The sequence below is a fragment of the Caenorhabditis remanei genome, chromosome V (assembly GCF_010183535.1).
Source record: "Caenorhabditis remanei strain PX506 chromosome V, whole genome shotgun sequence".
Lineage (NCBI taxonomy): Eukaryota > Metazoa > Nematoda > Chromadorea > Rhabditida > Rhabditidae > Caenorhabditis > Caenorhabditis remanei.
Genome location: NC_071332.1, coordinates 21504419 through 21620409, shown reverse-complemented (window position 1 = coordinate 21620409; position 115991 = coordinate 21504419). Strand labels below are relative to the sequence as shown.

The window sequence follows — 115991 nt, the reverse complement described above, 5'->3', positions numbered from 1 at the left end:
GATTTTTGATTCACGAAGCTCCGCCCACTTTTTTTAAACCTACAGTATGCTTGCGACTACGAAAGTGGGCGGAGCCTATTGCAATGTATTCTATTCAAAACTGTCAATATAGGCTCCACCCACTTTTTCGACGTGTGATTATTCAAAAAGTGGGCGGAGCTTCAATTATTCGATTTTTGAAAATCCATTTTTATCAAAATCAATCGGACACTGTGAGATAGGCTCCGCCCACTTTCGTAGTCGTAAGCAAACTGTAGGCTTCAAAAAGTGGGCGGAGCCTAAAAATTGTCACTGTGCGGAAATAGGCTCCGCTCATTTGAGATTCTGTGAAAAGTAGGCGGAGTTTTAATTTCTATCAAAATCGATCCGAAACAGTCAAATAAGCTCCGCCCACTTTTGAAACCATAAGCTCCGCCCACTTTCATTGTCGTTTTGTAAGCAAACTGTAGGCTAAGTGGGCGGAGCCTCGAAAAATGGAATGTTCAGCATAAAAACAGTGTCAGATGGATGAGATATAGATGGTTTTCAGATTTTTAAAATTTTTGAAAAAAAATTTTTTTTTCGAATTTTTTTCAAATTTTTTTTTTTTTTTTCGAATTTTTTTCATTATATTTTTCTGAAAATAATTTCTAGTTTTTCAGACAAAACTCACCACCAATAGCCGCAGTTGGAACATGAGGTGTATATTGGTGTGATGGTGCTCCTCCGTATGCAATGTGCGAAAAGTATCTGGAAAAGGAAATTTTAGGATTTTTTTTTGTTGCAAAAAAAAAATTTCTGAAATTTTTTTTCCAGAAAAAAAAAATAGCAAACACTCACTGAGTATATGTGGCGTAGTGTTCTGCTGGATTCCCAGATGACGGATAGATGGGATCTGGTGGTGTACGGGGGCCTACTCGTTGCCTGAAATTTTTATTTTTTATTTTTTCGAATTTTTAAATTTTTTGAACAAAAAACCATCTTATGCTGTAGATAGACAGCTCTGTGTACTTAATATTGAGACCCTAAGCCCCGCCTTCAAAAACTTACGCTCCGCCCATTTTTCTCAAAGTCAACTTTTCGAGTCGATTTTCATAGTCAAATGGGGATAAATTTTTCTGGGTTTTTTAAAAATTTTTCAACTGAAAATCTGGAAAAAAGGCTCCGCCTATTTTCAGAGAGCTTTGCTATATGTATATTTGCTCCGACGGATTTTCAGAAAAAAAAATTTTGAAAAAAAATTTTTTTTAGCAAAATAATTTTTTTTTTGCTTTTTTACTCAAATTTTCTAGTTTTTTTTCGACTTTTATATTATTTTTACAGCAAAAATCAATAAATCAATACTCACCTTGGTTGAAACGAGTCGCTGCTCTTCGAGGAGTCCGAAGACGCTGGCGATGGTTTGACGACGGGATCGTTGTCATCTGGGTACGGTTCCGGCTGAAAAAAGAAGAATTTATGGGTTTTTGAGGGGAAAAATAGGGCTTAAAAATGCTATAAAAACTATAACAATTGAATTGTTAAAGTTTGAAAAAAAATTTTTTTTTGGAATTTTTTTTTCAAATTATATTTTTCTACTATTTATAAATTTTATACCATTAGAAAGCTGAAGACGTCAGGATTCAGAATCCGTTCTTATTTTTTCATTAGCTTCCAATCTTGCAGAGTTACACTACGTTTAATGAGGTGTACTCAGTTTCAGCACACACATCTCGCTCTAACTCATTGTATCTCACCCAATTTCGATGTTACAAAAAAAATGAAAACAGATTCAGAATCCTGACGACGTTAGCTTTAAGATGGTTACAATTTCATAAGAATTGAATAAACAAAATTAATAATTTGAGTAATTTCAAAAAAATTTAGAAAAAAATTTGTTCGGATTTTTTTTTCAAATTATATTTTTCAACTTTGAAAAAATTCCACCACTCTGAATTTTATACCATTAGAAAGCAGAAGACGTCAGGATTCTGAATCCGTTCTCATTTTTTGTTCAGCTAAGAAATCTGAAGAGTTACACCACGTTTAAAGACCTATACCATGTTACAGCTCATATCCCAATCTAACTCAATGTATCCCAGCAAATTTCAAAGTTATGAAAATTTTGAAAACAGATTCAGAATTCTGAAGACGTTGGCTTTAAGATGGTCATAATTTCATTTTCCAAATTATATATTTCACTTTGAAAAAAATTCCACCACTCTGAATTTTATACCATTAGAAAGCAGAAGACGTCAGGATTCTGAATCCGTTTTCAAAATTTTCAAAAAACCGAAATTTGCAGACTTAGGTAATGTGATATGCTGAAACATGTCATGCCTCATTCAACGTGGTGTAACTCTGCGAATTTCAAAGTTATGAAAATTTTGAAAAGAGATTCAGAATCCTGAAGACGTCAGCTATCAGATGGTCATAGTTTTATTGAAATTGGATAAAGAAAAATAGCATTTTGAGTAATTTGAAAAAATTTTGAAAAAATTTTTTTTTGGAATTATTTAACATTATGAAAAAAAAATTCCACAGTTCTAAATTTTACACCATTAGAAAGCAGAAGACGTCAGGATTCTGAATCCGTTCTCATTTTTTGTTCAGCTAAGAAATCCATGTTACAGCACATATCCCAATCTAACTCAATGTATCTCAGCCAATTTCAACACTAAAAAAAATGTTGAAAACAGATTCAGAATCCTGAAGACGTCAGCTATCAGATGGTGATAATAAGCAAATGATTCAAGAAAAACCAGAAAACTTACAGGAGTTCGGGGGCCGCGTACAGGTTTTGTGCCGTCCGGTGGCGGGGATGAGTTCTAAAAATTCAAATTTTTTCAATTTTTTTCAATTTTTTCTCAAAATTCTTACATTTTGATGAATCTGATATTGATGGCTCATCTTGTTGCTCTTTCAGATCTTCTTCTCTATTCTCTCTCTTTCAACTATTTTTCACAAGTCTCTTCACTTTGCCATCATGGCTCTCTCTGGCGGGCTCTTCTTGGATAGTCAATGAAAAATGAAGAAATTTGGGTTTTGGTGAATGAAAACACTGAAAACTGGTTGGTCTCAACAGCACGATTGTGGCGTGGAAACGGTGTCAAATTTGAAATCTGAAAATTGAAAAATTTTTGTTAAAAAAAATTTTTTTTTCGAGAAAAATTTTCAGACAAAGTTAGGCATAGAGAATGTTATAAATGCGATTTTTATAGTATAGAATGAGAGAATATTGAAATTAAAGCCACAATTTATAATATATCATATGATATATAGCAAGCGTCATTCAAGTCTCAAGTTTCAGAAGGTAGGTATAGATGGAATGAGAAAAAGTATAAACAAATTGGTTTTAGGGTTTGGGTGCTATAAGAAGGGGCTCAGAAGCATGATGGAACTTAAAAGAAATAAAGAATTCAAAAAATTTGAGTGAAAAAAATTAGATTTGAAGAAGAAAAAAAATTTCAAAAAAAAAATTTTTTCTTTAATTTTTTAGAAAATTTCAGAAAAAATAAAAATAAAACCTCGATGAATTATATATCAATCGAACGCTTAAATTGTGAGAATCACAAAAATATATTCAGTTTTCGTCTAGCTCTAAAACGAACAAAGTTACCAAGGTATTTATGGAATGAGTCTTATTTCAGTCAATATCAATTCTATGAGAATGTTGGAAATGGATTCAGAATTGTGACGACGAGAGGAATACGACGGAGATGTGAAATGAAAAATGAAGAAGAAACTGAGAGAAAAATTGAAAATTAAATTGGAAAAACAATTTGCAAAATTTTTCAAAAAAAAAAAGTGGTTTTCTATTTTTACGAAAAATAAGATGTCGATGAATTATATACTAATAGCAAGCTGAAAATGTGGATAACACAAAGATATACTCATATTCAATGTCACTATAAAACTAAAAAAGTTGAATGATGTTTTTAAAAAATTGAGAAAAAAAGTGTTTCCAAGTTTTTCTTCTATCTCAAAATAAAACTTAGAAGAAATATATCTATCAAAATGAAGCTGAAAATGTGGAGAACATGAAGATATACTTAAATTCCTTCTAGCTATAAGACTAATAAAGTTACACAACGTTGAAAAATTGACGAAAAACAATTTCGCAAAAAGTTTTTTCCAAGTTTTTTTCCATCTCAAAAAAAAAATTAAACCTGGATAAATTGTAAATCAAAATGAAGCTGAAAATGTGGAAAATACGAAGATCTACTCATGATCAGTGTCACTATAAAACTAACAAAGTTGTAAGATGTTCTTTAAAATGTGAAAACTAATTTTGTCAAACAATTTTATATTTCTATATTTTTGAAAGTTAGCTAAAAATTAAACCTCGATGAATTATTTATCAATTGGAAGCTGAAAACGTGAGGAACATGGAGACATAGTCAGATTCAGGGTAGCTATAAAACGAACAAACATGTAAGATGATTTTGAAAACTGACGAAAAAAAAAGTTTTCCAAGTTTTTCTATATTTTCGAAAGATACGATATCGATAAATTATATATCATTAGAAAGCTGAAAGTCAGATTTAGGGTATCTATAGAAAAATCAAAGTTACACAACGTTGAACAATTGACGAAAAAATTTTTGTCAAAAAATATTTTTCTTTCCTTTTTTTTTTAAAACTTAACTAAAAATTAAATCTCGATAAATTATATATCATTAACAAGCTGAAAACGTGAGGAAGATGAGGATGTAGTCAGATTCAGGGTAGCTATAGAACTAACAAAGTTGTAAGACGTTTAAAAAAATTGAAAAAAAGTTTTCCTCATTTTTATTAAATCTTTACGAAAATTGAAACCTCAATAAATTATATATCACTAGGGAGCTAAGAACAAGGGGATAATGAAGATGTACTTAGATTTCTTCTAAATATAGAATGAAGAAAGTTGTAAGACTTTGAAAAATTGACAAGAACAAATTTCGCAAAAAATTTTCTCGAAGTTTTTCAACAGTAAGAAAAAATTAAACCTCGATGAATTATATATCAATAGGAAGCTGAAAATGTGGAGAACATGAAGATTTGCTCAGATTCAGGATAGCTATAGAACGAAATTGTAAGATGATTTTGAAAACTGACGAAAAAATTATTGACAAAAATATTTTCCTTTTCTGTTTTGAAACTTAACTAAAAATACCATCTCGATAAATTATATATCATTAACAAGCTGAAAACGTGAGGAAGATGAGGATGCAACCAGAATCAATGTCACTATAAAACTAACATAGTTGTAAGAGGTTTTTTTTTAATTTCGCAAAAAAAAATTTCCAAGTTTTCTAACCGTAAGAAAAAATTAAACCTCAATAAATTATATACTAATAGAAAGCTGAAACTGTGGAGAACACGAAAATAAACTTAGAATCGTTCTAGATCTAAAACCAACAAAGTTACGACTTGTCAAAAATCTAACAAAAAAAATTTCGCAAAAATTATTTTTTTTTCCATTTTTGCTCTAAATTTTTTGCTCTAAAACAAGGTGGTTCTAATTAAACTGTAATTAAGCGAAATTTCAATTAATATGAACCTTTAAATCCATTTAAAATTCTTCCACAAATGTGATGTCAACTATATTTACACATTGAGAGTTGTTTACGTTTACAAGTCCTCTCTTATAACTAATCAGACCAATTAACTATACACCTAATTAAGTATAAATACCCATTAAAACTATACATATACATAAGTCTAAAAAGTCAAAACGTTCTCCGTTTCCAATAGCGATGCCCGAGAATGGCATCGTCTCAACACATATAGAAGAAGGAGGCTGCGTGAGAAACATGAAAACCAAACAGCCGACACGCGACGCGACCGCCGTCGCACCCCTCTCTCGTCGTATCGACTGAGGTGTCTCTCGTTTCTCTAGCCAACTCTCTTCGCTCAGCACACTCTCTTCCAGATGCTCACACGATGGCAGCGCGCGGCGGGGCATCGTGGTGAGAGAGTGTGTGGGGAGAAGAGGGATTAGAGAAAGAGAGAGAGAAGGAGAGAGATGGAGAGAGAAGAGGGGGATAGGGGTGACCCTGCTGTGGTCAGGAGGGACGTACTGCAGTAAGAAGACGAAAAAGAAGAAGAAGAAGAAGACGAAGAGGAGGAGGAGGAGGACGATGACAAAAAAGAATTTGGTGGCATTGGTCAGTGTAGGAAAGGGGGTACACTGACCAAAATTTTTTGTCAGTGTAAAATTTTTTCGTAAGGTCGTAAGCCTAAGCCTTAGAGCCCAAAAGCCCAAAACCTTAAGCCTAAGAGCCCAAAGCCTAAGACCTCTAAGCCTAAGCCTAAAAGCCTAAGTGCTCTAAGCCTAAGGACATTTAGGCTTTGGACTCTTAGGCTTCGGGCTCTTAGGCCCCCCTCCACTGACGTAGCTGCTCCGCGGAGCCCAAAAAAAAAAGAGAGCCTCCACTCGGCTCACCGCTTCACGGCTCAAAATGAGATACCTTGTGGCTCTCTCGTCGCTCCTGTTTCAGCCAAGCTCCGCCCCCTTTTCATAATGGAGGCGTGACACTCGTCCCCTTAGAGTTTAAAGGCGCATGAGAGGGAGAGAGAGACGCAGTGAAAAGTCTGAAAGTGAGAGGAAAAAGAAGGAGAAATAATGATGAAACATTCGAATAAATAACAAAAAGAATAACAGAAGTTTAATGAATATAAGAAAAATCCATTTATACGAATAAGAGAGAGAAAGAGCCGGAGCACACAAGTTGGAGCATTTTATAGGAATAAGCAATTAAAGGGAAATGGGGGAATAGGAAACAGAGAAATGGGGACACAAAAACCAGCCAAAAAACACTTTTTATACAGAATTTTTCGCACAAATCACTTAATTGGGGACGGGGGGCGGAGCCTAATTTATCTAGAATTTTTTACAACAAAAAACACATTTAAACGAGTAGAGAAAGAGAGCACACTTTTGGAGCAGCAGTGGAGGGCAGGCGGTGGTGCTTAGTCGAGCAGTGAGATTTGGGCAAATCCTGTCAGAGTCCGCTCGTCAGGCACCTGAAGTGGAAAATATATTTTTTATTGGAAAATGTTTTTTGTTGAAAAAACGGAAATTATATTCATTTCCGTTATATATCAATTGTTGGAGTGTCAACAAAAAGTGTGTGGGTGGCCTAGAAATCTGAAAGAAGAGATTTCTAGGCCACCATCTAATGGCCTGGGATCCCGCCTGACAACATTTATAGGCTGTCCTATTGCTTGGTGGCCTTGGAACCCCATTTTGAAGTTTTAGTCCACCTTGGGTTGGATGACCTAGAAATCCAAATTTTAAGGATTTTTAGGCCACTTTGGGTTTGATGGCCTAAAAATCCCTTTTTTTAAAGGATTTTTAGGCCAATTTGGGTTTGATGGCCTAGAAAACCAAATTTTAGGGATTTGTAGGCCTCCTTGGGTTTGGTGGCCTAGAAATCCAAATTTCAGGCATTTTTGGCCATTTTGGGTTTGATGGCCTAGAAATCCAAATTTTGAGGTTTCCAGGCCACCTGGGATTTTATGGCCTAGAAATCCAAATTTTAGAGATTTTTAGGTCACTTTGGGTTGGATGGGCTAGAAATCCACTGTTAGACCATCAAGTCGCTGAGAGGCCTAGAATCCCCCCAGAAACCTTTCTAGGCCATCAAAGCCTTCCCAGGATCTCCTACTGTACCATGGCCTAGAATCCGCCAGACACTTTTCTAGGCCACCATTCCAATCATCACATGATTTTCAGATTTTCAGATTCCTCCGTTTGTTTTTTCCATTTTTCATCTCTTTTCATCTGAGCCCGTTAACGCTCCAAATCACCGGTTATCATCACTGCTCTCTCCCATTTTCAGAATCTCTCTCTCTCTCTCTCTCTCTCTCTCTCTCTCTCTCTTGTCGTCAAGTGACTAGAGACTACGATTCTCCTAGTTATAGGTGTGTGTGTGAATCGGTGTGTGACTTCTTCGTCGGGTAAAATAGTGGTAAACAACGCCGACTCTGACGGAGGAGACGTGAGAAGAAGATGTGAGAGCTTGGAAGCAGTGGTAGATCAGAACCATTGAGGCGCGTCGCGTGTTGCGTCGCGTGTTGTCTTCCAGTACTGTCTCCATGACAAATCAGAACTACCGTACCCCCTTTTGCAGGTGATTTTATGTCCCCCCTTCCCTGGCTAGATTATTACTAATCTATGCCTAACAAAAAAGCGGACGGGTGGTATATGAGGACAGGTGCATCGGCGCGGTAATCTATACGAATTTGCGAGTTTTTTTTTTTCGTGTAATCTCAAAAATCGAAAAAAAAAAAGGATTTGGTGTCAATTTACGTTGCCGCGTAAATCGACCCTTCTATATCTAACGGATCGCACTAATGAGGAGATGGCTCACTCCACTAATGAGCTTCAAGTTTCTAAGGGGACCTCCTTGTGGGTTTGCATGTCCGTTTGCATGTTTGTGTGTCGAGAAGAGGCGAGGAGGAGAAAAAGAAGGGGAGCAGTGACCAACGAGAAGGGGAGCCATGGACCTCCAAGGAAGATGCAGTGACCAGAGAGGGGAGCTAGGACTTCATGCATACATGCAAACCGGGCCGGCTCGTAACTCGCTTCAAACTCAATATTATGAGCTCAAAAATATACCAAAATGTAGATCTCGGCAAGTTCTACGACTATGACATACTACGGGGCGTATGGCGGATCGGTAATGCCCGAAGTTTTTCGCGGCCCGTAGTAGGTGACAGACATAGAACTCGTTGAGATCTTCATTTTGGTATATTTTTCAGATCATAATATTGCGTTTTAAGAGAGTTACGCGCTGGCTGGTTTGCAAGTATTAGAGCGACAGGAGTGAGCAAGAACAGTGACCAAAGCAATCAGACAATGCCAAATTCAACAAGAGAATGGCGAGACCTTCCGATACTGCCGAGAGGAGTACAGTGACCAAGAGAATGCGAAACAAAGGAACGATTGCCTAACAACACCTTCTAAAGACCTTTCTAACCATGTAAAGATGTCCTACGAAAAAGTGTCACCACCGACAAGTACAGTAACCAATTACAGTGACCAAAGCCATCTGGCAATGCCTAACGATTCTCGTCATTCCCGTCATTCTCAAACGCATCTGGAGACCTTTCTAACCATGTAATCGTACTAATTGGGACATCTGCGCCAATTAGATCTCCTCTAATGATGCCGAAATCTCAGGTTACATCACCTTCCCCCCCTTTTCCTCTCATCTAAAGACACCGTGTCCACATCTAATCTCTTCTCCATCTGCCTTCACCTTCCAGCTAATCTCTCCGTGCCTCTCGGCTCCTCTCCCATCGACTCCCTGGCTTCTGCTCTCGGAGGCTCCGAGAGCCAGAGCATCAAAAATGTTTATATGTATATATGTATGTATGTGTGTGTGTGTGAGTCCATGTGTGTCTTTGTGAGCGACGGGGGGCGCCGCGGGGCGCTCGAACAAGGGCACGAAGAGGGGACGGGGAGGACAACAACAACGACGACTTCTCAAAACGAAGGGGGCGCCCGTCCTAGTGAGAGAGATTTCTCTGTTTCTCTGTAATTTCAGATTTCAGCCGGCCGGCAGCAGCTCGTCGGTTGAGCCACCACGAGCCATATGCATTGACGTAAGAGGAAAAGAGGCGCCTCCAAACGGAAATTAAAACCCCCTTCAAATCTGAAACAGGGCTGAAAAAGAAGAAGGGGATAAGATATGATATTTCCCACCTAAATTTCTCAAAAATACTGTTTTCGACCTAAAAAAGTCTGCAATTTCAGACAAAAAGTTTGTATACCTCATTCGCATGAACTCCAGAATTCAGCGCAAACGTGATCGATCGTTTTCCAGACTTCGGATCCGCGTTGTCAATCAGTTTTTGGAGATTCGCGGCGACGATGACCAAATCGTGACAGTCTATCAATTCGGCGGTCACAAGTTCGTGCGCGATTCCTTCCACTGAAAAAAATCATTTTTTCTTTCTTTTTTATGAGAAAATTGAGATCGGGGGAGAGGAAGCTCCGCCCACTTTCAGTAGGGGAGTTTAAGCATCAAATTTTCCGTGTTTTTTGGAATTTTTCGAGTTTTGAAGCAAAAATTCGGCGGGAAAAGGAAAAAGTTGACAAAAATCACGTCTGGAGCAAAAAATCAAATTTCAGGCTAAACCACGCCCACTTTCAGAGGAGGTTTCAGCAATTAGCAATTCTTTTTTGGGAATTTTGAAGGGAAAATTCGTTGGAAGAGCTAAAAATTGACAAAAAACTCAAATTTAGAAAATCAAATTCAGGCTAAGCCACGCCCACTTTCAGCCGATTTACGAAATAAACCGTGCGGTAGAGCTGCAAAAAAAAATGGGCGTGGCTATAAAAGCTCCTAAAATTGCAAAATTTCGCTGATAAGTTGGGAAAAATTGGGAAAAGTTTTCGCTGAAAAATTGGGAAAATTTGGAGATTTTCACTAAAAAATTGAAAAAAATTGCATTTTCCGGTTGAAAACTTGGGAAAAAAATTTCAGATTTTCAGAGTCAATTCAAGCTAGACCACGCCCACTTTCAGCCGATTGGGGGGTGATCAGGGGTGTGCGGACAGGAAAATTTCGGAATTTCGGACACTAAAAAATGTCCGAGTTTCAAAATTTCGGACTTTCGGAATCTCGGACTATTCCGAATTTCGGATTTTCGGAATTTCGGAATTGTCCGAATTTCGGATTTTCGGACTTTCGGAATTTTTTTTCAACAGATTGTCTCATTTACCCATATCGAATGCTGAAAACCGTTTTTTTTGTTTAAAAAAAACACTGCGAAAAGACGAGAATTAAAAAAAAAAACTGCGGAAAAAAATCTGCTTGAGACCCGTCATGAAAAGTGCGCATGCGCCTTTAATACAGTACTTTCTCTTCCATTCCGAAAATTTTTCTTCGGAATGTTCCGATCGGAATTCCGTTCCGAAAATGAGCCGATTTTCGGAATTTTTCGGAATTCCGAATTCCGTTCCGCACACCCCTGGGGGTGATCTAGGCCAATTTCAGTAGATTTTTCTCTATTTTTCAGTGCCGAAAATCAATTTTCAGCCTCAAACACGAGTTCTCACCCGAATCCGCAGACTTCGTGTAATCAAACTTGATATCATTCAACTCTCTCTGCTGATTTCTCACTCTCAACACCAAATTCAACGTCTCCGTCGCTTCCAACGGGGCGTCTCTCTGTTGTTGAGCACTCGGAGCCACTAGCTCTTTCTTCTTCTTCTCTCTCTCCTCATCGTCTTCATCTGAATCCTCACTCTCCTGAGGGGAGTCATATTCGAACTCCCAATTTCCGTGAGCATCTTTCCGAAGCTTTCCAGACGCCACTTTTTTCGACGAGTGATGGGAAACAACTGGGACGGAGGCAAGGTTTTCAATGAGCGTGTGAACCAAATACTTCTTATCTTTGCCCTTTTTAAAGAACGAGTATTTGAGGAGCTCCGATGCGGTTGGCCGTTTTGCTGGGTCTTTCTGAAACGAGAATTTGGCTTAAAATGGCTTAAATACGGTGAAAATTTGGGCATAGCTTCCGCCTACGCGTGACTAAACGCGCTCTATTGATAACCCGATTCACCAGATTAGCATTAGAGCGCGTTTGCCACTTGTTTTGATTCTGGGATTTCTGGGAAAGTTCAGCAAAAAACCTAGATTAGCAATAGAGCGCACTTTCAACATTAGAAATCAATTTATAATTGAAATTTTGGGCATAACATTCGCAAATTCGCTCTATCGATAATCTGGAGTTGGAATCGTTATTTTGATTAAAAAAACTCAGAACTTGACTTAAAAATAACAATTTAAATACGAAATTATCAATAGAGCGCACTTTCCACATTAGAAATCAATTGAAAATTGAAAATTTGGGCATAGCTTTCGTGACTAAACGCGCTCTATTGATAACCCGGTTCACCAGATTAGCATTAGAGCGCGTTTGCCACTTTTGATGCTTCTGAAACTCTGTACCTGCAAACAATCCTTAATCAACGTCTTAAACGACTTTCCGTACGCCTTATACTGATCCTTCCGTTCCGCATTCGTCTCCAAAGTGGGCGGATCGTTTTGAAGTGTCAACATGAGCACTTTCATCGGTGGATACTTATGATAGGGGGCGGTGCCTGTCGCCAACTCGATCGCCAGAATTCCCAGTGACCATATGTCCGCTTTGAAGTCGTATCCTTGTACTTGTTCCATCACTTCTGGTGCCATCCAGCATGGGGTACCGACGAATGTGTGGCGGACTTTCTGGAAGAGAGAGAGAGATTAGCAGTTTCAGCATGTATAGGATCTCATTTTCAGCCAAATCACTCTGAGATTCTAGAAAAATCTCCGTTTTAAAGCACCTATTTCACTTAATCCGGATAAATCTCAAAATGTGAAAAGAACTACATCTATCCTTGGGATTATGGAGTTTGATGGCCATATTCTTGAGATTATGTATAAATATTCTTGGGATTATGTAAGAAAAGATGACCGAACTTTCTAGTTTTGGGGTTTCTAGGCCAGCGGTCACAAGACGAATTAGCAATAGAGCGCACTTTCTAAATCAGAAATCAACTTAAAACTGAAATTTTGGACATAGCTTTCGCAAGTTCGCTCTATTGACAATCTAGTGTTGGAATCGTTATTTTTGAACAAAAACTCGTAAGTTGAGTCAAAAATAACGATTAAAACACTAAATTAGCAATAGAGCGCACTTTCCACATTAGTAATCAACTGAAATTTTGGCATAGCTTTCGCAAGTTCGCTCTATTGATAATCTGGCGTTAGAATCGTTATTTTTGAACAAAAACTCGTAAGTTGAGTCAAAAATAACGATTAAAACACTAAATTATATCAATAAGGCGCACTTTCCACATTAGAAATCAATTTATAATTGAAATTTTGAGCATAGCTTCCGCAAGTTCGCTCTATTGATAACCTGCTGTTGGAATCGTTATTTTTGAACAAAAACACAGAATTTGAGTCAAAAATAAACGATTTAAACACTAAAATAGCAATAGAGCGCACTTTCCACATTATAAATCAACTTATAACTAGAAGGATCTGGAAGCATCTCACTTAGCTATGCTATAACTCGATTTTCAGCAGAATTCAGCGGATTCTGAATCCTCAGGAACAATATAGTCGAAGTTGAGCATCCGCTGGCCTAGAAACCCCCAAAACTAGAAAGTTAGACCATCAAACTCTACATAATCCCCTTCTATTCACATTTTGAGGGGGTCTAATTCGGGTTTAGGCTTTGAAACGGAGATTTTTCAGGAAAACTAGTAGAATTTCAGAAATTTTCAGAACTCTAAACCCTCACCTGCCGTGACAAATCGCCACCAGACGAAGCCAACCACCCGGATACTCCAAAATCAGCAATTTGTATAGTCCCATCATCAGCCAACAATATATTTCCAGCCTTTATATCTCTATGAATCTGTCCGTTCAAATGGAAATACTCCAATCCTTTCAACACTTCTCTCAAAACCGTCGCAATCGACACCTCGTCGAGCACTCCAAACTGTGCTTGCTCTTTCCCAATCGCTTTGACTTTTCGCTTCAATATATCCAACATTGAGCCACAATTCAACAGACGCATCACCACCCACAACTCTTCTTGGGCGATGAATGAGGTGTAGTAGTTGACGACGTTCGGATGATTACACTGAGACATTGCTTGAATCTCGTGACTCAACTCGTCCACCGACGTTTGACACTTTTCTAGATTGATGCATTTGATCGCCACTTTCTCGTTACGCGGTAGGCAGTACGCCTGCAAAATGGAAAATTGAATAAAAATGCAAAAAAATGCAAAAAAATCGCTCAAAAACTCCTATTTTCATAGAAACCGGCTGTGTACTCCACGTGGACAAGACAAGTTTTGAAATTTGAATTTTTAGTGGATTTATCACGTTTTTGCAGCTCTAAATCTGATTTTTCATCAGTTTCAGATCAGTTTTCATAGGAAATATCAAAAATCTAATTGAGCCAGCTCTAGAGAGCAGGAAACGGAACTAATTTCAGTTCTAAGGCCCCGCCCACCTTGAGTAGCTTTTGGTGCATATTGTGAATGTAAGCACCGTTCACTTTTCAGCATTTTTGGTATCAATCAAACTATTCTAAAAATAACCACTATTCCAAAATTTAAGATTTTTTGATATTAATCGGTTCAGAAAACCAAAGAAAATAGAAAATTCTCGTGGAGCTTGATCCGAAAATCAGTCTGAAACGAGTTATGAGACCTCAAAGTGCCAAAAGTCGCTCCTGCAGTTTTTAGTACATTTCAAAAGAAATTCTCTTTGAAGTCGAAAAAATTCAAAAATGAGGAGAATTTCTATCGAAAATGTACCGAAAAACTGTACCAGGAGCGATTTTTGCCACTTTGAGGTCTCATAACTCGTTTCAGACTGATTGGCTCCATGAGAATTCTCTTTTCCTTGGTTTTCTGAATCGATTCATATCAAAAACTCTTGAATTTTGTCCACGGCTTTTTGCGTTTCTGATTGACACCAAAATGCTGGTAAGTGGGCGGAGGTTACACTCAAAATAAGCTCCAAAAGCTACCTAAGCACCCCGAAGTGGGCGGGGCCTAACACAATCTATTAGTGCTCATATGTTTCGAGACGTGTTGGTTTCACTCGATTTTTGAGATTCTCGGTGAAAAACGACCATTTTTGTGAAATTTTCCGCATTTATGGCCAGTTTTTGCAAATCAATTTCACTAAAATAAGCTCCACCTACTGCTCAGGTGAGTCTTAAATGCTGTGGTTAAGCTCCGCCTCCTTTCTCTCCTCTCCAAATATCCCTCTACCGTACCCCCTCTTCTTCCTGCACATCTAACTCTCTATTCCATTCAATTTCTCTAATCATCTCCTCTTCTCTCATAGCTTCGAATATCATTTACTAAAAAGCAGAAAATGTGATGACATTTCAATACGAAGGCTGCCAGCTATACATCCCCTTTTTCTCTTTTCCTCTATGAAAGGTCTGTCCGTTTCGAAAAAGAAGAAGAAGAGGAATAGCCGGGGCAGCAGCAGGCAGAGAAGAGAGTAACAAACACGTGACCACTGCCACTGCCAGCATCACACTCTCTCTCTCTCTCTCTCTCTCTGACGCCATTTTTGTTGTTTTTTGTTCGTTTGCGCACTTATGTGTTCTTTTTCTACTACATTTCCGTTGTTTTTAGGCCAAAAATAGACATTTTTAGGCCTAAAACAGCTTAAAATAGCTGATATCTTCAAGAAATTGGGAGTTTTTAGGATAAAAATAGGCATCTTAAGGCAAAATCCTCAGAAAATGGGGATCTTTGAGCCATTTTGTAGACAGTTGAATCCAGGATTTAGTTCCTGGATTTAGGATGAGAAAATTGGATTTTAGCTCAATTTTCAGTGAAAAAAAGAGGATTTTAGGCCAAAAATAGTCATTTTTAGGCTTAAAACGGCTTAAAATAGCTGACATCTTCAAGAAATTGGAAGTTTTAAAGGTTCTTCGGCACATTTGGATAGTTGATTTTGGATTTAGTTCCTCGATTTAGGATGAGAGAATTCGGATTTCCTCCAGTGAAAATTGTATATTTTAGCCAATTTTTAGGACAAAATTAGGCCTTTTGGGACTAAGAATAGCTGGAATTCCAGAGAAAATTGGATTTTTAGGCCAATAATAGCCATTTTAATGCTTCAAAATAGCTGTTAGCTCCAAGAAATTGGGACAGTTGATTCCTGGATTCAGAATGAGAAATAACTCGGATTAAGCCTAATTTTCAGCCATAAATTACCATTTTAAAGCTAAATTAGGTCTTTTTGGATTAGGAATAGCTGGAATCTCAGAGAAAACTACCATTTTGAAGCTGGAAAACATCATTCATAGTGTTTTTGACTTAAAAATCGCTAAAATACCGATCAGAATGCGGTTTTTTCAAGCCGAAAATGTTATTTTCATAGAATTCTTATTTTCCTTCAATCTCCATTTCTTTTTCTCTATTGGGACTTGTTACTAGAGTAAATATATAGGATATTCGCTGAAAGTTGCTCACTATAGTCTAGATCATAACTAGCCATCATTTCCAGAAGATTCTAGTAGAAAAAACGGGAGTTTCAGCTCGGAAATCCTTCTTTTTACGATTTTCATTCCTAAAACCGCATTTTTCAGCTTGAAATCATATATTTTTCATGATTTTCAGCCTAAATATAACTTTTTCTTCCTATTTATTGCTCAAAATCACACATTTTTAGAGATCTACAGTTTAAAAATCCCAAGCTCCGATGTTTTGGGACCTTTTAGGGTCATTCTAAATCTCAAAATACTCATTTTTCTTGATTTTTAGTCTAAAAGTGTCATTTTCTGTCTGAAAATTTGCATTTTTATCTCTAAAAATATCCATTTTCTCTCATTTTCTAGTGTCAAAACATCTCAAAATAACCCATTTCTCATGATTTTCAGCCTGAAAATTACTGTTTCTTGCTATTTTTGCCCAAAATCGCTCAAAAATCCTGAATTAATCCAATTTTAGTATCAAAAAATACTGTTTCTAGCCATTTTAAACTCCAAATTGCCCATTTTTCATGATTTTTTGTCTGAAAAAAATGCGATTTTCTGCCCAAAAACGCTCAATTTCTCCAATTTCCCATATCTGAAAATCTCCTTACCGTAAAAACGGTGGCAGTCGCTCCAACACCAATAGACTCATCCAACTTATAAGCAGACGCTTCAGTCGGCCACCGATCCGCCGGATTCAATTGAGCAACGAGAGCCGCCGACGCAGCCGCCGCCGCCGCTATCGGTGATGAGACAGGTGGGTGAGTGGGCGGGGCCACCGTCGGAGTGGGTGTAGGGGGCGGAGCCATTGAAGTGACGGTGCCTTGATGGGATAACGCTTGGGATGGGGTGATTGACGAGACCGTCGAACCGCCCATCATACTCGTCACATCCGTCTGATACGTGCTTTGCGTCGTTTGTGATGTCGTCGAGTATTCTGATGTTACAGTATTGTTGTGGGCGGGGCCTCCACCTCCACCTCCGACTGGAGGAGCTCCTGGAGCTCCGGAGCTTGCCGTTTGATTTGACGACGAGCTCATCGATTCTCTGCAAAAGTTGAAATTGAGGAAACTTTGATGGATTTGAGAGGAGATTCGAGAAAAAAAAGAAAAGAAGAGAAGAGATAGGAGGAGGAGGCCACGCCCACTTTTAAGGCACAAAAATAGGCTGAAAGCCGTCAAGCCACGCCCACTTTATAGCTATTTTGGTGACTGAATTGGGGAATAGCCACGCCCACTTTTAGACTCGTAACTCGCTTCAAAATGAATATTTCGAGTCGAAAAATGTACGAAAGTATGGATTTCAACGAGTTCTATTTCTTTGATATGATACTGGATCATTTTTTTGTACCGCGGACAGGTTCAGAGTGTCAAAAAAGGTGAAAATAACACTCTGAGCCTGTCCGCGGTACAAAAAATGATCCAGTATCATATCAAAGAAATAGAACTCGTTGAAATCCACATTTTCGTACATTTTTCGACTCGAAATATTCATTTTGAAGCGAGTTACGTATCTAAAAGTGGGCGTGGCCATTCCCAATTCAGTCACCAAAATAGCTTTAAAGTGGGCGTGGATTAACGGATTTCAGGCTAGTTCTATGCGCTTTAGGTAAAAAATTTAGATTTAACAACGAAAAAATGCCCCAAAAATAGCGACTTTTCCGGCGAAAACCTAGATATTTTTGATCTACAGATCCAAAATCCATATTTTTGAAGCCAATTTCCCAGTAAATTGGGCGTGGCCTAGAGAAACAGAGGCGGCTAAAATTGGAAAATCAAAATGCTATAATTGAGCTCTATGAATCGTTGGAGACGTTGGCAAACGTGGCATTTTTTAAATGTAAATTTTTGATTATCGAGAAACGTGAGAAAATCCACGTGGATTATTATTGATTTTTGGTGGAAAAACTCTAATTATTGATGATTTTCCGCTCACTTTACACATTGTAGACAGATTTTGAGTGGAAAAATGGGGTTTTCGACCGGGGAAATGCCATTTTTACACTTTTTACGAGATAACACGTTTTAAGCCGAAATCGGCTATTTTTGGCTGAAAATGAGTCGAACACGCCGTTTTTTGGCTGAAAATGTGTTAAAATAGCCGTTTTTTGGCTGAAAATGAGACAAATCGCCTATTTTTTTTGCTGAAAATGAGCCGAAAAGTGAAAAATCGCTCTTTTCCGACGGAAATTGTGCCTAAAATCGGCTTTTTCAGCTAGAAAAGCAGAAATTGAAGAAATTCGAGTTCGGAGAGTTCAGTGTAGATTTACGGGCGTAAATCCACATTCTGATTGAAATTCGGTCATTTCTATGCCATTTTCGAACTATTTCCGTTGAAAAATGACATTTTTCACCCAAAAAACCAAAAATCTTCATGTTTATCCGTAGGAAAATGGAAAAACGGAGGTGTTGAGATACAGTGAAGACAACTTTTTTATAGTTTCATTGTTGTTTCTTCTCTATCTTCTTCTCTTTCCACTAACACCCATGAAACGGACGGACGAATGGACACAAAATAATCTATGACCCCTTCTCTATCTCTGTCAAATAGAGAACCAAAGAAGTGATATCATCTCGTTATTCCGTTTATTACGGTCATTGAATACTCTATTTATGGTTAAAATTGGCTGAAAATCGGGGATTTTGAGCTTAAAATCCGGTTTTTTAACGTTGAAATACATATTTTTAGGCTGAAAACCAGGATTCTACGCGATTTTCTGTCCTAAAAATCGAATTTTGACCCCAGAAATTCGAATTTTCAGCTTGAAAATGGTGTGTTCCCTCCTTGGAATCGTATTTTCAGCCAAAGAGATTTATTTCAAGTCAAAATCTGAACTTCCTGGGTTTTGGAATGAAAATCACCCATTTTCAGCATTTTTACGTCCAAAAATCGCATGGAATCCAGATTTTTAATCCATCAACCGGAATTAGAGGGAGAAAATCCAGATTTTCAGCTCTAAAAATCAAATTTTGCACATAAAAATTTGAGTTTTTTACTTAAAAATGGGGTTTTCACCTTGAAATCGTATTTTCAGCTCAAAATCTGAGCTTTTCGATCAAAACCAGTTTTCCGCTGGAATCCTTTCATTTCTAGCTTCTCTAGGTGTTCAAATAGTGAATTTTTGACTGAAAATCCGAATTTTTCTCTCTAAAAACTCAATTTTTTGCTCGAAAATGAGATTTTCAGCATTTTTTAGGGTTTCAAGCTTGAAATTAAGATAAGAATGGGTTAAATAATGAATTTTCGCTCTAAAAACGTAATTTTCGGCTCAAAAATTGAGATATTCAGCTAGAGAAACCGAAACTTGTCTGGAAATACGACTTTTCCTGAGCTTTTAGATCGAAAAAATAGGGTTTTTCAACAATTTTCAAGTTTTCCGGACTTCCGTATTCCACGGGATTTTTGAACTGAAAATAGAGAATTTTTGGCTAAAAATCCGATTTTGAAGCTCAAAAATCGCTTGGAATCCGAATTTGGGGATTTTCAACCTGTAAATCGTGAAGTTCCGGGTTCAAAATCTACCTTTTTCTCTCTTTTTTCTCACTATACCTATGTTATATATAGTACCCATTGGTATCTATAAATAGCCTCCTCTGATGTATTAATATCTTCAAAAAGACAGAATTGGAAACCCTATAAAGATCACAAGAGACAACTTTTGGAGAAAGAAATAAAAAGAAGAAAAAGAGAAGAGATTATATATTATATCATTGTGATGGGGATAGACTAAAGATCGAAATTTTCATGTTTTTTAGAGAAAAGTTGAGAAAAATGTTATAGAAAATCCAATTTCCTCTCGCTTTTTCAATTAAAATCGCAATTTTTCCAATTTCCAGAGGCGTTTTTAATTGAAAATTTGCTCTGGAATTTCACATTTTTGGATGAGAAAATGAGGTTTTCAGTGGGAAAATTTGAGTCTAGAAAGTCGATTTTCAATCCAAAATTGGAATTTTGTGCTGGAGATTCTGGATTTGAACCCAAAAAATGGATTTTCATCTCTTTTTAAAGCCAAAAACGTCATTTTTCGAGACAAAAACTCAATATTTCAGTCCAGAAACTGAATTTTGAGCGTAGAAACTCAATTCCAGTCCAAAAAGTTGATTTTGAGTCCAAAAAACTCCATTTTGTGTCTAGAAAGTCAATTTTCAGTTCAGAAAATTAACTTTGACTCCAAAAAGTAGATTTTGAGCCCAGAAACTGAATTTTGAGCGTAGAAACCGAATTTTGAGTCTATAAACTCAATTCCAGTCCAGAAACTGAATTTTGAGTCCATAAAGTCTCATTTAGTACCAAAAACTGAGTCTATACTTGCTTTTAAATCTGGAAACTCAATTATTAGTCCAGGTAGTGGATTTTCCGAGTTTTTCGACTCAAAAACTGAAATTTTCAGTCCAGAAACGGAATTTTGATCTCGGTTTCAAGCCAAAAATGTCATTTTTCCAGCTCAGTTTTCCAGCTGTTCAGAAACGAAAAATCAAGATAAAAACTGATTTTCCGGTCTTTTATGGCAAAAGTCAGTTTTTAGCTCATAAAACCAAGTTTTCAGACGGAGAAAATGAATTTCCGAGCTAAAATTCCAAATTTTCAGCTCAAAAACTCAAATTTTCCGCCCTAAACGCTGCTCTTTCACACACTCTCTCTCTCTCTGTCACACAGGGTGCTGTTGATATATTTCCAAAGATATTTTCAGCGGGAATATTAAATATTCGAAACCGCTTGACAATGTATACATACAGTATAATCGACTTAAAATAAGTGAATTCAGGTGGAAATAGACGGGGGGAAACAATCGAGAGAAATATGTGCTGTATGTGTTTGGGCGAATGATTTATGTTGATTTTCGAGAGGAGGCGACTAGGAATTGTCAAGGGGAAAGAGAAAAGGGGGCGGAGCCTATTTGTATATCAGAAAAAATCAATAAAAATCACAGAAAAACCGACACCAAAAGGGAGAAAAATGATAAATCAATAAATATATAAAACTGGCAATATGCATAGGACACAGGAGGTGAGGTGAGGGGAGTGAGAAAATAAATAAATAAATACATAAAGAAATATATCTGAAAATTTCAGATTATGGCATATGTTTGAGACGATTCACCACATCTTCGAGGAGTGAGATTTCCGCCTGAAAATTCAAAATTTTGTGGGAAAAATGAGATTTTTGGTCAAAAATTGAGTTTCTGGACAGAAAATCGAATTTCTAGACTCGAAATTGAGCTTCAAAACTCAAAATTTCAGATTTTTAAGATGAAAATTGAGAGTTTCAGATTATTTTAGTAATTTATGAGGTTAATGCTTTGGGTGTCAAAAATTGAGATTTTCAAGTAGAAATTCCAAATCTCCAGCTTGAAAAACGAGATTTTAAGACAAAAATTTCATGATTTTCTTATCGAAATTGAGTTTTTCAGCTCTAAGAACTCGATTTTCCATATTTAAAATGTGGTTGTATCGTTGAAAAATTGACAAAAATAGGAAATTTCGCCCGAAAATTCAGATTTTTACCTCAAAATTGGAGATTTTCTACATTTTTCAGTGAGAATCACAGTTTTTGAGCTCTGAAATTAAGATTTGGAATACAAGAATCGCGGATTATTAGCTCAAATTCTATGAGTTTCGAGTTTTTGAGCTCTAAAAACTCGATTTTTCAGCAGGAAATCAAGATTTTTGTCGATTTTCAGATTTTCAAGCTGAATTCAGCATTTTTGAGCTTGAAAATCGAGATTTCCGGACGAAAATCGCGGATTCTAACTGAAATTTTCATGATTTTCCCCTCAAAATTGAGTTTTTGAGCTCTAAAAACTTGATTTTCAAGCCGTAAATCATATTTCCCTGTCGAACCTTCGTGTGTTTCTTCTCCAACTCGGCCAAATCGATCAAATTCTTCTTGAACGCCTGAACTCGTCTCACTTTCAGATCTTTCAGCTCCGTCTTCGCCAATCCGGTGATCTCTTCAAACTTTTTACACGCTTCCGCTTGTTCTGCTTCTGCCTGGAACAAAAATCAAATTATGAGGCTTTTGGGGGTGAAAAATAGCCTTGTAAGCTATAAAAACCGTCAAAAACGCCCAATTTACCGAATATTATATCAAAATTGAACTAATTGTGGCTTTTGGGGGGTGAAAAATATCATTTTTGACTCAAAAAACGCCCAATTTACCTTCTGAATCTCTCGATTCTTGGCTCTCGCCCTCTCCAAATTCTTGTTCGCCGCCTCGTAGTTCGCCAGACATCTCATTCGTCGATACAAAAGGTCTTTGGCCGCCTGGGTGTCACGAGTGAAATAATTCAAAGTGTCACTCAATTTCAGCTCTTCGTCGTTCGATGCACGAGATTCAACCTGGAAAAAATGAACTTTTTGCAGGAAAAAACACGTTAATGGAGCGCCAGACAGCTGAAAATGGGGGATTTAAGGTGGTTTTGAGAGAAAAACGCGTCAATGACACACCAGGCTCTCAAGAATGAGCTAAAACGCGGCAACGACGCACCAGCCACTCGAAAAGCCATAAAAACGCGCCACAAACACTCCAGACTCTCTAGAACCAGCTGGAACGCGTCAAAGGCACGCCAGATAGTGCAAAACGATCGAAATGCTTGGAAAATGCGCCAAAGACACTCCAGACTCTCTAGAATCGGCGGGAACGCGACAAAGACACACCAGACTCTCTAGAACCAGATTAAACGCGTCAAAGACACGTCAGATTTCCTAGAATCAGCTGGAACGCGTCAAAGGCACGCCAGACATTCCGGAATCAGCTTAAACGCGTCAACGACACGCCAGATAGTATAAAACGATCGAAATAGGCAAAAATGCGTCAACGACACGCCAGACTCTCTCTAAAAACGCGCCAAAGACACGCCAACCTTTTTCAGCTTCATCATCGCATCGGCTCCCTGAGCAAACGTTCTCGCCAGCTGCTTATTCGGCTCTCCGCGAGCAATCCGTTCGAAACAGTCGCCAATCTTCGAGAACGACACGACGACGTCTGAAATTTTGGATTCTGAGATTCAGAAGACGTCAACAACTCACTCTTCCTCGCCGCATTCAATTTCTCGGCTTTCGCAGCGGCCTCCTTGATATGAATATTGTATTCAACCATATAGTTTTTCTCCTTTTCAAAAAACTCGTCGACATCTTTTTGACCGGAGAGAAGAACTTCGTCGGCGGATTGAGTGAATCGCTTCCAGAACGATTCGACTTGCTCCTTCTTGTTTTTTCCACGCACGGAGAGCTGGAAATTAAGAATTTTAAGGGGGAAATGACTCAAGGGGGCCCAGAATCTTCCCAGATGACTGGAATCCAGATTTTTAAGCTCTAAAAATTCGATTTAGAGCGAAAAAAGTCGAATTTTCAGGTTGAAAATCGGAGTTTACCGCCTTGGAATCGTATTTTCAGCCATAAAGATTGATTTCAGCTTAAAATCTGAGCATTTGAAATGAGAGTAAATGGCTCAAGGGGATTCAGAATCTTCCCCAGATGACGTCATCAACCTCTCAGGAAATAGAAAATGCGCTTCAAATCTCTAATTTTCGGCTTAAAATTATAAATTTTGTCGAGAAATTCAGGTTTTCTATTAGAATCCGCAATTTTATAGCTTGAAATCTGGATTTCAAGCTCAAAAATTCTGAATTCCTGCTTGAAAATCTCAATTTTATAGTTCAAAACCCGTTGAAAAACCAGCATTTCTCGATAAAATTTCTACTTTTTAGGCGAAAATCAGAGTTTTGAAGCTCAATTTATAATATCGTATGGAAAATGCGGGGTTTGGTCAGAGATATTATAAATTGAGCCTGAAAACTCAAATTTTCGCCTAAAAATTGGAAGTTTTGTCAGTTTTTCAATTTGAAAATGGAGATTTTCAGCTTTTTTTCAAGATTTAGCCTGTCAGATAGCCTAAAAATGTTCCAAATGTCTCTAAATCCAATCAAGTAGCCTAGAATTTTCACAGTCATTTTCAGAACCCTTCAAATTACACAAAATCACGTCTAACCAGACTTATCACGGGCCGGGCCGGGCCGGGCCAAAATCAGGAAAAATCTCGGCCCGGCCCGGCCCGTTTTGAAACATTTTTTCAAAAAATTTCTTGTTTTTCAACTTTTTTTTGGAAATTTTTGGAAATTTTTTGAACTTTTTTGAAAAAAGTATAGTTTTCGAATAAACATTTAAAATTAAATCAAAATGTGAATATGTATGATAATTAAAGCATTTTTACTCTTTTTTTTCGAAAATTTCAAAAAAAAAATTGGTAAAAATGGGTACCCATTTTTGAATCCGGGCCGACCGGGCCGGACCGGGCCAAGAGAAATTTCGGCCCGGCCCGGCCCGGTCAAGAAAAATCTCGGCCCGGCCCGATTTTTGACAAGTCTGCGTCTAACGGTGAAAAATGGCCGAATTCCAGTTAGAATGTGGATTTACGCCCGTAAATCGACACTGAACTCGTATTTTTTCTAAATGGATGCTTTTCTAGCTGAAAAATAGCGATTTTTCGACTGAGTTCGTGTTTTTTGGCTCGGAATCTTCCCAGAATGCTCTTAGCACTTGAAAACCGTTCCAGATGGACTCTAAACGTCAAATAATGGCTCAAAATCATTCAAAATAGTCTAAAACTACTTGAAGAACCACAGAATCTGCTCTATACCTCATTCTCATACTGCAAAAAGATTCTGAAATTCTGATCGTTCTTGAATACGGGATGAGCGGCGACTCTCTGCAAGAACACCTCATGCATTGCGACAGTCTTCTTGAATTGTGCCAAATAGTCTCTGAAAAACCAAAATTTAGACCTAAAATTCAAAATTTTCAGGCATTTTCAGTCTGAAAATCTCTGAAAATCCCAAAAACTCACTGTTCCAGATCATGTTTCATCTTCAAAAACTCCTCTTTCGTCATCGTCGCCTCGCCTTCTCCGAGTTTTTGCAATTTCTCACGAGACGAGTCGAAATTCGGTTTTGGAGGTGCAGGAGGAATCTGAAATTTGCCGTTTTTTCGACTGGCTGGCGTGCCTTTGGCGCTTACAATGAATCCAGCATAAGCTTCGTTCTCTTCGAGTGTTCCGTGGAGCCACAGGAATTCTTCGTGCTCTCGAACCACCGCAGTCTCTGGACGCATGTCTTGGAGGCGGGTTCGAGTGTGAACTGTGTATTTGACCTGAAAAAATGCTTCTACTCAGAAATCATCACTTTTCACTCAAAAACCAATCGAAAAACTGGTGGTTTGGGCTGAAAATCAAGATTTTTGAGGTTTTTATTGAAAAATCTCATTTTCAGACCTCAAAAACGCGATTTTCTTCGATTTTCTTCGATTTTCTACTCAAAATCAACATTTCTAGCATAGAAATAATCAATTTTAGCTCAGAAATTGGAGTTTCTAACCGAAAATGTGCTGAAAATCAAGATTTTTGCGGTTTTTCAGTGAAAAATATCATTTTCAGAGCTGAAAAACATGATTTTTCCTCGATTTTCCACTCAAAATCCTCAATTTTAGCTCAGAAATTGGAGTTTCTAACCGGAAATGTGCTGAAAACCAGGATTTTTGAGGTTTTTCCGAGAAAAAATGATGAAAAATCATTAATTTTCACTTCAAAACCAACCGAAAAACAAGAGGTTTGGGCTGGAAATAGAGAGAAAATCGTGATTTTTGCGGTTTTTCAGTGAAAACGGCCTCAAAAACACAATCTTCCCTCGATTTTCCACTTAAATTATTCATTTCTATCTCAGAAATCATATAAAATACCATTTTTAGACCTCAAAAACACGTTTTTCGACGATTTTTCACTCAAAATCCTCATTTTTGAGTCGTTTTCCACTGCAAAAACCCCTACCTTATCCCTCTCACTCAACGCATCCGAGATATCCACAAAAATCGAGTCGGCCGAGTCCATATCGATGTTGATTTCCTCGGTTCGATGCTGAAAAACTCGATTTTTTCAGAATAAAAAACCACAAAAAATCAATAATTTTGTGGTCATGTGAAATGTGTGTCTGTCGTCTCTTATCTCTGATGACACCTGTCAATTTTTTGATATTTTGCAGAGATTGCAACAAAATTAGTGATAAGATAGTAGGAAATTATGTTTTTTGGCTAAAAATAGGTTAATTTGATCTGAAAAATCCGTTTTTAGCATGAAAAAATGAGTTTTTTGTGGTTTTTTAGCCTAAAAATACCCTAAAAACCCAAATTTTCGTTATAAAATCGAGGGAAATTGGAAATTTTTGGTTAAAATAGCATAATCCGAGCTGAAAAAATCCATTTTTCACTCAAAAAACGGGTTTTTAGCATGAAAAAATGAGTTTTTTTGTGGTTTTTCGACTAAAAACACCCTAGAAACCAGTTAAAATCACTCTTACATTCCGATTCTCGATCAACGACGAGTACGTCTCTTCTGCTGCCACGTTGCTACTCGATGACGTGTCTTCTACAACAGGAGGCTCCGCCCCCTCATTTTGCAACGTGTCGCCCGTAATATTGGTACGGGCGGTACGGAACGTCTCATCGACGTCTTCTTTCTCATCGTTCAACGAGATTTCGACTTCTGATGTCTCCGGTTGCAACGGATTCGCGAAAACTTCCTCGCCAAGCATTCTGGAAGTGGGAAAATGGGTTTTTCGGAGGGAAAAAAATGACTTTTTGGTGGGAAAAATGGGTTCCCGATGTGGAAAAAGAGGCGGAATTTAATTTCCGGAGGTTTCTAACTCCAATTTCCGTCGTTTTCAACTAGAAAAATGAAGTTCCAAAATTTCGCAACGTCTACCCCATTTTTCACCTCGAAACCCCCATTTTTCCGCATAAAACCATAAAAAATAATACGAAAATCAAGATTTTAGCGGGGTTTATTGAAAAAAAAGAGGAAAAATTGTTTATTTTCGGCAAAGTTTAGTGATCACAACGTTTCGGTCGATTGGCGATTCGAGAGGTCCGCAAACACCGAGTGGTTTGTACTGAGTACGCAAGGCCGTTCGGTGTCAGTGCGCATTGTCGTTGTCTACCGTAGTACCTGCTAAAAAATTGAGAGGAAGCTGAAAAGCGCCCTTCGAAAAGAAATCAGCAGCGATAAAAATCGTGTCGGGCGAATCGATTTAAAAAACTTTTTTGCAAGTTTTACTATTTTTGACAGATAAAATCTACAGAGAATCTATCAAAATGCAGAATGATGACGGTGGTGCGGCCAACCGAGGAAACCAAGAAAAGGAGCGAGATGGCGACCCTCTACTTTCTCTGCACTATCTCCTTATTGAGCTCCAGCTTCGTCGTTTCTGGCTCTCTCTCACAACATATTAGCATTTGGAATATATTGATGAAATTTTTTCGCATATTTTCCTATTTTCAGTGAGATAACTGGGTTTTTGTGGGCGGTTTTAATAGGTTTTCTTATAGTTTTTTGTTGGTTTTGTGTGATTTTTAACTTTATTTAACTTTATTTGTGCTGAACGCTTCAAAAATTTTAAAGCTTGAAAAAAATGCTGACACCCCATTTTATGTGTTGAAACATTTATATTTTAGCAAAAAAACAACGTTTTTTGAACGATTTTTTGCTAAAAATCAATTAAAAACTCAATTTTCCTGGTTATACCCCGTATTTTACTCAATTTTTCGCAAAAAATGCTGAAAATCCAATTAATTTCCTCTGGATGGTACGGTAGACAACAACAAGTACGCAGTTGTACGCAACCACCAAGTAGCGGCGGATTTTCAAACTAATTGCTTTTTTGAAAGCGAAAACTTGGAAAATTGATTTTTACTCTAACTAGGGAATGGCTCGCACAATGGTTGGAGATACACAACATGATATATATCGTTGGAAAGCTGACGTTTCCCTGATTCCGAATCTATATTCAGTTTTTGCAATGGCGCTCCCAGTTTTAAGAAATCCGGCTCCAAAGTTTGGATAAATTTTAGTGCTAAAACTCGAGTTTCCAACCCGCGTGTTGCCGCAACACGTAAACCCATTCGGGGAATAGTTAAATCAGCGGTCGAATGGTCGAGGGGGTTACAGGTGTGGTAGTAGGTGGACACTCTATGGTTCGATTCCTTGCCTTTTTCCTTCTTTTTTCTTTTTTGTAATCCTCGTTTTTGGGTCCCATGGTCATCACAATGTGTCAGAATTCGGTTTTTGAAGCTTTTCGAGTCTATATTGACGTTTTAAGAAAAATTATTTTTTCCAAGAAATTCAACTTTTCTGTGTCCATGGCAGGCAGTCAGAATTTTTTTTCGAAAAATTTTCGTTAAAAGTTAGAAAAACAATAGAAAATGTTATAGCAAGGCATAAAAATTATTTTTTCCAAAGTTTACTTGTCTTGTTGCTCTGGTATATACTTTTTTTGAAGCAACTACTCTGCTTCTTATGTGGTGATTCGAAGTTAAAGTCGTAGTGAAGATCTCTACCACGTAAACATGTTGGAATCTAATATCAAAACGCATTTTCTATTGTTTTTCTAACTTTTAACGAAAATTTTTCGAAAAAAAATTCTGACTGCCTGCCATGGACACAGAAAAGTTGAATTTCTTGGAAAAAATAATTTTTCTTAAAACGTCAATATAGACTCGAAAAGCTTCAAAAACCGAATTCTGACACATTGTGATGACCATGGGACCCAAAAACGAGGATTACAAAAAAGAAAAAAGAAGGAAAAAGGCAAGGAATCGAACCATAGAGTGTCCACCTACTACCACACCTGTAACCCCCTCGACCATTCGACCGCTGATTTAACTATTCCCCGAATGGGTTTACGTGTTGCGGCAACACGCGGGTTGGAAACTCGAGTTTTAGCACTAAAATTTATCCAAACTTTGGAGCCGGATTTCTTAAAACTGGGAGCGCCATTGCAAAAACTGAATATAGATTCGGAATCAGGGAAACGTCAGCTTTTTAACGATATATATCATGTTGTGTATCTCCAACCATTGTGCGAGCCATTCCCTAGTAAATGTATCATTTTTTAGCTGCAAAAGTCGATTTTCCTCTGGAAAGCTGGAAGTTTTATATGTATTTGACATTTTTAATCCATTTCCTGCTAAAAAAATACTCATTGTTTTTAAATTTCACCTTGACTTCCAAATTACGCCGCAATTCCCAAATTTAGTCACTACTTCACTACTAATTCGCCAAAAAAACCGGCACTTCGACGATCTACGCACTCTGGGTTAAGAGAAGAGACAACACAGCTGTCTCTTATCATTGTTTTCTTCTTAAATTTCACCGTTTTTTTCGGTTTTTTTTCCGAACTTTCATCATCCTCTCCAATCCTTTGCTTCAAAAGTCATCCGGTTTCCTTTCCTTTTTTCTTGTTATATTATATTCTCATTCATATATTCTTCTCTATGCTGTCAGTCTTTCCCCCTTTTTTTCTGTTTCTTGTACTATAGTGGTGGCTTCTACGCGGGTGAAATGAATGGGAGGTAGATCATCATATAATAGAATACATCACAAATCCCTGTCAAGGTTAGTACATGTTTACACATGTTCGATCTTCCGGTTTTGTTTTGTCTTTTAGATATTTTTTCGAGATGAGAAGAGAAGATAAAGAACACGTGATTGTTTTTGTGATTTTTGTGATTTTTAAAATTAGGAAAGTGATCTACTGATTTTTTGTTTTGTTATTGTTATTCAAAAAACTCATTTTTTGGCAGAAATTTTTCGATTTTCAGTAAATTTTCAGGCACAAACACATTTTTCAGCAAATAATCCACATAAAATCGCTTTTTTTCATCTGGAAATCCGGAAAAATAACCGAGGCGTGATTTTTTGTTTCGTTATTTAAAAAAATCTGTTTTTATCAACTTTTTGCCAGAAATTTTTGATTTTCAGTGAATTTTCAGTCACAATTTGATGTTAAACCTGATTTTCCATTCATTTTTCTCATTTTTCAGCTAAAAATCATTTGAAAATCCGGAAAAATAACCGAAAAAAATAGCGCAATCCCAGACCGCCCGTCTAGATCGGTGTTTGCGTACAATTGTGTACTTGGGCATTGTCTACCGTACTCTCTTGGCTATTTTAGGCTTAAAATGTTATTTTCAGAAGTTTTAAAGTAGTTTTCGAACAGATTTTTAGTGGTTTTTGTTATTTCTCATCATAAAAACCTGAAATTTCGATTAAAATCTTCAAAAACCATCAAAACTGCTAATTTGGTGTTTGCGTACAATTGCGTACTTGCCATTGTCTACCGTACTCCACTGCTAATTTTGATTCGATTTTGAGCCGATTTTGAGCCAATTTTCACCGAATTTTCACCATTTTTCAGGCAAAAATGTCGTTATGTCGTCGGCGGAGGGACCCAATAGCCGACACAATCTACACACTATCCCCCTTCAAGCGGATATGTGTCATTCTCTTCGGCGCCGTCTCAATCCACCTGACAATTGGCACTTATCACACGTTTGGTATCAAAATTTCCGGAATTTTCAGTTTTGAAACAAAAAATCAATTTTTAGGCAACATGCTACCGTATATGGCCTCTTACATGCGTAATTTCACCGATCCGAGTGTCAGAATTGAGCATATGATGTGGATCCCAACGTTTCAGGGTTGTTTTCCGTTCGCTATGGTCATTGGTGGCCTAACTTCTTCCACTTTTAGTCCGCGAGTCTCCGCGTTCATTGGATGTGCTCTAGTGACGTGGGTTTAGTGGGAAAAAGGAAAAAATGAGTTTTTTTTTGATGGAAAATCGAAATAATTCGGATTTTTTCCTATAAAGTCGATAATTTTCGCCCAAAAATTTTAAAAATTTGCAGATCGAGCGTCGCCCTATCAGCATATGCAATTCAACACTCATTCGCCATGTTCTTCATTGTCTACGGTCTTCTTTTTGGTCTCGGATCCGGAATTGCATATGTTACAGCGGTTTCGACGGCTATTAATGTATGAAAGTCGATTTTTAGCGGTTTTTGGTGATAAAAAATGGGTTTTTGAGCGATTTTTAGCGAGAAAATCACGTTTTTTGATGATTTTTAGCCCATTTTTCTTCCAGATAGGCTCCGCCCACTTTTACCTCACTAAAGTGGATTATTAGCAAGATTATTAGCAAAAAAACGGTTTTTGAGCGGTTTTCAGTGAATTTTTGCCGTTTTTTCACCCAAAATCACGTTTTTGGATGAATTTTGACCGATTTCAGTGGTTTTTTTCCCCAAAATCGCTCAAAAATAGGCTCCGCCCACTTTTACCTCATCTCAGCGCTTTTTAGTGAAAAATCGGGTTTTTGAGCGGTTTTCAGAGAATTTTCGCTGTTTTTTTCACCCAAAATCACGTTTTTTTCGATTAATTTTAGCAGATTTTGGTGTTTTTCTTCCAAAATTGGCTCAAAAATAGGCTCCGCCCACTTTCAGCTTATCAATTTTTTGCAGTGGGCCCCCGACAAAATAGGTGTCGTCTCAGGCATTGTGGCCGCCGGTTTCGGTCTCTCCTCTTCGATTTTCGCTCCAATTCAGACGTGGATCGTCAATCCGATGAATCTCCCAGCGACAAAAGACGGGTTAGCCGTGGAGCGCACTTTCATCGCGCGCGAATTTCAAATTTTTGCAGATATTTCGTCCAACCGGAACTCCTTCATCGTGTTCCATCACTATTCACCAAATTGGCACTGATTTATGGATGTATGCAGGCGATTGCACTGATTGTCGTCTGTGATCCACCGTTTCGGGTAAGCCACGCCCACTTTTATCGATTTTTTGCGCCAAATATGACGAAAAACCTTTCAAAACTCCGCCCATAGTTTTGGAATTTTGCAAAATACCAGAAAAGGGGCGAAGCTTAAAATTTGGAAGTTTTGATTTTCCCAAGCTCCGCCCACATTTTGTAAAAAATCGAATTTTTAAACAAAATGGGTGGAGCCGATCCCAGAGAAGGGGCGGAGCCTAAAATCATTAATATCACTTAATATTGTAGTGACAAAGCAACAAAACTAATTGGGGAATCTTAAGCCACGCCCCTTACATCTAGGCCACGCCCCTTTTTCTGACATCATCTACAGATCCGTCACTCTGGTTTGGGTTCTCTATCCGAATACATATTCTCTGGCTCCGCCTCCTCCCGGTATGCCGGAGTATCGTACTCGCGTGTCCGCCTTGACGAACAGCAGGAGGCCACGCCCCCTTCTTCAGATGACGCCCCGCCCACAACTACAACGGTTTGCGCGTGTTGTGTTTTGTTGTATGGCTCCGCCTCTTTTCTGAAAAAGGGGCGGAGCATTTTTGCATGGTTTTAATGCTGTGACTTTGACTGCATGCATCTATATATATAATCTGAAATTTTTTTTTTGAAATTTGAAAATTTCAGAAATCTCGATCCAACGAATCGATAGCGAATGATGTGGATGATGATGAGGAGGACGATGACTATGAGCGACCAGTTTTTGATAATGGTACTGTAACTACATAGGCTCCGCCCACTTTTAGCGCTTTTTAGTGAAAAAATCTGGCTTTTGAGCAGTTTTCAGAGAATTTCAGCCGTTTTTTCAGCGAAAAATCACGTTTTTGGATGAATTTTGACCTTTTTTCCGAAAAATCGCACAAAAAGTGAATTTTTAGCCCATTTTTGTGAAAAAATCGGGTTTTTGAGCGGTTTCAGAGAATTTTGACCGTTTCTCCCCAAAATCGCTCAAAAAATAGGCACCGCCCACTTTTACCTCATTTTAGTGAATTTTTAGCGTTTTTTTTCTAGAAAAACGGGTTTTTGAACAGTTTCCAGAGAATTTTAACGTTTTTGAATGAATTTTTATCTGGACGTTCCTCTAGATAGGCTCCGCCCACTTTAACCTCGTTTTAGAGAACTTTTTAGCGTTTTTAGTAGAAGAAACGGCGTTTTGAGCGGTTTTCAGAGCAAAAATCACGTTTTTGGATGAATTTTAGCCGGTTTTTTCCTCAAAATCGCTTTAGAGAAAATTCCAAAAAATTGAATTTACAGACGAGGATACAACAATCCAATTGTCTCCGAATGAAATGCTGAAATCTCCCACATTCTACTGCCTTTTCGCCGCCTTATTCTGTTGCTCATTCTATGCGAATATGTTTTATAATTTATACAAAACATACGGAGAATCATTCATCGAAGACGATATGTTCATGGCAATGGCCTTCTCAATAGCCTCAGTGGCCAATGCAATCGCCCGTATCGGTTGGGGATATCTGACGGATCGAACGAGTTTTCAGATTGCTCTTTCGACGGCGACTTGTCTCGCTTCGGTGTTTCTTTTGACAATGCCGATGACGAGGGAATTGGGAAAAGGGGCGTTTCTGTTCTGGTTGACGGGCACTTTTGTGTGTATGGGAGCGACGCATGCGTTGTTTATTACGGCCACAGTCAAGTGTTTCGGAAATCGGCATAAGGCTAACAATTATGGATATCTGATTTTGTCAACGGTAAGAGAGTCTGGAGTTAGATGGAGATACTGAGGATTCTGGAGACCCAGAAACCCCATTTTTGAATCCTGGAGGCTCAGAAGAGATTTTGATAACACTGATGGTTTCCTGAAGATTCTGATGATCTAGCAGAGAATCCTGTTCCTGAGGATGATTCAAAAGATTCTCACGATGTTAGAAACTTTTTAGAAGATTCTAATGATTCTAACGATCTAGAAGAGGTTCTTGATCCTTAGAAGGATTCTGAAGATTCTGGGTTTTAGAAGCTTCAGAAGGCCTATCAGGAAATTCTAAAGATCCTGAGAATCCCGAGAATCCTAGAGTGGATTCTGATGACTCTGACGGATTCCTGAAGGTTATAAAGATCTAGGAGAGGCTCCCGAGCACTTAGAGGATCCTGTGGATTCTTGTGAATCTAGACTCATATTAATGGATTCCAGGAGGTTCTGAGGATCGTTGAGGTCTGGTTTGAAATCGAAAACGTTGGAAAAATCGATGTTTGGGACGAAAAATGAGTAAAAACGGGGGATTTTTAGCGAAAAATGGTCAAAATCCGGATTTTTGGATAGAAATGCGAGTTCTAGAGGCAATGTTTGGAGTTATCACCTTCAAAATGAGGATAGATTTAGAGGATTTCTGTTGATTCTAGGGAACCTTGACTCTTATTAGTGGATTCCAGGAGATTCCTTGAATTCTGGGGATCCTAGAGACATCTCCTATAGGGTTACTGTAGACTCTGCAGATCTATTATAGGATCCTGACTATCATGAGATCCGTCTCTCTTGAAGACTCGATTCTAAGGATTCTGAGAATCTTGGTGGGTTCTCTACAGGACTTACCAAGCTTCTCAGAATCTTCAGAACCGAGCCTTCTGGAGCCATGGATTTCAGGATACTCTTTCAAGCAGGATCCTATAATAGATCAACAGAGTCTACAGTAACCCTCTAGGAGGTGTCTCTAGGATCCCGAGAATTTTAGGAATCTCCTGGAATCCATTAGGATTTTTCACTATAATTCCCTAATTTTCACTCATTTTGATGGTGATAACTCCAAACTTTGACTGTAGAACTCGCATTTCTATCCTAAAATCGGGATTTTGACCATTTTCAGCTGAAAACCCCTGGTTTTACTCATTTTTCGTCCCAAAAACCTAAAATTTTTCCAAATTTTTCGATCTCAAACCAAAACTCAAGGATGTTCAGAATCTTCTGGGATCCACTGGTAGAGTTTTAGATTCCTTAGAATCTTCAGAATCCTCTAAGTGCTCTCCTAGATCTTTATAACCTTCAGGAATCCGTCAGAGTCATCAGAATCCACTCTAGGATTCTCAGGATCTTTAGAATCTTCAGAATCCCTAGAATCTTCAGAATCCCTAGAATCCTTTGAATCTTCAGAATCCCTAGAATCTTCAGAATCCTTAGAATCCCAATCAATCTATACATTTTCAGACAGCAAGCGGCATTCTACTCGCAGCAATCTCACAATTCTACTTGAAAACCATCGGCTACACATATCTCTTCATTATAACCTCAATATTCCCCTTCTTCGCATTCATCATTATCTCATGTATCCAATGGACGCCTCAAGGCAAATTAGTCACCTAATTAGTCACCTAATTACTCAATTATATCATATGTATAGTTTTATCTGTAAATTAGTCCCCACCACAACTCACCGGTCCCTCCCTCATTTTTCTGTGTGACAGTATTCCAGCACCCATGACGGTTATGATATATATTTTATCTTGGAATATATACGAATTTTCGGTTTAAAAATATTTTGAAAACAAATTAGAGGTTTGGGCATTAAAAGGAAAATGTTTAGACTTTCAGAATATAGGCATTATTATACTCATTTGAACGGGCTTGACGCGCTAGAAATTTAAAATTCATGGGTCTTGACACGACACGGTTATGACAGATGTCAGATTTCCAGAATTTGCTGGAAAGTTTTCGCACATAGGAACAGGTGAGAGCCAGAGATGTTGGGAAGTGAAAATGTTCTTCTCCGGAAGTCGGAAGTTGGAAGTAAAATTTCTTATCCGGAAGTCGGAAGTGAAAAAACGCCCGAAAATCAGTGGAAAATTAGTTTTTTGCTGAAGAAAAGCCAATTTTCTGTCCTTTTAGACCATTTTTCTATGTATTTCTGCGAAATTCACTTTTCCGAAATTCCACCGTTATGGAATGACGGAAGTCGGAAATAAAATTCCTTATCCGGAAGTCGGAAGTCGGAAGTTGGAAGTGAAAAAAGCCCGGAAGTCGGAATTCCCAACAACACTGGTGAGAGCGCATTAATCATAAGTGTGAAAACGTCTGTTCTCATTGTTCTTCTCTTTTGCAGACAGTCACTTGGCAGCCATCTGTCCCTTATCTTCTTGGGAAATCTAATAGATGATGACGAATAGACCACACCGTTCAAATAAGGTCAGACTGGTAGAATACAGTCAGTTGTCTTTTTCACTCCCGCAACCGAGCACTCCTTTCCATACCCAGATAGACACTGTCCTATTGTCTAACCACAAACCACCTGTTCACTTATCTCCATGGGAAATCTATCTTATTAGACCAGCAGATGGCGGCCTTCTTTTTAGACTCCTCCCACTGCCCCCCTCACATTGTCTTCTTGGCTCAGTCGTCCACTTTTTCTCTGTACTGGATGGTGACTTATCTACAGGGTGGCTAATAAGTATACAACGCCACTATTTCTTTGATATTGGACCAAAAACCGATTGAATCAACAAGAAAACGTTATTAATAGTTGGAATATACGTATTAGATTTAGTATACAAAAGGAATTCGATGTTGGATACTTTGGCTTTGATACAGGCCTTCAGACGAACGACGCCAAAATCGCCTGTGCGCCGCAGGTAGTCGACGTCGACTTCGTACCATATCTTCTGGAGGACGGTCTTAAGAGCAACGGCCGTGTTGTAGGAGATCCCTGAGAACTTGCTCTTCAAATATTCTCATATGATGAAATCCATCGGATTCAGATCCGCCGACGAGGAAGGCCTAAAGTCGTTGTTCCGGTAGCCAGCAAAATAAGAGAAAGGGCGATTTTTGTTGATTTTGAACCGTGTGACGTGGTCTAATTTAGTTGAGACATGAAAAACGACCAGCATACTGCTGAGCTGTACAGGGAAACAGAACGTCATTCAAAACCAAGTTCTGGTTGACCCCAAGTTGATTTTGGCATCTCTTTCAATGAAAATCAACAGAGTTCTAGCGTCAGATGTAACCCCGGCCCATACAATGACACTTTTAGGAAAAAGGCGGGGATGGGCCTAGAAAAGTTTTGAGAACCTTCTGTCAGCTTGTGACAACAATAATTTCTGCTTTTGACACTTGGAAAAGGGCTCAGTAGTGCAAATCTTATCATCAGTCTAGATTACGCCCGACACGCGGCGCACAGGCAATTTTGGCGTTTTACGTCTGAAGGCCTGTATCAAAGCCAAAGTATTCAACTTCGAATTCCTGTTGTAAACTAAATCTAATACGTATATTCCGACTATTAATAACGTTTCTTCGCTGATTCAATCGGTTTCCCGCCGATTATCAACGGATTTTCAACCCCCAATGGCGTTGTATACTTATTAGCCACCCTGTATCTTCTCTTTTTTATTCACCATCTTTGAGATATATCCGAAACCATTAATTATCTCGTACTCATTATCCCTATTTGCTCAATAAGTTTACAAATTAGTGTATTCTTTTTCAGTCGTAAAGTGGAGCGGACCAATAGGAACCAACCGTCGTGAAGGAGGAGGAGTGGTCGATTGCGAGATGCCGTTCGGAAGAAAGCGAAAAAGAGTGAGTGGGGTCATGTTAGATGACTATCATCGTGAATTCACAAAATTGAATTAATTCTAAGAAACTAGTTTTCTAATTATCTTTTCTGATGATAGTCATGTACGCTGAAGGCGGTGGGTTGCCCCTTCGGGAGGTACTATAACCCGATGTTAAATGACTATCATCGTGAATTCACCACAATTAGAATCATATGTATAGTTTTATCTGTAAATTAGTCCCCACCAGAACTCACCGATCCCCCTCATTTTTCTGTGTGACAGTATTCCAGCACCCATGACGGTTATGATATATATTTTATCTTGGAATTTATTTCGTAATAGAAAAAAGGTAAAACAACATTGAGAGAGTCCAAAAATAACTTATAGGGGGATTTTATTAATTCTAGGACAATTTGAGATTTAGATGATTCCACGCTTTCGCTGCTCGTCGATCGAGTAGCAGTACAATTCGCATTCCTGCTTAGTTCTAGGCGACCGCCACAAATTAAAGTCCAACTCTGGGCAATAGGGGAAAATGTAGGGTTCGCACTGGTCGGTGTTGGTGAACCGATTCACTCGGCGGAACCATCTGTGCACTTTCTGGGCGGGGTCACGGCTATTCAGGGTGACGTTCGGGCAACCGTTGACGATGAGATCGTGCCAGAGGATGAATGGCATTGGGTCGCAACCACGGGATGGGGAACCGATGGGACATGCGCACAGCTGAAATTTAATATATTTTTTTTTCAATTTTTAAATATTTTTTTCAGTAACTATAATAAGCTCAGCACAGTTCTTACAACCGCGCTCTACCGAAATTTCGTTTAGAAATGTCATTTTTTCTCTGAATCTCTCCATTTCGCACAGAATTTTCTTCGGTTTTTCGGTAGAGCGCGGTAGTAAGAAGCGTGCCGCGCTAATATGGTGAACTCTGAAATTCCGGATAGACAGAGCATTCTGTCTGTCTGTCTGTCAGTCCTGATATCCGGATGTCCTTGTGGATCCGAAGCGGCCTGTCTGTGTATTCGGATGTCCAGGTTTACAGGTTCAGGAGGAGGTATTTGGCTCCAGATTTCAAATTTTTCCGATTTTTCGAATTTTTTTGCGAAAAAATCAGGTTTTCGATGAAAAATTCAAATTTTTTAATTGGTTCTTTTTAATTGGTTTTTTGAAGCCGGGCTTCCCCAAGAATGGAGATAACAGGAAACCGGGAGAGTATTGGTCTGTCTGTCTGTGTGTCCGGATGTCCGGATGTCCAGACTTATAGGTTCAGGAGGAGGTGGACAGCATACTTGTCAAGGTCCGGGTATTTGGCGCCAAAATTCAAAATTTTCCGATTTTTTTGGAAATTTTTGAATTTTTGTCGCGAAAAAGTCAAATTTTCAATGAAAAATTGAAATATTTTCAATGTAAATTTTGTTTTAATTTCCAAAAAATTGGTCCATTTTCGATGAAATTGTCTGTCTGTAAATCTGAATGTCCGGATGTCCACAAGACTAATGGCTAACAGATTCTGTCTAGGACTTTCCGTCAGGACATAAATCTATCTGTCTGTGTGTCCATAACTCCGGATGTCTGTCTGCCTGTCAGTCCTAAAATCCGGATGTCCAAGCGACACTCCATCATCAAGCATAGTTACATTGACATTTTGATATTAAAACCCTTGTAACTTGGCTCAAATTTATCCTAGACAAAATTTTCAACACAGATACAGAATCCTCACGTCTTCAGCCTTGGCGGTAAATTTTGTAAAAAAAAAGGGGTCTCTGCACTGTCTAAATGATCTAGGCTCAGAAATATAGTCATTTTTCAAGCTGAATCCCCGTGTAACTCAGCCAAAATTGGCCCTAGAAAAATGCTGAATACAGATTCAGATTCCTCACGTCTTCTGTTGTCCGATAATATGGAAATGTGGAGAAAAATCCTCTAACCCCTGACCGCTCCTCAAATTTCTTTATCGGGTCATCTCGATTCAAACCGCAAACTGGTTTCGTTTCCCCCTCTCTCTCTATTTGGATTTGAATTCGTGTGTTGAAAGAGAGAAAAAACGAAACAAAAGAGTAAAAGTGGAACACCGCACCGACAAACACACAGTTAATGGAACGGGGAGGGGAAATGAGAGTGATTGAATTGGAGATCAAGATTTGGGCGGAAAAAAGAACGGATTTGAATTCGAAAGGAAACGGCGGTACAATTTATAGGATCAAACAGACCAAGAATAGAGCTTCATTTTTGTAGTTGACAACTTTTTTGCACGGGCTCTCCCTAAAGAGTTACATCTCGACAAAGTAATTTTTCCTTCAAATCGGCCAAATGCGATTTTTGAGCTGTCTTCTTAAAATAACCATAACTCTCTAGGGAGTGTCCGTACAAAAAAGTTGTCAACTTCAAAAATGAAGCTCTATTCTTGGTCTGTTTGATCCTATAAAAAGTTATTTTGTTGGACAATCAGTAACACTGCAACACTCTCTCAAAGTTTAACATTTTCAACTGAAAATGGCAAAAGTTGATAGCTTTTTGTCCGGTGCTGTATACTGTACTGTAGGGATAACGCGCTCTATGGAGAATAGAGCTCTCAATGGAGCACATTTGCATACATCGCCTTTATCAAGACTGGAAATGGTCCAAAATACACAATTGCGACCTTTTACTCAATTTAGAACGATTTCCAGATGCCTCGCTTAGTTTCGGATTTTTCATGTCTCTCGGTAGCTTCTGACAGCGAAAAAATGGTTTGGCGCAGTCACACTTTAGAATTTTTTATACCATTGGGTTGATCTAGTCGAGGGCTACATTTTTCTAGTTGACCATTTTTCGATAGCTCCGCCCACTTTTGAGATATGCGCATTTAAAGATAGAAGACCACGATCTATTGGAGGAGCGGCAGAGAAACTCTCGTTTTTCTGCACTCTTTTTAGCTAGAGATGTGAAATTTTTAAAAAGAGGATGTCTAGACAGTTTTAAGAAATGTGAAGTTGATATGATTTCAGTGAGAATTCTGAAAATCAGACTTGGTAAAAAGTTGTTTAAAAATTTTTTTGAAAATTTTGGAAAATGACAAGTTTGGAGATCCCGTCACGACTTTTCCAGTAACCCCACTATTCCAAGACTTGGCATATACACTAATCAGACTACGAACTACATTTTTCCAGTTGACAACTTTTTGATAGCTCCGCCCACTTTTGAGATATCCTCACCTGACACCCGTTTCTCTCTGTGACGACTGCACAATCCAATCCGGTACACAACATTGGTGGACAATTGTCGACGATGAGTTTACCCAGATCCGCAATTACTGCTTGTTGAGATCCTGGAGAAAATTGGGGTAGTTATAATAAGATAATTGGTCGGGTGGATAATTGGTTTTTTTTTCAAAAAAAAAAAATCAAATTTTTTCAAACCTTCGAAAATCGATTAAAATTCAAGATTTTTATCACAAAATCTATGAATCCAGATAGTTGAAATCATGAGGATTCAGAATCTGATTGTAAATTTTAGATAGAGTTCAAGCTCCGCCCCTTTTTAGTACTCAAACTTGAACACTCCCAGAGTGAACCAACACCCAGAGTTTTTGAGCTACCAAAAATCTGATTACAGATTCTGAATCCTCACATCTTCAGCTTTTTAACCTTACAAAATTAAGTAAATTATTATTTTTTTTTTCCCAGTGGAAACAAGCTGAAACCACTCACTCTGCGCAATAACAACGACGGAGGCAGCTGAGAAGACCGCCAGAACGGCGTATAATCGAGAATTCCGCATGGTTTAATCTGGAATTTGTTGACGGATAAAATGATGAAAAAATTGATTTAAAAAAACATAAAAATAAAAGAGAAAATAGAGGTTTGAGAATTGGAAATTGAAAAAAACAATTCTGAAAAAAAAAATTTTGGATTGTTTTCAACTTCAAGATAGCGAACCTTTGTTAAAAGAGGAAAGGTTTAATATATGTTTAATATCATTAAAAACCTAAAATTATGAGCTTTCAGAATTTGTTTACAATTTTGCGGTATCGTGATAACTTACTGAGATACAAAGGTTCAAAGTTTGACTTTCCAAAAAAAGGTTTGAGAAAAATTTGAATTTTCAAGTTTGAGGCCTGGTAACTTAGCTAAAATTCAAAATATTCAAAGAGTGTTATATGCCATTAAAAAGCTCACAATTCAAGCTTTTTAAATACATTTTCAGATTTCTACTGCCCTAAAACCTGACAGAGGTACACCGTTTTTAATCTTAAAAGCACTGAAAATGAGACGTTCCCACTAGAAGTGATGTATCTCTGTGCTAGAAATATTTCGGAAATAGTTTTAAAATTCTCACATTCAAAACTATCAATTGGTGTAAAACACTTAAAAATGATCAAAATTCAATAATTCTGCAACAAAAAATCAAAATTTAAATTTTCCGCAAAAAACCAAAAATTTACCAAATTTTGACTGTTCAGAAACTATTAAATCTAGAAATAAATTATATCATTGTATAGATAAGAACCCGGCCTTCATTTTTCTAGTTGACCGTTTTTCGATAGCTCCGCCCACTTTTGAGATATACGCCTTTAAAGAGCGACGGAACGCTGAGGACAAGTTGGAGAAGGAAGAGCTGTCCGTTTTCAAGGCGCATATCTCAAAAGTGGGCGGAGCTATCAAAAAGCTGTAAATTGTAAAAATGTAGCTCTGAATTTGATCTACACAATGGTATAAAAATTTCTTACATTAAATACAAATTTAACCGTTCCTAACTACTATAACATAAGAAAATTATCACTAACTATAAAGAAACGTCACTTCTTCGTTAACAACGCCTTAACAAGAAGTGATAAAATCAACGCATTCAACGGGATAAGAAGGCGTCGGAGGGACAGAAAACGAGAAAAACCAAAAAAAAAAAGAGACGACGGATAGGCGAATAATTAATGGGGTGGCTAAACATGAGGGGGGATTCAAAAAGGGAGAAGAAGGAGAAGAGGGGAAGAATGGAAGGTGATTAATTGAGCGATTCGAAATGTGTAATGGGCGTGTCCTTGTTAAATTTTATGAGATTTTGTATGGATTTCCATGGATTTTTATGGATTTTGAAACATTTTGATGCCATACTTTGACCAGTCGCCGTGGTCTTCTGTAAATTTCAAACTTTTTCAAAATACATGCATTGTGTAGATCAAAACCGGGGCTACATTTTTGTAGTTGGAAATTTTTTGATAGCTATTCACGCCTTTGAGATACGGGTGGTCAAAGTTAGGAAGAACCTGTGAAGAATCGGGTGAAGGAGAGACGCAGAGAAACGAGAGCGCTCTCGTTTCTCTGCGTCTCTCCCTCATCGCCGCTTATTTTTGGCCGCCCGTATCTCGAAAGCGTGAATAGCTATCAAAAAACTTTCAACTACAAAAATGTAGCCCGATTTGAGATCTACACAGTCATATAAAAAATTTAGCGAATTTCATTACAACAGGATTTGTGGCAACGCTTCAAAATATCAAAACCATAAATAACTATCAAAAAGTGACATAAAAATTTCAACATTTCAAGTGGATCACCACGGAAGTAGCCGAGTGGGGAGGCGAAAACGAGGCGAAATGAGAAGAAATTTTTTGGAAAAAGAAAAGAAAACAGACCGGTTTTTTCATGTCATGTCATCGATATATAGCATATATATGTATCTAAGAGATATGCATCGAAAATCTCTTCATGTGAAGGCCAACGGAGGCCATGTGAGGAGAAAGAAGGAGGGGATGTTGAAAATTTGATGAGGGTGTTAAAGGAATTCAGAATTAAGGTATATGAATGTGTAGATCAAAAGCAGGGCTACATTTTCGTAGTTGATAGTTTTTGAATTGGAGGGGAGTCTGGAGAGTTATGAGGACTGGAAGAGTTATGGGGGTGCCTTACTTCAAAGGCGCAAATCTCAAAAATGGGCGGAGCTAGATAAAAACGGTCATCAATAAATATATAGCCCTTAATGTGATCTACACAGTGATATTTTAAAAAATTACAGATTGACAAATTTTGGATGCAAAACAACAACGCAAAAACGTTAGCTGGTGATCCTCTTAAGGCTACCTGACTTAGAATGTTTATATCTCAAGAGTGGGCGGAGCAATAATAAAGTTGTCAACTGCTAAAATATAGCCCTTGAATAGATGTTAATGCTCATATAAAAATAATTGAGTTTTTATCCAAGCGAAATTCATGACACCGTTTCTAAGAACGGCCATACCCTCCGGCGCATCTTGGCTTCTAGCTACCTGTCTTTAAAGGCGCATATCTATAAAGTGGGCGGCGCTATCAATAAGATGTCAATTACGAAAATATAGCCTTGGATGTGGTCTACACACTGATGTAAAACAATTTGAGTTTTGACAAATGCCAGAAGCATAACAATGCTTTAAAAGGTAGTCTAGACGCAATTTTCCCCCCGTTCGGGTTACCTATCTTCTAATACATTTATCTCAAAAGTGGGCGGAGCTATCAAAAAACAGTCAACTAAAAAAATGTAGACCAGGACTTTATCTAAATGATTGTTTAAATAAATTGGATTAAAACTATACCCAGACTTAACGGCGCGCTCCTGTCATAGCCGAAAAAGTATTCTGGATCAGTAGTAAGTACTAAGTAGGCCATGCGGCTTAAGTAGGTCAAGACGGTCGGTTCTAACCAGTTCTAAGCTTAGCACTTAAATGTGAAATTTCTCTTTTTTTTCTAAGATGTTTAATCCTTGAATCTCGGAATTTCTGAAAACTAGACACCCCGGCGCCAAGCGCTCAGTACAAATCAGTACGTGAGATATCTCGTATTGCACTTTTCCGAAAAAAAGGATTTTCTGGTCAGAAAACTGAAGAAAGTGTGATCTGGGTGTGTTTTGATCACCTTTGATCAATAAAACACAAAAAAACTGTATTAGAAGGGCAATCCCTGGGTTATTCACCTACCCCGAAATAGAGTGGGTACCTTCAAGGGATGAAGCGTAAATAAAAAAGTCAAAAATTTCCGTCTGGAAATTAAAAATCTGGTTTGAAATTGATATGATTAAAAAGCTGAAATTATAAGCTTTCTGAATATTTAATTAGTTTTCCGCTTGGTAGAAAACCTGCAGAGATACACGGTTCCAAAGTTAGAGGGATGAGGTGACCAACGATATATCTCAATGAAAATCAATTAAAAACTAAGTTTACTATAATATAATGAAATTTACACATTTAGATAGCTGATATCATGAGAATTCAGAATCTGGTTTTAAATTTCTGATAGACTTAAAACTTGCGGAGCTACATCCCATTGATGTACGCAAACTTCAACACCCTCTAACTCCATGTGTTTTTGACCTACTAAAAACTAATTATGTATTTGGAAAGTTTAGAACTTTAGCTTTCCATTCATAACAAAATTCTATTCAGAAACTATTAACAATTTTGAGTTACAAGCCCCCAAACTATTTTTTTTTGGGAAGATGCAACATGAGAAGAAGAAGAAGTGGAAGGAAATAAAACAATGGCAACACATACCGTCGACACGACGCAATTCGGAAACAGACACCGACACTAATGCGATAAAAATTGGATAAAGAAACTGCCCTGATGATATAAGATATCAGTGGGGGACACGATTATCCTTTTTTTGCAAAAAAAACACACAATGAGTGATGTAATCATCAGGTTTATGTTAAGGATTTTAACAACTAAATTTTAGGAAATTGGTTGAAACACTCAACAAGGGGAGTAATAATTGGTAAAACCATTTGCATCGCTTTGTAGTCTAACTATTTAGCATTTATTGTTTGTACTCCATATTTTTATGTTATTTGTCTGATATTGCAGTTAAAAACACCAAATATCATATTACCGTACTCCGTCAGAGTCATCGTAGGAGTAGATGTGCCTTGGCGTTTTAAAAGTTATTCTCGGGTTTTACAATAGCTGAGTAACACGTGTAATTGAGTCTATTGCCTCAACGGAAGATTTCTGTGCAGAACTGATAACTGAATTGGATTCTTTCTACAAAAATACCCCTAGGAAAAGATTTTTGTGGTATGATCCCTAAAAGGAGGTCATGTCACAAAAAAATATAAGGTCTCTCCCAGAGTTGAGCAAAATACGTGGAATGACAAATTAAAGATCTGGAAATGAATTTTCGGAGTCTCTGACAAGGGAACTCTTTGGAGACGCCACTTTCAAAAAAACCTATAAATTGGGTCATAAGTATTTTCGACCAGGGGGAGTCCATTTTTGCAGTCAAGACTTGCTAAATGTCTCTGCGAGCCGAGTTATGAGCTCTCAAACTTTCATATGATAAAGCTTTTTCAAATGGAATTCCAAATAGGCAAGTAGTATACACAAGATTTTCTCATATTTGCAACGTATGAGCACAGGTAAACCGCTGGGGAACACAAAAGGGATCGCGCGTATACGAGGAAGATTTGGAATTCCATGTGAAACAGCTTGATTATATGAAAAGACTTGAGAACTCATAACTCGGCTCGCAGAGACATTTAGCAGGTTTTGACTGCAGAAATGGACTCCCCGTAGTCGAAAATACCTATAACCAAATTTACAGGTCGTTTGAAAGTGGTGTCTCCAAAGACTCCCCTTGTGAGGTTACATTTGTACTAAAAACTGCGTAAACTTTGCAAAATCTTGACGAAAACATTGAAAAAGTGATATTAAGCAAGAATATCCTCTAACAATGCCTATAACATCTCAGAAATCATCAAGATATCCCGAGAGATGGCAACAGATAGAAATTGGATAAGAACAACAGAATCTCCTTCTGCATAATATCAATTGATTACATAAGAAGACATAGCCCCAAGAGACCGAAAAAACGAGAATCTCAAGGAACCTGTCTAATTGAAGAGAGAAGCGGATATGCATTTGGGGGGATATTTCGACACTGTGGGGGATAAAGCGGGTATGCTTCTGCGGTGAGAATAGGAGAAGGGAGGAGGAGGTCTTCGGAATCGGAAAAAAGGAGGAGAAACCCGCTCTCCTGTTATTCTAAAGAAGGGGAATGAGGAAGGAGAATTTTCGAATTTAAATGTTGAGAGGAGAGGCTTTTGTGAAGTGATTGATTGATCGGAGGGATATAGATCAAGAGGTGGGAGGAAGGATTTAGTACACATGGACTGTAGACGAACAGGGAGACATATACAGTACCGCTCAAAAGTAAATTAAGTTCTACCTTTTTCAGTTGAAAATGCTCAACTTTGAGAATGTGTCATAGTAAAACTAACTGTCCCACAAAATAACTTTTTATGGGATCGATTAGACCAAAAGTAGAGCTTCATTTTTGTAGTAGACAACTTTTCTCTACAAAAACTTCCTAGAGAGTTATAGTAATTTTAAGTCGGCAGCTCAAAAAATCGCACTATTTTGCACTGAAATGGGTCGATTTGATGAAGAAATCGCTTTGTCGATATGTACCTTGCTAGGGAGTGTCCGTACAGAAAAGTGGTCAACTTCAAAAATGGAGCTCTACTTTTGATCTGTACGATCCATTAAAAATTTACTTAATGGGACAATCACTGATACCATGACACACTCTCAAATTTGGTCATTTTCCACTGAAAACAGCCAAAGTTCAGACCTTTTTGTCCGGTACTGTAGTGCAGATGGACTATAGAGAAACATGGAGACATATAGCTCCCGTAAATCGATTCCAAGCTTCTGTAAATCGACACAAAGCTTCCCTTAAATCGATTTCTACCTCCCGTAAATCGACATCTAGCTCCCGTAAATCGACTCTTATCTTCTGTAAACTGACTTCAAGCTCCCCCTAAATCGAAGCACAGATTTTCGTGAATGGACACATATTGATAATGTAAGCCACAAGTAGATTTACGAAAAGTCGCGGGGGAATTCAGGAGGACAATGAATCGTTTTACGTGAGCTATATGGTGATTTACAGGAAGCTGTAAATTTACGGAATCTAAATGTAGATTTACGGGAACTTGTTGTCGATTCACTCAAATTAGATGAAAATTTACTGAAGCCCAGGACTACCTGTCTAGAACTGTCTGTATCTCGAAAATGAGCGGAGCTAACATGAAATAGAAACCTACAAAAATGAAGCCCTTGATAGCAGCTACATTTCAAGGAGATTCTCAAAATACAGTTTCTACTTTACCTTGTCTGTAGTTTGTACTGTCTAGACACCTCCACGCTAATTATAGTGCCTATAAACTTTCCTCCTTTTTAGCCACCGCTTCACTTACATAATAGAAAAGAGACCAATTATATAACTTCTCGTTTTTCCAACTGTAACGGAATCCATCATCATCATTACCTAGCAATTTGGCAATGGTTTTTATAGGGAAATTGTGAAAGCAAAGGAAAAAGTAAAAGCTTTGGAGAAAGAAGAATTGGGGAAAGTTTGGCCTATGCTTAAAATCATCCGACTTCGAACGTGTTCCACAAGGCCTGCTCCTGCTCCAATATCAATAGACTCGAAAGTTATATGAATGTGCAGATCAAAACCAGGGCTACATTTTTGCAGTTGGAAGTTTTTTGATAACTATTCACAATTTTGAGATACGTGCGGTCAAAGTTGGGCACTTGTGGCGTCTCCTCCACATTACCAAACTTTGGCCGGCTGTATCTCGAAAGCTTCTCGGCTACTTTCCGCTACAGTTGCGCAGCACTAACGCAGCAGTTATTCGTAGAGTTTACTCCTGCTGCGTCACAAGTGTTGCATGAATGCTGCACAGTTGTTGCATCAGTGCTGCCGGCGTGCTGCATGCGCTCATTACTTCTCGTTTCTAATCAGTATAGTTAATTTGTGAACAGAATAACAGAAATAACTATTAATATTTATTTTAAGGATATAAAATTAAAAACAATTAAAGCGAAAACAAAAAACTTAGAAACTTCATTGAAATTCTATGATGACCGACATTCGGTGAAGTTTCCAAGTTCCTACTATCTGTAGACGTCCGGTGCTCCAAGCTCATCGACTCTAGAACTGAAAAAGGATATTTCAAAGAAATTCGGTTGAGGAGCAACTCACATTTTTAGATCAACTCTTGCTAAAAACGCTTCAAAATCCCTAATTTTTTATCGAATATGAGAATTATCGCTCCCTCTGACTCGTCTTTGCCATCCAAACACATTCTTCTTCTGAAAAATAATTTTTTTCAAAAAATAGACTAAAAATAAGTCGGAAAAATGATAAAACTTGTTAAATAGACAATAAATATCATTGGAAAAAAATGGAAAAATGCAGCCAAAGTCCAATTTGCATTGGAGCGAATATACAGTTGCTGCGCGACTGTTGCACGGCCGGGATTTTACTACTCGTGGCCTAGAAAAATCAGTGACTTCGGCCACCGTGACCTTAAGCATGGCAAACTTTCGGAGCAAAAAATCGGTGTTTTTGATTATTGTTTCGGAATTTTTTTAATGCTGAGTTGTTGAAAATCGATGAAACATCACAGAAAACCGGAAAGTTTTGAATATAATTACAGATTGCACCGTATGTAGCCAAAAACACAAATTGTGTAAAAGTTGCTCAATTTCAGGCTCAGAATAGCTGTTGGAAAAGCGAGAGTAACTCAGAAACGTCGCCAGTCACGTCCGATTCGTAAAAATATGCTAAAAATCTCGGATTTGATTTCTCACGTTTCGAGAAAACGGAAAATCCTTGAAAAACTCGAAAAAACACACTTCAAACTTAAATTTCTCGAAGATGCTCTCCTCAAAATTTTTTTAAATTTGCCAGAACGTGCACAGCGGTGTTCTCTACAATATTTTATGGTCAAAAATGGGGGTTCATGAACTCAATTTCGAGATATAAGACAAAAACATGCAAAAAATGGGCCAAAAACAGCTAAAAATGACTTTTCTCGAAGATGCTCTCCTCGAATTTTGAAAAAATTTGCCAAAAGTTCCGCCTTTGCATTCTTCACGTTTTGACATGTTCAAAAGTAGGGGTTCATGACTTCGTTTTCGAGAAAAATTGAAAAATGTCAAAAATCGGCTCCAAATCCTTCATAATTTCGTCGTTTTGTGACTAAAAAAATTCGGAGCAGGATAGAAAGATAAACCAGACGCAATTTGACGTTTTCTGTAAAAAATATAATATTCGCTAATGTTATTTTTCAAAGAAAATGAACGATTTTAAAACTTAGAGGAGTTTTTGCCCAGAATGTGAATTGAGTTGGTCAGACATCGAAATTTCGCATTTCCTCACGTCGATAAAGCCTTCTTCTATCTTCTGGTACATTTTTTCGTTTTTTTTAAATACATTTAGTATTTTTCTGCGTCAAATTTCCGAAAAACTCGCCAAAAAATCTGAATTTTTCATGCGATTACGGTACGCAGTCTGCACACACCGTGACGCAATCTTTGCAGACAAATTTCGCTGCTTACTGCGTAACTCGTCGCACTATTTTCTAGGCCACGAGTAGTAAAATCCCGGCCGTGGTTGTGAGATTGCTGCACAACTGGTGCATGCCCCAAAAACAAGGGAACCATCAGTCGCAATACCGTGAATGCTGCATAACTGTTGCATATGCTCTGATTTGTCGTTATTGCGGTGGAACTGTAGCGATTGTGTCGCGTAACTGTTGCAAAAGCTGTGAATGCTGCGTAACTGTTGTGGGAAGTAGCCGAGTTAAGTTAATATCAAAAAACATCCAACTGCAAAAATGTAGCCAAATTTGTGATGAGGCCATACTTTGACTAGTCGCCGTGGTCTTCTCTAAAGTTCAAACTTTTCCAAAATAAATGCATTGTGTACATCAAAGTCAGGGCTACATTTTTGTAGTTGGAAGTTTTTTGATAGCTCTGCCCACTTTTGAGATACAGGCGGTTAAAGTTAGGTGCCTGCCAGCTGGTGGCGAGGAAGAAGGAGAGACGCAGAGAAATGGGCGCTCTCGCTTCTCTGCGTCTCCTTTCTCTCCGCACAACTTTGACCGCCTGTATCTCGAAAGCTTAAGTTGATATCAAAAAACTTCCAACTGCAAAAATGTAGCCCAATTTGTGATCTACACGCACATATAAAAGTTTTGCAATTTTCATCACAGCGGGGTTTGTGGCAGCCCTTTAGATCCATGCACCGTTTCTCGAAAGCGTGAATAACTACAAAAAACTTCCCACTGTAAAATTGGAAAAAAGTTATTTAGATCAAAATTATCTATGGATTTTTACTAATTTATTGATTTCTCCCACAGTTTTCGCTTCGAGACCTTTCATACTCCATCTGGTCCCGACTCGATACACACACAGGACGACATTCAAAACAAAATTGATTTTCAAAACATGCTCCCACTTCTAAAGCTTCCTATTCTGATGTTAAACAGAGTTCTTGCACATTTGAACGTTTTCGAGTTGTAAGTCAGTTTTATGTAGGATTTTTCATATTTTGTAATAATTTCAGAGTGTCTCTGTGGCCATCTCTTCTGTCTCCCGAGGGGGGACGGAAGGCCGCCGGTAAGAGCCGAGTGAGATGTACATGTTCTCGCAATTATTCCTTCTTTTTAGGTGGTTCAGAGGTATTAGAAGGTGCCCATTTGTAAGGAATAACACGTGTTTATAGATAACAGGTTTATTAGGATAAAAAGCATGTCCAACGAGGGACTGCATTAAAAACCTATACCGGTTATCTCCTTTACAGAAAATAGAGTTAAAGGGGAAAAGGTTCGTAGAGGACTAGAAGAATACCCGAGGTGATTCTCCTAAAAGGAGAAGAACCGAGGGATTCGCCGAGTGCTCGACTACAACTTCTCCAACAAATCTACAATAAAATGGGGAAAAACTCAACAACAGAATCTAACAAAAAGGGAAAGTTAGAAGACTGAATGAATTATGATTTAGGCCAAAGGTCGATGACGGTCGGCTACGGTTGCACTCGTTTCCTGTGTGTCGGCGCGGCGAGACCCATGAAGTTGTAAAGAGAGTGCGCCTTTGATTGTGGAGACGCAGACAACGATTAAGGCGGTGATTTGAATTGAAAGGGAATTACTTCCGTTTCCAATGAAGTTAAAGAAGGGGAAAAAGGGAGAAAATAACAGAAAGTAAAATATGAAATAAATGTAAACTAAATTAGAATAATTTAGTGAACAATTATTACATTTTAGTTTGGAGTGGGACAGGACCCTGATTCGGGGACCAGGAGACTGTCAACACTCCGGGGGGTCTGAGGCCCGGCTGCTTGCGTTATGATCACATAACATGCAAGCTTGGCTTTCGGTTTGCGAGGGTTGTAAGGCCGGACACGGTGACTGGGTAAACGAGCTTTCGCTTGATCGACGCCGTCAGGACGAGAAGACATCATAGGATAACTGACACCTGGACTCTGATTAACAGTGTCTTGGGGTACAATTTCACCATGAGAGATCGCGGACCCTGATGACTTCGCCCTGTCATCCATATTCTTGAATTTTCGTTGTCGAGGGGCTCTAGGATTAGAATAGGACTTGACAGAATCGTTAACAGATGTGTTGCGAATAACATCCAAGTTAGGAACTCTCCGTTTAGCGCTTTCTCCAGATGCGCCTGAACGACTAGCATCTGAATCCGGTGCTGGAGGAACTCTCCTAGCTTTGGATGAGCCTGATCGACTAGCAGCCAACGTCGGGACTTTTCTCGTATAACCTTCTTCTGATGTGCCTGAACGACAAACATCAGAAACCGGCCTTGGAGATACTCTCCTTCTTTTGGATGTGCCAGAACGACCAACATCTACGTCCGAAACTGTATCAACTGGAGTAGCCGAGAAATACTCGGGTCCAGATGACTTTAGTCCAATCCTCTTCCTGGGTGCGCCTGAACGACTAGCATCCAAGTCCGTTGCTGGTTTGACTGGCTGAGCACTACCGGATCGAGGTTTACCATCAAAGGCTAAAGAATTAGCTATTCGAGGGATACCATTATCGGGGAAGTACTCGGAACCAGATGACTTTAGTCCAATCCTTCCTTTGGATGCGCCAGACCGACCAGTATCCAATTCCGGCGACTCTCGTGCATCTCCCTCCCCAGATGTGCCTGAACGACAAACATCTGAAGACGGAACTGCAGCTGAGCTGCCAAATTTGGAGGTGCCTGAACGACTAACATCCAAGTCCGGATCTTTAACAGATGGGGGAATCGCTCCTGGACCCATACTATCCCCTAGTGGCTGAGATTCAGAAACTAGTGGAAACAATGGATCGATGAGAGGCTCGGTCCCATTAGACTTTAGTCCAATTCCTTCTGTAGGAGTGCCAGAACAACCAACCCCTACATCCGGAATCTTTGAACCTGCTTTATCCAACACTTCGCTGACTCCTTGAACTGGAACTTTCTGCGATTTCTGTCCTATTACTCCGATCTTTGATTTGTTTTGGCTTTTGGATTGGATCGAGAACGTAGCAATGCAAGGGGGATCCGGAGGTACCCGAGAATCAACGGATTGCTCAACCAGCTCGAGAGCTGGATTGTCTTCCGAGGGGAAGACTTCGAGAGGAATCGGATGATACACTGGCCGCTCATAGATCTTACTTTTGCATCTAACAGTCGCTACATGGATTTCTCCCGAGGGACTGTATTTTAACGTCTCAATCACTCCTAGAGGCGTTGTTGCTGGCAAGGCAACAGTTGGACTGCAGACCGCGGACGGCCCGGAGTCAACCTCTAGAGAATTATTGCGAGCCCCCGAAGGGGCCACGAAAAAATTCTGACTCCTCCGCCTGGTTTGAAATCTGCGGATCCTTCCCTCCTTTGCCAGGAGCGAAATTTCCACTAGACTTCGTAGGTTTACTCGAGATCAGGGATGTAGCCATTACTGACTCTTCCGGTATCTCTTTCAACCTCTGAGAGACATTAGCAGCTCGGAATCGATCAACGAAGGCATGATCGCTCAGAAAACGGTCATATTTTTCGATGATGTCTTCCACCGAGGGCTGCGAACCGTTGTCAAACAACGGTGTGATGATACGAATCATCTCCGCTGGTAACTTTTCCAAGAATTTGCGTACAAACGAGGTGGAATTTACATCCTCCTCAAGATATCGGAGCGTCCATACGAGCATTCTGCTCTCCTGAAGCTGCCGAGCTGCACGCTTGTAGTCAGTCTCGTGGAAACTAAGCTGACTGAACCGCTTTAGGGCTTCTGTGACTTCCGAATTATCTTTTTCGAAAGTGTGTCGAAGATCTTTCAAGATAACATTGACCGACTTACGAGGACAACTCAGTTCGCAGTAGAAGCCTTTCGCGTCTCCGACAAGCTTCTTTTCCAAGAGAACCAACCGCATCATATCGGAAAGTCGCGGGTTGTTCATTCCAAGTGATTCGAAAGACGTCATGAACTTCTTGTATGTATCTGAGCGGGTCGCCGGAAAACTTCGGAAGAAGGGCATCCAGGTCGTGATAAGACAACCATTCACCGTTCGTCTTCGTTTGCTTGCTTTCTTCTGCCGCACGACACTCATCGTCAGCTTCCTCATCAGAGGAGTCTGCCTTACGAGCACGAGGGGCAGGAGTCCGATCAGATCCAATGTGTTCCTTCCCCTCGCTGTCAGACAGGGACGGGAAGTTCGACTGAATTCTTTCACGAGGTGTGGATGCTACCATCGGCAATTCCGGGGTCATGAAACGTCCACCGCTTTCTGGAAGTCTCTCAACGAGACGCCCAGCAAGATATGGTGATGATCCGAAATTCCGAAGAGGACACTTATGTGACTCATGCTTTTTCGACATGCAATGAACGCAAAAATCGTTCCTTGCCAAATAGACCGGTAGCTTCGGGCTATTACAGTCGAAAAGCTCATGTCCTTCCTTACAGACCGGGCACGTCATCGGCTGTCCATGGGACGCCGCTTCAGTGAGCGCTCCGAACGAAGAATGACTAGAGGCTTCGTGGTTCTCGACACTTGAACGAGTGTGCGAGGTGGCCACAGGAGGAACTTGCGTTCCACCGGAGTTGTTGAATCCGACAGTCGAGGGGTGTTGAATACGATCGTGATCCTTGATGTCGTCATCGGTTGGTTGGAGAATTTCCGCATTCGAGTGATCTTCTTCGAATGGTTCTTCCTCCTCCACGGGTGAATTTGCCACATCCTCCGAGATATCCGCGGTTTCCGTGGGAGATATCTCTTCAGCGAGGTAATCCTGCTTCTCGAGGGCTTCTTGCAGGGCCGAGATGGCATTCTTGATGATCGGCAAGTTGTCGGTCCGTGGTTTCTGGTCGAGATGAGCCTTAGCCACTACGCGTAGACGTTGACGTTCCTTGTCGGACAAAATCTCCTTGGAATTCTTGACGAATTCAAAGAAATGAGTGTCCGTTTCGATCATTCCTGCTATGACAATCAACTTCTTTCGCAAGTTATCGATCGTCTTGAGTCCGAGAGCATCATAGACGCCCGAGGTGTCGTCCATGAATTGGAGTGCTTGCTCCGCGGTTTTGAGGCCGGTGGTGCTTGCACGGGTGATTGCGGTCTTGACGTTGCGTTGAGTCGTCTTGAAGTTTTCCGAGGGCTGGCGCACGTTGTTTGCGGAGCCATCTCCAGAAGACGTCGGCAGTCCGTTCCGCGAGGGTTGTAGTCCGGTACCAGACATGTTGTTGTTGTTCACAAAAAGAAGAGGGGGTGGAGTCGAAGCTGAAATTAAAAAAGATATTCTTAAAGAGAATTGAGACCGGACAGCGGGGTTATAGAAAGATTAAAAAAGAGAAACAAAACGCTAAGTAATCCGCTCCTGTTCGGGCGAGTCCTGACGTCCATCCACGAATTGTGCACATCCGAAGCTGAAAACCAGGCTACACAACAAAACTCCGATTGTAGCTTCAGCTGTGCTCAGTAGGCAGATGAGTCAGATGAGCTCCGAGACGTTGCCTTGGTAGGACGAATACCAAGTTATAATTACGTCTAACTCTAACTTAGTTCATCCTAAATGGATGTTATACAACGTTTATCTCGTCATAGCTCATCAACTCATCGACCATCACTCCGGAAGAAGAAGAAATTTTCGCCGTCCAGAGAGTCGACACAGTCTGAATACTAGAATCCTAGAATTGAAGTGGCTGGGGTGTGTTGTCGCTGTACCGTCAGCTAGACACGTTCAGAGCCTCGCAACTCTGAGATACGAGAGGGGTCCAATTCAGTGAAGAGAACTGAATCGGGGGTGTGGGGTATCGGTTACCAAACGAAGCTCCACTATTCAAATCGGGATAGGCTACAGACGTCCAAATGATGCACAGCAATCTACACAGGCCCGCGGTGGTCCTGGTAGAGTATGGATCATCTTTTCAACTGAGCACGCAGCAAGATTGCTGTATCTCGAGGGCGTGTTCCTCGCAGCCTGGTGGCTCCTCACCTAACAACTCGAGGGTCTTCCAACAAAACACTACGAATTTACCTGAAGTAGTCCGTCAGATTAAACTGGATCTGCTAATAGGCACTTCGAAACCCTTCGGTGGGGCACTACTATTCGGTAGGGGGTAATTTGGATAGCTCTTATTCTCCATTACCCGGTCAAGGTCATAGTAGTTTCTAGACAGGGAAACTAGGTGTTGTCCGAGGCGTATCGGTTTATTCAACTCCCTCTCTAGCGGGTTGCAGTCTATTACCGGTTATATATGATCACTGATGCATCAAAGACACGCGGGTAACAGGATCTCAAACACGGTAAATTGCACGATCCCCTAGAGACGTGGCGAATATGTCCACCTTGACCAGACAGTAAACTGCCCGTTTATCAATCTCTCACGACTACACGGCTTCACCGCGAGGACTGAACTAGAGACATGGGATGAAATTGGACGTGTTTCTAAACTTGTACCAAAGTTTAGAATCGGATATGTGAAACGATAGAGGGACTCGACCCACTCATCAACTGGCGGAACATCGCGAAGTCCGATGCGGATTTACTGTTTACGGAGCTCACCATCTGGCTAAGATGCCGCTTTCTTCCGTAAACAACCACTCTTCCCAGTGAACCTTTGAATCTGAAGCATCCGATGCCCCAAATTCTCGGATTCTTACCACATCTGTGAACATTGCCGATTTTAACACGCTACAAAGCAGTACGATCTCGCCACCAGGCGGCTCAAACGATCGTATCGAGCCTGCTTTCTACTCATCGCATAGAGTTGATTTCATCACATTTTACCCCCTTCAAGAGCCTCGCGCTCATAGAAGGGCTTGGTTCCTTTACGTGCAGACTTGTAATCTAAAGAGGTTTAACGAATAAGCGTTTAATCGGGCCTTTCTAATTTAAGAATGGTTGCTATCTGTATGTTGCGCATTTGCACCAAATATCGTCTGCTGACGAGGGATTCGATGTAGATCAAATGCACTAAATGATGCAAACCTGCTCCAAAATTCCGATACATTATGCACCAAATCCGGCGCATTGTGCACCGAATCTAGTCCATTGTGTACCAAACCCCTCACGGAATATGGATTACCAGAATTTTCACTCCGAGATTATCGTGCTGAGTACGCAGCGAGACCGTTTCAATCTCGCTGATCACTGATCACGACGTCTACAGGAGCGCCCATTAGAAACCGAACTCTAGCTGCATGAGACCGAACTTTAGCTGCAAAACTCAGCTCATGCACCAAGCTTTCAATCTGAAAGTGGGTAGCGAGGTATGGCATACAGATTAGCACCGAAAAACGTTTCGTCTAACCAAAATGAGACGAAGATTGAGAGGAGTAGGGTGGGTTGGTGTCGACAAGCACGAACTGAACACTACTGCTACAAAAACGCCGAGCTCACTTTAGCCACGTAGCCACGTGGACAAGTTTATTAGCACACGTAAGAGATGACGTTCTTTCGAGACGTCTGACGTTCTTTCGAGACGTCACGAGGGTTTACACGCACTAATAATTTACGTATAATCTCGTTGTGTCGTACTAGACCTAAAGTGTGTAGCTCTCGGTGGCGTTTCTGCCGGTGAGAACATCTTCAGGGGGATACGACCACGCATGGACGGGTCATTCATCGATGAACTTGCGTCGAGGCATGTATCAAAAGGAAAACTCCTTTTGGAGACTGGTCCTTGCTTTTCGTGACACGCTGCAGTTCGATCAAGCAGCATTAGAAAGAACTGAGGTTTCATCTGTAGGTAACTACGAGATGATATCACTTGTCAAGGAGGTGACCGGCACCTTTGCCATCGTCATGCTATAAGATCCACACCATTAAAGTAATCGAGATACTTCGCTAGCGCTTCTCCTAAATCAATCGGACCGCCGAACATGAACGATTAACTTCCGTCTTACGAGCACAAAGAAAATACGTTGATGAACGAAATTGAGATCGAAATCTCGGTACAAGAGGCATCCCATTTCAGTCGCTTGACTCAAATGAAATCGTCAATAAGACGTATAGGTATAAACGAGGTGACGTAGTCAAAGGGGGTCTTCTCGAGCCGCCCGTCAACCGACATCACTTGTGATTCAATTAATCTTGCTAAATGACTGCATTCACGAGATGATTTATCTCGAACTGTCCGCTTTGGACAGTTCTTATCTCTCGCTCCAATTCTACCAATATATTGGTAAATCGGATTATAGACAGTTTGCACAAAAAGTCGTACGCGAACTGATTCTTGTATACCCCCGAAGGGCGTATGCAGCCTCAGTTCTTAGAACCGAATTCCTGGGAGTATCTCAGACAGCTCGGCGAAGTGAGTCATTCGATTCTCAATCTCCAAGGAGGGAGCAACGAAAGATTAACAACATCGAGGTGTCGGAGGCTTGTCCAGTAACTCATGTGGCCTAGACGAAACAATTTGTGCGAAGTGTCAGAGAATTTATTCCCTAGCACGACTAAATCGACCTTGAAGACTATATATTTGACGTACCAAGTGCGCAGCGAATGCGGACTAGCTATATCAAATAATGATCACTCGAAAGCGATGCGAGAACTTCACGGTACCAAAACACAAATTATTTCCTATATCCTCATCCTTCTCTTAGCGTTAGCATCATAGATCCGGATAATTTTAGCTTTATCCCGAGGGAATGGACCGGTTTTTAAGATCCTCGCGATCACCGACCCGGATAACCCTGAATCTCGGCTTAATCCCAGGAGCCACCTGAGAGTCATCGCTCCGATTACAGGTGTAGGGTTTCTCCGATCGAGCACTTTTACTCTCAATCAGAAGGGGAGAATTATAACGATTTAGCTCAAATATAGGGAAATAACCCTGTGTATAGAATACACTTGATGACAAGGTCACCAACTATCTGAGCCCCGAATGCCAAGTGAACGTTTTTACTGGCTCGATACAAGAAAAAATTCAAGTATCCGGAGAGAAGTGGGGATGGGTCTTTAGGACACACAGGGGGTGGCATACCATGGGGCTTTTAACACAACCACCGGGATGACGTCACCAAAACCACTTTACGGTGCAATAATTGAATTTTTCATATTATTTTCTTTGTTGTTGTTGTATTTTTACTTAATGTTAGCGAAACTTATTCAATTATTATTCTTTAAACTTTATTTTCAACTTTAAATTAATTTATTTTTTAAACTTATTCAATTATTTATATTACTAATTTATTTTATCGATTTATTATTTTATTTTCCGACAATTAATTTGTTTGCTGTTTTAATGAATTGTATTTGTTTTAATTTGTTTCATTGTTATTTTTAATTTGGAATTATTTCAAATAACCAGATATGTAAATTGTAGTTTTGTCTATTCTTCATGTGTCTGTGCTATATGAATTCACGTGAAACACTTTTCAATAGAGGCTTTGTTTTGTAAACAGTTTAATTTTAACCGATATTGTGATTAACGGATGATACAAATTTTATTTGGTTTTGCTTGACATAACTATTTATATAACAATACGAGTAATGTAGAAATTCAAAAAGGTACAAACGAAGCATTATTTATCAGTAGATACCAGAAAGAACAGCTTTTTAGATTTAATATACCATTTCTCCTTGTTTTCAAGACATTTTGCGCATAATAGAAACGACAAAAGGGGCGGAGCTTGTGAAAACTAGTAGATACCAGAAAAAAGTAACGTATTAGGCTCAAAAAGACATTCTCCCTCATTTTCAAGACATTTTACGCATAATAGAAACGACAAAAGGGGCGGAGCTTGTGAAAACTATAAATAACACAAGTATTGAGAAGTGGACATCATTCTACGTTTCTATTTCACCCAAACACCATTGATTTTCACCTATTTGCTCTACCAAATCTCAAAACTGATTGCAATGAGCACATCTGGAGAAAACAACGAATCATCTTCCGGAAATCAAGCAACAACATTGATTGAGTGGATGAAACAACATTCTGTGGGAATTCTGCCTGAAGAGGTAAATACTATTTTCTAATTGAATACTTTCATTCTTTGTTTTTAGGAGCTAAAAAAAGAACCAGTCAACGTTCTAAGAAAAACTGTCGATGAAGCTCAGGGATCATTTCGTGGAACTGTCACAACCATCACATTATTCACCGAATTGTCGATGATCATCACAGCTCATCCATGTGGAGCTGAAGCGTTTGGAGAGTGCGTACACGATCTTATTATAATACACAATCCATTCACTGGTCCGAAAGTGTATCTCTCTGTTTCCATTGAATCGCCTGAAAGAAGACTACCCCTTGGTACATGTTTCGGAATCCTCGAGACAATCACAGGTGAAACCATTGCAAATTGCTTGGAAAATAGCGGACAAAATCTTGAACTGAACACTCCAAATGTTACTATCAAATTGGCATATCTTAATTCTCCTTAAACTGTTGTATTCACGATTCTCCTATAAAATAAATATTTTTAAACCAGTATGCAACACGACACACTAAAAGGAATACTTTTCCTGGTGTTACAATGCCACCATGAATGTTATAACAACATTAGCCGTGTTCCCACAGAAGATTATTGTTGAAAATAATACAATAAAAACAAAACACACACACACACACTTAAAAAATAATAACTTTCTATATGATCAAAAACAACTCACACCTACAGTCGGACAATCTTTCAATAATTTCAATGTAACCAGGTTTTTGAAGAAAGAAATCTTCGTTCATTCGATTTTAATTGTATTCTATGAACAAAAACTTTGTTTGTAGTATGTTCTTTTGCCAGACGCACTTTTTCTGGAACAAACTGACAACTCCAACAAATTATGAGTGACATAACTGAATCTACCTATATATATATATTGAACATGTGTTGAAACAATTTTAACAAGTGTTTTCCATTTCCAACAACAAACTGGTGGTTGAATAGAAATGTACGCCACGTGTAAAGCACAAACGCACTACATATTCCGTAAGCAGTTTTCGCTTTTTGGTTAGTAGTGTTGTCTCCCAAAAAGCAGACCAGCGTTCGAACCTCCTTTGTAATGGATTCTTTCATATATATATATATATTTTTTTTTTTTTTTTTGTTTTGTTTTTATACACCACCTACACTCAAATTTTTGAATGAACGCGTGAAAAAAAAGACTAGGCAAAAAGTGTGTTAAATGTGGAAACGAAATAGTTTTGAACATTTGAACAGAAAAGACGGTGATTGGTATGTAATCTTATATTTTCTGTATGTTTACAAGCCATGCAACATTTTTGAAATAAATGCATGAAAATTGACTAAGGTTGCTAGACACCGAACGATACCGAAAAGAACCTGAGGAGACTATTTTTATTACAATTACGCAGAACACATAAAAAAGCACAGGAGAATAGAGACATGCAGTGTTAATGTATTGATGACTCATTGTCATTTCTAGTAAATAATGGAAAAAATGAGAATTTACGGTGCGACATGCATGTAACCGTGGAAGTGACCTTATTCTCCATTTTAACCAATATTCGTGATTTTTCCGACACTAAAAACACTATATAAAGCCCAGCTAAACGCGAATACCTCATTCATACCTGCTTTTTCCCCTTGTATAAGGAACATTTATTTTTCTTCTTAAATAGTTTCTGATATTTCTGTGATGCTCTCCAAACTTTCACTACCAAATACGACACCAAGAGTTGGAGAACAGGTAAGTTATCTTTTCACAGTTAATTTAAGGTAATGAGCTATACTTTAGGAACAAATAGGAGGTGCTAGTGTTCGTGTGGTACAAAAAACCAATGAAAAGGCCGGAGGACGCTACATTGGAATGGTCGAGACAGTAACACTTGATCTACAATTGTCGAAATCTCTGACAGCTGATCCACAATGTGCAGAAATATTTGCTGATACTCTAGTACAGCTAGTTAAAAAACATGACCCATTCAAAACACCTCAAACAAGAGCTGGTTTGGTTTTTGATTCCGATGAAATTTTCGACGCTGTAGGATTGACTTTTCGTGAAATTAAGAAAGTCAGGGCAAGTGAAATTGTTGAGAGCATGTCACGAATGTCTCAGTCGAGCAGATCTCCACTCGAACTAGATGTCCCGAACATTTCTGTGCGAATTACCTACCTGAACCCTCCAGCAGGTAGTGGAAAACGAAAGTTTGACACAGGTAGTATCATGGATCTCACTACTTTCGAGAAACGCCCAAAACTCGACGAAAGTTTGGACAATGTGGAATCAGAGAAAACAAAACGTTCGAACATGATGCCAAACGAAGGTAACTCATAATCAATTAGTTTATAATATTTGGATTATTTCAGTTTTGGAGGATTGTCTGTTCCATGCACTCCACCAAGCACTCATGTATAACCGGTGGAAACAGAGTAAGTCTTTGGAAGATTACAACAAATACCGGAGTTCGATAAGAAAAACTTACAAAAAACCAGGATTATGCTGCGATGTCTATGAGGCTGTGAAAGCCATGAAAGAGGTAAGTGTTAATTAGTAAAGCACACTAATCAACTGCTTTATTTTCAGGAGGCAGAAATGACAAAATCCAACAATTTCGACTTAATAGATGTTGATCACTTGCAAAAAACAGTTTTTACTGGAAAGTACCAGATAATTGTATTTTGTCAAAACTCAACAACACCTTACTATAGAGGTCCATACGTTGGAGAGAAAAAAAGTCTCGTGCTTTACCTCAGCAACGGTCATTATAACGGTGTGAGAAGTATATGTGCCTTACTAAAAACCAGTTACTATTGTTTTCTGTGCAATAGTAGGACAGAAAACGCCATCACCCACTACAGCTGTCCTCTTCTCCATCGTCTGTGTGGTAAAAAGAATTGCCCAGCTGTGAAGGAAGGAGAACAAAAGAAATGCGAAAAATGCACTGTTGTGTTTCGATCAATCCAGTGCTACGAAAACCACATAGCTAAAGGTAAAACACATGTTTTGTAGATAATCACTAATACTTATTTTCAGGACCGAATGGAGGTAAAAGTCGATGCGACTACACATCTGTTTGTAAGAAGTGTGATGGTATTTACTATACAAACAAAAGAAAGAACGATCATCAATGTGGAGCAAAGTGGTGTTCCAGATGTAATTGCAAAAGAACGAACCCACATAAATGTAATATGCCAAAAGCGGTGAAGAATGAAAAGAAGTTGACAAGAAAACGAGTCTATTTTGATATTGAGGTAAGACTAAGCAACAAACTTAATGTTCATTGTGTTTATTTTCAGAGTAGAGCCGATGAATCAACAGGACAACAACATCCCGTTTTGTTCGTGGCTCTTCGTTGCTGTCCAAAGTGTTCATCTAACATACCAAAATGTCTACAGAGTTTGAAAAATGAAACATGTCAACATTGTGCACCAGATGGACGTCTAAAAATAATTGAATGCATCACATTAGAGAACCGTCATGTGAATGTTGGATCTCAGATGACAAAATGGTTATTCGCGGATCAACACAGAGGAAGAGTTGTTGTGGCACACAACGCTTCAGGGTAATTTGACTATTTTTAGCATTAAAACTTTTTGTACACATTTCAGGTACGACGCACAGTTCATTTTGGAAAACATGATTGCAAGCAACACTGCAAAACCAAAAATCATTTTGGAAGGAACAAAACTTGTATTTCTCGAGTATAACGGAGTTCGACTTTTGGACTCCATGAAATTTTTGACAATGAGTCTAGCCTCATTGGGTAAATCATTTGAAGTTGATTCAGTCAAAGGGTAACCACAAAAATGTATATAAGGTATAAATTTGTTACTTTTCAGAGATTTTCCGGTTCTCTTCATCAAACCAGAACATTACAACTATAACGGCAGTATTCCAGACGACAAGTGGTACAATCTGGAAAACAAATCTTCTTCTGTAAAGAAACAGATTTTGAACTTCCTTGAAAATGAGAGAAATTCAAACAAAACATTCAATTTTGTTGATGAGATCATGAGGTATTGCTACAACGACGTGTATATACTAGCAAAAGCTATGGATATTTTTGAGAAAGAGTTCGAGACTATGACAGATGTATGTCTTTTGGAGGTAAATTTCTATTCAATATAGCATATAATACTTTCTTTTTTTTTTTTTCAGGAATCCACGACAGCCGCGTCAGCTGCTGCGTTAGTATTCCGCCGAAACCATCTCGACCCAGAAAAACCGATTGTTTTAGATGTAAAACCGTCGGTTTCCATCAAATGTTCCGTAATAAGTCAAAAATATTTGGCATGGTTCAGCAAAAAAGAAAATGTTTCACTGAACATGTCAACAACGTATGGAGAAGAAAAGGTAAATTATTTATCTTTTAGTTTCAAAGTTAATTCATTTTGTTCAGATCGGAAAGTATCGTGTAGATGGTTTTGTTTCACCATGTGAAAAGTATCCTGATGGATTGGTGATTGAGTTCTTTGTGAGTAATTTCATACAAGTTACAAAAATAATAATAATTTTTACAGGGCTGCTATTGGCATGCACATAGTTGCAGTTATTCTCAAGAATCCGTGATCGGTGACTTGAGTGCCAAAGAGATTTGGGCACGTGATGACGAACGGTTAAAGTATTTGAGACGGAAACATCCAGTCAAAGTTGTATGGGAATGTGAAGTGAATCAGGAACTTTGTGAAAACCAAGAAATGCACGACTTCTTTGAAAACTATGAACCGGTGGTGAGTTATATGTCGATTCAAAAAAAAAACTAATGTCATAATTTCAGGATATTCTACAAAGCGAAAAATCACTAGCCGGAGGGAGAACTGAAGTTTTCCGATTGTACATGAACAACGAAAAAAGAACCTTACGGTATTTGGATGTTGTCAGGTAGTTTCACTTTTAAAATTAATCTTATTGTAATATTTACAGTCTTTATCCCACCGTCATGAAGCATGAAGCGTATCCAATTGGTCCCCCAGAGAATATTTCACGAAGTACCATCAAAACACCAATGACTCTTCCGGAACACATCACATTCAGAGGTTTTATCAGCTGCAACGTATTACCCCCACGACATCTACGATTACCAGTACTACCCATAAAATATGGGGGTAAACTGTTGTTTGGACTTTGTAAACGTAAGTTCTATCAAAATGCCAGTTTCAAAACTAATTTTTCAGAATGTTGCAAGGAAAGTAACCAATCGGATTGCAAACACAACAACGAAGAACGTTCTTTCAATGGCACATTCACAACGGTGGAACTCCAAAAGGCTCTGAGCGTGGGTTATATCATAAACGATATTTATCACGTGAGTTTTAAAACCAGTTTCCATTATAATATGATAATTTTCAGAGTGTCAAATATGAACACTGGGTTCAGAACAATGAAAAGGGAGAAGGAGGCCTCTTTACATCATTTATCAACCAGATGATGGAAGAAAAAATTGTGAGTTTTAGTTTAGAAAAGCAAGTATTTGACTAATGTTTTAATTTTCAGTATAGCTCAGGTTGGCCTTCAAATGTCAAGACCGATGAAGAGAAAGATGCGTTTTGTAAAGCTTATTTAGAAAAGGAACACATCCATCTGAGTGACCGAAACCGTTTTAAAAAGAATCCAGGAAAAAGAGCAGTTGCCAAGTTGATGCTGAATTCATTGGTAAGCTTCAAATTCTACTATAATCATAATGTTAAATTTTTCAGTGGGGAAAGTTCGCACAAAACGTTGATCGAGAGTCCACGGAAATTGTCATAGACCCAATGGAATTTTGGAAACTTGTCTATGACACAAACGTAGTAATTTCGATTGTACGTTGTGTGAATGACGTTCTGGTTGTGAAATACAAGAAACAACAGGAAACACTCCAAAGTTTGAAGACAAGTGCCATGCAACTTGCATCCTTCACAACTTCGTACGCTCGTCTTCGACTTTACCGATTTATGGAAATGGTTGGAGGTGAAAACATTGTATATACTGGTAAGAAAACAAACAAAAAAAAAAACAATAGTATTAATTTTCTATTTTCAGACACCGACTCCATTATCTACGCTGTACCTGAAGACACAAAAGATCCACTAGAAATGGAAGTTGGGCCTTACCTCGGACAACTGACGAATGAGGTTGATGGCGAAATGACAGAGTTTGTCAGTTTGGGTCCCAAAACGTACTGTTACAAGGATATATCCAACGGTGAAGAGAAGATTGTCAGAAAAGCCAAAGGAATTACGATGAATTCACAAGTAGAGAAGTATGTGAACTTTGAAATGATGAGAGGCTTGGTTGATGAAGCAATCAAGAATACCGGAGAACGGACAGAACATCTTATACCTCAACATACGATGTATAGGGATAACAATCATCGTGTGTATAGCCGAAATATTGTGAAGAAGTTTAAGTACACGTTCAACAAAAGAAGGCTTCTTACTGATGGATCGACACTTCCTTTTGGATATTCTTGTACTTAAATTGTTTTGTTTGAAATAAACCATATAACGTAAATACTGAATCTTTTTTTTTAAACAATATTCCACTAGGTTGAAAAAAAAAAAATTCCGAATTTCATATTGTTTGATGTAGGAATAGGCGAAATGGTAAAAACAAACAAAAAACATTGCATCTTCGGAAAAGAGAAATGACTAACGGAAAAAGCCTACGTCTCGCACTCCCTCTACTAAAAGACCTTACTTGACTTTTTCGCCATTTCTACCTTTTTTCTTGAAAGCGTGTGTTAGCTTTTAAAAAATAATGTATATATTTGCTTTTTATTGAATTCTAATATTTCTTTTTAAATATTCGACTGTCTACTGAATGACAGTCTCTGTATATTTTGATTTTTATTGAATTCTAATATTTCTTTTTAATTATTCGACTGTCTACTGAATGACAGTCTCTGTATATTTTGATTTTTATTGAATTAAAAATCTCATCCAATCTCTTCCAACCCACGTCGACTACCTCGAGTTCTTCATCCATGCTCAGAAAAGCAATTTGATCAAAGATGATGGATTCTCCTATCTTCTGACAGTAAGCAACCATCATGTAAGTACATATAGATACCGTTAATACTGTATTACATAGGCATGACGTTATATTGTTACTCCCAAAGAAATTTCGTTTCTTTCAGAAGTTGTCGACTACCTTGAGTTCTTCATCGGGAAGTGATTCAGAAGTTGATGATGAATACCTTCAATAACAACCCGATCCGTACAGTGATTATGAGTTCGATTGTGACGATTATTTGAAGGTTGAAATTGACTAATTATTTCAGTTTTGAACATTTAATTTCAGAAAATGTCCCGAGAGTTACCAGAGTTAACTAATGATCTGATTGTCGGTGGGACGGATAATACGAGTCTTCAAGAACTTCAAGATTTAGGCGACCCGGTGGAGTTTCTAAAAGTAAGAACCGAAACTGAAACATTTTACAGCAGGTTAAAATCAATATTTTGCGAAGAAAAAATTTCAAAATATGGAGCCACTCTAGACGATGGATAGAATGATTGTGAAAATCGTGTAAAAAGCTGCTATAAAAATACCTGATTCAATCTAAAATAGATAGAAAAGGTGAAGATCCACATTTATAATTTTTACGTACAGCCTTGCTTTATATTTAGAAATATATAGAAATGAAGCAAATAACGAAATTTCAGGTTTTCTTGACGGCCTCAATGATGGGTCAACCACTAAAAGTGAAGGATGGTTTCGATCCGGAAGACTTGGACAAACGTTGTACCGAATTAATGGGAATCACTCTGACATGTGTCGCTAGTGCCTTGCTTGGTGCTGAATTGCAGAATATTCCGAATCGATCGAAGACTGAAAGGACTAAGAATGAACGACTGTAAGATTATTGAGATATGTCCGGCCGTTGTGACTCTGGGAGATGTCAATCAATTCTTGAGAAACTGGAGTTCGCTGAGCACTAACCACAACATGGAAATCTTGAGTCTCTTGTCTAATCTTGGTAAACAAAATAATTTTTCTATAAATTGAATGTGAAATTTCATTATTTCAGAAAGTCAATCAACGGACTGATTGGGTTCACCTATGGCGCACTCTACACTGAACTCTTTTCAAAATAAAATCTGAAACATATTCTAATTTAATTGTCATTATCATTATTGAAAATATCGACACGCTTAATTAATATACTGTAATTCTTTCTTTTCTTCAATTCTAAATAAACATATGTAATTTTGTTTATAAAATAAAAATGAATACACGACAGAAACAAATTATATTCAATAACGACACAAAAAAAAAATATTATAAACCTATATCATTTTTTTTTTTTTTCATAGTTTAGCCAAAATTCCCAAGTGAGTCATTCCTATCTCTCATTTTTCATTTCCATTGTTTCAACAGAACAGCGAGAGAAGTGTGGGGGTGAGTTTAGCACCATTTTTTCTTGTACCTCCCAGCACCCTCTCGCTCTCTCGGGGGGTAAGCCTCGGCCGGTCGGTGACTCATCTTCTCCCCTCTCCCCACACTTCTCTCGCTGTTCTGTTGAAACAATGGAAATGAAAAATGAGAGATAGGAATGACTCACTTGGGAATTTTGGCTAAACTATGAAAAAAAAAAAAAATGATATAGGTTTATAATATTTTTTTTTTGTGTCGTTATTGAATATAATTTGTTTCTGTCGTGTATTCATTTTTATTTTATAAACAAAATTACATATGTTTATTTAGAATTGAAGAAAAGAAAGAATTACAGTATATTAATTAAGCGTGTCGATATTTTCAATAATGATAATGACAATTAAATTAGAATATGTTTCAGATTTTATTTTGAAAAGAGTTCAGTGTAGAGTGCGCCATAGGTGAACCCAATCAGTCCGTTGATTGACTTTCTGAAATAATGAAATTTCACATTCAATTTATAGAAAAATTATTTTGTTTACCAAGATTAGACAAGAGACTCAAGATTTCCATGTTGTGGTTAGTGCTCAGCGAACTCCAGTTTCTCAAGAATTGATTGACATCTCCCAGAGTCACAACGGCCGGACATATCTCAATAATCTTACAGTCGTTCATTCTTAGTCCTTTCAGTCTTCGATCGATTCGGAATATTCTGCAATTCAGCACCAAGCAAGGCACTAGCGACACATGTCAGAGTGATTCCCATTAATTCGGTACAACGTTTGTCCAAGTCTTCCGGATCGAAACCATCCTTCACTTTTAGTGGTTGACCCATCATTGAGGCCGTCAAGAAAACCTGAAATTTCGTTATTTGCTTCATTTCTATATATTTCTAAATATAAAGCAAGGCTGTACGTAAAAATTATAAATGTGGATCTTCACCTTTTCTATCTATTTTAGATTGAATCAGGTATTTTTATAGCAGCTTTTTACACGATTTTCACAATCATTCTATCCATCGTCTAGAGTGGCTCCATATTTTGAAATTTTTTCTTCGCAAAATATTGATTTTAACCTGCTGTAAAATGTTTCAGTTTCGGTTCTTACTTTTAGAAACTCCACCGGGTCGCCTAAATCTTGAAGTTCTTGAAGACTCGTATTATCCGTCCCACCGACAATCAGATCATTAGTTAACTCTGGTAACTCTCGGGACATTTTCTGAAATTAAATGTTCAAAACTGAAATAATTAGTCAATTTCAACCTTCAAATAATCGTCACAATCGAACTCATAATCACTGTACGGATCGGGTTGTTATTGAAGGTATTCATCATCAACTTCTGAATCACTTCCCGATGAAGAACTCAAGGTAGTCGACAACTTCTGAAAGAAACGAAATTTCTTTGGGAGTAACAATATAACGTCATGCCTATGTAATACAGTATTAACGGTATCTATATGTACTTACATGATGGTTGCTTACTGTCAGAAGATAGGAGAATCCATCATCTTTGATCAAATTGCTTTTCTGAGCATGGATGAAGAACTCGAGGTAGTCGACGTGGGTTGGAAGAGATTGGATGAGATTTTTAATTCAATAAAAATCAAAATATACAGAGACTGTCATTCAGTAGACAGTCGAATAATTAAAAAGAAATATTAGAATTCAATAAAAATCAAAATATACAGAGACTGTCATTCAGTAGACAGTCGAATAATTAAAAAGAAATATTAGAATTCAATAAAAAGCAAATATATACATTATTTTTTAAAAGCTAACACACGCTTTCAAGAAAAAAGGTAGAAATGGCGAAAAAGTCAAGTAAGGTCTTTTAGTAGAGGGAGTGCGAGACGTAGGCTTTTTCCGTTAGTCATTTCTCTTTTCCGAAGATGCAATGTTTTTTGTTTGTTTTTACCATTTCGCCTATTCCTACATCAAACAATATGAAATTCGGAATTTTTTTTTTTTCAACCTAGTGGAATATTGTTTAAAAAAAAAGATTCAGTATTTACGTTATATGGTTTATTTCAAACAAAACAATTTAAGTACAAGAATATCCAAAAGGAAGTGTCGATCCATCAGTAAGAAGCCTTCTTTTGTTGAACGTGTACTTAAACTTCTTCACAATATTTCGGCTATACACACGATGATTGTTATCCCTATACATCGTATGTTGAGGTATAAGATGTTCTGTCCGTTCTCCGGTATTCTTGATTGCTTCATCAACCAAGCCTCTCATCATTTCAAAGTTCACATACTTCTCTACTTGTGAATTCATCGTAATTCCTTTGGCTTTTCTGACAATCTTCTCTTCACCGTTGGATATATCCTTGTAACAGTACGTTTTGGGACCCAAACTGACAAACTCTGTCATTTCGCCATCAACCTCATTCGTCAGTTGTCCGAGGTAAGGCCCAACTTCCATTTCTAGTGGATCTTTTGTGTCTTCAGGTACAGCGTAGATAATGGAGTCGGTGTCTGAAAATAGAAAATTAATACTATTGTTTTTTTTTTTGTTTGTTTTCTTACCAGTATATACAATGTTTTCACCTCCAACCATTTCCATAAATCGGTAAAGTCGAAGACGAGCGTACGAAGTTGTGAAGGATGCAAGTTGCATGGCACTTGTCTTCAAACTTTGGAGTGTTTCCTGTTGTTTCTTGTATTTCACAACCAGAACGTCATTCACACAACGTACAATCGAAATTACTACGTTTGTGTCATAGACAAGTTTCCAAAATTCCATTGGGTCTATGACAATTTCCGTGGACTCTCGATCAACGTTTTGTGCGAACTTTCCCCACTGAAAAATTTAACATTATGATTATAGTAGAATTTGAAGCTTACCAATGAATTCAGCATCAACTTGGCAACTGCTCTTTTTCCTGGATTCTTTTTAAAACGGTTTCGGTCACTCAGATGGATGTGTTCCTTTTCTAAATAAGCTTTACAAAACGCATCTTTCTCTTCATCGGTCTTGACATTTGAAGGCCAACCTGAGCTATACTGAAAATTAAAACATTAGTCAAATACTTGCTTTTCTAAACTAAAACTCACAATTTTTTCTTCCATCATCTGGTTGATAAATGATGTAAAGAGGCCTCCTTCTCCCTTTTCATTGTTCTGAACCCAGTGTTCATATTTGACACTCTGAAAATTATCATATTATAATGGAAACTGGTTTTAAAACTCACGTGATAAATATCGTTTATGATATAACCCACGCTCAGAGCCTTTTGGAGTTCCACCGTTGTGAATGTGCCATTGAAAGAACGTTCTTCGTTGTTGTGTTTGCAATCCGATTGGTTACTTTCCTTGCAACATTCTGAAAAATTAGTTTTGAAACTGGCATTTTGATAGAACTTACGTTTACAAAGTCCAAACAACAGTTTACCCCCATATTTTATGGGTAGTACTGGTAATCGTAGATGTCGTGGGGGTAATACGTTGCAGCTGATAAAACCTCTGAATGTGATGTGTTCCGGAAGAGTCATTGGTGTTTTGATGGTACTTCGTGAAATATTCTCTGGGGGACCAATTGGATACGCTTCATGCTTCATGACGGTGGGATAAAGACTGTAAATATTACAATAAGATTAATTTTAAAAGTGAAACTACCTGACAACATCCAAATACCGTAAGGTTCTTTTTTCGTTGTTCATGTACAATCGGAAAACTTCAGTTCTCCCTCCGGCTAGTGATTTTTCGCTTTGTAGAATATCCTGAAATTATGACATTAGTTTTTTTTTTGAATCGACATATAACTCACCACCGGTTCATAGTTTTCAAAGAAGTCGTGCATTTCTTGGTTTTCACAAAGTTCCTGATTCACTTCACATTCCCATACAACTTTGACTGGATGTTTCCGTCTCAAATACTTTAACCGTTCGTCATCACGTGCCCAAATCTCTTTGGCACTCAAGTCACCGATCACGGATTCTTGAGAATAACTGCAACTATGTGCATGCCAATAGCAGCCCTGTAAAAATTATTATTATTTTTGTAACTTGTATGAAATTACTCACAAAGAACTCAATCACCAATCCATCAGGATACTTTTCACATGGTGAAACAAAACCATCTACACGATACTTTCCGATCTGAACAAAATGAATTAACTTTGAAACTAAAAGATAAATAATTTACCTTTTCTTCTCCATACGTTGTTGACATGTTCAGTGAAACATTTTCTTTTTTGCTGAACCATGCCAAATATTTTTGACTTATTACGGAACATTTGATGGAAACCGACGGTTTTACATCTAAAACAATCGGTTTTTCTGGGTCGAGATGGTTTCGGCGGAATACTAACGCAGCAGCTGACGCGGCTGTCGTGGATTCCTGAAAAAAAAAAAAAGAAAGTATTATATGCTATATTGAATAGAAATTTACCTCCAAAAGACATACATCTGTCATAGTCTCGAACTCTTTCTCAAAAATATCCATAGCTTTTGCTAGTATATACACGTCGTTGTAGCAATACCTCATGATCTCATCAACAAAATTGAATGTTTTGTTTGAATTTCTCTCATTTTCAAGGAAGTTCAAAATCTGTTTCTTTACAGAAGAAGATTTGTTTTCCAGATTGTACCACTTGTCGTCTGGAATACTGCCGTTATAGTTGTAATGTTCTGGTTTGATGAAGAGAACCGGAAAATCTCTGAAAAGTAACAAATTTATACCTTATATACATTTTTGTGGTTACCCTTTGACTGAATCAACTTCAAATGATTTACCCAATGAGGCTAGACTCATTGTCAAAAATTTCATGGAGTCCAAAAGTCGAACTCCGTTATACTCGAGAAATACAAGTTTTGTTCCTTCCAAAATGATTTTTGGTTTTGCAGTGTTGCTTGCAATCATGTTTTCCAAAATGAACTGTGCGTCGTACCTGAAATGTGTACAAAAAGTTTTAATGCTAAAAATAGTCAAATTACCCTGAAGCGTTGTGTGCCACAACAACTCTTCCTCTGTGTTGATCCGCGAATAACCATTTTGTCATCTGAGATCCAACATTCACATGACGGTTCTCTAATGTGATGCATTCAATTATTTTTAGACGTCCATCTGGTGCACAATGTTGACATGTTTCATTTTTCAAACTCTGTAGACATTTTGGTATGTTAGATGAACACTTTGGACAGCAACGAAGAGCCACGAACAAAACGGGATGTTGTTGTCCTGTTGATTCATCGGCTCTACTCTGAAAATAAACACAATGAACATTAAGTTTGTTGCTTAGTCTTACCTCAATATCAAAATAGACTCGTTTTCTTGTCAACTTCTTTTCATTCTTCACCGCTTTTGGCATATTACATTTATGTGGGTTCGTTCTTTTGCAATTACATCTGGAACACCACTTTGCTCCACATTGATGATCGTTCTTTCTTTTGTTTGTATAGTAAATACCATCACACTTCTTACAAACAGATGTGTAGTCGCATCGACTTTTACCTCCATTCGGTCCTGAAAATAAGTATTAGTGATTATCTACAAAACATGTGTTTTACCTTTAGCTATGTGGTTTTCGTAGCACTGGATTGATCGAAACACAACAGTGCATTTTTCGCATTTCTTTTGTTCTCCTTCCTTCACAGCTGGGCAATTCTTTTTACCACACAGACGATGGAGAAGAGGACAGCTGTAGTGGGTGATGGCGTTTTCTGTCCTACTATTGCACAGAAAACAATAGTAACTGGTTTTTAGTAAGGCACATATACTTCTCACACCGTTATAATGACCGTTGCTGAGGTAAAGCACGAGACTTTTTTTCTCTCCAACGTATGGACCTCTATAGTAAGGTGTTGTTGAGTTTTGACAAAATACAATTATCTGGTACTTTCCAGTAAAAACTGTTTTTTGCAAGTGATCAACATCTATTAAGTCGAAATTGTTGGATTTTGTCATTTCTGCCTCCTGAAAATAAAGCAGTTGATTAGTGTGCTTTACTAATTAACACTTACCTCTTTCATGGCTTTCACAGCCTCATAGACATCGCAGCATAATCCTGGTTTTTTGTAAGTTTTTCTTATCGAACTCCGGTATTTGTTGTAATCTTCCAAAGACTTACTCTGTTTCCACCGGTTATACATGAGTGCTTGGTGGAGTGCATGGAACAGACAATCCTCCAAAACTGAAATAATCCAAATATTATAAACTAATTGATTATGAGTTACCTTCGTTTGGCATCATGTTCGAACGTTTTGTTTTCTCTGATTCCACATTGTCCAAACTTTCGTCGAGTTTTGGGCGTTTCTCGAAAGTAGTGAGATCCATGATACTACCTGTGTCAAACTTTCGTTTTCCACTACCTGCTGGAGGGTTCAGGTAGGTAATTCGCACAGAAATGTTCGGGACATCTAGTTCGAGTGGAGATCTGCTCGACTGAGACATTCGTGACATGCTCTCAACAATTTCACTTGCCCTGACTTTCTTAATTTCACGAAAAGTCAATCCTACAGCGTCGAAAATTTCATCGGAATCAAAAACCAAACCAGCTCTTGTTTGAGGTGTTTTGAATGGGTCATGTTTTTTAACTAGCTGTACTAGAGTATCAGCAAATATTTCTGCACATTGTGGATCAGCTGTCAGAGATTTCGACAATTGTAGATCAAGTGTTACTGTCTCGACCATTCCAATGTAGCGTCCTCCGGCCTTTTCATTGGTTTTTTGTACCACACGAACACTAGCACCTCCTATTTGTTCCTAAAGTATAGCTCATTACCTTAAATTAACTGTGAAAAGATAACTTACCTGTTCTCCAACTCTTGGTGTCGTATTTGGTAGTGAAAGTTTGGAGAGCATCACAGAAATATCAGAAACTATTTAAGAAGAAAAATAAATGTTCCTTATACAAGGGGAAAAAGCAGGTATGAATGAGGTATTCGCGTTTAGCTGGGCTTTATATAGTGTTTTTAGTGTCGGAAAAATCACGAATATTGGTTAAAATGGAGAATAAGGTCACTTCCACGGTTACATGCATGTCGCACCGTAAATTCTCATTTTTTCCATTATTTACTAGAAATGACAATGAGTCATCAATACATTAACACTGCATGTCTCTATTCTCCTGTGCTTTTTTATGTGTTCTGCGTAATTGTAATAAAAATAGTCTCCTCAGGTTCTTTTCGGTATCGTTCGGTGTCTAGCAACCTTAGTCAATTTTCATGCATTTATTTCAAAAATGTTGCATGGCTTGTAAACATACAGAAAATATAAGATTACATACCAATCACCGTCTTTTCTGTTCAAATGTTCAAAACTATTTCGTTTCCACATTTAACACACTTTTTGCCTAGTCTTTTTTTTCACGCGTTCATTCAAAAATTTGAGTGTAGGTGGTGTATAAAAACAAAACAAAAAAAAAAAAAAAAATATATATATATATATGAAAGAATCCATTACAAAGGAGGTTCGAACGCTGGTCTGCTTTTTGGGAGACAACACTACTAACCAAAAAGCGAAAACTGCTTACGGAATATGTAGTGCGTTTGTGCTTTACACGTGGCGTACATTTCTATTCAACCACCAGTTTGTTGTTGGAAATGGAAAACACTTGTTAAAATTGTTTCAACACATGTTCAATATATATATATAGGTAGATTCAGTTATGTCACTCATAATTTGTTGGAGTTGTCAGTTTGTTCCAGAAAAAGTGCGTCTGGCAAAAGAACATACTACAAACAAAGTTTTTGTTCATAGAATACAATTAAAATCGAATGAACGAAGATTTCTTTCTTCAAAAACCTGGTTACATTGAAATTATTGAAAGATTGTCCGACTGTAGGTGTGAGTTGTTTTTGATCATATAGAAAGTTATTATTTTTTAAGTGTGTGTGTGTGTGTTTTGTTTTTATTGTATTATTTTCAACAATAATCTTCTGTGGGAACACGGCTAATGTTGTTATAACATTCATGGTGGCATTGTAACACCAGGAAAAGTATTCCTTTTAGTGTGTCGTGTTGCATACTGGTTTAAAAATATTTATTTTATAGGAGAATCGTGAATACAACAGTTTAAGGAGAATTAAGATATGCCAATTTGATAGTAACATTTGGAGTGTTCAGTTCAAGATTTTGTCCGCTATTTTCCAAGCAATTTGCAATGGTTTCACCTGTGATTGTCTCGAGGATTCCGAAACATGTACCAAGGGGTAGTCTTCTTTCAGGCGATTCAATGGAAACAGAGAGATACACTTTCGGACCAGTGAATGGATTGTGTATTATAATAAGATCGTGTACGCACTCTCCAAACGCTTCAGCTCCACATGGATGAGCTGTGATGATCATCGACAATTCGGTGAATAATGTGATGGTTGTGACAGTTCCACGAAATGATCCCTGAGCTTCATCGACAGTTTTTCTTAGAACGTTGACTGGTTCTTTTTTTAGCTCCTAAAAACAAAGAATGAAAGTATTCAATTAGAAAATAGTATTTACCTCTTCAGGCAGAATTCCCACAGAATGTTGTTTCATCCACTCAATCAATGTTGTTGCTTGATTTCCGGAAGATGATTCGTTGTTTTCTCCAGATGTGCTCATTGCAATCAGTTTTGAGATTTGGTAGAGCAAATAGGTGAAAATCAATGGTGTTTGGGTGAAATAGAAACGTAGAATGATGTCCACTTCTCAATACTTGTGTTATTTATAGTTTTCACAAGCTCCGCCCCTTTTGTCGTTTCTATTATGCGTAAAATGTCTTGAAAATGAGGGAGAATGTCTTTTTGAGCCTAATACGTTACTTTTTTCTGGTATCTACTAGTTTTCACAAGCTCCGCCCCTTTTGTCGTTTCTATTATGCGCAAAATGTCTTGAAAACAAGGAGAAATGGTATATTAAATCTAAAAAGCTGTTCTTTCTGGTATCTACTGATAAATAATGCTTCGTTTGTACCTTTTTGAATTTCTACATTACTCGTATTGTTATATAAATAGTTATGTCAAGCAAAACCAAATAAAATTTGTATCATCCGTTAATCACAATATCGGTTAAAATTAAACTGTTTACAAAACAAAGCCTCTATTGAAAAGTGTTTCACGTGAATTCATATAGCACAGACACATGAAGAATAGACAAAACTACAATTTACATATCTGGTTATTTGAAATAATTCCAAATTAAAAATAACAATGAAACAAATTAAAACAAATACAATTCATTAAAACAGCAAACAAATTAATTGTCGGAAAATAAAATAATAAATCGATAAAATAAATTAGTAATATAAATAATTGAATAAGTTTAAAAAATAAATTAATTTAAAGTTGAAAATAAAGTTTAAAGAATAATAATTGAATAAGTTTCGCTAACATTAAGTAAAAATACAACAACAACAAAGAAAATAATATGAAAAATTCAATTATTGCACCGTAAAGTGGTTTTGGTGACGTCATCCCGGTGGTTGTGTTAAAAGCCCCATGGTATGCCACCCCCTGTGTGTCCTAAAGACCCATCCCCACTTCTCTATCCGGTGTCAATCGTCTGTAAAACCGATCGTGGGTTAGAATGCAACAAAAGCATATGCTCTAGACACCACATGCCCGTAGACGCTGGACGAATCCAAATCGGAATACAATGTTAGCTGCCTGCTAACTTCTACCCAATGCACCGAATCATGTGTTCAAGTATATCTGAAGCACTCTCTTCTGTGACTAACATTCAAGTTATCATTTTTCTCAGACTCGAGGTCATAGAGAAGGATGAAATTCCTTTTAGCCTCGCAGATTCCGAAGAATCATTGAGTATGGCGTTTTACTTCTACTATAGAAGTAGGAAAGCCCGGCGAATTGGCCAGCACTACCCTTTGAGTTGTCGTGGGAGGCACTTAGAGCAATGGAAGAAAAGAATTTGAGAGGATCGAGGTATCGAGGGAAGGTGACCGAGGTATTCAGTTGTTTTCACCGACCGAGAATCAGGGCACCTTCAGCGAAGCTGGGGCGAGCTTGAATCCCATGAGGGTGTCATCATCCGAATCATCTTCGTCGTCGTCCGAGTTAGATGGCGGAGTATCTGTATTAGATTCACCGAAATCCGACTCTTCCAACGAGCCATACAACTCTAGGGAGTCCCCATAGGTCACAGACTTGAAAGGTTTCAAGCGACGCTCGATAATCCTTCAACTTCTATTTGGCCACGTCTCCGAGGTCTCTCACAAGCCAATAAAATCTCTCCGACAGTTTTCTCCGTCATTATTCTTCGATCACTGACCTTAACTCAAAACTGGGTTGTCCATTGAAGTTCCGAGGAAACGCGAGATTCTTCTACCATTTGGCTTCCGGATGAACTCGGTGTCATTGAAACAATGAATTCCGAGGCATCGAGAAACCATCATCTTGCCCTTTTCCTGAGTTCTCCTTAGTTCCGCTCGAGGGATTGAGGTATCATTACAAGACTCCAGAAGAATATTTCTTCTGTCATCAGCCGGGGAGTTTCTCCTTCGTATTCTTGACTCGTTGTTCCGCGAAGAGGGTTTCCGAAGCTCTTTTGCACCTTGTTGTTTGACATGACTGGAAATACTGCCACTAATTCCGAATGCCGATTCATATCCGGGCCGAGGCGAGAGTAAGTAAAACGTGGAAGAGGACGTGAAGTGATCTTGGACAGCTTTATAATTACTGGAGTTGACTTGAAGTGGCCGAATTTTGATTGAGACGAGGTGGTGTGAGGTCGGTGATGCCATTGATGGTTGGAACATCCGAGGGGTAAATACGAGTGAGAACTTTCCCGGTGAGAAAGCGAGAACTTGCTTTGGTGTCAATCCGAGATGGGAACTGGAGCACTTGAGGAGCCGGAAAGATGGTTGGACCAAATGGCAAACATTCCACGAAAGAGGACTCTACTCGAGATTCCCAATACGTGGGCTAACATATCGCTCCCGAGGATCATTTCGAGAGGACGGACCATTATAGGCGCGGTCTCTAGACATGACTCGAGGATCGATCTGCAGGCCACGAAGAAAGTCATTATCTGTCTCTCCAAGTAGAGGACAGAAAATAGCTCTGCTTCGGGAAAACGAGAGATTCCACATACGGAAAGCTTCAACAGAAACACCAGTTAAGGCTGAGACGGTCGACGACCAAATTTCTCCGACGGAGAAGTTGCTCCGGGGACAGTGCGTCCAGCATTCGAGAATTCTGGGTGCCCTGTTGCCGACTCAACTGCCGAAGAAACTAGAGGCTTCTGGTTTTGAGCAACTCTCCGCTTTTTCTTTCCGTTGCTTTTGTTCTTGCTTTTACAACAATCGTCGGAAACGCGGGAATTTTCGAGCAATAAAGGTGCATCGGTACGGAAACAGGCACCACGGGCTGAAACGTTGGAGCTCTGCTTTTTACCAGATTTTTGATTGTTTGAATACAACGGTATCAAACGTTTTTAATTTTTTCGCTACTTTCACAGCGATCGAAATCACTGCTACAAAAGCGTAACAAGAGGCTTTGAAATCATAACGGATTCCGCGATGTAATCTGTTCTTAGTCTAGTGTATCCATAAGCTGAAACTAGATCTTCTCTTAAACGACTGTCAGACTCATCGGCTATAATAGAGCTCGCGGAGTGAAATCCCATGTGCCTCCTGGAGTAACGAGGTATCGCTAGCCTAATAAGGCCCTCCGCTTGCCAGGCGGCCGGCCCGTTAATCTAACGATCCGCTGACGAAACTCCAAGACACACCTAGATTCCCCTCACCGAGATACTACAACAAAACAAAGACTCGACTGACAGAGAAGAATCATAGCCCACAAACGACTACTTATGGTCACTGAGAGATACGAGATATATGACATAAGTTAATACCTGTGAAGGTAGATTACGAATCATTGACGAATCAACGACTCTCGTCTACACACGAGGAACGAACTTTCTCAAACTGCTCAATCGATCTTTCGATAGAGGCGAATGATAGGTGTTTTCAAACGGAATTCCGAGTAATTCATCTAGATCGACCCGAGGGTGGAGTAGAATAAATCACACCGAATTTAGACCGAGGTCTGAGCTCCTACAAAATCGTAGTAGATCATAGCTTCGGTCAACCGACTGTCCTCTTAGCATAACTCCGACAAATCGCTCATATCTGCCTAAACCTCAAACAAATACACCGCTAGTTTATGCTCTTTCTCTATTCCAGATGCACGCGGTTTCAAGTAGGATTCAGGATCGGTAATATTCTTGACGACGATTACGAGTAATCTTCAGACTCCGAGGGGGAATTCTCAATCACTATTGACTCTATAAAGAGTTCAAAAGCCACGCGACGTGACGAGAAGACTAGCTCGTAGTCTGGTCAGAATATACCAGATACCCTAGGGTAAGCTCAGTTTCAATACAGAAACCGTGCTTCAAGAATCCCGCTGTACGTCGAAAGATACCTGTATACGTTCATTTCGAAAAGGACCGTAAACCTGTATCGCTCTATGAACAACTCGAATGCTGGCATCTTTTGCAAGATACTCAGAGTTCCATGTTATATTTGATCAATTATCTGGGGTTTCGAACCGAAATTCTTCGCCCGTACTCCATCTACTAGTCCGGTTGTATAATCTGATAGCACCAAATCTGTTCAGAGGTTTGTACCAAATGCCTCCTGGAGCAATGAATTCAAGAACTCATGCTCCGGGGGGCCAGAGGGTTCGAGTCCTTCCCCGATCCGAAGTGTCTCTCTCGGAAACCCGAGGGATATCTTCGATCGCGGAATAACCTGATCCCAAATGACACAACTCCTCGTCAACCAGACTCGACACTAGAAACCCTTACCAGGTCGTAAATAATTACGCTCCGGGGGGCCAGAGGATGCTCCATAGGGAGTATCCTCCTCAGATATTACATCAAACTGGTATATGAAAGATAACTTCACAAACCAACACAGCCGACTATTCCTGGGTCTCCCGGAATCCTCGCGAAGAGAGGAAACCTGGCGGTTTGCTCACTCCGGAGTGCCACAGAAGCCATGGATTAACCGGTGTGACTATTTCAGCACACGTTTTCACGCTACTGAATATGTCGGTCGCCAAGATGCATCCAAATGATCATATAAAAGATATATGAATATTCTTCAGCTTCTCAACTAAGTCTTCTGCTAGGAAGACAAGTGCAAAATTACTCAGTATTCTGCGATAGTAGCGATTCGCCTTTCCCAAGATTTGGAGCAATCCTTTGCCGTTCGAGTAACAGAAGGTTTCGACTGCTCGATCGCTTCCACTCTACTAACCACGTGACCTAAATCACGCGTTTTCGAATTTAGGCATCAGCCGAACCCTTACCAGGATACTCGTCACGGATTGGAGAGAACCTCAATCAAACGACTGATTCTACCAAATCCTTTTGAGTGATTCTGAAAGCGAAGGGTCCACTCAGAAGAGTCACTAAAAGAACAAGCGAGGCAAATCGGCGAGGTGACGAGAATCCGAAAGACTCGAAATAAATCGAGCGAGATCAGATGACCGAGGCTCGCGTTATCACCATCGGGTTCTTCTAGGATCACTTTTATATTCGAGTTCGAGGCAGAAATGTCGCTAATTCCTCCTCAATCTCGAACGTAAGCAATCACAGACTCAACCGAACGTACTGCTACGCTATCTACTACGACTTATGAAATCCTGAGCCTTCGGCTGGTCCTTAGCATACAGTGCGTGCAATAAGGATAGGACCACCCCCCATTTTGGATGTTCCGAGAAAAGTAAAAATGATATGAAAAATCTGTGACTGCCATTCGATTCAGAATACAAAAAAACCCCAGGAGCCAAATTTTCATGTCTCTAGCACTTTCCGTACTCATGTACCATCCAGAAGTCGCTTTTTCAGGCGTGCAATAAGGATAGGACCACCAGCCATTTTCGATGAAGTGGTGCCTTTTTTTCAATTTTTTTTCAACACAGTGCTCATATTTTAATTTATTTCGTTGTTTTTTTAAAAGTTTTCACTTCAAGACCATTGGACTGTGTAGATTTACGGCACTTGCCGATATACGAGAATCATTTCTAAAGCTTCAGTTAACAATTCAATCATTTATTGACGAAAATGAGAGAAAACACAAAAGAAAACAGAAAAACGTAAGCGAAATTTAATAACTTGTTTCCCCACCATTGTTCTGGATAACTTCGAACAGGCGGTTGGGCATACTGGCGACGAGAGCCCTCAATTCAGCAGCAGTGATTGCATTCCACTCGGTCTCAACGGCGTCTTTGAGCTCTTGGATCGTATTGAATTGCCTTCCGTGCTTGTAAACGCGTCGAACCAGCAGTCCCCATAAGTTTTCGATTAGATTGAGGTCTGGGCTGACTGCTGGCCACTCGAGATCCGTGATTTTTTGCGCCTTCAGCCAATTCTGTGTGGAGATGCTCTTGTGGATCGACGCGTTGTCCTGCTGGAAAACATGGGTTCGGCGTTTGTTTCGGAAAAATGGAACGATGGCCTTCTGGAGGATGCTCTGGTAGGAAACAGACGTTTTCGAGTTGTGATGAATTGAAGTTTCATCTTCATTCCGTTGCAGAAGCCTCCCCAGACCATCAGCGATACGCCACCAAAGTTCCGTATTGAGAAGAGCTGTGGATCTTTACGGAGATCTCTCCAATAATGCCTGTTGCCGTCCGGGCCGTCAAGATTCCATTTTTTCTCGTCCGAGAAGAGAACCTGGAAAATGTTTTTAAGCACGGAAGGCAATTCAATACGATCCAAGAGCTCAAAGACGCCGTTGAGACCGAGTGGAATGCAATCACTGCTGCTGAATTGAGGGCTCTCGTCGCCAGTATGCCCAACCGCCTGTTCGAAGTTATCCAGAACAATGGTGGGGAAACAAGTTATTAAATTTCGCTTACGTTTTTCTGTTTTCTTTTGTGTTTTCTCTCATTTTCGTCAATAAATGATTGAATTGTTAACTGAAGCTTTAGAAATGATTCTCGTATATCGGCAAGTGCCGTAAATCTACACAGTCCAATGGTCTTGAAGTGAAAACTTTTAAAAAAACAACGAAATAAATTAAAATATGAGCACTGTGTTGAAAAAAAATTGAAAAAAAGGCACCACTTCATCGAAAATGGCTGGTGGTCCTATCCTTATTGCACGCCTGAAAAAGCGACTTCTGGATGGTACATGAGTACGGAAAGTGCTAGAGACATGAAAATTTGGCTCCTGGGGTTTTTTTTGTATTCTGAATCGAATGGCAGTCACAGATTTTTCATATCATTTTTACTTTTCTCGGAACATCCAAAATGGGGGGTGGTCCTATCCTTATTGCACGCACTGTAGTACGTCAGCTTCCCTTCTTTCAAACGACTGCCGAATTGTCACTAGTTTGTCCCAGAAGACTTCCGCTTTCGCAGAATTCTTCCGAAACTCCCTAGAAACAATAAGGCGAAAGAAGTTACTCTGCCGTCTAATGAAACTCTTCGTTACTCGCTAATCACAATCACAGCAAGGGGATGACGACACTTGGGCACTGTACATGCCCTCGCATTTAGATCATGAAGCCCACATAGCGCTTGTATACACGTCGAGGTTCCCTTGCCGACTTAAATGACCACTCGAGGTGGAAGGTATTCGCTAGGGGGAACAATGACGCATCTACACGCTATACGAACTCAACCGACGCAGTGTGGTGGAGCACTTGAGGCGAGGAGCAGAATCATCCACTCTGGAGGTACGCCCCGTCTCTTGCCTGGCACCGCTTACGCCAGCTCTCAACGAGCTCCTAAAGTCTCAAAACTAAGAGCTAGAACAGCCTTAGCTTCACACGAAGGGGCTCGCCTGCTCTGCCTCGACCTCGTAGCTCTCGAAACATCAGAATACTTCTGCTATTCCAGAACCACGCAATCAAAACATCAGCCGACCCGAGGATCCGCACATTGTGCCGATTCGGAAAGACATCCGTCCCACGAGGGAGATCGTATGCAGCAATAGCTGCTGATCCCCCGACAGGGCAAGAACTACTGAAAACTGTCCGAAATCCGAACATCTAGGCCAGTTTCAGCAATTCAGCAGAAGAATAAACGCAATCCGCACAACACACAAACCCAGGGACCCCCAGTTTTATTTACACTCTCTCTTAACTCGAGGGTTCGAAATCTCAGCCTCAAATCACCGAGGTGACTGTCGGGAGTTCTCTAATGCTCGATTTTCGAAAAAATGTCTTGAATCCTTCGCGTCAATATATGAGGATCCTTCTCAAGTATATACCGATTTCCAGTCTCTTCGGCAGCTCTGAGGGATTTTCGGTTTCCCGAAATTCCGAGCGAATCCAAAAAGAATTGAATAAATCGATAAACTTGCGAAATTTCCTCCAATCGACACGTTGAATCCGCAAAGAGGCGTCGAATATCCAAACAACAGATATCCGATAGATTGGGCATTTGAATTCGGAAGTCTCCGAGTGATTGGCGTGCCTCAGAAGCTCTTTTGTTCCGCAAACGGAAAATTCCGTGTTAAAACACAGCAAGAACCAGGGCAACTAACACACCCCGCTCACTAGGGAGCCCTCGAAAACAAATCCAACCGCAATAACCCTGTATTAAGCCGAAAAAATATTTTTCAACGAAAAACGAGGGGATTTGAGCCAAAACGAGGAAATTCGACTGTATTCCTTCTTCTCGACATCGTATTTGACCGTCCACGAGGCGATTTCATCAATCCCAGTCGATTTCCATGCCTCTCGGGATTTTCGAAATGTTTCGCAACATTTCGAAATCGCGAGCGACGTCGGAATCCGGCGGAGAATCGAGGGAAATTGCATCCAATCCTTGAAAACCACAGCAAATATAGCAATAGAATCCCATTCGGAGCCTTCCTCGGACTTTCCGATCGATTTTCTCGCGAAAATCGAGGGAAATTAGACCAGAACGGACTGCTCCCGAAGCGAACGCGACACGTGATAGCCATACAACAGGACACCGAGTGTTTCCGATTAGTTTTCGCTTTGATTCGCTTCTCTCGGGATTTTCGAAATATTTCGCAATATTTCGAAATGCCGAGCGAAGGCTAAATCTGGCGAAAACCAGTGGAAACGGGTACCTGACGACAGCTAACGAGCTGCGACGCCCGACAACATCGCGCAAACGGTCGATCCGAGGGGTCTCCGAGCGAATCGAGTCCAAGTTCCAGCGAAAATCGACGAAATGTGCACGAGGGAGCCAAAATGAAGACGAGAAGTGGAGAATGCGAGCCGAGGTGGCAGAAACTGTGCGAGCAATGCAGCTCTGGGCCAAAAAATCTCAACTTTTCCGAAGAAAAGGAAATAATTTAGGCCAGCGCCGATTTCTCGGGAATTTCTGCCGAATTCCTCGCGAAAACGCCGATAAATCGGGGTTTTCAAAGACTCTGGCACTATTTTCGGGGTATTCGGTCGCTTTATCGCGAAAAAATCGCGAAAAACCGACGGAAATCCCAAAAAAAGTGACGAGAAATCGCGAGGAAATTCGCAAATTAATGAAAACGAGGCCTAAACCCCGCGTCTCACTAGAGCGCGCTTGCTATAAATTTTAAAGGACGACGCCAAAGGCGCGCGAAATTTAAAAAATAAAGCATAATTTCCGCGATAAATCGTTGAGAAATACCCGAATTTGAGACTTGCGAAATAAAATTTCGCCTAAAACACTAAATTCTCAAGGAGAAACACGTGAAATCGTACAAATTCAATCGAAAAAATCGATTTTTTGGGCAAATTTTGAGCGAAACCGACTGATTCGCTGGGCCGACGGAAAAATCGATTTTCATCGAAATTTCCTCCGGAAGCCAGTAAACCTGGTCAGATGCACCAAATGTGGCCATCTCTTCTGTCTCCCGAGGGGGGACGGAAGGCCGCCGGTAAGAGCCGAGTGAGATGTACATGTTCTCGCAATTATTCCTTCTTTTTAGGTGGTTCAGAGGTATTAGAAGGTGCCCATTTGTAAGGAATAACACGTGTTTATAGATAACAGGTTTATTAGGATAAAAAGCATGTCCAACGAGGGACTGCATTAAAAACCTATACCGGTTATCTCCTTTACAGAAAATAGAGTTAAAGGGGAAAAGGTTCGTAGAGGACTAGAAGAATACCCGAGGTGATTCTCCTAAAAGGAGAAGAACCGAGGGATTCGCCGAGTGCTCGACTACAACTTCTCCAACAAATCTACAATAAAATGGGGAAAAACTCAACAACAGAATCTAACAAAAAGGGAAAGTTAGAAGACTGAATGAATTATGATTTAGGCCAAAGGTCGATGACGGTCGGCTACGGTTGCACTCGTTTCCTGTGTGTCGGCGCGGCGAGACCCATGAAGTTGTAAAGAGAGTGCGCCTTTGATTGTGGAGACGCAGACAACGATTAAGGCGGTGATTTGAATTGAAAGGGAATTACTTCCGTTTCCAATGAAGTTAAAGAAGGGGAAAAAGGGAGAAAATAACAGAAAGTAAAATATGAAATAAATGTAAACTAAATTAGAATAATTTAGTGAACAATTATTACATTTTAGTTTGGAGTGGGACAGGACCCTGATTCGGGGACCAGGAGACTGTCAACAGTCTCTCTCTGTATGCAGTAGTCGATGTAAATCAAGATGCATGCAATTCAGAAGTTCGATTAAAATGAAGAAACAGATTGAGAAGTTCCACGTGGAATTTCTCTCCGATAGTAGTAAAGTAGACATCAATTTCTATCCATCGTTAACACAGTGCTTGAATTTCGAATTGAAAAAATTGGAAGAACATTTGGATGACTTGTATATGTGCATTGCAAACGGCTTGTATATTTCGAGAAACTGGAGTCCAAATGTTAAACATATCGGTCATGATATGTGGTGGCCGTTGTAAGTTTAAAAAATGTTTGGATATGAAGAACATTTATAAGCATACTTGCAAACCGGGCCGGCTCGTAACTCGCGTAAAACTCAATCTTATGAGCTCAAAAATATACCAAAATGTAGATCTCAGTGAGTTCTATGTCTGTGGCCTACTACGGACCTTACGGTTATTTGCATACTTGTCAAATGAGGGGCCTGGTCCCGGGCCCGGGCCGGGCCGGTCCTGAAAAGCTTCGGCCCGGGCCCGGCCCCTTAGGCCCCTCTTTTCAGGGATATGGAATTATTGAGAAAAATTTTCAAAGTTTTTCCGAAAATTCAATTTTTCAGGGGGAAAAATTTCCCAATTTACTCGTTTTTACACTTATTTAATGATGATTTAGTATATTTTTCGAGGTCAAATCTGATTTTTTTCCCAGAATAATCTATGTGTTTTCGTGAGTTCATTTTCATATCGAAAGAGTATAAAAATTTGGTCGAAACCCCCCCTGAGATCGAGCGGCGAAACAGTTTGGGCATTTCTGTAGCCGTGGAAGAAGACAATAAAAACATGGCGAAAGTAATTATATTATAAAACTTGAAAAAAAATTCTTTGAAAATTTTCTTTCGATATGAAAATATACTCAGACACACATACATTATTCTATGAAAAAATCAGAATTGAACTTAGTCCACCTTTACCTAAATTCGAAAAAAAAATTGAAAAAAAAATTCCCCCCAAAAGACGGCCCTTGACAAGTATGGTTATTTGTTAATATGCCGCGGGCCGGGCTAGAATGGCTTTTTTGGTCATTTTCGCGTTTTTTGGCACTTTTTCCCGGTCCGAGACATATTAACAAATAGCCAGGCCCGTAGTAGGTCACGAACATAGATCTAGCCGAGATCTGCATTTTGGTATATTTTTCAACTCATAATATTGAGTTTGACGCGAGTTACGAGCTGTTTATAAGAATAAATAGGAAATTTTTTAAATTTCTAAATAAATTTCTTTTTCAAAAATTCTCTATTTTCAGTAGTGCCACCTGGCTGTGGAAATTTCGTCCGATTGTATACTATTCAACTGATTTGGCTGCCTCGACTCTAACTTGGGTTAGATTTCTATCCGAGTTATTCTCTGCTCAACCAACATCTCTATCTCTCACTTTTAACTGTTTCAATACGGAAGAAATTGATAGAATCATGGATTGCCACTGCTTGGTTACAAGTTTTGAAATTGATAGTGATAGCAATCAAGAAGTAGATCAAAAACTTGCGCTTTCAATTCTAGAACGTCAAAATGCCACGAAAGAGCTAAAGATATCTTTGAAACCTACTAACGAGACTTTTCAATTCGATCTCAACTCTCTCCGCAACATTCCAGAGTTTCTAGAAATTGGATATTCGTTTTGGGTCAAGTGGGAACAGGTTCTCGATCTGAGATCTAATGCCAATTATATTCTGAGATCGAACTTTTCAAATGTTCATTTCAAAGACTTGATTGAGAAATGGAAGGATGGCTGGACACCGAAATGGAATCGGATTATGATTGAAGCTAACGAAATTCTGGATATCGACTCATGGATTAATGATCCAGTAATTAATATCGGTCAAGAAGATTTGGGAAACATCAGAAGTTTAATAACTGAGTAAGTTTTTGTCTCGTGTTGAAGGCAGCCTTATTCATACTTTCAAACCGGGCGGGGTGTAACTTGCTTGAAGCTCCATATTATGAGCTGAAAAGTATACCAAAATGTAGGTCTCAACGAGATCTATGGTACTGACATACTACATTCGGGCCGGATAGCTCTTATAAGGATTTTCATGGGATCACGAATGAACAAGAATATAACACAGTCACAGCATGACGAGGCGCCTCTTACAGTACCGGACAAAAAGGTATCAATTTTTGTCTTTTTCAGTTGAAAATGCCCAACTTTGAGAGTGTGTCATAGTGAAACTAACTGTCCCACAAAATAACTTTTTACAGGAACACACAGATCAAAAGTAGACCTTCATTTTTGTAGTTGGCAATTTTTTTGTACGGACACTCCCTAGTGAGTTATGGTCATTTTAAGGAGACAGCTCAAAAATCGCACTATTTTGCACTAAAATTGGTCGATTTGAGGGAGAAATAACTATGACGGTATGTAACTTGCTAGGGATTGTCCGTGCAAAAAAGTTGATAACTACAAAAATGGAGTTTTATTCTTGCTCTGTTCGATACCATAAAAATTTGTTTTGTGGGACAGTTACTTTTACTATAGAACACTCTCAAAGTTGGACATTTTCAACTGAAAAAAAGCAAAAGTTGATATCTTTTTGTCCGGTACTGTATGTCATTCTGTGCATAGTTCCTATTCTGGGCTCGCGAACACTCAGCGGGTGGGGTCATAGTACGGTTTGCAGTTCTCTCAGACCTGCAAAGCTCAAAAACAGTATCTGATATCTTTTCAATTAGCATATCATTCCAGGGGCAGCCTTTAAACCCACCCGGAAAGTGTAAGCAAACTAATAATCTAGAAATACCGTACTTGCGACCCGGGCGGAGGGTGTTAATCGATTCAAACTGAGTTTTATGAACTGAAAAATGTACCAAAATGTAGATCTCGACGAATTCTATGTCCGTGACTTACTATAGGTTGTTAATATTCCGCGGGCCGGTCTAGAATAACTTTTTTGGCATATTCCGTGTCGTATGGATAATGTGCAGTCGCAGGCCTCCGGCTAGAAAAACTTTACAAGAAAAAAATTTACAAAATCCCATTTTGTCAAGCAGAAGAAATGTGGTTCCCTAGCAGGAATCTTCACCATCCGCGTAACTCGCTTGAAACTGAGTTTCATGATCGGAAAAATATACCAAAATGCAGATGAGTTCTATGACTGTGACCTACGCTGGGTGGCTGTTCGGTAATGTACCGCGGACCGGCTTAGAATGGCTTTTTGACCATTTTTTGGGTTTTTTCAGACATTTTCCCCGTATTGTTATTATGTAGAATCTCACTGGAGAGACTTTTCTAGAATACCTTTTGTGGCTCTAGTACTTTGACCTAGTCACCGGTCTTTGCCTGAAGGTAGCTCAAGAAGGCTAAATAGAGAAATCTCCAGGATTAACATTGTTTCGTACTGTGATAATTCATGATATCTCTTGATATTATTTTTAGGACGGAATGATTTCATCAGGAAATCCGACCCGTGGGATAATAACTATCTGCCATCCGACCCCGTAGTATGTCACAAATATAGTACTCGCCAAGATCTACATTTGAAACATGTACCAAAATGTAGATCTCGACGAATTCTATGTCCGTGACATACAACGGCTCGGGTTTTTTTGCCATTTTTTGGCTCTTTAGAGAGCTACGCGTCGACCCGGTTTGTAAGAATCCATAAGTGCTCACTGCTAAATAACTGCAAAAAAACCTTTTTTCCAGAAACCAAATAATGCATGCGTACAAGTTTCAATTCAAAGTAAGATTTCCGTATGGAGCTATAATCAAAAACGGATATCACATAACTCGTCAGGACAAATCGATTGCAACGGTTACTGTGGAGAATAATAAGATAGGATGGTTCATTCTTCAATCTGCTGAACCTGATGACGTATTCATGGTTTATTCACATCTCAGAACTTATCAGTGTAATGATCCACCGGGCGTACCGTCTGTTTCATATTACCCCGCTCGAGAGACACCTCTAATGTAGGCGTCTGTTGACTCAAAGACTCTGCAGCATCTTTTCTGTTTTCTTTAAATACTGTGCACCAAATGAAGACTTGTATTTTTTTTTTGGAGTTTGAAAGATTTCGAAACGAAAACTGTGAATTTTTATTGATTGATCAATATATACATAAAAATTAAATTTGAACAACGTACAGGTGTTAACGACTTTTGAAAAATACATTTTTGTATAGATCAAAACCAGGGCTACATTTTCGTAGTTGGAAGTTTTTTGATAGCTCCGCCCACTTTTGAGATACAGGCGGTCAAAGTTAGGTGGTGAGGAAGAGAGACGCAGAGAAAGCAGACGCACTCGCTTCTCTGCGTCTCTCTCTCGCCCCCGCAGCTGTGGAGGTTGTCGCTTGACTTTAAAGGCGCATATCTCAAAAGTGGGCGGAGCTATCAAAAAACTTCCAACTACAAAAATGTAGCCCTGATTTTGATCTACACGCTCATGTAAAAATCAATTGGCTCCGATCAAAACGTACTCCGTGATGGCGTCTTAAAGTTGGGTTACAAAATCTCCGTTTCAAAGCCCTCGTCCACTGTCATACACGAATTTTTCAAAATAGCAGCCATTTTTTTTGGACGGCAGCAACGGATGCATTCTGAAATAATAATAATTATTATTTGATGCCCTTTTAAGACAAACTAACCAATAAAAAACTCTCGATAACTGCTGACAATAATAAGAACCGCCAGGGGGTCTAGAATCGGATAAATCGATATACTGATAGCGGATATTTGCACCAAAAACTTTGGAGATAAGCCGAATAGTGGGATTATAATAATTATAGTTATCGGGAGGAACATAAAAATTAATGGGATGCAGGACTGGAAAAACTTTTTTTAAAATTTTGGTTTTTTTCTTCAACTTTGAAACATTGCAGTGACGTTATTTTCAGTGCAAACTTTAATATTTTTATAAGAATGTGTAGATCAAAACCAGGGCTACATTTTTGTAGTTGGAAATATTTTGATAGCTATTCACGTTCTCGAGATACGGGCGGTCAAAGTTGAGTAACTGAAGATTAAGGTGGAAAAGAGACGCAGAGAACCGAGAGCGCCCTCTTTCTCTGCGTCTCTCCCTCCTTGCAGGCAGGCACCTCACTTTGACCGCCTGTATCTCAAAAGTGGGCGGAGCTATCAAAAAACTTCCAACTGCAAAAATGTAGCTCTTGTTTTGATCTACTCACTCATATAAAAATATTAAAGTTTGCAGGGAAAATCAAGCAACGGCAAAGCTTGAAAGTTGGGTGGTTTTTCATATTTTTGACATTTTTTTTTTCAATTTTTTTTTTAAATAGCAAGAACGCTCCATTGAACCCTACCTGTGTGACCAAAGCCACAAAAATCTGTCGATTAAACTTCTCGTTCTCCTCATTTTGTTCCAATCGACTTTTTGAGAATTGATAAGTCTTAAAGGCGCAGTATACCGTAATAAAACCGAAAATTAACATCAAAATCATCACATTTACAATCAGAAGCAACGTTTTCAGATTCCAATCGATACTTTTATTGGCGGTCTCCGTGTAGAATTGAATCCCAATAAATTCGACTTCTTCAATGTTAGTATGGAACTCGGTTTTCAGGGTTTCTCTGGAAACTGGGAATATGGTACTAGATCAAATAATATATATTCTTGTAGATCAAATCAAGAGCTTCATTTTTCATGTTGACCGTTTTTTGGTAGCTCCGCCCACTTCTGACATACAAGCCTTCAAAGCTTCGGCTTCACTTGGCTTCATTCTAGACGCCACTTTTGGAAAGCCCATATCTCAAAAGTGGGCGGAGCTATCAAAAAGTGGTCAACTACAAAAATGAAGCCCTTGAAATTCTCTATAAGCTCATATAATTTTCATATACCCACCTCATCACACTCTCCATCTCCGTTGTTCTTCTCGCCAGAAACGCAGTCAGAACTCCATAATCGACGGCGACAACTAAAATACCTGAAAGCCAACACGCCAGGTACTTTCCAGAAAAATAAATTATCATTTTTGGTCTGTAATCCCAAACATACAATGGAGCGCATTTGCAGAGTCAGGGCAACTCACTTGCAAATCAGACAGTATCTATAGATGAATTGAACGGCGATGAGATACATTAGGATACCGATTGATGTGGAGTACATGCCTGGGAATTGAGAATTTAATTTGACACTTTAAATATCTAAATAGAGCAAGTCAAGAGCTACATTTTTGTAGTTAAACACTTTTTGATAGCTCCGCCCACTTTCGAGATACAAGGGGTTTAAGATTACCAAACTTTGAAACGTTACCGTGGCGTCACTTTTTGTTGGAGCATGAAGATTTTTATATGAGTGTGTAGATCAAAACCAGGGCTACATTTTTGTAGTTGAAAGTTTTTTGATAGCTATTCACGCTTTTGAGATACGGGCGGACAAAGTTATGTGTCTGCCAGGCGGTGGCAGGAGCGAGGGAGAGACGCAGAGAAAGAGGGCGCTCTAGCTTCTCTGTGTCTCCTCTCTTGCCGCCTAACTTTGACCGCCCGTATCTCGAGAACGTGAAGTGCTATCAAAAAACTTCCAACTACAAAAATATAGCCCTGGTTTTGATCTACACACTCATATAAAAAGCAATATGATCCAACAAGAACTGAAATCATGGCAACATTTCGAAGTTTGGTAATCTTAAACCACCTATATCTCAAAAGTGGGTGGAGCTATCAAAAAATGGTCAACTACAAAAATGTAGCTCTTGACTTAATCTAGAGGCTCATATAGTTCTCAGGTCCCTACACTCACAAACAAGAGTATGCTTCCACAAATCATATCGCAACGGATTCTCCCTCCTCACAAATATAATATAAACCTGTCCCGACGCCACTGAAGTCGGCTCGCCGAGCCACGTGACAAGCGAGAAAATCAAGCAATAGCCGGAGAAGGTGAGCATGAGATATCGATATGCTCCAATTTTTTCGGGAGATTTGAAGAGGATGAGGAGGAAAAGGAGGGAGTTGATCGACGCGGAGATCACGAAAATTATCGATTCGAGGTTACTGTAGATGAGAGGGAGGAAGGTGTCCATAGTTGTGGTGAGATGAAGAAAAAGGTAGTAATAATGAGAAAAAGAATTATTTGGTTGGTATTTAAAACAAAAAATAGTATAATCCCTGCGGACACCTCGCTAATGACGAGAAGAAACGATGTAAAGCGAAAACAAAAAGAGAAAAGAAACAAAAATAATAATCTTTTTTTCAGGAAAGTAAATCAATCAAATTTCATCCATAAACCTTTTTCTTCCAAAACTTTCCGGCTGCGACTGAGCAAAAAAGAAATTAATTGAATTCGAAAAACCGCCATTTTTTCACATTCTCTCTCTGCGTCTCTAGTCTCTAAAGCGTGTCAATGGAGCGCGCTTGCGTTTATAGACTTTTTTCGTTTTATTATTATTTTACAGCAGATTTTCAGTGGTTTTCAACCGATTTCACCGCAATTTTTTGCGTTTTTCGAGTTTAAATACTGAAAAATAACAATTTCAAACCTATTTTGATCTTAAAAATGTAAAATTTTCCTATAAAAATCGGATTTTCAGAGCTAACACGGAAAAATTGATTTCGGCTTGTTTTGCATCATTTTTTCCGTTTTTAAAGTGGTTTTTTAGGTTTAAATATAGATAAATCACTTATTTTTCATATAAAATATAAAAAATCGCGATTTTAAGTGATTTTTCATAAATAACATTGAAATGTCGTTTAAAACTTGATTTTTTCGTTATTTTCGCTTATTTTCCATCGTTTTTGACGGATTTTTTAGTCGAAAATACTGCAAAATCCGATTTTCCAGCTCCCCATCGAATGGAGGGTGACTACATCGATGAGGACTTTGTCGTCCAGGAAAAAATGTCCGAAAAACCCGCGGAAACTCTAGAAACCGTGGAAAATCCTGAAAAACTTTTCGAAAAACCAGAAAAAGACGGTGTTTCTGAGCCGAAAGGGCGGTTCAAATGGACACCGCACACATTTAAAATGGGAAAATTGAGATGGCAAATGAGGATGATGATCCGAGATAGAATGGAACAAGTTGATAAGATTATCGACGCATTCTATTGCACAAAAACCAATATTCGACATCGGAGATTCGATGAGTTGATGTGGTTTGCGAGGAGATTGGAGGAAACGCTTTTCCATAAATCTTCGAAATTCGAGATCTATGAGAAGGGAATACAGACGATTGTCACTCTCATGAATGTGTTGATGCAGGCCGATCCGGCGATGCGGCATTTGATCGATGAGAATGGTTCATTTTTTCACTTTTTTGATGAAAAAATGGGAAAAATTTGTCAAAAATTGGTCAGAAACCTGGAAAAATCAATCTAAAATCAATATATTGAGCCAAAAAACCAGAATTTTGAGTCAAAAATCCAGACTTTTCAGCCAAAAAACCAGAATTTTGAGCAAACACAACAAGATTTTGAGCCAAACACTCTGGCGCACCTGAGACGCGTTTTCAGCGATTTTTGGTTATTTTTTAATCCTTCTGGCGCACCTGAGACGCTTTTTAAGTTAAATGTTTGAGTCAAAAAACCAGAATTTTGAGCCAAGAAATTGAGATTTTGAGTTAAAAAACTAAGATTTTGAGCCAAAATTAACGTATTTTTAACAAAAAATCAGTGTTGAATAGTGGAAAATCGCATTAAAGTGTAGAAAAGTGACAAAATTTATGGTTTTTGATAAAAACTTGCGAAAAAATCATCAAAGACTACCGGAAATCGAAAAAAATCTCGAATTCTGTGCAATAATCGCGAAAAATTCATCAGAACTGAGCTGAAAATGAGAATTTCGCATTAAAAGAGCCTTCTGATGACGCGTTTTCAACGTTTTCAATGTGAAGTCGACTGTTAGACGTTCTGGCGCGCTTGAGACGCGTTTTTAATGCGAAATATAGAATTTAGGCATACTGGTGCACCTTAGACGCGTTTTCAGTGATTTTTGATAATTTTTTAATCCTTCTGGCGTACCTTAGACGCGTTTTGAACGTTTAGAACGTTTTTAATTCAAACAATCGATTTTCAGATATCTGGTGCACCTTAGACGCGTTTTCAGTGATTTTTGATAATTTTTTAATCCTTCTGGCGTACCTTAGACGCGTTTTGAACGTTTAGAACGTTTTTAATTCAAACAATCGATTTTCAGAAATCTGGTGCACCTTAGACGCGTTTTCAGTTATTTTTGATAATTTTTTAATCCTTCTGGCGTACCTTAAACGCGTTTTGAACGTTTTTAATTCGAACAATCGATTTTCAGAGATCTGGCGCACCTGAGACGCGTTTTCATCGATTTTTGATCATTTTTAAATCTTTCTGGCGCACCTTAGACGCGTTTTGAACGTTTTTAAAGCGAACAATCGAATTTTAGACATTCTGGCGCACCTGAGACGCGTTTTTAGTTACTTTTTATAGGTTTTTAGATCCACCTTGAACGCGTTGAAATTTTCGATCTGAAATCTCCAGAAATCCCTTCAAAACCTAATTTCCTGTAAAAATGGCCCAAAACTCAGTTTTTTGAGTGAAAAATCCCATTTTTTCTATAAAAATCTGTCCCAAATCACCCGAAAACCCTATTTTTCTCTTTTTTTCAGAAATTCCGTCGACAGAACAACTCGAGAAGCTGTTCACACTGAAAGCGGAACGTCATGAATTGATTGAAGATGACTATTTGGAGGATGGAGTTGCAGAGATAGAATTGATAAAAGAGGACAGATTCAGGCATACTGATCTGATTCTTGACAGAGAACCACCAGCTGAGATGATTATGGTGAGGAATTTCGGAAGGAAAAGCTGAAAATTCCTGAAAAATCGATGAAAATTCCAGAAAAATCGATGAAATTTCCGAAAAAATCGCTGAAAATCACCGGAAAAATCGATGAAATTCATAGATTTGTATCCAAAATCTTGTATTTTCTGCTAAATTCGCTTCCCGGTGGCCGAATTTTTGCAGAAACTCGGCCATCAAGCGTTCAATAGTCGAAAATCCGTGTAGATTTACGGCGTAAATCGACACTGCTATGGCATTCTTGATGGAAAAAATGCGTTTTTTTGCTGAAATTTGATAAAATTTTGGGATTTTTACTCGATTTTCGTCGATTTCTGAGTGATTTTCAACGGTTTCAAACAGATTTTTCACGAGAAATGCCAAATTTTTGATGATTTTTAACATTTTTGAGTGTGATTTCCTCAATTTATGGCGGTGTTCGATCGTTCGAACCCGATTTTTACCTCAAAATGTCAATTTTCAGCCGATTTCAGTTGATTCCTAGTGATTTTCAAGCTATTTTTGTCTATTTCCGGGCTATTTCCGATCTCAAAAACTCAGGCAACTCGATATCAATCTAATTAGACAAAATGGTAATCTAATTGTAGTAAAATGCGAGACTAACGCGACCCAGTTAGATTGACATTCCGTCTAATTAGACTAGCATTTCGTCTAATTAGACTAGCATTTTGTCTAATGCGACTCACAAACAATCTAGCTAGATTCCGTTTCAATCTAATTATTATCGCTTTTTTGAATTGAATTTTGCTGGATTTTCGTATAAAATTTTATTAAAAAATACGGAAAAATCAACAGAAAAAGAAAACTTATTGGAAAAACAACAAAACTAGAGAATAGATGTGAAATTTTTCTACAAATTTGTTTATTCCTTTGTCGTTTTGATTGGCGTTTGTCCAGTCCGTTGATTTTTTGGTGTCTGTGGAACGGGCGTGGTTGCTGGAAGACGAATGCAAATGTCTTTTGATGGTCCGATATCTGAATTTGACGATTATTTCGTTTTGCGTTGCAAACTTTCTAAAACCTTGCTCTAATGTCAAGAGTGAGACTGATGTCTGAGTGTAATTTTGGAAATCTGTTATAAATGCAGTCAAATCGGTCGTCATTGATTTTCTTGCCAGAAACTCCAGCGTTCTCTTCTCTCTTTCTTGACTCAAACAATGTGGCCACAGCTGAAAATGCACGAATTGCTACCAATATACACCGGTGCACTTACATAAGTTCCTTTCAATTCGAAACCGCCTTCTTTCGTTGTGTATTCAGTAGTTCTCCGTGCATGATCTGTTTGAACGTCATCAGATTCCTTAATTTTAACAAGAAAACCACTGTCGATCGGAGCGCTCAAAGCGAATATCATTCGAATTTTCGTCTCTTCGTCCATATTTTCGAGTTCATGAATTTTTACACGATATTCAATGATTCTGTAAAAATTAATTAGGAAATTTTATGACATCGAACTGATTTATTCTTACGTTGTATACACAAGCTATTGATTGTGAGCGTCCTCTTCGTTTCTGCCTGAAATTCTTCATACAATTTTTTGATTTTCAACGGAGATTCCGGGGGTTTTCGCTTTTTCAATCATGAAATTGTACATATTAGTTGTCTCCTCATCGCGTTCGATATTTTGTGGTTGACCGGCAGTCATTTTCTAAAAAGAATAAAAGGCATATTTTCATAGTTTTAACTTCGGGAAAATGCATTTTCATAATTGGCAAGCGTCTCAGATTCAAGACAACTCCAAAGATTTTCATCTTGCTCATCTCTTTTGTTTGATCTGAAGTCACCGTCCGAAAACTGCACAGACATGAGTAGAATTAACTGCCGCTGTTTTGACCCGTTTGCTTTTCCTCTGCACACGATTCAATATCACACCAGTTGTCAATCTTTCATGTCTCTTCGACATATTACGCTGGAAAAAAGATATTCTTAAACAACATAATTATTAGCAAATAATGAACCGAAATGATTTTTGTTCCTTAAAAACATATATTGAGGAAAATCTTGACAGTTTCAGAATTTAATACAGCGAAAAAAACAAGAATAAATGCTTGGAAAGATTATATAGGCTCAACAAATTAAAAAAATATATTTATTTAATAAAAAATAATATGCGCAAATGATTGTGATTGCGCGCACAGCGATCGCGCCTTGGAATTCGAGCTAATCTAGTTAGATTGTCTTTAGATTGGTGTTCTGTCTAATTAGACTTCGGTTGTCTAATTAGACTAACATCGAGTTGCCTGAGAATCACTGAAAATAATTTTTTGAGAACGAAATTAGCCGGAAAATTGCCAAAATAGTTTGAAAATCACCAAGAATCTGCTGAAATTGGCAAAAAAATTGGCATTTTAGGGGTGAAAAATCGATTTCAAACGATCGAAAATAGGCAGAAATTGAGGAAATGGCACTCAAAAATGTTAAATATCATAAAAAATTTGGCATTTCTCGTGAAAAATTTGTTTGAAACCGTTGAAAATTACTCAAAATGCGTTGAAAATAGCGAAAATCGAATATACATTTTTAATTTTTTGACGATTTTAACATTTTTTAGTGCTTTTTCCTCAATTTCTGGCAATTTTTGACGATTTTAACATTTTTTTAGTGCTTTTTCCTCAATTTCTGGCAATTTTTGACGATTTTAACATCTTTTAGTGCTTTTTCCTCAATTTCTGGCAATTTTTGACGATTTTCGATGGTTTGAAACCGATTTTTAACCCAGAAATACCAATTTTTGCAATTTTCAGTCGCTATTTTCAACCCCAAAAAGCGATTTTCATTGATTTTTCTCTCCAATTTTGTGCAATTCCATGTAGTCTTCCAGGCAGAACAACGACGAAAACTGGTCCGCCGTGGTCCCAACAATCGGAAAATCGTGATGGCGAGATACTCGAATCGGGAACCCGCAGAGGATCCACACATGACGATTCGAATGATTTCGTGTCCCAACACTATAAATATTGAATAATTTGTCACTTTTTTTGCCATTTTTTGTGTAAAAATTATGGATTTTCGAAGGATTTATTGATTTTTTATTAATTTTTTCAACAATTTCAGAAAAATTGATACATATATTGTCGCAACAAAAAAGTTCCGACATTTATATTTCGATAATAGAAAGGTAGAAAGGCGGAAAGACGTTATCGATTGATTTTTGATTTTTTCAAATTTTTCAAAAAAAAACTTCAAAAAAAAGAAATTTAAGAAAGAGTCGGCGTCTGATGAACTGAATCCACTTGAACTGTTGAGGAGACCAAATTTGTGTTGCGAGCGTCGATAAAGTCAAGATCCGGACAATCGATGGAGAGCGGCGTCCTGGAAATTGGGAAATTAGGCCACGCCCACTTTTATTGGCTGAAAATCGGTTAAAATCAGCTAAAACTGTCTTAAAAGCGCCGGAAAGCGACTAAGACAAGTAAAAATGTCTGAAAATCACAAAAATAGTTAAAATCGAGTTTTTTTTTTCAATTTTAACGCTCTATTGACAACTCACCTCTCCTGCATTCGTAACTCCGCCCCCTTTTACCCCCACTTCTCAATTTTTGGTACATATACCAAACAGACCAAGGGCTACATTTTTGTAGTTGACAACTTTTTGATAGCTCCGCCCACTTTTGAGATATAGCTAGTGGGAATTGAAAAATGCTGAAAATTCAAAAAGTGGGCGGAGTTATCAAAAAGTTGTCAACTACAAAAATGTAGCCCTGGGTCTGTTTGGTGTATGTACCAAAAACTGAACTAATGGGGTAAAAGGGGGCGGAGCTACGGGTGCTGGAGAGGTGAATTGTCAATGGAGCGCGTTTGCAATCGTTGTTTTTGGATTTTAGATTTTTTTTGATAATTTTAAACTAGTTTTTTGGTGTTTTTGAGGGTCAGAAACATATTCTAGGTAAACTTTAAGTATTTAATCAATAGAGCGCATTTTCTACCGATTAAAATTCAAATTTCGAGAATTTCAACCGATTTTTACCGATTTCAGTGATTTTTCGCATGTTTTCGATAGATTTAAGCCGATTTTTGTGATATTCAGTCATTCTTTGTCAATTTTAGTCTTTTTCCTGCGGTTTTGAGGCAGTTTTATGAATATTATCAATGGAGCGCACTTTCTACCGGATAATATTCGAATTTCGAGTTTTTCAACCGGTTTTAGCCAATTTTCGCATGTTTTCAAACCATTTCTGCCAATTTTTTGGGTTTTTCCGGCATTTTTAGGTAAGTTATCGATAGAGCGCACTTTCTGCTGGTTAAAATTCGAATTTCGAGTTTTTCAACCGATTTTACCCATTTTTTATCAATTTTCTATATTTTCCCTGTGTTTTAAAGCTAAATGAATAAAGTGGCTAAAACTAGATAAATCTCAGTCATTTGTTTCATTTTTTCTCAACAGAGCGCACTTTCTACCGATTGAAATTCAAATTTCGAGAATTTCAAACGATTTTTACCGATTTCAGCGATTTTTGCATGTTTTCGAAAGATTTCAGCCGATTTTTTGTGATTTTCGGGTATTTAAAAGTATATTTTTGCAAATTCTAACCGTTTTTTCATTGTTTTTCATCAATTTTTCGAGTATTTCATGCAGATTATCAACAGAGCGCACTTACTTATCCCTGTGCTGTGTGATCATAACGTGTGGAATATTACTGTGACGTCGCACACTTTTCCGTTTACAACACCCACAACTCATCCAACAGTACAGTATGACGATTGCGATTAGAGCGAGAGTGACGACGACTGACGAGAAGACGATTAGGACGAGATTGAACTCGCCGACGTCCAGAGACCACTCCTGGATCATCTGGAATGTGGGAAAAGTGGGTAAGGAAGGGAAAAATAAGAAAAATGACCAAAAAATTCGAGAAATTCAGCAAAAATTGGCCTAATTAGGGTCCCTAATTGCTCTAAAAAGTGCCTCAAAAAGAGAAAATGAGTTCGAAACGAAAAAGTTCAAGTCTTCTTTTGGAATGTCATTCAAAAGTTGAGTCAACTTTAGAAAAATGTTGAAAAAGAAAAGAAAATGGTCCCGAGGGGTTTCTGGGAACTGCAGGGCCTGCAGTACTTTTTTGAGGGACTCTTGGAGATGGGGGGAACGCGTCGGATGGAGAGATGGACAGATTCTGAGTTTGTGACTGGAAAGCTGAATTTACAAGGATTCTGAATCAATTTTCAAAATTCAAATCGGTCGAAAATTGGCAGAGATAGGAAGGCAACAGTATCTAACGGGGGAAAACGAGGTTACATGCTGCGTTGCGGTCGCGCAGCGGCTACTAAAAAAAGTGGAAACCATAGAAAAGTTACATGTCTGGAAAGCTGAAATCTTGAGGATTCTGAATGCTTTCAGAATTCAAATAGGTGGAAAACTCGCCGAGATATGAAGGACTTTGTGAGGCGCGCTTTTCTAGTCCTGCCGATGGTAGCCCTTAACCTTGAAGGGAACAGGTAGGAAATAAGTTTTTGTTTCAATTCGTATATGACTAAAAAGCTAAATTCACGAGGATTCTGAATCAGTTTTCAGAATTCGAATCGGTCGAAAATTGGTAGAGATAGGAAGGCAAAAGTATCTAACGGAGCAAACGAGGTTACAGAATTCATCGGCGTTGCGGTTGCGCAGCGGCTACTTAAAAAAGTGCAAACCATATAAAAGTTACATGCCTGGAAAGCTGAAATCTTGAGGATTCTGAATCTGCTTTCAAATTCTTTTTAAGTTGAAAACTCGGTGAGATAGAGGGCATTGAATATGGCCGACTGTTTAGTCTCTTGAAGAAGGAATGAGGTGGAAGGGCGTTTTCGGGTTGGAGACAATCGCATACACGGGTTTCAAAAATGGGACAGAGAAGGGAAGGTTATAAGGATTCTGAATCAGTTTTCAGAATTTCGATAGGTGGAAAACTCGCCGAGATATGAAGGACTTTGTGAGGCGCGCTTTTCTAGTCCTGCCGATGGTAGCCCTTAACCTTGACGGGAACTGGCAGGAAATAAGTTTTTTGTTACAATTTTTATATGACTGAAGCTGAATTCACGAGGATTCTGAATCAGTTTTCAGAATTCAAATCGGTCGAAAATTGGCAGAGATAGGAAGGCAAAAGTATCTAACGGAGCAAACGAGGTTACAGAATTCATCGGCGTTGCGGTTGCGCAGCGACTACTTAAAAAAGTGCAAACCATATAAAAGTTACATGCCTGGAAAGCTGAAATCTTGAGGATTCTGAATCAATCTTCAGATTCTCTGTAGCTCAAAAGATTGCTGAGATAGCGCGTTTTGAGTGTCGAGGTGTGTACCTGCTTATTAGCACCCACTCTTTCCCCCTAAACATGTCTACTCTTTTCGTGGGAATTCGAAATTCCTTCAATTTTCCAAATTCTCACGCCTTCAGTCATCTGACATAAAACAACAACATAATGTATACACTGATTACCGGTTACTAAGCTAAAAGTGCGGTAGAGCGCTGTTGCTGTCCCCCTCTTTCAGGTCGCCGACCTTAACGCGCCCACAGCGCGCCAGGGAAGGCAGCTACGAAAAAGTGCTCAACTACAAAAGTGTAGTTTAAGACATTATCTATCGATTGGTATAAGAATTTCGAGTTTTTAAGGCCAGGAGTGGATCTGGAAGTGAGAAATAGGTCAGAAGTTCAAAAAACTCGAGTCAAAAAGTTTTAAAAGCGGAATATACTCGGATTATTATGAATTCATTTTTATCTGTGCATGGGAAGACCGCGCCGCACTCGCGCGGCGGCCACGCCCATTTTTTTCGACAGTGTTCAAAATGGAACGCAGCGTTAAAATGGGAGTGGGCGTGGCCGTCGCGCGAGTGCGGCGCGGTCTTCCCATGCACAGATAAAAATGAATTCATAATACCGCAAACTAAACCGTGTGGAGAGTTTTGAAGGGAAGAAACATCGGCAAGTAGAAAAAAAAAAGTTGGCGGGAAAAAGAGCAAACATTCTCTCTTCTCCCGAGAGCTCTTTCCCACACGGAGCCCCCTTTTCTCTCTTTCTCTGCGTCTCTTTGGGTCTCAATACTCTCTCGCTCTCTCACTGGTAGTAAAGGTATATCATTTACGAAGAGATCAGAGGGAAAATTGAGAGAGATTTAGATATCTCTTGTTGGAGGCGGCGGATGGCATACGGACAACAGTTGTGGCTCCGCTGGAGGGGAGTGAGCACCTGGAGATGCGCCGCAAAAGCGACGGGAAACTGGGAAAAAGTGGGAAACTGGAGAGTTTTGAGTGTGAAAAATGGAGAAAAACTGTGTTTTCAGATTGTGAGAAAATTTGAGCGAAATCGATGCGAGTTGAAGGAAGTTACGGCCAGTTGAAGGTTGAAACATGTCCCCTAAGTTTAAGATCCCATCGTGAATCCCCAACTTGCTCCAATCATAATAAAATTTACACCAATAGATAGAACAAATCTTTAACTGCATTTTTGCAGTTTACCACTTTTTTCTAGACCCAATCCCTATGGAGTTATAACTAGTTATATCATGTCAACCTCATCTTGAATTGAAAATCCGACAAACACCCGTAGCTCCGCCCCTTTTAATCCCTACTTCCCAATTTTTGGTACGTACACCAAACAAACCAAGGGCTACATTTTCCTAGTTGACAACGTTTTTGTAGCTCCGGCCATTTTTGAGATACGGGGGGTTTAAACTCAAATTTTCAGCATTTTAAAACTTCCACTAGCTACATCTCAAAAGTGGGCGGAGCTATCAAAAAGTTGTCAACTATAAAATTATAGCCCATGACTTGTTTAGTAAGCATGTCAAAATATAGACGTATTGGTTAAAAGGAGCGGAGTTACAGACTTTCAAAGCCACTGTAAAACAGAAATTTGTGTTTTTTTCTGGAAAAAAAGAGGGAATTTTTCGTTTTTTTAAATGTTCTAACAATAAAATCAGATTTTTTATTATTTTTCAATATTTTTTCCATTTTGAACCATTCAAATCCATTAATTTTGTCGTTTTTAGACCTGCAAACTTATTTTCCCCGCTTTTAAAATTCAAACCTCCCGCCAATTTCACTTCACACAGTCAAATGGAGCGCGTTTGCAGCATACCAACAAAAAGTCCATTTTTTGCGATTTTTACACTAAAAACATCAATTTTCCATCATTTTTCGCGATTTTTTGATTGAAAATACTCAGAAAACACGCTGGAATTTTTCTAGAACACTCTTAACCCACAAAAACCTCAAAAAACTGCAAATTTTCAGACCACAAATACATGTCCATCAATGAGCCACTGTTCAGCAAGGTTTGTGGCCCCCATTTTCCGCGGAAATCTAATTTTTTCAGCTGAATTTCAGGAAAACTGGCAGAATTACGGCATGAATCCGGGTCCTTCCTTCCCGAACAACGTGCTTTTAAGCCTTCCGACGCCACAAAAAATTCGACAGACGTCTGCCGGAAAGGCGATGAAACAGACATGGACTTGCACGTATGTAGAGGATGAAAAACGCGTGAAAGGCACGCCAGACACCGAAAATTCGAGAAAAATTGATCAAAAACTCGGTATTTTGAGCGATTTCCCCAGAAAAATCGCGGCAAAGGCACGCCAGACTCAAATTTTTATTTAAAAATGAATTCCACGCTGTAATAGGCGCTCAAGGCGCCCCAAAGGAAGAGAAACCCGGAAAAATTAAAACATTGGCACAGAATACTCGAAGATTCCGAAAAACGCGTCAAAGGCACGCCAGACTCAATTTTTCTTTGAATTTTGAGGATTTTAAGCTTAAAAATCATAAAAATAGCGTTATTTTCAGCATTTTCGACACTGAAAAGGATCAAAATGAGGTTTTTCGTCGATTTTTCCAACTGGGAAGTGATATCCGAAAAACGCGTCGAAAGCGCGCCAGACTCTCTTTTTTTTTTGATTTTCAGGGTGTTGAGCGCGCCAAAGGTGCCCCAGACTAAAAATCCATTCAAAGAATTAATCAAAAACATATTTTATACCATTTTTTTCAACTTTTCCCAAGAAAAAAAACGCGTCAACGGCGCTCCAGCCACCCTAAAATTGAAATTTTTTGAATTTTCCGGAATTTGCAGGGAGTGCCGAAAGGAGTTATCGTCGAAACGATCGTTCACCGAACACATGAATATACACACCAAGTCCCGCCCATTTCAGTGCGAGCACTGCGCCTATGCAGCAGGTAATTGAATTGAGGGAAAAATGGGTTTTTCGGGTGTTTTTGGGTGGTTTTTGACCGAAAAAACGCGGAAAAAGTGGGTTTTTCGGTCAAAAATGTGATTTTTGACCAAGAAATCACTAAAAAATCGGATTTCCAGCGAGCCAAATGACGTTACACCGTCACAAACTTCGAAATCACACGCCGAAAACCGAATGGGGCTATCGGTGTCCGTATTGTGAAGATGCCTATATGGAGCCGGCCGGTTATCAGAGTCATGTACAGTGAGTTGGGGTGATTTTTGGGCTGAAAATATGGAAAAATTGGGGTTTTCAGCTGAAAAAATGGCCAAAAATAAGATTTTTAATCCGAAAATATGAATAAATAGAACTTTTTCAAGTAAAAATTGGCCGGAATTCGGATTTTCAGCCAGAAAATATGAAAAAATAGGAATTTTTCATCTAAAAATGGTCATCTGGACATCTGGACACACAGACAACTCCCAATTTTCTCATTGAGTTGGGGGTTGTGTCTGTGTGTCCAGGGATCCAGATGTCCTCTTTTTAGATGAAAAATACCGATTTTTCCCTATTTTCTCGCTGAAAATCCTATTTTTCGCCTGTTTTTGCTTGAAAAATCTCTATTTTTTCATATTTTCCAGCTGAAACGCCGATTTTTGGTCTATTTTCAGCCGCCGAAAAATAGACATCTGGACGCACAGACACACAGACCATCTAGATAGTCAAAATCCGCTCAGAAATGCGTTCAGAACGCGTCAGAGGTGCCCCAGCCACTTAAAAAGTCAGAAAAACGCGCCAAAGACACACCAGGGGCCTCAAGTTTAGAACGCGTTGAAGGCGCTCCAAATTTTGCACAAAAACGCGCTTAGGGCGCACCAGATAGTCAAAACTTTTTTCATTCTTAGGCTGAAAACTGCTAAAAATCACATTTTAGGCTGAAAAATACTGATTTTCAGCGTTTTCTAGACTCAAAAATTCTGAAAAATCCAACTTTTTGCGCTAAAAAATCGTGAAAATCTTCACTTTGAAAACGCGCTAAAGACGCGTCAGATAGTCAAAATCCGCTCAGAAATGCACTCAGAACGCGTCTCAGGTGCACCAGCCACTTGAAAAGCCAGAAAAACGCGTCAAAGGCACCCCAGATAATTTTCAGACAACGACACGCTGGTCGATCGGCGACGTACGGATGTCCATTTGGAAAGTGTAAATTCACTTCGAAATCTCAACGACACTTCCGAGAACATTTGCTGAAACACGAGAAAACTGACAAAACGGAGGGAGGAGTCGATCCGTGTGCACTGTCCAATCAACAACTCGTTCGCTATATGGTCGCCGATGAGATGGGTACGGCATGGAGTGCATTTGGGGGATGAAATCGAGGATTTTCAGCTTAAAAATCTAAAAATCGCGGTTTTAGAGAGCATTTTCATCGAAAATACTGAAAATTACGCGATTTTTATGAATTTTGAGCTGAAAATCCTCTGGTGCGCTTTTGACGCGTTTTTCGGACAAATCTGATAATCGGGTATTTTGTGCCACAATACACGATTTTCAGATTTGTCCGAAAAAACGCGTCAAAAGCGCGCCAGACTTAATTTTCTTTAAAAATTTCTATGATTTTCAGAGGATTTTAAGCTTAAAATTCATAAAAATCGGCTTAAAATGGAGATTTTTGGTCTGAAAATGATCAAAAATCTGGAATTTTCAGCATTTCTAGCATCGGGCTCTTGGATTCACAGCTAAAAACACTTTTCCGGTTCATTTGGACCATTTTTGGCTGAAAAATCAGCCCAAACAGAGGATTTTCAATGTTTTTCCTTGAAAACCCCCTAAAACGTGTCATTTTTCCAGTCAATTTTGATCGTTTCTCATCTGAAAATCAGTTTTAGGCCACGGTTTCAAACGCGTCGGAGGCGCTCCAGCCGTCACGATCCGTGCGAATTTTTCGCTATGTTTTGTCATTGGTTGAGTATTTTGGCGACTTTGGACCCAATTTTCCACGAAAAACCTGAATTTTCTCTAATTTTCGCTGAAAAATCTATTATAGACATAAAAAATAGCGATTTATTCCAAAAAATTGCTGCTTTCCGGTTATTTTTGACCATTTTTCGAGCGGAAACCCTATTTTTCTCCGAGTTTTTTTCACGTTTCAGAACAAAAAATGCCGATTTCTACATGAAAAATGTGTAAAATTGAGCGATTTTTCTTTGAAAAACCCTTGAAAAATTCCAATTTTTGGCTCATCTTGACCATTTTTTTGCCGTAAAATCAAGAATTTCACGTCCGAGGTGCGCCAGCCTTGAAAAAATGCGATTTTAGGCACTTTTTCATTTAAAAACGCGCCAAAGGTGCCCCATGTAATTCTCAGAACGCGCGTGAGCGATTTCTATATCAAATTTCAATGTTTTTCCCCAGTTTCAGGCCACGGTTTCAAACGCGTCGGAGGCACGCCAGCCGTCACAATCCGTGCGAGACCTCAACCGACGATCGCACCGAAAATCTACAGTACTCCGAACGATGGAACACCGCAAAAAGTGGTTTGGCGTCTGGAGAGTGTGATTCCGAATAAGACGATCATCCGGACGAATCAACTGATTCCCCCGAGAGGATTCTATGTTCATCAGAATCCGGAGGATTCAGAAGACGTCACGACGACGATTCAGAATCCTTCAGAATCCATGCCTTCTGGATCATCAGATCAGTATCCTTCTGAAGAATTTCACGATAATGAGTATTACGACGTCGACGACGACGATGACGACGAGGAGATTCTGGAGTATATTGAAGACGAAGAAGAAGAGGAGGGGGCGGAGCTTATCGAGGAGGGGGCGGAGCATTTTGAGTATGACGACGAGGAAGGACCGCCCATTTTGGAGTCATTTGAGGATCCACAACAACAACAACAAATGGACGATAATTGGGGAGGAGTCGAGGTAGAGAAACACGCGTCGAAGGCGCGCCAGCCCCGGGAAAATTGTGATAAAAACGCGCGAAAGGCGCACCAGATAGTCAAAATCTCTTAGAACGCGTCTCAGATGCGCCAGCCGCTCGAAACGCCCGAAAACGCGCCAGCAGACCCAGGAAGATCGAAGGTGAAAGCACGCGTCGAAGGCGCGCCAGACAAGGGGAATTTGGCCCAAAAACAACAGGAATATGCTTTGAAAACGCGCCTAAGGCGCGCCAGATAGTCAAAATTCGCTCAGAAATGCTCTCAGAACGCGTCTGAGGTGTCCCAGCCACGCGAAAACGCAAAAAAACACGTCAAAGACACCCCAGATTCAGAAGAACCCACTTTTTGGACAGTTTTTCATTTATAAAACGCGCCAAAGACGCTCCAGCCGTTACCACAGTGAAAAGGCGCGCAGAACGCGTCCGAGGTTGCGGCGTCAAAGGCACGCCAGCCTCGGAAAATCCACATTTTTAGACTTTTTTCATCTAAAAAAACGCGCCAAAGACGCCCCAGTCATCCCCTAATTGTGCTCAGAACACGCGTCCCAGGTGCGCCAGCTTCTGAAACATCCACTTTTCTATCAGAAAAACGCGCCAAAGACACCCCAGACCTCCATTTTCAGTTTAAAAATGTTCATTTTTTCAGACGAAGGAAGTGTTCCCGAATGGATTCATCGACGACGAACTCGATTGAGATAATTGCATTTTAATTGACTAATTTGATCATTTTTATATTGAAAAATCTGAATTTTTGCTCAAAAAATCTATATAATATTGTGATTTTATTCGAAAAAATACGGGCGTTTTCTTGTTTTTTTTTGTGTGATTTTTGCATTTTTTCATCTATTTTTCAGAATTTTTTGAATTTCTTGAATTTCCCGCCGTTTTTTTTTGTATTTAATTGTTAATTTTATTGAGAAATGTTGCATATTTTATTGAAAATTTTCATTTTTTTTCCCGAATTTTCCCTCTGAAAAAGGGTTTTATCCCGAAAATTGTCGTATTTTCTTCAAATTTTCCCCATTTTTGCTCAATTTTTCCCATTTAATTCATCCATTTTCACACAGATTAACACCCAAAATGGACGGTCCGTCCTCTTCGTCAGCTGGCGCGACGTCGGCGCGTTCTGAAGAAGTCCGACAGAAATATGTGTTGCCGTCGGATGAGGAGGGCGATGACGTGGATTTTGGAGGTGGAGGGGGCGTGGCCAATGGAGAGAAGAAGAATCAAATGGTTCTGAGTGTGGATCCGGATTTTGGTACGGAAAATAGCCAAAAAAATAGATTTTTTAGCGATTTTGAGTCTGGAAATGGCTGAAAAGCAGCGTTTTTGAGCCGAAAATAGCGGTTTTTTCAACATTTTGAGTGTCTGGCGCGCATGAGACGCGTTTTTAAGATATTTTAAGTCTAGAAATGAGCGAAACGCGTCTCAGGTGCACCAGTCCCGCAAAATGTTGAAAAAATTGCGTTTCTAGGATCAAAAAATCGTCAAAAATCAGATTTTCAGCCATTTTTAGACTCAAAAACGCTGAAAAAGTTCACTTTTTAGCTAAAAAATCGTTGAAAATCGTCAATTTTCTTTTTAAAAACTCACTTTTCCGTCATTTTTATCGATTTTCGTTGATTTTTGAATTAGAAAATGTTGAAAAATGCAATTTTTCAAGTAGGAAACTCAATTTTCAGCCATTTTTAGATTCAAAAATGCTCAAAAACTTCTTTTTTTTGTAAAAACGCGTCTCAGGTGCGCCAGACACTCAAAATGCTGTAAAAACCTCGTTTCTTAGGATCAAAAATAGTGATTTTTAGCCATTTCTAAACTTAAAAACGCTGAAAAATTTATTTTTCCACACCAAAATTCTCGAAAATCACTTAAATTTTGCACGAAAACGGGAAAAAGTGTGATGAAAACGCGCCGACAGCACACCAGTTACAAGAATCTGCATTGAAAACGCGCTAAAGGCGCACCAGATAGTTGAAACATCACTTTTAGGCTTAAAAAATGCTAAAAATTGCGATTTTTGTCTCAAAAATAGTGATTTTCAGCCATTTCTATACTCAAAAACGCTGAAAACCCCATTTTTCCACACCGAAATTCGCTCAAAACCGCCCGAAATCGATTTTTTCCAAAAAATCTGAAACAGTTCCAGACGACGACGACGAATGCTTCGCCGATGACGACGGAGGACCGGCGCCGGCTCCGCTGAGCCGAGAGATTGTCGACGGTGCCATCACTCGGAGGTCAAAAGATCGACAGATCTCACCGGGAGTGGTAAGAGAGAGAGGGGGCGGAGCCTAAATCCTGAAAATTTTCAGAAAAAATTGCATTTTTTACCCCAAAAATTGAAAAAAATCGAGTTTTTAATGCAAAAATTGCCGATTTTCGACAATTTTTAGCCTAAAAATTAGATTTTTCAGCATTTTTAAGACTAGAATGGGGCGGAGCCTAAAACTGAAAATTTCTTTTCAGAAAATGTCAATCGGAAATTACGACGATTTGGAAGAGGAGGCCGAGGAGACACACGAAGAGCAGAAACATCGATTCTTGGAGTCGATGAGAAGGATTCGGCAAAAAGTGAATAGAGGAGGGGGCGGAGCCTATTTTCAGCCAAAAAATCCATTCGAAAACACAAAAATTGAGCATTTTTAGCGTAAAAATTGATATCTGGGGTGTCTTTGGCGCGTTTTCTAGATGAAAAAGTGTCTAAAAATGAGGATTTTCCAAAGCTGGCGCACCTGGGACGCGTGTTCTGAGCGTGACTGGGGCGTCTTTGGCGCATTTTTCTCTGTTTTTGAATGTCTGGGGCACCTGTGACGCGTTCTGAGCGCCTTTTCATTGTGGTACCGCCTGGGGTGCCATCGACGCGTTTTAATGACGGAAAACTGTCGAAAAAGTAGGGTTTTTCTGAATCTGGCGTGCCTTTGGCGCGTTTTTCTGGATTTTTGAGTGGCTGGCGCACCTGCGACGCGTTTTGAGCTCATTTTAACTATCTGGTGCGCCTTTACCGCGTTTTCAAAGCAGATTCCTATTGTTTGCCGATTTTCACCAATTTTTAAGCAAAAAGTTGGAATTTTCAGCATTTTTGAGTCTAGAAATGGCTGAAAGTCAGTATTTTTGAGCCAAAAATCGCAATTTTGGCAATTTTTAAGCCTAAAAACGCAGTTTTGAGTGGCTGGTGCGCCTTTAGCGCGTTTTCAATGCAGATTCTTATAACTGGTGTGCTATCGGCGCGTTTTCATCACACTTTTTCCCGTTTTTGAGCCAAAATTTCCGTGTCTGGCGCGCCTTCGACGCGATTGAAACCAGATTTTCTGTAATTTCGTGTCAAACATGTGTATACTTTGTCTGGCGTGCTTTCGGCGCGTTTTTCGCTAATCTCGTATTTGCAATCTGAGTCTGGGGTATCTTTGGCGCGTTTTTCTGATCAAAATCGCTTAAAAGTTGGCGATTTTTCAGTTTTTTGAGAGTCTGGCGTGCCTTTGACGCTTTTTTTGATTTTCAGCAAGAAGATGACTTCGACCTCCCCCATCCACCACCGGAAACCGATGCAATGCGGCAATTCATTCATAAACAAGTAAACAAAGCAATGATGTTCAATCAGGCAAATGTAAGAGACCACGCCCCGCCCACTTTCAGCCAAACCCCGCCCCTTTTCTCGTCGTCATTTCAGCACATTGACTATGAGCCACTTGCGAAACGAAAGACGCCGAAAGTTGTGAATGGATACTTGTGGGGAGCACTTATAGGCAATGGATCATATGGAAAAGTGAAGGAGGTCATAGATGTGTACACTCTGACACGACGTGCTGCAAAAATTATGAAGGTAAGGGGGCGGAGCCTATTATGGAAAAAAATGGAAGAAATTAGAGTATTTTTATGGGATTTGGAGACGAAAAACGAGAAAAAACGGTTTTTAAACGTATCTGGCTCGCCTTGAAAGCGTTTTTCACTATTTTGGGCTCTTCTGGCGCACATTGGCCGCGTTTTTCTTGTGAAAAATGAGTCGAAATCGTTGGTTCTACTGTGGCTGGCGTGACGCTAACGCGTTTTTAAACCGCTTACCTTTTTGTCTGGCGGGCCTTCAGCACGTTTTTGATGGTTTTTGAATCCGCCTGGCGCGCCTTGAACGCGTATTTCTTGGAAAAATGGCTCGAAATCGATGGCTTTACTGTGACTGGGTGACGCTGACGCGTTTTTAAAAGCGATTTCTTTCTTGTCTGGCGAACCTTGGACGCGTTTTTCACTTTTTCATGCGACTGGCGTACTCTAGATGCGATTTTTCAGTTTTTCGAGAATCTGGCGCACCTTGGACGCGTTTTTTGGTGATTTTTGCTTTTAAAATCGAAGGTTTTAGTGATTTCGTACCTGTCTGGCGCGCCGTGGACGCGTTTCCCCTTTGTTAAAGCTATTCCGTTCATGTCTGGCTGGCGCACTTTTGGGCGTCGGGTGCTCCGTTGACGCGATTTTTTCAGTTTTTTAAGTGTCTGGCGCGTCTTGGACGCGTGTTTTAAATGATTTTTGTGTTTTTCAACACTAAGCCACGCCCCTTTTTCCAGTACGACAAATTGCGTAAAATCAACAACGGATGGGAGAATATTCGAAGTGAAATGTCGATTCTCCGCCGCCTGAATCATCGGAACGTCGTCAAACTCATCGAGATTTTCAATTTGCCATCGAAAGGAAAAGTCTATATGATATTCGAGTACTGTATTGGCTCAGTCCAACAGATTATCGATTTGGAGCCGGCGAAACGTCTGACAATCGGAGAATCTCATGCGATATTCATAGAAATGTGTCATGGATTGAGTTATTTACACTCGAAACGAATCTCTCATAAAGACATCAAGCCAGGGAATCTTCTCATTTCTATCGATATGGTTGTCAAGATTTGTGATTTTGGTGTCGCCGAGCAGATCGGATTCTTTCAGGTATTCATTTCTGGACCATTTTTGAGCCGGAAAATCGAGTTTTTAGCCTCAAAAATCGACCATTTTTAGAGGATTTTTAAGAATTTTGAACCAAAAATCGATTTTCAGGCGTTCTGGAGCACATCTGACGCGTTTTTAGCGATTTTACTGTGTCTGGCGCGCCTTAGCCGCGTTTTCAGTGATTTTGTTGTTAGTGAGGGATGGGGTGTCTTTGGCGCGTTTTTTCTACGTTTTAATGCGAAAAATCGGTTTTCACACAGTCTGGGGCACCTGGGACGCGATTTTTGACGATTTTTGGTTCCGCCTGGTGCGCCTCGTACGCGTTACAATAGCAAAATTCATATTTCTCGCGATTTTCAGAGTGCCTGGCGCACCTGAGACGCGTTTTTAGTGATTTTGTTGTTAGGGATGTCTGGGGTGTTGTTAGGGATGTCTTTGGCGTGTTTTGAGCGTTTTTAATGCGAAAAATTGATTTTTAGACTGCCTGGCGCACCTGAGACGCGTTCTTAACGGTTTTTGATGATTTTTGGTTCCGCCTGGTGCGCCTCGTGCGCGTTTTTAATGTGGAAATCGATTATTAGACGTTCCGGCGTATCTGAGACGCGTTTTCACTGATTTTTCATGATTTTTGACATTCTGGCGCACCTGAGACGCATTTTTAACGTTTTTAATACAAAATCCATATTTCCAGCGATTTTTTGTTTGTCTGGCGTGCCTTAGACGCGTTTTTGTTGGTAAATCACCTATTTTCTCGCTGTTTTTCATGAAAACGTGTTAAAAACGCGTCAATCGCGCCCCAGCGCACTTTTTCTCATTCCGTTCGGTAGAGCGCGTTTTCAATTTCAAATAAATAAATTTTCCAATTTCAGGAATCGGGAAAATGTTACAAAGTGAACGGAACACCGAAATTTCAGCCGCCCGAATGCGTCTGGGGAAATCATGAATTCTTTGAGTAAGCCACGCCCCCAACTTCTCCTAAGCCACGCCCCTTTTTCATCTTTCAGTGGCTACAAAGCGGATATGTGGAGTGCCGGTGTGACATTGTACAATTTGGTTTCGGGAAAATATCCATTCGAGCAACAGATACTGCTGAAATTGTATGAATGCATTGGCAATGAACCGTTGGTAATGCCGACGAATGTTCAGTTGTCCAATGAGTTGAAAGAGTGAGTTTTCTAGGCCATCCGAGTGGAAAGTTAGGCCACCGAGCGAAAATCGGCTTATAATCTTGAATTTTCAAGTTTCGGCTTGAAAATAGCGGATTTTTAAAGATTTTAGGTGAAAAATCGACACTTTTGAAGGTTTTTAAGTAGAAAGACGAGTTTTCTAGGTCATCGGAGTGGAAAGTTAGGCCATCACTGAAAAATGGCGATTTTTGGAGTCAGGAGAGTGAAAATTGGCTCTGAAATTGAATTTTTGTTTAAAATTGGCGGATTTTTAAAGATTTTAGGTGAAAAATCGACACTTTTAATGGGGCTTTAGTAGAAAAACGAGTTTTCTACGCCATTGGAGTGGAAAGTTAGGTCAGCAGGATTTAATAGAGAATTAGGGCCAAAATGAGTCTGAAACTGAAGTTTTCGAGTTTTAAACTAAAAAATAGCGGATTTTCAATGATTTTTGAGTGAAAAATCGACACTTTTGAAGGGTTTTAGTGGAAAAATGAGTTTTCTAGGCCATCGGAGTGGAAAGTTAGGCCATTGGGGGATTTCAAGAGGTTTTGATGGGAAACATGGATTTATTGAGGTCTTAAAAACGAAAATATCAGATATTCAATGATTTTGAGTGGAAAATCGGCATTTCGAAGGTTTTTTTTAGTGGAAAAGTGAGTTTTCTAGGTCATGCGTGTGGAAAGTATCTGAAATTTACAACATTTTGAGTGTCTGGTGCACCTGAGACGCGATTTACAAGTGTTTTTGTGTGTTTTTTAAATCGAAAAGACTCTGAAAATCTGCAATTTTTGCAGTCTAATCACTCAACTCTTGGACAAAGACTTCACTACCCGTCTCGATATCACTAACACCATGCGACACCCTTGGTTTGTCTCCTCATTTCCAGAAGATCAAGGACTCGGTCGAATGATGGAACGAATGAGGACTGGGGACCGTCCGTTGACAATGTTACCAAGCTTAACGGCGATGTTCGATGGAAATGATGAGGAATTGGTGTTGGATGATGATGGCAACGAGATTCTTCTCCCACCACCGAATTTGACGCATGGAGGTCTGGAAATTGAGTGAAAATCTTGAATTTTGAGAAAAATTGAGCCCTGGAATCGAAATTTAGAGCAAAATTAAGTGTCTGGCGTGCTTTTGGCGCGTTTTGTTTTTCCAGCATAGGCCCCGCCTCCTTTATTACAATCTGGAAATTCTGGTTTTAGTGCGGAGCTTAACGGTAGATTCAAAAAGTGTCTGGGGTGCGTTTGACGCGTTTTGTAAATTATAGAGTTTTGAATATCGAAAAATCGATTTTTTGGCTCAAAAATGCTGAAAACGCGTCTCAGGTGCGCCAGAATGTCTGAAAATTGTCATTTCTCATTCAAAAACCCCTCAAATTTTTTCATTTTTTCGCAGGCGAACTCGACAAACAATCATTCCTCGGTTTCCACTACCTCGAAGCCCGTCCCGGAGACGGTCCCCCACCTCCAGATGGCTCCAACGACGACATTGTCGGAGAACCCACTCGACGTCCATCGTCCCGTTCCGCACCGACTTCTGCTCCACGAGCCGCCCGGGATTCTCCTGCTCCTCCTCCAGAAGTTGCTCCAGAAGGCGCTGACGTCGCGCCAGCAGTGGCTCCAGCGGCTCCAGAAGTCGCACGACGACGACGACCGAAGCGAAACTTCTTCTCGTGCATTTTCCGCTCACGAACTGATAGTAATTAATTAATTTTTTCGAATTTTTGTGCTTTAATTTGCTCTTTTGCTCATTTCTCTCCCTCTCTACGCCAGGATTTTCATTTCTCACAACATTTTTCTACCCGATTATTTCATGTAAACCAAATGCTTACTTATTCTAATTTTATTTCGGAATTCCTATTATTTTTGTGCTCTCTTCTCGTCTCTTAAACTCGGTCATATCGCTTATATAAAAG

At 39.1% G+C, this 115991-nt stretch overlaps 13 protein-coding genes across 13 annotated transcripts; 5 read left to right on the top strand and 8 right to left on the bottom strand.

Moving 5' to 3' along the window:
- Positions 1 to 9698: 9698 nt before the first annotated feature.
- GCK72_021850 (uncharacterized protein) lies at positions 9699 to 17001 on the bottom strand (the record flags this gene model as incomplete). Its single annotated transcript, XM_003105290.2, has 5 exons — positions 9699 to 9880; positions 11011 to 11413; positions 11906 to 12184; positions 13248 to 13700; positions 16573 to 17001. 5 exons carry the CDS (start codon positions 16999 to 17001, stop codon positions 9699 to 9701), a joined length of 1746 nt encoding a protein of 581 aa, XP_003105338.2.
- A 4719-nt stretch (positions 17002 to 21720) lies between these two features.
- Positions 21721 to 26540, bottom strand: GCK72_021849 (uncharacterized protein; the record flags this gene model as incomplete). Its single annotated transcript, XM_053734534.1, has 9 exons — positions 21721 to 21951; positions 22120 to 22299; positions 22824 to 22945; positions 22990 to 23191; positions 24599 to 24722; positions 24806 to 24927; positions 24976 to 25107; positions 25781 to 25867; positions 26307 to 26540. 9 exons carry the CDS (start codon positions 26538 to 26540, stop codon positions 21721 to 21723), a joined length of 1434 nt encoding a protein of 477 aa, XP_053583447.1.
- Positions 26541 to 30206: 3666 nt separating this feature from the next.
- On the top strand, positions 30207 to 34916 carry GCK72_021848 (uncharacterized protein; the record flags this gene model as incomplete). Its single annotated transcript, XM_053734533.1, has 8 exons — positions 30207 to 30339; positions 30391 to 30574; positions 30691 to 30817; positions 31300 to 31427; positions 31478 to 31595; positions 32231 to 32315; positions 32858 to 33312; positions 34761 to 34916. The coding sequence occupies 8 exons, from the start codon at positions 30207 to 30209 to the stop codon at positions 34914 to 34916; spliced, it is 1386 nt and encodes a 461-aa protein (XP_053583446.1).
- A 2603-nt stretch (positions 34917 to 37519) lies between these two features.
- Positions 37520 to 40861, bottom strand: GCK72_021847 (uncharacterized protein; the record flags this gene model as incomplete). Its single annotated transcript, XM_003105260.2, has 3 exons — positions 37520 to 37822; positions 40297 to 40409; positions 40792 to 40861. The coding sequence occupies 3 exons, from the start codon at positions 40859 to 40861 to the stop codon at positions 37520 to 37522; spliced, it is 486 nt and encodes a 161-aa protein (XP_003105308.1).
- Positions 40862 to 59246: 18385 nt separating this feature from the next.
- On the top strand, positions 59247 to 59771 carry GCK72_021846 (uncharacterized protein; the record flags this gene model as incomplete). Its single annotated transcript, XM_053734532.1, has 2 exons — positions 59247 to 59348; positions 59394 to 59771. The coding sequence occupies 2 exons, from the start codon at positions 59247 to 59249 to the stop codon at positions 59769 to 59771; spliced, it is 480 nt and encodes a 159-aa protein (XP_053583445.1).
- Positions 59772 to 68304: 8533 nt separating this feature from the next.
- Positions 68305 to 74447, bottom strand: GCK72_021845 (uncharacterized protein; the record flags this gene model as incomplete). Its single annotated transcript, XM_053734531.1, has 21 exons — positions 68305 to 68499; positions 68751 to 68861; positions 69111 to 69170; positions 69769 to 70121; positions 70173 to 70446; positions 70491 to 70649; positions 70701 to 70793; positions 70838 to 70968; positions 71011 to 71219; positions 71262 to 71365; positions 71413 to 71622; positions 71669 to 71743; positions 71790 to 71984; positions 72036 to 72303; positions 72349 to 72534; positions 72581 to 72846; positions 72892 to 73109; positions 73154 to 73559; positions 73607 to 73776; positions 73820 to 74348; positions 74397 to 74447. 21 exons carry the CDS (start codon positions 74445 to 74447, stop codon positions 68305 to 68307), a joined length of 4263 nt encoding a protein of 1420 aa, XP_053583444.1.
- A 1212-nt stretch (positions 74448 to 75659) lies between these two features.
- On the bottom strand, positions 75660 to 76184 carry GCK72_021844 (uncharacterized protein; the record flags this gene model as incomplete). Its single annotated transcript, XM_053734530.1, has 2 exons — positions 75660 to 76037; positions 76083 to 76184. 2 exons carry the CDS (start codon positions 76182 to 76184, stop codon positions 75660 to 75662), a joined length of 480 nt encoding a protein of 159 aa, XP_053583443.1.
- A 10005-nt stretch (positions 76185 to 86189) lies between these two features.
- Positions 86190 to 90082, top strand: GCK72_021843 (uncharacterized protein; the record flags this gene model as incomplete). The annotated part of the gene is made up of 3 exons (XM_053734529.1): positions 86190 to 86410; positions 87415 to 88026; positions 89812 to 90082. 3 exons carry the CDS (start codon positions 86190 to 86192, stop codon positions 90080 to 90082), a joined length of 1104 nt encoding a protein of 367 aa, XP_053583442.1.
- Positions 90083 to 90609: 527 nt separating this feature from the next.
- GCK72_021842 (uncharacterized protein) lies at positions 90610 to 93146 on the bottom strand (the record flags this gene model as incomplete). Its single annotated transcript, XM_053734528.1, has 6 exons — positions 90610 to 90704; positions 90753 to 90930; positions 91428 to 91695; positions 91967 to 92101; positions 92154 to 92232; positions 92864 to 93146. The coding sequence occupies 6 exons, from the start codon at positions 93144 to 93146 to the stop codon at positions 90610 to 90612; spliced, it is 1038 nt and encodes a 345-aa protein (XP_053583441.1).
- A 769-nt stretch (positions 93147 to 93915) lies between these two features.
- Positions 93916 to 98857, top strand: GCK72_021840 (uncharacterized protein; the record flags this gene model as incomplete). The annotated part of the gene is made up of 3 exons (XM_053734527.1): positions 93916 to 94357; positions 95699 to 95874; positions 98714 to 98857. 3 exons carry the CDS (start codon positions 93916 to 93918, stop codon positions 98855 to 98857), a joined length of 762 nt encoding a protein of 253 aa, XP_053583440.1.
- Positions 96755 to 97270, bottom strand: GCK72_021841 (uncharacterized protein; the record flags this gene model as incomplete). Its single annotated transcript, XM_003095780.2, has 3 exons — positions 96755 to 96867; positions 96914 to 97061; positions 97106 to 97270. 3 exons carry the CDS (start codon positions 97268 to 97270, stop codon positions 96755 to 96757), a joined length of 426 nt encoding a protein of 141 aa, XP_003095828.2.
- Positions 98858 to 99089: 232 nt separating the features above from the next.
- Positions 99090 to 100684, bottom strand: GCK72_021839 (uncharacterized protein; the record flags this gene model as incomplete). Its single annotated transcript, XM_053734526.1, has 2 exons — positions 99090 to 99204; positions 100491 to 100684. 2 exons carry the CDS (start codon positions 100682 to 100684, stop codon positions 99090 to 99092), a joined length of 309 nt encoding a protein of 102 aa, XP_053583439.1.
- An 8372-nt stretch (positions 100685 to 109056) lies between these two features.
- Positions 109057 to 115782, top strand: GCK72_021838 (uncharacterized protein; the record flags this gene model as incomplete). The annotated part of the gene is made up of 10 exons (XM_053734525.1): positions 109057 to 109234; positions 110123 to 110244; positions 110443 to 110547; positions 111476 to 111580; positions 111644 to 111796; positions 112530 to 112901; positions 113771 to 113853; positions 113906 to 114067; positions 114865 to 115121; positions 115472 to 115782. The coding sequence occupies 10 exons, from the start codon at positions 109057 to 109059 to the stop codon at positions 115780 to 115782; spliced, it is 1848 nt and encodes a 615-aa protein (XP_053583438.1).
- Between the last annotated feature and the right edge of the window lie 209 nt (positions 115783 to 115991).